Below are 144179 nucleotides of genomic sequence, written 5' to 3'. Positions count from 1 at the left end.
TTACAGACGATTTCTACACAACTCATATACTTGCACTCTGTTGCTTTAACAGACACACATAGTGTCTGATAAGAGGACAGCTGTAACCATGCATTTATCAAATGAGTGCATTGATAAAAAAAAAAAAAAAACCCACACTGAGCATACAGAATGATACCACGGAGAGTCACCGTGTGGTCAGCTGTGCTTAAATAGGTTTGTTGTTGTGTCACAGTAAACCCCACCCACTCTTACACACATTCGACCTTAAAAAGGCTCGTCCCACAGCTCTGTTACACACTGATAAAATCTCAGCAAGTCAATGATACCCAGGCAGGTTCAGGCAGGTTCATCTCCAATGCACTGTTGTACACAGGGCTGGATCAGAATCTGGATCCTTTTATACCCAAGCATCAGTCAGTCAGTTTTCTGTACACTTGACCTTGCTGCAGGCAACAACTATACTGTTCTCTTTAAAATGTTAATGTCAGTGTGTTGTAATGTGTCTGTTTTCTGAATGTGAACCATATAAGGCATTCAGTCTAAAGGTCAATCAATCAAACAAAATTGATGTCAAACGTTTGTGCTGCTTTTGTTTTAAAGATATTAATGAAAGATTAAAGGTCAAAAGGTCAACCAGCCACCGCCCCACATTAACAAAATTTCTGTCAGTCAACTGCTATGTTTGTGCTGGTTTATGATAAACTAGCTATTATTTTGGAGTTATTGTATTAAACTTGAGAGGCTTGACAGGTCCATGTATCCAGTTTGCCCACATTATTCTGATAGTTTTGTATTTTGCAAATAAAGTTTCTCCGACAGAATGCATAGTTTAGGTTAACTATTATAAGTTAACCTAGTTTTTTACTTTAACCCTTTAAAGCCCGGCGTGGTTTTTTTGTGAGTTTTTGAGACTTCTACATCATCAGTGTGACTTTTTTTTGCCCTCAACAAATGATTTAAATTAGATCACACATTTTTAATGACTAAATTGCAAAAATATGGCTTATGTAGCAAATGTGATACAGATATATATATAAATATATTAAAATTTGATATATTCTTATAGATTTTGTCTAAAGGTTCAACAAACACTCTATTATCAAAAAAATGAAAGATTTCTGGCAGTTATTTCATGTTTCAGGTTTCAAAGGGTTAAAGAGTGTGATTATGATAAAAAAAATATCCGAATTCTGGTTTATGTTTCACAACCTTTTCACGGTAAAGAAAGGGGCTGGTTGACCTTGGAAGACCTCTAGAAACTTTTATTAACATCTTAAAAACAAAGCAGCACAAATGACATTTTTGCTGCACAAACGTTTGACATCAATTTTGTTTGTTTTGAAGAAGGTGGGGGGGCAACTTCACTCGGGTGAGGCATAAATAGGAAACTAATGTGGAAGTGCAGCGGAGGAAGTAAAACGGTGTATGTGTGAAAGTGGGCATAAAAAGACTGTAACAAACCCACAGCAGACCGTTCATGCTTTGCAGCATCTCTTTATTAATGGTTGGTTGTTCACACACTGTTAGCTGCAGCTCTCTCTCGCTGCCAGCCACACACACTGACAACAACCCCCCCACTGCAGGACCCATGTTTAAGTCGGCAGGGCATGATTGTGGATGCTAGGGGTGTTCGATATAACGATAGATATATGATGATATAAAAACGTCTATCGTTTCATTTTACGCTATCGTTTGTTTTGTGGTGTCGCAAAATAAACTGTTTACGGCAATATTTTCTCATCATTTTGATGGTCACTGTAGTGGCTATATTAATTTATTAAAGTTCTCTATTTCTCTTATATTTAATATAACCATACTACAGATAGACAAGCTCTTGTTTTTATGCGTTGTCGTTAGCAACAACCACGGTAAAACCATCGCATGTCCGCTTGTTTCTTTTCCACATAAACCTTTCACAATAAAGCTCAAGATCCTGTTTAGACTTCGTAATAAATGGAATCACATGAAAAAGTATGCAGAGTATTTATGGATGAGAAGCAAACAGGAGCAGTCAGGTGCTAAAAAATAAACCTTAGACTCAAACGTTAGAACAGGCTTTCCCCGCAGCACGCCGTGTAATAAATACTCACAAAGGAAACAGCAGCCGATATAACCTATGTCTAAAAATGTGTAAATTCATGCATCGGTTAAAACACTCGACTCCAGGTACACGACGCCCAGCTGGAAACACTTCAGCAACCCGAGATTCACAAAATTTATAGAAAATGTTACATTTTTGTGATTTATATCGTTATCAGATGATAGATGTTTTATATCGGGATATGAGATTTTGGTCATATCGCACAGCCCTAGTGGATGCCGTGCAGGTGCGTTCACCTTCCCTGCACGGCACCGCAAGCCACGCCCCGCTACAAAGACTTTCAAAGCTGAGCAGTACCTGAAAATAAACTTTTGTACTTTTTTTATAACACTGAGACTGAAATACAGAAGCAAGAATATGCAACACAGCTGCATAAAGAGAAGTACAGCAAGTCTAATGTAATCAAACCACTTCATAGTGGGTAAAAGGCAGCCATTCCTCAACTCTCTGTGAATGGTATTCATGGCCTTTGATCAGTGGGTTTTGGTCAGTGGTTGTTGATCAATGGTCATAAAAATTTGCATAATTAAGATTAAGGAACTGACCTCCCAGCCCATTGTTCCTTCAGTGGGCTGGTTTCAGTCATTAATGCAAATGTACTGTTTATAAGATTGAAACCTGCAGTCAGCTGAGACTGAAGTGATTGGATGAGTGACGAAACGTTTCTCCCACAAAACGCTACTCCAGATGAACAGAATCAACTTTTGGACATTTACTTTCCTGGATGATTGAGAATGCATCAAGACATATTTTCTCATCTAAATGTCCACTGAGCTGTGAACCAGGGGGCGGTAAGGCATCTTAACATTGGTTGCTAACCAGGAAGAAGAAGAAGAAACTGTGAGCCAGGAGGGAGGGGGTGAGTGAGTGATTCGTTCATGCTATGATTCAGCACAGGAAGGGAGGGGGTGAGTAACTGGATCGGCAGGCAGAGGCGGTTTCTCACAAGTTAAGTAGATTATTTTTTAAAGTGTTTTTTTTTTTCCGAAGTCACAAAAGTATGAGTGATAACAATGTGATTGGTCACTTGCAATGTTGAACCTGGAACAACATTTATTATGATGATGTGGGAACAGCATGACACGAGGATATCAGCTTGTGCAGGAGTTTGTTGTAGGAGAAATGCAGACAGGCAGACAGAGGAGAGCTTAAGTTCGACAAGGTACCAAAGCAAATCATTCATACTGTTCAAATAATGTAAATATGCCGGTCTAAGGAGCTTGGAAAGAAAAGCGTCTGGACTTCTTTAAGTTACTTGAAGACGTTTCACCTCTCATCCGAGAAGCTTCTTCAGTTCTAAGGTCAAATGGTGGAGAGTCCCAGATATAAACCTAGTGGGTGAATCCCCCCACAGAGGGACAAAAGGAACCCCTGATGATCCTCTAATCGCCTGAGCCAAGGTGTGAAACTGGGTGTGGGTCCCAATCAGCCAGAGTTTCAGGTGAGTTCATTGTGAAACCTGGCCCCACCTTATCATGCGAATTCCTGAGGTCAGATGGCCCAGGATGTGAGTGGGCGTTAAGGCGTCTGGGAAGGGAACTCAAAACTGGATTATAGATGGCAGAGAGTTGGTGTCGTAAACCCCCGCCTCTGTTCAAAGATGGTCGCTCACAGTGGACATAGATGGCTTCTTTCACTCCTCTTTCAAACCATCTGTCCTCTCTGTCCAAAATGTGAACATTGGCATCCTCGAAAGAGTGTCCTCATCAGGGGGTCCTTTTGTCCCTCTGTGGGGGGGACACTCCCACTAGGTTTATATCTGGGACTCTCCACCATTTGACCTTAGAACTGAAGAAGCTTCTCGGATGAGAGGTGAAACGTCTTCAAGCAACTTAAAGAAGTCCAGACGCTTTTCTTTGCAAGCTCCTTTGACTAAGATGACCTGGATGACTGAGAACCTTCACAGACATAAATATGCCGGTGTATCACGAAAGATATCAAACTGATCACTTGACCAGAGGCGGAGCCAGACATTTTATACAAATTATCTATGGAAAAGGAATACTTGAATAATATTGACCCTGAAAATGTCATTGATAGGTTCGCAAAACTCAAGCCTCGAAGATACAGTCTCATGTTACCACAATAAAGAGGTGTTGTCAGTGTAGTGCAGGGCCCTATTTAAGGAAGCCGGTTTAGAAAACTCAGAGTGAAAAACGATACTCAGGGTTGAGTAACCCCGAACTGTCCAACTCGGAGTATTCGGTTTCAGAAAGGCTGATAACAATTAGTTCAGTCAACGCGGAGTTGCTTTAACCCCAAGTTAAGCGCGCGCACGAGGATACATAAAGCCCTGATTAGTGGAGCACAGATTAAGCGAGTCACCATGGAGACGGAGGGAAAGAAGGCGCGGTCAATGTATCTTACAGCGCTTGAGGCCAAAATTCTGATGGCAGCATATGCCGATAACATGCAAATTCCGCGGAAAAAAAGTAACACAGCCTCAGCTGCAAAAGAAAGGGAGCATGCATGGCAAAACATAGCCGACAGAGTCAATGCGTGAGTGTTAATTTAAACATTGATCTAGGGATTTACACCCATTTAACACGTTATTTTATTATATTTTATTTTATTTTTTATTTTATACATTTGATTTTGTGATGTGATTTGAGCACAGGTGCAACCCAACAGGCCCCAAACGTTCCTGGCAGCAAGTAAAAATGAAATATAAAAATATAGTCCAAACAGGTAAGGTGTAATTGTATTATGAGCCATAGTGCTTGGTCTGTTTGTCCGATGTAAATCAATTGCAGTTAGAGGGTACATTAATTTAGAGAAAAAATTACCAGTAATCATCCCACAGATGTAATATTATCTACAGCTACTCTTAGTACCATTGATGTTAAGTTAGACTCTTTTTCTCCAATTGATCTTTCTGAGTTAACTTCAATAATTACTTCCTCCAAACCTTCAACGTGTCTTTTAGACCCCATTCCTACAAAACTGCTCAAAGAAGTCCTGCCATTAATTAATTCTTCGATCTTAAATATGATCAACCTATCTCTAATAATTGGCTATGTACCACAGGCCTTCAAGCTGGCTGTAGTTAAACCTTTACTCAAAAAGCCATCTCTAGACCCAGCAGCCTTAGCTAATTATAGGCCAATCTCCAACCTTCCTTTCATATCAAAAATCCTTGAAAGAGTAGTTGTCAAACAGCTAACAGATCATCTGCAGAGGAATGGTTTATTTGAAGAGTTTCAGTCAGGTTTCAGAGCTCATCACAGCACAGAAACAGCTTTAGTGAAGGTTACAAATGATCTTCTTATGGCCTCTGACAGTGGACTCATCTCTGTGCTTGTCCTGCTAGACCTCAGTGCAGCGTTCGATACTGTTGACCATAATATCCTATTAGAGCGATTACAACATGCTGTAGGTATTACAGGTACTGCACTGCAGTGGTTTGTATCATATCTATCTAATAGACTCCAATTTGTGCATGTAAATGGAGAGTCCTCTTCACACTCTGAGGTTAATTATGGAGTTCCACAGGGTTCAGTGCTAGGACCAATTCTGTTTACATTATACATGCTTCCCTTAGGCAGCATCATTAGAAGACATAGCATACATTTTCACTGTTATGCCGATGACACCCAGCTCTATCTGTCCATGAAGCCAGATAGCACACACCAATTAGTTAGACTGCAGGAATGTCTTAAAGACATAAAGACCTGGATGGCCGCTAACTTTCTGCTTCTTAATTCAGATAAAACTGAGGTTATTGTACTCGGCCCTGAAAATCTTAGAAATATGGTATCTAACCAGATTCTTACTCTGGATGGCATTACCTTGGCCTCCAGTAACACTGTGAGGAACCTTGGAGTCATTTTTGACCAGGACATGTCCTTCAACGCACATATTAAACAAATATGTAAGACTGCGTTCTTCCATTTGTGCAACATCTCTAAAATTAGAAATATCCTGTCTCAGAGTGACGCTGAAAAACTAGTTCATGCATTTATTACTTCCAGGCTGGACTACTGTAACTCATTATTATCAGGATGTCCAAAAAACTCGCTGAAAAGCCTTCAACTAATCCAAAATGCTGCAGCAAGAGTCCTGACAGGGACTAGAAAGAGAGAGCATATTTCTCCTGTTTTGGCTTCCCTTCATTGGCTTCCTGTTAAATCCAGAATTGAATTCAAAATCCTGCTCCTCACATACAAGGTCTTAAATAATCAGGCCCCATCTTATCTTAATGACCTTGTAGTACCATATCACCCTATTAGAGCACTTCGCTCTCGCTCTGCAGGCCTACTTGTTGTTCCTAGAATATTTAAAAGTAGAATGGGAGGGAGAGCCTTCAGTTTTCAGGCCCCTCTTCTGTGGAACCAGCTTACAGTTTGGATTCGGGAGACAGACACTATCTCTACTTTCAAGATTAGGCTTAAAACTTTCCTTTTTGCTAAAGCATATAGTTAGGGCTGGACCAGGTGATCCTGAATCCTCCCTTAGTTATGCTGCAATAGACTTAGGCTGCCGGGGGATTCCCATGATGCATTGAGTTTTTCCTTTCCAGTCACCTTTCTCACTCACTATGTATTAATAGACCTCTCTGCATTGAATCATATCTGTTATTAACCTCTGTCTCTCTTCCACAGCATGTCTTTTATCCTGTCTTCCTTCTCTCACCCCAACCGGTCGCAGCAGATGGCCCCGCCCCTCCCTGAGCCTGGTTCTGCCGGAGGTTTCTTCCTGTTAAAAGGGAGTTTTTCCTTCCCACTGTCGCCAAAGTGCTTGCTCATAGGGGGTCATATGATTGTTGGGTTTTTCTCTGTATCTATGAAGCGCCTTGAGGCGACTTTTGTTGTGATTTGGCGCTATATAAATAAAATTGAATTGAATTGAATTGAATTAATTTCCCCTCTGTAAGCACTTATTGAAATTATCTGAGCACATTACAAGTACATATTTGTTTACTCTGTATGCTCAAATGTGACCCGTTATAGCCAACAGAAAAAAAGCGGAGGCCCGAAAAACAGGTGGGGGTCCTCCACCACCACCACCACCACTCACAGAGGCTGAGCAGTTGGCTTCCACATTTGTGATAATGTTGGCAGCATCACATATGATCTTCACAGTGCAGAGAACACAAATTAGCATCCATTACTATAATGAAATAATTTGTTAGTTTGAAATGCTACAGGGAACTATGTACCTGTACATTAATGCTGTGGAAAGACTTCCTGTTCACATAGTCTCCTTCATTTACTGAAGGAGCAATGATTGGAATGTGAGTGCCATCTATACAGCCAATCACGCCTGGGAACCGTGAGAATAAATGTAAAATTTAAGTAGTAGTTCAAATATCACCACATCATGAATTAAGTTTCGTTCATCCTGATACCTGCAATTTTGTGGAATCCCTCTTTGATAAATCTTGTGGGTCTATGAACGGGGAACACCACAAACGAGTACAGGAGACGTTTCAGTGCAACTGTAACATTCCTGACTGCCCGACAGACGGTAGCCTTGGAAACGTGCTCAGCGTCACCAATATTATACAGAAAGTTCCCGTTTGCAAAAAACCGAAGTGCAATACAAATAATATGTACAGAACTGAGAGAATGTCCGCGATGTGTCACATGAGCAATATTAGGCCTGAGGATGTTATTCAAATAAATTATAGATTGTGCTGAAAAACGGTAACGTTCACACAGGAGATCATCAGGAAATGATAAAATGTCCGAACGCGCTCTAATCACTCTCTCCCGGCGGAGAGCTCTGCGGAGAATTTGGGCTTCAACATCTACTGGCTCTTCAAGGAAGGAGCACGCCATATCTGACACTTCCTACAGTCAGGTTTCCGACAAAGAGGCGGAGAAAGTTAGGGTTAGTTGAAGTAAACCTGCTAGGGGGCAGGTTAGCTTCACGGAGTGTGTCGTCATAGTAACTCACTCAGAATTAATCTGAACTCGCTTTGTGAAACCGAAAACCCAGAGTTTTCGTTAACTCAGGGTATACTTACTAGAGATGGCACGATACCACTTTTTTATGTCCGATACCGATATCATAAATTTGGATATCTGCCGATACCGATATGAATCCGATATAGTGTTTTTTAATCAACAAAACTGTTTTTTAAATATCTTGCTGCATTTTGTATAAGTTCATACTCAAGTTTAAAACAACAACTACACTAAAGCTATTCTGTTATACCTATATGCAAAAAAACAAATATTTCATAGTTCAGCAATACTGATCAATCTAATAAACTTAAACCTACACCATCCTCCCTATTCTGGTATTTTAAAGAGTACTTAGCATAAATATTAAGCAACCTAACTAATAGGGTTCCAACTCCCAGCAACAACAAAAATAAATAAATAAAAAATAGGGAACCACCCCTCATGATGCTTAATCGACGTAATCAACCTTAATTTGATGCAGTGTGAAAAAATTGCACAGAAATCAATTATTTTTCAAGAAATATTAAATAGATTCAACATCTTTCTTCAACAAAATTGCAGACTGCACAGATGGTACCTTCCCAAAGGAAAAAGTACTATAGCTTACTAGGGTATATATATTAGACTTAATAGTCACTATATACAGTAATTGACTTCTATTCATTTTACATCAAATTAAAACTTTGGGTGTCAGATAATTATTTATTAAAAGCTAGACATTTTAAATGAGAATAAGAAAGAAAAGTATGTCTTTGTGCCCCCTTTTCCCTGTTAATGCCCTATCAGCCCCCCTGGCTAAACTTTGCTAGATCCGCCCCTGCACAGTTACCAGCGTCAGCTACGTAGAAAAAGATCCTGGTGTAGAAAGTAATATTAAATAAATTCTAACAACAGCTTATCAAGCTTAAACGTGCTGCTGTTGTTCAGCCGCTGGTTTCCTCTTTCTGGTGCAAAGTGGGCCAAAAACAAACTAGAGACACGGACTCGCGACAGAAAAGCCGATCAGCTGATCGTTAAGCAGTTTCATGATTGAAGTAGCAGCAGGAGAGGCAGTCGCTTGTTAAGCTTAACGCAGGAATGCTTTACAAACATTCAGAGATGGACTTACACACTTGCTTTACTTCTCTCGGGATAACTTTGTCGGAGATGAAATGCCGGGTTGCTAGCAAAGCTCCAAATGCTATCCAGACCACCGACAGGTCCCGCATGCCACAGCCGCTCTATCACGTGATGCATACTACTCCGACGTGCTAACGTTCTGAGGTGAGTTACGGCGTGTTGCAAGTTTTGTGAGGTGCTTTCGTGATATTTAATGAATCGGATTACATTTTTTATTTTTCTCCGATATCCGATCCAGTAATTTAGGTCAGTATCGGACCGATACCGATACGTAATATCGGATCGGTCCATCTCTAATACTTACTCAGAGTTTGCACTAAACCGGCTTCCTGAAATAGGGCCCAGGTCTATGATGATTTTTAGTGCTACTATCATCTAGTTTTGATTCTGGTTCTGTTTTGGTTAAATCCTAAGTAGTCCTGATTTTGAACCATTGTAGTCCTGCTTTAATTCCGGATCAGTTCTGGGTCTCGTTGAATTGGGGTTTAGTCTGCGTGTCTTGATACAGCCCTGATTTTGTTCTGTCTTGCTGCTTAATTAAAAATCTAGTTTAAGGTGTCCTGAATATGTGATATATATTTTTTTCTTATATGATGTCAATTCCTTTTTGAAAAAACTCAAAACAGAGCCTAATAAATCTTCAACTTCACAGCATGTTTTTAGTCATTTCTATTTTGCCCGCTTCACACCAGAAAGCGGAAACCAGTGGCTGAACAACAGCAGCACGTTTAAGCGTGATAAGCTGTTTGTCACGGCGAGTGAGCCGTGTGGAGAAATAAAGGAGGATCCAAACGCAGGCACTTGTAAAGGTGTGAGGGTGGTTTATTAAACACAAAATAACAATACTGGGAACAAACTGACTACAAAACACGAACCTGAACATGAATGAGAGCGAGCAGACGCGGTTGACGGTTGACAGCAGGGAAACACACAGACAACGCAGGGTGGATACACAGACAGACCAGCAACTACAAAGACAGAAGACATGACTTAAATACACACAGAGAAACACAGGGAGATTACACACAGGTCGAGGACACAGCTGGGAGTAATTAACGAGACGAGACAAGGGAGGCAAACTGAACACACTCACATGAGATGCAGACCTTCACAATAAAACAGGAAACAAGAGATCACTACACAAAGACGCAGACTCGACAGACAGACAGGCAGAAAATGACACATGGAACTGAACCCACACAAAACATGAGAACACAAATCCTAAACCACGAGTAAACAGAAACATGGAACTCTAGTAATACGCAACTCAAACAATAGGCAACAATTCCTTAAACCTGAATAAACAGAACATAGAATTCAAAGAGTAACTAACAAATCACAAATAATCAAGAAACACCAGACAACCCCAAAGCACTCCAAGATGCAAAATAAACCAAAACATAAGGAACTCAAAATGCTGGGTAGAACCGACCCAGAACCGTGACACTGTTGTTAGAATTTATTTAACATCCTAAGACCCGAACTCTTCCACGGCATGCATTTTTCATTTCTGTTTGATATTTGGACATATTGGGGCCCAATGAATGTAAAAACAGATTTTTAGATTTTTTTTTTTTTTTACCTAATTTTTGTTTCTATGAAAATTGAGTGCCAGATATTTGTTTAAAATTTTGACAGAACAGTAGCAGCATAATGTCCTTGTAAGTGGATATCAGGCCCTTGTACAGCAAAATTCAGTATTTTGGTCTAAATAACCCAAAATGTGATTTCCACATATGTGGACGCCAGGTCCTAGGAGGTTAATATTACTTTGTACACCAGGATCCTTTTCTACGTAACTGTGCAGGGGCGGATCTAGCAAAGTTTAGCCAGGGGGGCCGATAGGGCATGAACAGGAAAAGGGGGCACAAAGACATACGTTTCTTTCTTATTCTCATTTAAAATGTCTAGCTTTTATTAAATAATTATCTGAATCTTACACCCAAAGTTTTAATCTCATGTAAAAGGTATAGAAGTCCGTTACTGTATATAGTAACTGTTAAGTCTAATATACCCTAGTAAGCTATAGTACTTTTTCCATCTGTGCAGTCTGTAATTTTGTTGAAGAAAGATGTTGAATCTATTTAATTATTCTTGAAAAATATTTTATTTCTGTGCATTTTTTTTCACACTGCATCAAATTAAAGTTGATTACGTCGATTAAGCATCATGAGGTGGAGGGTGGGGGGTGGTTCCCTATTTTTTTTTTTTTTTTTGCTGGGAGTTTGCAACCCTATTAGTTAGGTTGCTTAATATTAATAAAAACCAGAATAGGGAGGATGGTGTAGGTTTAAGTTTATTAGATTGATCAGTATTGTTGAACTATGAAATATTTTGGGTGCAGTGTATTTTTTACATACAGATATAACAGAATAGCTTTAGTGTTGTTGTTTATTTAAACTTGAGCATGAACTTATACAAAATGCAGCAATATATTAAAAAAACAGTTTTATTGATTAAAAAACACACTATATCAGATTCATATCGGTATCGGCAGATATCCAAATTTATGATATCGGTATCTGTATCAGACATGAAAAAAGTGGTATCGTGCCATCTCTAGTGGTGCCTGTGTAAACTGTAACTGTATTCAATAAAAAGGCTGCAAGGAAGGCTGTTTATTTGAAGTTGGCTAGGAAACAGGTGAGGCGCACTCAGCTCCAAGAGCCTGGTTCCGACCAGCCTCCCTTGCTAGCAAGTAAAATCGATCGATTGCTGTTCGTCTTGCTTCGTTAACGGGAATAAGTCTCTAAACCAGCAGGGCCTGTGGAAGCACAGTGGGGTTTAGTGGGGGGGTTTAAACTTGAGTATGAACTTACACAAAATGCAGCAATATATTAAAAAAACAGTTTTATTGATTAAAAACTACACTATATCGGATTCATATAGGTATCGGCAGATATCCAAATTTATGATATCGGTATCTGTATCGGACATAAAAAATGTCCATCTCTAGTACACACACACACACACACACATACACATAGACACACATAAGAATACGTACATAGTTTGAGCTGTGCAAGTTGGATATAATAATAAGAGAAAACCCTGCAGACAGAAGTAAGATACCTATTTAAAAGGTTTTTACTTTTCTTTCTTTGTAAATGTTATTTTAAATCAAGATCAACAAGATTTAAACCTTAAAGTCAGTTATGATTGTTAATTATGTGGCTACAACTAGCTTTATTTAGCGTTTCCTCTCCAGCTAACACAGTTAGTGTTCTTGTTATTTGCATGAAGTCTACCTGTTGTAAACACATGGAGATACAAACCCCATTCACTGTGTCACCTTAAGCAAAACAGAAAACAAATTTCAAATTTGTTGACTTTGTTCAGTTTCATTTGGAATATATACATTTTCTGAGACGGAGTAATGTTTATCAGTGAAAGGCACACATTGGTGAACAGGTTGCAAAGTGCTTGTAAACAATACAAGGAAAAGTCTCGAAGTCCGTGTGAGAGTGGTCTGAGTGATGGGGCTTACTCAGATCGTGGCTCAGATTGGTGAGGTTGGTGGGCAGGGGTGGGATAGTGTTTATTCTGAATGGCCCAGAGGAAGAAGCTGTTTGTGAATCTGGAGGTGACTGACCTCCAGAAGGATGCCCTCAGGTCAGCGTCTGCGTAATGGTGGCACGCACAGATGCAGCAGCTTACAGCAGCTCTCCCTATTTGTGCTATTTTTGTCTATTTGTGTGTTTATCGTGTATTGTACGTTCGTCTACCTACACTACTGTACGTTACAGTTGTCTGGACATATTGGACATCGGTTCCCAAATGAACATGAAGAAAATATAATCTGATCAAACATTATTCAGCTTTAAATATTGTTCAGCTTTAAAGTTACTGTGCAACTGTGTAATAAAAATGTGTGCTCACGACTTTGGCCTTGAGAGCGATAAGAAGCGATCGCCTCATCCTGCAGGTGAAAGATATCTGCAAGCGAAGAGACTAGAACACCCAAGGCCGATTTCCTTTTATGGAGTTGTTTTTCTGCTAATGCAGCACTTTCCTCACAACCCCCTCCTGTAAGTTTTAGAGAATATATACTCATCCTCACAGCAAATATTTGGAATCTCTTGATGTGAGCTGCGTTGAGAGTTTGTCTCTGTCTCAATAAAAGTTCACTGATTCCCCATCTGCAGCAGGTGTCCGGTTGTCTTCATTCTCCGCCAGCCTGGTTAAGTCAATTCCTCCTTAACATCTAAAAGAACCTATTTAATGAAGGAAGACGGGTTCACTTTGTGTTTAATATTATTCTATTGCTGTTGTTGTTTTTTTTATATCCTTCAATTGGCGTCACGAACAGGATCCGCTCCAGGTTAACTGGACGGATGGGAGGACATCGGCTGTGGTCTGAGTGAACGGAGTTTGGACAAAAGCTGTGTGCACACAAAAAACAAGGTAAGCAGACCTTTTATTTCTGCTATATTGAACATTATAAAAATACTTAGTGTCCAAACTCCTAGTAATTCATAACCAAAATTGTCTGGCTTACTTAAGGCTTGTTGAGAATCAGACAAGTGAATAAGAGATAAGTGAATAAGAAATAAGTGAATAAGTGAATAAAGATAAGAGTGAACTGAGGTCTGACCACGGTTGCAGCCGACGGGTTTGCTCTCCGGTGTCGGATACATACCTCAGCAGGTCTGGGACCTTGAAAGGGTTTATTAGTAACGCCTTTCTAAACAAATTAAAAGGTTAAAGGCCTTGAGAATATTTTTTAGTAATATTCTCTAAACTACAGAAGGGTTAGGAAGGCCCAGAGGACTTTATTAGAAAAGATCCTCTAAAACTTAAAAAAGAGAAGTACTGGTTGGAGTCCAAAGGACGGGTCCCTTTGATCAATAGGAGAAAACGGATCTCTTCTTAAAACCCCGATGATTTTAGTGTTTTAAATGTTTTGATGTTCTGTTTGATATTGGACACACATAAATACACGCTGAATGCTTGCTGTGGAACACTGGGCAGGACAGTTTGGTTCTCCGTTGTTCACAGATTACACAATTAAAGGAACTAGGTTCCTCTTTTGGTTAAAATAATACACCACACATAGAATTTTTTTTACACATTTATTACATACATAAGGAGGGTAATGAGTGACTGCAGGTAATGTATGAAGTGTGAATGAGACGTGTGAACAAGGTGACAACCAACTAGCACCCCTATCAGGAAGCTCTAGGCAAGGTTACCCGCCAGACTCCGGTTTGGTAGAAGCCTGGTAACACCTGAAGGGATATTTCAGTGCTGACTCACCTTTAAAGCAGCGCCCCAGCTGATTAGTGCCTAACAGAGGCAGAAACCCAGCTGGCCCAAATTCTCCTTTAAAAGCAATAAAAGAACACTCCTCCATTGACAGTAAAATGGATGGAGAATTAGATCGAGATATGTCTATGCGGGCCCGTGTGTAAATAGAACATAAATTACCGGTGTGTGTAAATAAAGTGTAAAATAGTGGTATAAACTGTCTGTTGAATTTCTCCTGAGTGTTGAAAAAAGGAAAAACTCTTTTCTGCTCTCTCTGAGAGAGGGGCTGTGTGTGTGAGACAGGAAGTGTGCATGCCCATAGAAGGAAAGAGATGAGGTAAACTCTGTGCAGATAGACCGAAGTAAAAAAAAAAAAAAAAAAAAAGGAAAAGGGTCTCTCTCTGTCTCTGTGAGAGAAAAAAGGTGGGGGCCGAGTGAGCCCGCGGGGCCGAGCGGGTCCGCGGGAGCGAGCGTGTATGCTGTATGAGGAAGAAGGGGGTGAGAGGGAGCGAGTGAAAAGAGTAATCGAGTATTTGGTGATTTTTTATTATTTCAGAGGCACTGGGTAAGAGTTTTGACTTTAGCTGTGAGAGTTGTGAAAAGAGCAGGTTTTTCTTTTGTTGTAGACTGTGAGTAATCGGTGTTTTTCTGCCTATTGTGCTGCGTGGAAGACACAGAAGTGTAGAAATGTTTGTGGTTTATCTTTGTTTGACGTTTTATATAGAGTTGGTTGATTCAGGGTGATTTCTCCCGTTTAAGGGAGGAGTTGCATTGTGGTTATGTTAAAGCTTTGCTGTAGGGGTATGTGTGTGATTTTGTGCTGGCTTCGCATGTTTAAATGGATGCATAGAAGTTTGTCAGTGAGAAATTGTTATGGTGGGGTTTTAAAGTTAGTAAAGAGTCAAACAACGCCCACTGTTTTAAAAAGGCCCAAAACATCATAAAAGACACCTCACATCCTGGCCACTCCCTGTTCGAACTGTTGCCCTAAGGCAGACGGTACAGGGCAATCAGAGCAAGGACTAATAGACTCAAACACAGCTGTTATCCAACTGCAATAACACATCTGAATACTACAAAAATGTCCACCATGCCACTCTTGTGTTAATCTATGCACGGTCTGAAGCATGACGGTGGGAATACTTAGTATTTTGGGTATTCTATCTATTTTATTGATTGAATTTTATTGTTTTTTTATATTTGATATTACTAGGGATGATGCAATGATCGGGGACCATTCTTAATGTCGTCGGTCTCATGACAATGACAATAAAGTTTTTGATTTTGATTCTGATTCTGAAATACACCCTCCTCAAGAGTTCAATGATTTAGGCAGTTATGTTTATACAAATACTAAATGTATGTTTAGTGTCTTCATACAGGTGTTTTTTCTTAACCTGGAAGCCTGAGTACGGCAGCAGAAGACAGGCCAAGCTTTGGCTAAAATTCACGGCTGGACACCAGAGTTGTCCTCACCCCTCCCGGTAAAACAAAAAAGAGAGAATGTAGTTTGAGGCGGGTTTTTCTTGCTGAACTGCTCTGGGTGCTGTGTCCCTGAATCTCACCGGTGTTAACCTCTGGCGGAAGACATGGAGAAAAGGAAAAGATGTTCCTGGTAAATCACTGAAACAAATAAAACCACACACAACCAGAGAAAGATATGAGAAGGGTGAGGAACAGACACATGTGCGTGTTAGAGACATGCCTCGTTTGAGAAAAAGTTAAAGTAACCCATATACAGACGCACCCATACATGCAATGAAGAAACAGCTTACATACATGTGCACGTACATGCAAGGTTAAAGTAGCGACACTTAACATACACCTGTTTTTAAATGATATAGTTTATACATTACTGACAATTAAACGCTTTGGGTTGCAGGACAACAACGTAACGTTAAAAGACAAAGACACTGGTCTGAGGATTAAGTGAGGACACGACAAATTTAGTGGTTAAAAGGGTCGACTTGGGACATGTTTTTGTTGATTGTTTAAGACAAATGACTACTGAATGATAGGAAATTCCTTTTTAGGTTTCTAAACAGGATCTTAAGAATTTTGACACGTACCTGTGTTGTCCTGTCAACTTGAGGGGTTATGAGTTGATTATATGGTGAAAAAAAAAAAAAAAAAAAAACAAAAACAAAAAAGGGGGGAGACGAGATCTCGTTGTTTCTCCCCTCTCGGGATAACACAGCCAACACAGCACAGCCAACACAACATCATTTTCCTGTTCGCCTGTTTTGTTTTGTTTTTGTTTTTTCTGAGAGCCGAAGCTGACCTGGACTCCTACCCTCCCCTCTACCATCGTTGCCCTCTCCGCGACCATCTTTGACCCTTTGACCCCTGAAGGCCACAGCAGCTGGACTCACAACAACAACTTGAGGATGTCAACAGTGCTGCAAAAGAGTGATCTCATGCAGCAGAGACGGAGAGCACTAAACCTAAAGCCCGTTTCACTACACGGGGGAAATTCCCAGGCTGCGTCAGCTGACAGAGCTGTGACGAGACGCGCATTAAGCCCGGAGGAAAAGGGACGGTGAGCAGAAGGATGCTGACCTCTGAGAAGAGCCGAACAGCAGAGCTGCAGAAGGCCGTGGACCATACAGAAGCAAAAGGGTCAAGGTACAAGGAGAAGATGCAGGCAGCTGCAACAACGGATGAAAACAGACCCAAAGAGGAGGGGAGGACCCTAGGCCATGCGTCAGGCCGCTGGTTTACCTAAACTACAGAACAGGAAGGTGATGAACACAAACATATACCAACACACGAACACACACTTCTGCATGCGCCTACTTAGAATGAAGGGAAACACACACATGAACACTTATGCACTTGTTGAGGGAGTAAAAACTGATACATACCCATGCACTAAAATCAAAATGTTGATTTAATTTACTAAGAAGTGACACACAATGCTCCAGCTGCTGCAATGAAGAATGCTTTACTGACAAAGGCTCAATGCTGCACACAACAAAGTCAAATACAGAATTTGCTATAATAATAAGCCCGGAGGGCATTTGTGTGGTCTGGGGAGCAGAGTCCGGAGCGGTTTGGTTATGAAAATGATGCCCGTGCGAGATATCTGGGGCTTAAGGCCTCGACTTAATTGTTTACTCTACACTAAAAAGAAAAGAAAACACTCTGAGCAGTGGTGCAGAGTGAAAACGAGGAATTAACAGTGTAAGTTTTATTTCAGAGCGCCACGTCATTGTGATGGAGATTTAATAAAGGAGGAACACACGGACAAAGAAGAAGAGAAGGGGGGGCAGCCCTTGAACGCGATTGCCTGAGGCATTAAAGTTCTGTACTAAATTCTGGTTTCCAGTGTGAGAAAAGTCACGCAGTGCCAGTAGTAGAGCTAGGTTGAGTGATGATTCTAAATTACTGTAAGTAAATCATCGTACACCGTTCAAGTTTCATGAAAACGGGGATCTAGACTTTGTTGAACCCTAGGCTATTTGAACAGGTAAAAGTCGAGTGACCAAGTAGCAGTTGAATAAAAGTCATTGAATAAGTGTTGAAATAAACTGGCAGAATTAAGAGAATTAAAACATTTCAAGAGCTCAACTTACTTAATGGTTCAATTTTGTTTCACGAACGCAAAACATATAGGTTTATGAATATGAAAAGGTTGAGGTGGTGTTGATTTGACTCTGTGTAGGTTTAGGTTGGTACTTTTATTGATGGGAAGAATATTCAGTGACAAGTCCTAAGACTCGGGCGTCTGCATTTTGTTTTTGTTATTTTTCATTTTATTTTGTTTTATGTTTACTGATTTTTGTTTGTGAATCTTTTCTTTAAGCAGATCTGCACATCGGAAATTACAAGCATTACACGTCGGCGAGAAAATTGTTGTAAGTGAGTTTCTCCGCATTGAAATGGGTTCTGGAGGAAACACTTGTGGGGACAATTAGAAACGAGAGTCCCTGTTTAAAAAAGGATTCGGCGAGGTAATCCAAACTCAAGTTCTTGTTTCTTTTTGAGATGACGTCATTTTGCTGAGTGTGGAAACTAGATGCGACGACAGGTTTCACTATCAGCAAAGAACGGATGAATGGATGAAAGACTGGGAATAAAAACAAACGGACTGACTGGTAAGAGATGACAAGACTTGACCATGACTCAAGGTTAACCACCTCCACCTAGATAGGATAAAAGGGTGGATGAATTTATATGGGTTTCTTTTACAGGAGTAGAAGGATGACAAAATATTCGAGGATGAGTGAACCTGTAAATGCCATTTTTGTGTCTTGTGTTGCTTACAGAGGTAACTGCGCAGCGTTACCATTTACATTTTCTTCCCTACAGGGTTACAGTTTTAATGTTTTTCTATTACAGGATTTCTGGGCGGATGTGTGAAGAAACGGTGTTTATGGGTTAGGAGTTGGGGATGCTATTACACTGTATTCTGGTGAGAGTGTTGGGGGAGACACACCCTGTCTTGAAAACTGTGATTCTTTTACAGGAAATGTTTTATAGCACCTATGGAATGAGGATGCCTGACTACGGTCAATGTGCTGCTAATGTTTGCTTTGCTTTGGTGAGAGGGGTGCAGTAGAAAACAGACAAGTGACATGAAAACAAGTAATAATAACAAATAACAAATTTGGGGACAGTTTGACCTAGAGCCCACTAACTGGCCATTAGGGGCTCTCTCGCTCTCTCGCTCTCTCGCTCTCTCTCTCTCTCTCTCTCTCTCTCTCTCTCTCTCTCTCTCTCTCTCTCTCTTGGAATAACATTGCCCAAAGGGTGAATAAAGCAAATTGTGGCAATAATAGTGATTTAATGATTGGAGAAACCTGAACATGATACTTGTCTGTTGAGCTGAATCGTTTATTACTCTTATGATTTTCCGGTGGGACTATGAAGATTTTTTGGTACAGATTGCAGGTTGTTGCTCTTTAACTCCTAGAACACGCCCTTGGCGAGGTGGGGGGAACTGGACCACCTTTCTGTGCCCCATCATCCTCTATTAGACGACATCCAAGCTAAGTAAACATGTCTTGGCCCTTTCCCCCTGAAATGACAGGCAGGCAAAGATGTTGCGTCTTTGTTTGCTTCCTGGCCCTGGGTCTCATTCCCATTGGCATAATCCTGATCTGTGAAGGGCCCCCGACACTTCTGACACCTTCAAGTTCAAAAGCTTCGCCCCCTTCTGATAGTCCCAATCTGACAAATGTAGCCCCTAGGGTCTTGCCCACCACTTCCTCTCCAGTTTTACCATATTCACTTTTGAATGTCCTTAGCAGTTACCGTTCTGAGTTTATTTTACGGTTGATTTATTCTTTCACATTTTCACGTTTATATCTCTCATTATTATAGTATACTCTGTACTCTCCACATTTTTATCATTACTTATGCTTTTTGGTTGCTGAGTTACAGGAACTGTTAATTTTGTGTCACTACCCTGGTTGCACTAACTCGTTGTACCCTTGTGTGCAGGACAGCTGTTACTGCTTTCATCGGGAACCGAGACTGCTTGCAGCCGACCCCTGGGCAGGGTGGTGCCTGGACTCTTTTCTCCTCATCTGCAATGACAGATAAAGACAAATGAAAAGACCCGAGGAGTTTTTCGAGCCAGGCTTCGACACGTCTCTGTGTTCCTTTGATTGTTATTTATTTTTGTGTGTTGACCCATTTAAGATGGGTCAAAAGGGGGATTTGAAGAAAATATAATCTGATCAAACATTATTCAGCTTTAAATATTGTTCAGCTTTAAAGTTACTGTGCAACTGTGTAATAAAAATGTGTGCTCACGACTTTGGCCTTGAGAGCGATAAGAAGCGATCGCCTCATCCTGCAGGTGAAAGATATCTGCAAGCGAAGAGACTAGAACACCCAAGGCCGATTTCCTTTTATGGAGTTGTTTTTCTGCTAATGCAGCACTTTCCTCACAACCCCCTCCTGTAAGTTTTAGAGAATATATACTCATCCTCACAGCAAATATTTGGAATCTCTTGATGTGAGCTGCGTTGAGAGTTTGTCTCTGTCTCAATAAAAGTTCACTGATTCCCCATCTGCAGCAGGTGTCCGGTTGTCTTCATTCTCCGCCAGCCTGGTTAAGTCAATTCCTCCTTAACATCTAAAAGAACCTATTTAATGAAGGAAGACGGGTTCACTTTGTGTTTAATATTATTCTATTGCTGTTGTTGTTTTTTTTATATCCTTCAAACATGACCATCTCCTGAGACTTTCATCGCACACACAACATTCCGGACAAGATAGCGAGACCAACGGGATCTCCATGGATTGTTGTCGGGTCGAACAGGCGACGCGGATGGTGAAGAGAGAGGAAACAAAAGCGAGGCTGCAGGGCTGGACTACTGGCTAGGCTGAGGAAGCAGCTAGAGGAGGGCAATATCACCAAAAATATTTATTACGATATACATTTGAAAATTTGCGATTATATTGTCTAGTGACGACATAATTGACACGAGACAAAATACTTTACGACTCCACAACTTTATTAGTGCAAAAACGCATCATGTATTTTCACTTAAACAAGCAGCTGTTTATGTGCATTAAAGTTATATAAAAATTTAACAGTGCAAATGCAAATTCCTTGCTGACAGTTTAACCAAAAGGCATTTCCAGTGGAAACTGGCCGATAGCATAACCATGTATAATATCCACAAAACTTAAAAAGAGGTTATACACACACAATACGGTAATATTATGTTGAAGCACAGTACGTATCACTCCCCGAGGCTCCTGCCTACGATAGCCGTAATGCTCCGACAATCCATCAAGCGGTGCGGCTTCGTAGCTTAGCAAAGTTGTACTAAAACGTTTGACAGATTTTTGAGCGCCGTGTACATAAAATCGTTTCGAGGTCAGTAAACACAACCAGAATTCATACATAAAGCACACGGGATTATAAGGGGCACTGTCGACTTTCAGAAAAATCAAAGCATTGATTTTAAGTGTGCCGTATTTTCCAAAAAACACTACCAAAAATAGTGCTTTGTTGTGTATCTGACGGACGAAAGCTAAACCAGTTCCACACCACTAAAGTTGCAGCATTTTTACAAACCAGTTCTGGTTCATCCGTTTCATTCAACGATCCACTTTCGCTCTTCTCGTTCTGCGTCGCCGCCATGTGCATATGTAAACAAAGGCACTGCGCATGCGCGTTTTACCCATATTCTATCGCGATATTTCATTTTCCTATCGTTGCCCAACATTACACCGGTATTACCGTGAACGGTATGATATAGCCCAGCCCTAGAAGCAGCCACTCAAACCCCCGCTGCCGAGCCTCTACTTACAAACACCAGCTCCATGGTACACAAGACAGACGATTTAGATATACAGCTACGATTAGATATGCAGCTCGTTATGTTTGGGACTGCTGCGTCCTTATCATCACAGAGACATGGCTACCCACACAAATCCCAGATGCCACGTTGCAGCTTGCAGGCCACATACTACACAGATGGGACAGGAATGGTGACTTCGGGAAGAATAGAGGAGGGAGGGCTATGCATCTACGAGAAGGTTGGTATAACAACACTCTCCTGACCTGGAGTTCATGATGGTGAGGTGCAGACACTTTTTCTTGCCCAGAGAGCTAAGTGCTGCAATAATCACGGCAGTCTATATAGCACCGGACGCTAACGTAAACACAGCTTTCCCTCTGCTGCTAAATGCCATCACTTTTCACCAGCGTGTCCACCCTAATGGCGTCCACATCATAGCAGGGGATTTTAATAAGGCAGACCGGAAGAGACTGCAGAGGGTGGTGAACACAGCACAAAGAATCATCGGCTGCCCCCTGCCCTCCTTGTCTGCCATCTACAACTCCCGTTGTCTCAGCACCGACCTGACCGAGTCCTTTTTCTCTTTCTTTGTTGTTATTGTGTTTCTTGTTCTTGTTTTTCTATTGTGGACTGTACTACTCCACAATGGACAATTTTGTTTTTTATCACATTTTTTACGGCATCTGTGTCCGGAGAGTGCGTGAAGGTCCGACCTCCCATTGTTTACAGCAGGGATCAGCTGTTAGCCCTCGGGGCCTTCGCTGTTCTGCCTACCGCCGAGTGAGCCAACATCCCCCACGAGGTGAGGAGGAAGAGAGGTGGCACTCGGGCTGGGATCGGGCGTTGCAGTAAGGTTAGGAGGTACCAGCCAGCGATTCCATCTGTTATTATGGGCAACGTGAGATCTCTCCCCAATAAAGTGGCTGAATTCGCAGCTCTAACCCGACATCAGAGGAGCTACAGGGAGTGCAGCGTGATGTGCTTCACAGAGTCGTGGCTAACTGCGCTATCTCCGGACTCACACATAAACATCGACGGTTTCCATTTGATCCGGGCCGACAGAACAACGGAGAGTAGTACGAAGAGAGGAGGGGGTCTGGCTGTGTTTGTGAATGATAGATGGTGTAACTCTGGGCATTTATCTATCAAAGAGACGCTATGCTGTAAGGACATTGAGCTGCTAGCAGTTAGCATGAGACCGTACTATCTACCGCGAGAGTTTACACACGTGATTATGATAGCTGTGTATGTCCCGCCCTCTGCTAACGCTGCAGCTGCCTGTGAGGTCCTGCGCACTGTAACCAGCAGACTCCAAACACAGCACCCTCAGGCCTTTGTCCTGATCTCTGGGGACTTTAATCACATCTCCTTGTCCTCCACTCTCCCCACCTTCACCCAGTACGTCACCTGCCACACCAGAGACAATAAAACATTGGACTTATTGTATGCCAACAGCAAGGAGGCATACAACTCATCACCTCTACCTCCCCTGGGGGGCTCAGATCACAACTAGGGATGGTATCGTTTAGGTTTTATCCGATACCGGTGTCAAACCGGTACTTTAGAACTGGTGCCGGTGCTTAAACGGTGCTCGAACCGGTGCTTAAAGAATGGAGAACACAAACTTTGTCCAAAAACCTCTTGTGTTTTTATTGTTAGCAGTCTCTTTATTTCTGCAACACGATAACCAAGTTAGCCTTTTCTGTTGATGCAACATACCTCCTTTGGTTGGAACCGGTGCTTTAACAATGGGAAACACAAACTTTATCCTAAAACCTCTCATGTTTAGCTGTTTTTTTTGTAAAAAGTTAACAACGTTAGCCTTTTCTGCAGCTATAGGGCATAGATGATATCACTCTTGGCTGGAATCAGTGCTTAAACAATGGAAAAAACACAAACTTTGTCCAAAAACCTCTCATGTTTAGCTGTTTTTTTGCAAAAAGATAATCATATTAGCCTTCTCTGGAGCGGCATCGCTCTTGGCTGATGGCATGCCCAGCACAAGAGAAAACTCTTTCAGAAGGCGTTGAGGCTGGGACACACAAGTATTTTTCTGATAGGGCAGATAATTTGGGGAGTGTGTCCCTCTTACTCCACCACCAGGCCACAGGGTCTTGTCCAGAGGGAATTCCTGGCAGTGCTTTGTATATTTCAAGCTCCTTCTGTACCTGCTCTGTGATCGAGGGGACTCTACCTGCTTGAGAAGCAGCCTGTTGAAACTCTGTCCTGTTTCTGGACCTTTCTTAGCTGAAAAACGAAAAAAGAAGTGTGAGGTTTGCAAAATAAATAAAGATCAATTTTAGAATGTAGTGGTAGTGGTTGTGTTAGAAAAACTCTGAAATTACATATTTTTCTGGCTTGTCCATGTCTGCATCATCCACCTCGCTGTGTGCTTTGGGGTCCTCGGTGGGAGGCTATGGACACACAGATAGTAAAAGAGCATTCCTTCAACATAGAAACTACGTCATGATGCAAAAGGACAAGATTGTACACATGCAGTGAAAATACTGTGCAACTGCTGCTGTGGCATTTGCAACTGCTGCTTTCTCCAACCTGTCCCAGATGTCAGTAGCTGCCTCACCATCTAGCCTGCCTTTAAAACGTGGGTCCATCATCGTGGCCTCCTTCAGAAATTTCTGAAGGTTTTCATCCTTTAAGTAAAACAAGATATAACATAGGAGCTGATACTGAAAAAGGTAACCCTATTTTTCATGCGCATTGATATTGTCTGCAAATACCTGATATCTGTTCTGCAGAATACCCCAGACTTTCTCTTTTATTGAAGAGGTGAAAACACTGCCTTCATCACATCGTCTGAAATGTGCCTCCAGCTTGGCCAGGATGGGGATGATTTGGCTGCATGTGGGAGACTTGTCACTTGGCACACACATGGTTGACATGTACAGGACTTTCATGCACTTAATAAACTTCTCTGCCTTGAAAAATATTCACAATGTTAAAGGTAACTGACGTAATTTAGCTCTTACAAGTGATGCTGATGTCATTCACTCACTTGTCCTTCTCCATAGGCTTCCTCAGCCGGTGATCCAGAGCAGCTGCCTGGATTGCATCAAACTGCTCCATAAATCTCTCCACCATCAAGAAGAGAGAATTCCAGCGTGTCTTAACTTCAAGAATGATATTATGCTCTGGCAAATCTAAAGCACAGATAGACACAAACATATTTTAAATTACTAAAAAAAGGTCATATGAATAACAATACTTCTTGATATGTAACTGCATGTGCTACTTACTCGGGATTGTGTGGCAGCAATTATTTTCCCTCCCAAGTGAAATTGCTCCACAACGTTTGATATTTCTTTAGCCACAACTGGACCTGTTTGTGACTCATAAACTGCTTCAGTGCTGAGCACATTCTGCTTCATTTTGCCTTTGTAGATGTAGTGAACAGTGACTGTGAGGAAATGGTCCTGAGCAACACTGGTCCATCCATCACAGGTGATAGCGACCTTGTGCCAAATTCTGGATGAGGTTGCTTTTCTCCACGGAATACCAAGCAGGTATAAGTGTGTTGGATAGATCATCCCTGGATGGGGGCTGATACCTGGGATTAAGGGCAGTGGACATCTCCCTGAATTAAAAAAATAAAAATTAAATTTATAAAAAGAAAGTGTTTTTGACTTGAAATTTAATTCTTTTTTCCACATAAAATAAATAAAACATATAACCCATCTCCCTGAATAAACAGAAAATACATTTGAATTTGAATTAGATTTTTTTCTTCCAGATAAAAAAGAAAAAGTAAAAACACATAGCTCACACTTTATTCAAATATAGTTTACCTATAAACACCTACATCAGTCTGCCCCAGGGCAGCTGTGGCTACAACTGTAGCTTGCCTCCACCAGTGTGTGAATGTGTGTGAATGGGTGGATGACTGGGTGTGTAAAGCGCTTTGGGGTCCCTAGGGGGGCTAGTAAAAGCGCTATATAAATACAGGCCATTTACCATTTACTTACAGTGGGGCAAAAAAGTATTTAGTCAGCCACCGATTGTGCAAGTTCCCCCACCTAAAATGATGACAGAGGTCAGTAATTTGCACCAGAGGTACACTTCAACTGTGAGAGACAGAATGTGAAAAAAAAAATCCATGAATCCACATGGTAGGATTTGTAAAGAATTTATTCGTAAATCAGGGTGGAAAATAAGTATTTGGTCAATAACAAAAATACAACTCAATACTTTGTAACATAACCTTTGTTGGCAATAACAGAGGTCAAACGTTTACTATAGGTCTTTACCAGGTTTGCACACACAGTAGCTGGTATTTTGGCCCATTCCTCCATGCAGATCTTCTCGAGAGCAGTGATGTTTTGGGGCTGTCGCCGAGCAACACGGACTTTCAACTCCCGCCACAGATTTTCTATGGGGTTGAGGTCTGGAGACTGGCTAGGCCACTCCAGGACTTTCAAATGCTTCTTACGGAGCCACTCCTTTGTTGCCCGGGCGGTGTGTTTTGGATCATTGTCATGTTGGAAGACCCAGCCTCGTTTCATCTTCAAAGTTCTCACTGATGGAAGGAGGTTTTGGCTCAAAATCTCACGATACATGGCCCCATTCATTCTGTCCTTAACACGGATCAGTCGTCCTGTCCCCTTGGCAGAAAAACAGCCCCATAGCATGATGTTTCCACCCCCATGCTTCACAGTAGGTATGGTGTTCTTGGGATGCAACTCAGTATTCTTCTTCCTCCAAACACGACGAGTTGAGTTTATACCAAAAAGTTCTACTTTGGTTTCATCTGACCACATGACATTCTCCCAATCCTCTGCTGTATCATCCATGTGCTCTCTGGCAAACTTCAGACGGGCCTGGACATGCACTGGCTTCAGCAGCGGAACACGTCTGGCACTGCGGGATTTGATTCCCTGCCGTTGTAGTGTGTTACTGATGGTGACCTTTGTTACTTTGGTCCCAGCTCTCTGCAGGTCATTCACCAGGTCCCCCCGTGTGGTTCTGGGATCTTTGCTCACCGTTCTCATCATCATTTTGACCCCACGGGATGAGATCTTGCGTGGAGCCCCAGATCGAGGGAGATTATAGTGGTCTTGTATGTCTTCCATTTTCTGATGATTGCTCCCACAGTTGATTTTTTCACACCAAGCTGCTTGCCTATTGTAGATTCACTCTTCCCAGTCTGGTGCAGGTCTACAATACTTTTCCTGGTGTCCTTCCAAAGCTCTTTGGTCTTGGCCATGGCGGAGTTTGGAGTCTGACTGTTTGAGGCTGTGGACAGGTGTCTTTTATACAGATGATGAGTTCAAACAGGTGCCATTCATACAGGTAACGAGTGGGGGACAGAAAAGCTTCTTACAGAAGACGTTACAGGTCTGTGAGAGCCAGAGATTTTCCTTGTTTGAGGTGACCAAATACTTATTTTCCACCCTAATTTACGAATAAATTCTTTACAAATCCTACCATGTGAATTCATGGATTTTTTTTTCACATTCTGTCTCTCACAGTTGAAGTGTACCTCTGGTGCAAATTACTGACCTCTGTCATCATTTTAGGTGGGGGAACTTGCACAATCGGTGGCTGACTAAATACTTTTTTTGCCCCACTGTACATATTTACACCAATAATTTAGAAAAGACTTACAAAGCTAAGCAGCTATGAACATATTAACTTTTACAGTATTATACAGTCTATAAGGTATTATTTTTTATGTCAGAGTAATACAAAATTTTTCACCTGAATGATGGTGACTACTCCGTTGAAAATGGATGGGGATCTTTGACTATAAATTTTGTCACTGCCCTATGAATTTTATCCACTTTTTCTTTGGTCATTTTAGCCTTTTTGGCCAGGGTGAAGGGAGTATCTGCCATCAAACAAGAAGACAGCCGCATGTAACTATGACGGTGTTTGCTAGTTCACCTTACGTGCATTAATTTAATAACGTGGTTAGCCTACTCAACGTAAATTACACATGAACAACATTAAGCTACTGACCCAGAGAAGAACGGCTGCTGCTGCCATCATCATCCGTCATCATTTCTGCTACACTGGCAGGGCTAGGGGCCAGGACTCTACTCTTCAGGTTCTTGGGGGATGTTGCTAACTCCGGGTCCGATAACCAAAGATGGACCAGTCTGTCGGATCAAAGCAGTCCTGTAGCTGGAGGATAGCATCATCTGGAGGGGTTTGTTTCCTTCCTTAGAATAGGGAGGGATGAGGAGCAGGTGAGGTGGTCATATTGTCTCAGGTGGGGGAGGGGTGTTGCTCTGTAGGTCTGTTTGATGTTGCACATGGTCCAGTGTCCTGTCCCCCCTGATAGAACATGTTGGTGGAATTTGGGGAGTCCCCAGCAATAATATGGACTTCCTCCAGGTGCTTTCTCTGCTGTTTACTAATGGACGTGGCCTCTAGATCTGGTGGCCTTTAGGTCTGGTTAGGGATGGGTATTGATAAGATTTTCACGATTCCGATTCCATTTTCGATTCTGTTTAACGATTCGATTCTTTATCGATTCTTTTTGAAAAAGGAGAAGACTAAGGTCGAAAAGCTTAGAACTTTGTTTTATATCTTCTCTTTGAACAATATAGAAATTTAGGAGTAACATGGCCTTACAAACCCAACAGTGAGATCTTAAGAGATCCACAGCCTACGGCTCTTCAATGGGGTGTCACAGGGTCCCCAGGAAAAGAAATTGTAAATATAAAATAATAAAATAAATATTCTTCTGTAGCAATAACAAAGTATAACATAAATTATTCTGTAGCAATTACACAAGAATATCCAGTAATGTCCTGCCTACAATTAAACACATTCACTTACCAAAGTGAAATCGGGGGCATCTGCTGTGGCAAATGGGTGCAAGCCTTTGACCACAAACTTAGTCACTGCTCGGTGACATTCGTCTATCCTGGCCTGAGCAGTGACGATACCGGTAGACTGCAGCGAGAACTGCCAGCATCTGAGCCAGACTCTGTCTGTCTCTCTCATCATGGTCACCTAAACGCACAGTAATGGCAGGTTTTGTAATAAGGCAGATCGCGCTAACATAATATGCACTGTTAGTTGATTATTTACCTGCCGCATTAACGGGAGAGGGCGTGCAAACGTTACCGCTGCTGCTGGGTTGAGATTCACGAGTCCGGAGCGGAATTAAAAACACGACATTCATTTAAGGTCATCGCGTGTTTTGTGAGCAAATGCTTTTGCATATTCGTAGTGTTTCCTCCCTTAAATGAAATATCTACTTTGCAAGTATTGCAAGTTGCCCTGTTGTCATCCGTTCTCGTAAAGTATAATCAAACTTTTGAGCGTTTGAGCCGCCATGTTTCCTGCCAGGTAAATGACGCTCCGCAACGTGGTGACGTCATTCGGGGCGACTGGAATCGATAAGGGAATCGTTTGCAAAAATGGCAAACAATTCCAGGGAATTAAAACAGTGGAAACCAGTTCTCAACAAGAACCGGTTTTCGATACCCATCCCTAGGTCTGGTGAGCAGTGACTGTCTATAATTCTACTGTTATGGGACCTGTCCTGAAGCACATAAGCACAGAGCCCACCACCGTTTTCCTTATGGCAGGGGTGGGCAACTCCATTCCTCAAGGGCCAGTGTCCTGCAGGTTCTAGATATCACCCTGGGTTAACAGGGTTAACCTGAATCACCTGAATTATTTTATTACCAGGCCTCTGGAGAACTTCAAGACGTGTTGAGGAGGTAATTTAGCCACTTAAATCAGCTGTGTTGGACCAAGGACACATCTAAAACCTGCAGGACTCCAGGACACTGGCGAGTTGGCCACCCTTGCCTTACAGAGACTTTTGGAGTCCTGCTAACTCCACTGAGGCATCAGGGATGTTTGGATGGAGCCAGGATTCAGTAACAATCAGTAGACAACACCGCTGTCTGCATCGCTTGCTGATCAAAGCGTTGCAGGAAGATGCAACGAAAAAGAATAAAAAGCACAAAAAAGATGCACCGTAGTTGGAAGCGCTGTGCTGCCTCATGTGTCCATACGCATCACTATCTTATAAAAATAATAACACAAATAACATACAAATAACAAAGTTTTACAGTTTCGAGAAAAATTATCATCATTTATGATTAATTTCTGTAATATTCTGGATATTTATAAATGAGCTATTTGTATATATTAAAGCAATTTCTTACATTTTGTAACTTTGTAATATATTTGCTTAATTTAAATTAGTTCGGTCTGTTACTGTTCTTAATGTCTTGGAGCTTGTGTAACCTTACTTAGGGAACTTAGGGAATAGTAAACCTGGTGTTACTATTGACTTTAGACGCTCATGTTAAATCTCTGGTCCACTCCTGTTTTTATCACTTGAGAAACATTGCTAAGCTGAGTTCCATTGTATCGCGCTCCGAATTAGAAATTGTCATTCATGCATTTGTTTCACCTCGTCTGGATTATTATAGTTCTTTATTTACTTGTTTATGTAAAGCCTCTTTGAAACATCTGCAAGTTGTTCAGAACGCTGCTGCAACGCTTCTGACCAAGTCAATGTTCCCTCTAATTTTTCACGTGTCTGAGCGAACACACAAACTCCCTGAGTGGTCCCTTTGACCACTGTGAGCGACATCAGACGTGTGCACTGTGGTCACGCCGGCATCTTATCCAAACATGGTTTATTAAAATAATCAAATTACAGCGTTTACATTTATGTTAGACTACTTTTAATTAACTGCTTTAGCCCACTTACAGTAAAAATTAATAAATAAATCTTGTTCATGAGCTGTGTAGTATGTTAACACTATTGGAAGTAAAAATAACTGAACTCCAATTTCGAAAACACAACTTACTTTTTTTTATTTTTATTTTTTATAAAGCTCTGACTTGTATTATGATGATAATAACACAAAAGTTAGGCGCACACAAATTTTATAATAATTTATATAATATAATGTGTTTTTCTGGATACACTGTGCTTTTTCAGCATTCAAAGATTGATGACACCGTGTCAGAGCACTGGCTATGAATTTCAGAAGGATCAGGCCTTAACAGAAAAGTTAGCAATAGTTCTTTTCCTATTACAGCTACATCCACTTCTGTCGTGCCTAGGCTGCTCACTAGGGCTGGGTATCATCACTGATTTCTATAATCCATTCGATTCCGGTTTTCAAAGTCCCGATTCGATTCAACTTAGCCTCAGACAGTCAGAAATATTATAACTCTGATCATTTATCAGTACTGACTTCATCAGAATTGTGAACATCACAGCAGATGCCTTTGTGTGAAAGTAACTGAGAATAAAACACAGAAAAACATGAAGGAGATTTTCCTGGTCTGGCTTTTTATAGCAGATAACCTTAAAAAGATTCTACAATGTTCTGCATATAAAGTTTAAATTTCTTCAGTATTGAACAACAGAAAAAATAGGCTTTCTTGTCCGAGGTCATTTAAGTGAAAAAAAGAAAAGAAAAAGACAGCAGCCACAGCGCTGTAAACAACGGTAGACTGGTGGGTAATAAGCAAATGAATAATACAGAAAACAGAGATTGGAGACAGGAAACTGTTCTTGAAGTACAGAGAGAGATAGAGAGAGAGCTAGCTGTGCATGAAGTGTGATTTTAATAGTCGTGGAAGCAAAACAGCAAAATTCATGACGACATTGATCAAATGTGAAGCGCAGTTTGCTGCTTCTTTTGCTGCTGGCTCGGTGAATTTTGGCTGGAGAGACAAAACCTGCAGCTCAGAATCAGCGCAAAAAGACGTAATCACAGCGCGGACCGGACACATCAGGATCGCTAAGCTCCGACAGCGTGTCCGTCTACGAGCCGTCGGGTGAGAAAGCCGAGAAAGACAAAGTTGATTCTGATGCGTCGGGTCCGTTCTGTGTTTACGTCTTTGTGTGGAGTCCGTGTACCTGCTCTCATTTGCTGTTTGGTTGTTGTTGAAATGGTTTTGTGAGCTTTAATCTGAGAATCTGGCGTTTCTGGCAAAACACAGTTATGTTTAAAAGTCGATTCAGGATTTAATGAATTGATATCGCTTTATTCAAGCTACTCACCTCCCTCTCTCCACCTGCACTTTCAACTGGACCACGGCCAATCAGAGAGGTCCCGCCCCTTACTATCTCTGATTGGTTTAGTCCACGATAGGGGCATAACGTGTGTCTGTTGTTGACCACAGGGAAGGTTGCAGATTTTTTTTTGCTACCCGAACAGTTGGTCGCACAGGTGCAACCAAATTTTTTTTTTTAGTCGCACCAATTTGGTCGCATTTGCGACCAAATTGGTCGCACTCTAGAGCCCTGCCGAGACTGTCCAAGCCGGGGCTCGAACCGGCAACCATACAATCGTATGAGTATGAGTCTGTGGTCTGGGAGAGAGTCTGTAACTCTCTGTCTGCAAAACACAGCATATAATGACCAATTTTGGGCAATTAATTATATAGTTACTTCTTCAAAAAAGTAACTCAGTTTGGCAAATAAAGTTTTTTGCAGCTATTTTTTTAAACGCAGCCAATACGTTTTTAAATAAACATTTCAAACTATTTACAGAACAATCAGCTGTTCTGCATCAAATCTGATGCCACACAAATTATTTGTGCCACTCCAAAAAATATTTCTGTCCACTATGAGATAAAGGAGAACAACAGCCTGATACCTGCAGGCCTGACAACAGGAGATGTATCACTCCTGTAACACCTGTAACATTCAGAAATTGCCTCATTGTTTTGACACACACAACAAAACTATTGACTACACTACACACTGACTACACAAGATTTGCGCTAAACGTCTCAAATCTCTCACATCTCAAAACACCGCCGTCACTCCTAAAACTTCCCCCCGTTTCTTAACAACTAGATGCCACGTCACCATATCATTTTTTGATTTGTTGACATGGTACTTTTTTTGGACCAATAGGAAAGGTGGGGGGTGGGGTTTGTTTTTGCTCACAGGCTTTCGAGCCTTTTTTCTTATAAAACGCCGTTTTTACCGTTTCTTCCTGCAGTAAATATAAACAACGACAGTATTCAGGAAGAAAACCAAACATTGCAGATATTTTTATCACAACTCTGGTTTTACGTGGCCGATCAACACAATTTAAAAGCTGGTATAAAGTCCACACTTTTTCCGTCAATTGTTACAAAACAGCTAAAAACCCATCTTTTTAAACTTGCGTTTGGTTGATTTTTATTTTTATGTTTTAGCTTCTGTGAAGCACTTTGTGATTTTTATCTTGAAAGGTGCTATATAAATCACATTTTACTTACTTACATACTTTAAAGTATTCTGATTAAGATTCTTCTCTGGAATAGGAGTGTGACAACTGATTTTTCCTCAAATCTATTATCAAGTTCTTGCTGTTTTTGCTTTTTTATAGGACGAGTATATATTTTCTCTGATTTTAATCTAATTAATTAGGTGCTTCCAAAAGTCTTCCTTTGTTTAAAAGGCTTTGGGATGGCCTGTTGGGCTGTGTTTAAATCCATTCAGTAGTGGCTGTAGCAGTAATTGATATAATCCTCCTGTTGTGTTAATTCCTCCAATATATTAGATATAGGAGATTATAGACAAACTCCAGTATTTACTTGTCAAAAGTTACATATAGTTTAGTTTTCTGTCAGTGCCTCGATGAATCTCCTCCTCAGAGTAACATCTTAGGATGCCTCTGATCCAATGTGGAGCAAACGTCCAAAACAAAAAGCTGCACCTCCACAGAGCCCCTGGAAGTCTTGGAAAGTGGCAGTTTTCCTTACATTATCTTTTCGAAGGACTTTACTATCTAATTTGTGAGGTCACAGTGCCTGTCACCATCTTTCATATACAGTCTATGGATAAGCAGCTTTGTTTTTGCTTGTTGTTGTATTTTCACTTATTCTTCGTTGTTATTGTTTTTAAACTGAATACCGTTATTATTTGTGTGAAGAGAGCTTTCGCTATGTAGCTCATGGCTAATGCTAATGGTGTTTAGTTGTCATAGTTGAGGTAGCTTGATAGCTAATTTGTCAGTGGATTCCATCAGGTTCCCGTCCCGTCCCTCTCCGCTTTGTACGTAATGACGCAGGAGAGCGTCATGGACGGCGTACACTGCGTGACGCGTCAAATCTTCCAACTCAACCGCCGCTTCCTGGCCGGCCCAGGCAGCCGCCTCAGGCCCCGCTCCTCACTGAACCGCTATCCGCTTATTATTGTTATCACACCGACTGAAGAGAGCTCCGCTCCGGCTGCGTGGAGCTGCCGCCGGGATGAGTGGACGGAAAGGCTAAAATTTGCACATCCTCCGCAGAAGTCTCGCCGCTTGGTTAGTGTTTGACTTCTTTTTATTTGTTTGGGTAGTTAAAGGCTTGCAGGGAACTGATTTTTTGTATTTGTCTTCCTCCAATAAGAAACGTTACTGTAAAACTCTAATGGCAGCTAACTCCACGGAGAAGCTCTAAACTGCTTATCACAAGTTTTATTGTCGCAGGAGCTGAGCGCTGCCGTTTTCTGTTTTTATTTTTTGTGTGTGCACGGATATCATCTGCTGCCACTCATTGGATCAACTCTCACAGCCCCATTTTCCTGTCCTTTCACACCCAGCAACATGAACACACAGTGGTACACTCACACATTTATCAGTCTCAATGAAGAAGCTGGAAACCTTCATTACATTTGTTTTAAAGGAGTTTAGATACATATGATGATGGGATTTTTGAGTGGTTGGTTTATTGGCTCTTAGTAATAAAATTGGGAATTTATGTTATTTCATTTCATATTTCCAAATATTATTTTTTTCCATATATATGGATTTATATGTCCGTATATAGGCTTTATTATATGCTTGTCTATAATAAGAATAATAAGTCTAATAAACTGAGTGGTGTGCATTAATCTTGCTATTGTTACAGCAGCGTGGGGCTGAGCGAGGTGCAGCCTGAGGAGCAGCTGCTGTGGTGATGGTGTTGGACTTGGGCGCAGTCTTCATGGATCGGGTCGAGGGTGAAAGAAGTGCTGGGGACCTGTTGAAAACAGACGCTCGAGAAGATCCACCCAAAGCTGTTAAAAGGTGCGGCGTCACAAAAAGGGAGACAGTGTCACACAACGGGCTCGCAGCCCCGACGAGCTGCAGCAGCCAGGTAGTACAGAGAAGATCATCAACATCATCGTCATCAAAATGTGGGACTGCATCCAGAACGCCACTCCGGAGGCCCCTCAGCCTGGAGGTGACATCCCAGCGCATGAGAGGGTCTCAGGAGCAGATGGTGGACCGGAGGATCCTACAGCCTCCTTGGCGCAGTGGTACGGCTGCCCCCTCCCCCCCGGCTCGTAGCCTGACCAGCCCCAGCCTGGGAGTGAGTGGCTGGATGCGCCGTAGTGAAAGCACCTGCTCCGTGAACTACTCCCTGGGGCTGCGGGGCAGTAAGGGGCAAATGCGACCGGCCACCTCCCTCCCTCATATTGCTAAAGGAGTGGGTGGTTCAACACTCCCTACAGCCACCAGGCCCTGCCTGCTCGTTGCCCTCAGACCTCTAAACTTGGAGCAGGAGAAGCAGGCTTTCTTCCAGTCTGACTACAAGTATGAGCCTCAGTTTGAGTATGCGCAGCCTGAGCCCAGGAGCGTGCTGGACAAGTACAGAGAAGGCTCGGGTCTCTTTCTTGAACAGGTGTGTCACATTCAACCAGTCTAACAGTCAGCTCTGAGCTCATGAGATCATGAGGATGATGATAATGATGATGATGTGTTTAACTGCAGGCAGTTGGGATCATGGAGTGTGTCCTGAGGAAGTTTGGCTCCTATGAGAACTTTGAGGAGGTGACTGGTGGCAGCGCTCTGCCTAAAAGTCAGGTGTGGGCTGCTGTGCGCAAATACCTGCAGAAAGAGGGCTGTGTGGGGGAGGTGAGTGCAGTAGCCAGATTTCAGTATATCTCTGCTATATTGTGTCCATTGGCTGAATGCTGAAAATGCTGAAAAAGCAAACAACCCCCCCCCCCAGAAGTGTTTTTGGTGAGACAGTAATGTGACAGAACAGCTGCAGAAGTGACAAGCTAACAGTAAACCTACATCTACAGGATTACTTGAACCCTGTGACTGATTTAGCTGAATGACTTTCCACAAAGCAGCCGATGAGCAAAATCTGATGATTTTGTGTGCGTGTTTGTGTCTCCAGGTTGTTGTGCGTCTATCTGAAGAGCTGCTGTCTCAGGCTGTGATGGTGGTGGAAAGCTGTCGTCCTACTCTGACCATTAACCTATCTGGGGCTCGACAGCACTGGCTGGAGGGAATGCTGAGACATGAGATCGGTGAGCAGATAATAATACGTAAGCTTGGTAGAAGTCTTTCCACATGGTTTCTATTCCCCATAGCAGTTGTGACACAAAGAGGTAATTGATTATTATTATTGTTATTGTTAATATGGCTGACATCATTTATGGTTTATAACAGTGGTCCCCAAATCCCGAGCCATGGAACAGTACCGGGTCTGTGAGTAGTTTGGTACCGGTCCGCGAGAGTTGAGGCTCGGGTGTGAAATTTATGGTTTTCAAACTTTTCATGGTTTTTTTTGTTAACTCGGTTTCCCCGGGTCTTTCCCGTGTTGTAGCTGTGCGTCTTATTTTGAAAGAAATATTTATGCGTTACCATAGCGACCGGAGAGCATTAAGGGGCAGAGAGGAGGATGTTACTCTCAGTGTTGTTGTCAGGAGGACGCTGCTAATAAAGTTACACATTTACACAGTGAATTCATGTTTATTATTATATTTACAAACTACCACAAGTTTTTGTCTCAGTCGTATCATTTTATTTTGCTGTATTTATCCGCCACACCGGTCGGTGGCACAAAAAAGGTTGGGGACCGCTGGTTTATTATAAGCTCTAGTCAAATGATTTGATTGAGCTTGAGTTGCAGCTCCCAGAGCAGAAAAATGAAGACTGTTCTAATGTGTCAGAAACTGCCACCAGAGCCTAGCCACGAAAGTGAGTCGGTCCTTAAAGACTCCTGTGTTAAAATACCCAGCCTTACAGCAGAATTAAACATGTGTACACCAATCTATATTTTGGTGTTTATAACAAATTTTCAACTTCATGACAACAGCACGGGGCTGCGTTTTCATACAGTTAGCCTGGCGGTGTCAGAATGGTAGACAACAAACTGACAAATGGTGTCATGCTGGCTATACTTTAATAAATGTCTGTGGTTGAATCAGCAGTCAGTTGCTAAACTTCAAGTGGCCTTGAGGTTTCCATTGATGAAGAATGGACCCACTATCTGTGTACCCCATATACCACACCAAACCATCACTTTTGTTGTTCCAACAGTCTTGGAGGGATCCATCCAATGTGGGTTAGTGTCAGACCAATAGCGGTGATTTTGTTGGTTAACTTCACCATTCACATAAAACTTTTCCTCATCACTGAACAAAATATTCTGCGTGAACTGAGGGTCCTGTTCCAATTTTTGTTTTGCCCATTCTGCAAATTCTGTGCCCCAATCTGGGTCATCCTCATTGAGATGCTGCAGTAGCTGGAGTTCGTAAGGGTGTCATTTGTGAGTAGCTAATATCCTCCGATGTTCGACTAATGCCACTCTCCAGTGACATGCGGCGAGTGCTACGCTGTGGGCTCTTGCTGAATGAAGCTAGGACAGCCACTGATGTTTCTTCATTAGTGACAGTTTTCTTGTGTCCACATTTTGGCAAATCCAACACTGAACCAGTTTCACGAAACTTAGCAAGCGGTTTGCTAACTGTAGCATGGGAGATGGGTAGTCTCGTAGGGTGTCTTGCATTGAAATCTGCTACAATGACCCGGTTACTGCGTTCACCAGATATCAACACAATTTCGATCCGCTCCTCACGTGTTAACCTCTTCGACATGTCAATGACTGTGAACAAAGAGAAACTTGTAAATAACTCATGAAAGGATAAAGTTATGTTGAAACCAAGCACACCATCGTTTTTCTTGTGACATTACCAATAAGTGTGATGTGTCACATGGCCCTCTTCCTATTGAAAAAACAAAAGTTGTATCCAAGATGGCCGACTTCTAAATGGCCACCATGGTCACCACCCATCTTGAGGAGTTTGCCCCCTCACATATACTAATGTGCCACAAACAGGACTTTAATATCACCAACCATTCCCATGTTATTACGGTGTATCCATATAAATGGCCCACCCTGTATATGTATACAAGTGTGCACATAGCACTGCAGCAGACTGCTGAGGATCTGATTGTTAATAAAGTTGTATGTTCTCTATGTCAAATAAAGTTTGAATTGATGGAGCCTGTGATATTGGGAGTTACAGTGTGCCTGCTCCAAACCCACCCATGTCTGTTCAGAGATTTCCTGCTGTTATGAGAATCTGTTCTTCTCACCGGTCTGCACCTTCGTGCTGATTCCTGAAAGAACCAGATTTTTCCCAGATTACAAATTAATCTGCGGGAGAGTTCAGTGTAATGCCCTCATCAGCCCTGGGCTAAAAAAATCACTGTTACTGCATGCCAGTTAGCATGCTGGTAGCATTTGGGTCAAACCACAGTGGTACATCTGACAGAGTGGTTTTTAGATATGTGTTTTATCAAACTACAGTGTGAAGCATGTGCAGACAGCATGGAGGGCCAGCAAAGTGACTGCAGCAGCTTTTCTTCCTCTCAGGCACACATTATCTGCGAGGTGTGAACAACAGCGTGCAGCCATGGGCCACCGCCGAAGGCAGGAAGCAGTTTGGACTTAAACCAGCTAATCCCACAGAGGAGGGCCTGGCCAGCCTGCACAGTGTGCTGCTACGGAAACAGCCCTACCTGTGGCGCGCGGCTCTGCTCTACTACACAGTGTACCACGCCACCAGCATGAGCTTCAGCCAGCTCTTCAGCCACATAGCACGGTTCGTCCAGGACCCGGACGTCCGCTGGGAGTACTGCCTGCGAGCCAAGAGGGGACAGACGGACACCTCGCAGCCCGGTGAGCGTGCACGCACAAACACACACAAGAAACATGTAAAATTAATAGACTTGGCATTTTCCTAGGCAAAACCTATAAGATTGAATGCAATGAAATGTAACAGTATCAGGTTAGGATTTCATGCAGTGATTAACTTTGACTATTTAGGATTTTTTTTCTTCTATAATGAGTCTCTCCTGAGTGGGGAAAAAGCCTAAAATAACCTGTAATATAATAATATGAACACCCAAACATAAAGCCTGTAATCCACAAAATGATCCCAGCGAAAAACTGTGAAAACGTGTTTTCATGATGTTTGTCATATTGAAATGTTTCAGATGATCAAACAAATTTAAATATTAGACAAAGATAACACAAATAAACACAAATTAAACATCAAGTAACTGTGGTGTATCGCATCTTTGGAAGCATTTACGAGTTCAGTTTCCCAGCCACACCCAGGCCTGATTATCGCCACACCTGTTCACAAACAAGCCCGGCTATAAAAGGTTATAAAGCCACGTCTAAAGCTGCCAGATAACATTCTGGTGATCCCCGAGACTTTTGGGAAAATACTCTGTGGACTGATGAGACAAAAGCATGAATTTTGCTGTTTGCCAAAAAATACTCGTAAATACTCTAGGACAGGGGTGTCAAACTCAAATACAGAGTGGGCCAAAATTCAAAACTGGAACAAAGTCGCGGGCTAACATTAATATTTATTAAAATATATTTATTCCTCCAGATATAAGAATGAATCTTTTCTTATGGACTCAAACACGTTTTGCTGAAAAACTGAATATGGAACAAGCAAAGCTTAATACTAAACAATATATATATATTAGCTGTATAATACCAGTAGGCCAGCTCTAATAGGAATTTGGTATGGCTTCGCGGGCCAAATGTAATTAGGCTGCGGGCCAAATTTGGCCCGCGGGCCAGAGTTTGACACCTATGCTCTAGGAATTACAAGTAAGCCTGCAGTCTGAGAGCAAAGAGCTCTAACGGGGTGGCACGGTTAGATACGGCCTGATTATTCAAGACCTTGTATGTGGGAAGCCAATACAGGAGAAATCTGCTCTCTCTTTCTAGTCCCTGTCAGGACTCTTGCTGCAGCATTTTGGATTAGCTGAAGGCTTTTCAGGGAGTTTTTAGGACTTCCTGATAGTATAAATGCACAAACTCGTTTTTTAACATCACTCTGAGACAGGAAGTTTCTAATTTTACATGTTACAAGAAAAATGTTTTTATTTCTTTCAGTGCCACTCCCTATATAGGTTTGGACTTTCCCCTTGATAATAAACACGTTCATTTAGAAACTACATTTAGTGTTTACTTGTGTTAGCATTGTCTAATATTTAAATTTGTCTGATTATCTGAAACATTTAAGTGTGACAAACATACAAAAAAAATAGGAAATCAGAAAGGGAGCGCACACTTTTTTACACCACTGTACACCACTTAACACAGCTAATTACTAGTGCTGTCAGCGTTAATCTCGCCAAAATGACATTAATGCCATGACTGCATTAATGCCGCAAATCTCCGTTAGCGAGTCGCCCCGTGCGTGGGGCTGCATGCTGTCAACGCGTTAGTGTGGTTAGCTTGTTAATGCGGTTATGGCGTTAAGATCTTTTTAACGAGTGTAACGCTGACAGCACTAGTGATTAGCTGTCAAGTGTCAGTGTAGCACTCAACTACACCATGCCTCTGTGGACTGTGGTGGTGGTTTTTTGGTTTCATTAATATCAGTTTAGGGTTCTTTTTCAGCAGAGATAAATGATAAAATGAGAATTATGAAAACCTCAACTTCAATGTTCAGATTGTTCACATTTAAATTTTGGAAATATGTGCAAATTGGCTAATATGTAGATATTATTAAAATCCTATTTCTGAAAACCTAATATCCCATAATAGTCCTAACTCTTTAGTCCTTGAAAGGCATCCATCCATTTGCTTCCGCTTGTCCTTTTTAGGGTCGTGGGGGGGCTGGAGCATATCCCAGCGGTCTTAGGGAGAGGCAGGGCACACCCTGGATAGGTCGCCAGTCTGTCACAGGGCTAACACACAGACACAGACAACCAATCACACTCACATTCACACCTATGGGCAATTAACCTATCCACACTAACTGCATGTCTTTGGACTGTGGGAGGAAACCAGAGCACCAGGGGAGAACCCACGCAAACACGCGGCGAACATGCAAACCTCACACAGAAAGATGCCGGCCTGATGGTGGATTTGAACCCAGGAGCTTCTTGCTGTGAGGCAACAGTGCTAACCACCAAGCCTACTTGGAATAACCCTTGAAGTAGAGCAGGGCGATATGACCAAAAATATTTATCACGATATACATTTGAAAATTTGCAATAACGATGTAACTGACGATATAATTGACACGAGACAAAATACTTTACAATTCCACAACTTTATTAGTGTGAAAGACCCCATCAATGTATTTTCACTTAAACAAGCAGCTGTTTTTTATGTGCATTAAAGTTATATAAAAATTTAACAGTGCAAATGCAAATTCCTTGCTGACAGTTTAACCAAAAGGCATTTCCAGTGGAAACTGGGCGACATATCCTCAGCATAACCATGTATAATATGTATAAAAAACAATAATTGCTATAAGAAATTTAATTTGTAGTAAATTCTAAATGCATTTAGGACATTTTTTACTCACTTTGTCTCTTTCACGATGTTATTTCTCTCTCCAACAACGTAGGTTACAATTACATTAGCATGACCTATTATGCAAATTAGGCAATTACGTCATTTGGCGACTTCTAGCGACTTTTTGGACAGCCAATAGTGATTTTCCTTACTGAGGAGTTGCCAACACTGCGTGAGGCTCTAGACTACAGTAGCCGTAATGCTCTGGCAATCCATCAAGCAGTGCGCCTTCATAGCTTACCAAATTCGTACTAAAACATTTTTTGACAGATTTCTGTGCGCCATGTACCACATAAAATCGGTTCGCGGTCAGTAAGCACAACCAGAATTCATACACAAGGCACACTCTCGATTTTTGAGAAAATTAAAGGATTTCAAGTGCACCTTGTAGTGTGTAAAATACATTATAGAGAAGAAAAGAATATATCGCGATATATATCGTTACCGCACTTGCTTCAAATTATACCGTGATATGGTTTTTAGGCCATATCGCCCAGCCCTAGTGCCATAGGGCTCCTTCCATTTCTGAATGATCGCTTGAACAGGGCTCCGTGGGATGTTCAAGGCTTGGGAAATCTTTTTGTAGCCTAAGCCTGCTTTAGATTTCTCAATAACTTTATCCCTGACCTGTCTGGTGTGTTCTTTGGACTTCATGGTGTTGTTGCTCCCAATGTTCTCTTAGGCAACCTCTGAGGCCGTCACAGAGCAGCTGTATTTGTACTGACATTAGATTACACACAGGTGCACTCTATTTAGTCATTAGTACTCATCAGGCAATGTCTATGGGCAACTGACTGCACTCAGACCAAAGGGGCCTGAATAATTACGCACACCCCACTTTGCAGTTATTCATTTGTAAAAAATGTTTGGAATCATGTAGGGCAGGGCGATATGGCCAAAAATATATATCATACGGTGACCCTGAGAGGCCAAACGGACTGCAACTTCAGTAAACACTTGTAAAAAGAAAAACGCTGCAAAAGCACACACAACACAATAGAAATGTTTCTGGGGAGACAATAACCGGACGGACCAGTTGCATGAACCAAAACATGTATGTACGGCTGTATCAAAATTCAGCCTTCTGCAGCCTTAAAGTACGCAGCCTTAACGGTCCTCAAGGGCCGCGTACTCAAAGACCGCTGAGGCCGGAAGTGCGAGGCTTGTAGGCTTGTGAAATGGGACGGTCTAGCCTCTGTCGCGCTGCCCAGGTTGCCTAGCAACCATGATACTAACAGCTGGAAACATTTTATACAGCTTTGTTTGACAGAAATGAAGGAGAACATATTTTGTACATTTGTTTCTACATGAGCTGTGTGTGATGTGATAAGTATCTGAGGCTGAGACCACAGGACTGTAAAACATGATTTTTGGGCTTCATTTCTATACTGAGCAGTCATTTAAGATTAGCTAGTAAATAACAATTAGCTCATGTTGTTCATGAGACTAAAGTCATCTCACTTTGGTAATGTAAATATAATGTGGCCAATATTATATTAATCATTATTAGTTATTACAGCAGTGAACATGAACTCTGAGCTTCAGTAAAGATTCAAGTTGAATTTATTTATATTTCCTATCACCTTAAATCTTCACTTAAAGACAAGTATCTTTGACAGTGTATCTATAGATGTATTATATATAAGAGACAAATATTGTTCTTTTAATATGTTGGCATTATTAAATTTGGCTCAATGCTTATATATATGTGTGGAAAAAGCAAATGTGCGAGCTGTGATAACTGTTTCTGATAGAATGAAGAGTAGACTGATATATGAAATATTCCTTTATTGGGTGAGAAAATCAGACCATGTCATAACTGCTTTAAGTCATACAGAATAGACATCAGAGCCTTAAACAGGCTGACGTCTGCTAAATGGGTCAAACTGGGCAGAAAGTATCCAAACACATAACATCCTTATAGAATATGATGTAACACTATAGATCAACTTAGCTCAGAATATATAAAGCATATAAACAATTACAGCAATATGATGCAACAAACACAGCAGTGCTACTAATCCAAAATACTCAAAGCTTCATAGAACTGAAACCAACATTTATTTTTAGCTCCATTCTGCTGCTGATACATACTTTAGGTTTCTGAACATTAAACTTGTTGCTGCCTTTCATAGTGTGTAACTTGAAGGCCCTGAGTACTTTCTCCCACACTGAAAACACTGGAATGATAAAATTATTTGAACATTACCTAATAAGACTGATTCAGGACAGACAATTAGTTATTTTAAACTTTTCTAGCAGTCCTTCACAAACAGGGGACAGTCTGTCTATTCTCTCCATCTGTCAGCTGCTGCTGGCTCTTCCTCCTCCTCTTCCTCACACACTGCTGAGTTTGTCCTGGTGGATCATCAGGGGTGCAAAGCCTCACAGATGATGTGCAGCAGTGTGTCCCTCAGTCTGTCCTCACTCTGGACACTTGCAGTTGTCACACATGGAAATCAAATGTGTGATAAGCTGCAGGATTCAAACACAAGTGTGACTTATAAACACATGTTCATACTTTTATTCCACAGACACAGGACAGACAGACAGGTGGCAGTCTTAGGTGTACACACTGCTACACAACAGCACCAGAGAAGGGGGATTTAGTGTTTGTGTTATTACAAGTGTAAACAAGTAGAGTTCCCAGATGGTACAGTGGACACACGTGTGACTGCTGTGATTAAAGCATCTTTCTTTCAGCTTAACGAGTGAACCGTCAGCTCGTTCAAACACACGTTAAAGTCCATTTGGCTTGACACCTCCGAACAGAGGCAGCAATATAACATAGCTAACATTAACAGTGCAGTGAATCTTGCTTGTGCCGTGATATTCAGGACTGCAAACCGAGCAGCATCACTGACTTTCAGCCTGTTGTGTTTGTGGATATATGACTGACTTTAATTATCCATAAAATCATCAGATTCTCTGTAAGATTAAGGTTGACTATCTAACGGCGTATAAAGTAAAGGCTTTAAAACAAAGTAAACACTGAAAGTACAAACATCGCTAATGTCACATAACTTTGCCGGCATGTGGCCAACAGTAATGTTTTAATGTTCTTCATTATTAAACATTTGCACATAAATAAGTGACATAATATTCAGAACTTACTTTTGAAAGTTTACTCTTTGGCTGCTCCGCTTCCACTTTGAAGTGTCTCCCAGTCCCAGTGCACTTGTTAGCATGTTTTGGTTCGTGCAACTGGTCCGTCCGGTTATTGTCTCCCCAGAAACATTACTGCTGTGTTGTGTGTGCTTTTGCAGCGTTTTTCTTTTTGCGGCGTTTTTCTTTTTGCAGGTGTTTTTCTTTTTGCAGCATTTTTCTTTTTGCAAGTGTTTTCTGAAGTTGCAATCTGTTTGGCCTCTCAGGGCCACCGTAATATCACGATATATATTTGAAAATTTGCGATAACGATATAACTGACGATATAATTTCTGCGAGACAAAATACAAATCCACAACTTTACTAGCGTAAAAAAAACCCATCCATTTATTTTACTTAAACAAGCAGCTGTTTTTTTGTGTGCATTAAAGCTATATAAACATTTAACAGTGTAAAAGTAATTTCCTTGCTGAAAAGTGGCCTTGCTGTACAAACCTTCATTATTAAAGTACATAAAACAATATAATAAGAAAATAAGCCTTAAAATATATATTTAAATCTCAACATCCTAAACCTTGATCAGCTGTAAAACAGCCTGTTTTAATTTAAGCATTGTTTTCAATAAACTGCATGCTCAAAAAAATGTTTTGTCTCTCTCACATTTCTTTTTGTTGCATGTTGAAGCTGTACTTGGAACCTTGTTAAGATCTAAACATGCAAAATATGATTTTTTTATTTATGTTTTTTCTACATTTTTCAAGTGTGAATTGAATTGGGACTGTATTACAGGTACTGCGCTGCAGTGGTTTGTATCATATCTATCTAATAGACTCCAATTTGTTCATGTAAATGGAGAGTCCTCTTCACTCACTGAGGTTAATTATGGAGTTCCACAGGGTTCAGTGCTAGGACCAGTTCTGTTTACACTACACATGCTTCCCTTAGGCAGCATCATTAGAAGACATAGCATACATTTACACAGCTATGCAGATGACACCCAGCTCTATCTATCCATGAAGCCAGGTAACACACACCAATTAGTTAACCTGCAGGAATGTCTTAAAGACATAAAGACCTGGATGGCCTCAAAGTTTTGGTCATCTTTGCTGCTAAATTCAGATAAAACTGTGTAGGGCTGCAACAATTTGAGTAATTCAAATTATTTAAGTTAAAAAAATTCTCCACCCAAATTCTTAGCTTCAATGCTTCGTTAAATCCGCGGCTGTGTAGTGCACCATTGTGTTAAACACAAGTGAGACCCGGGCCCTATTTCAGGAAGCCGGTTTAGTGCAAACTCTGAGTAAGTATACCCTGAGTTAACGAAAACTCTGGGTTTTCGGTTTCACAAAGCGAGTTTAGATTAATTCCAAGCGAGTTACTATGACGACACACTCCATGAAGCTAACCTGCCCCCTAGCAGGTTTACTTCAACTAACCCTAACTTTCTCCGCCTCTTTGTCGGAAACCTGACTGTGGGAAGTGTCAGACATGGCGTGCCCCTTCCTTGAAGAGCCAGTAGATGTTGAAGCCCAAATTCTCCGCAGAGCTCTCCGCCGGGAGAGAGTGATTAGAGCGCGTTCGGACATTTTATCATTTCCTGATGATCTCCTGTGTGAACGTTACCGTTTTTCAGCACAATCTATAATTGATTTGAATAACATCCTCAGGCCTAATATTGCTCATGTGACACATCGCGGACCTGCTCTCAGTTCTGTACATATTATTTGTATTGCACTTCGGTTTTTTGCAAACAGGAGCTTTCTGTATAATATTGGTGACGCTGAGCACGTTTCCAAGGCTACCGTCTGTCGGGCAGTCAGGAATGTTACAGTTGCACTGAAACGTCTCCTGTACTCGTTTGTGGTGTTCCCCGATCATAGACCCACAAGATTTATCAAAGAGGGATGCCACAAAATTGCAGGTATCAGGATGAACAAAACTTAATTCATGATGTGGTGATACTTGAACTACTACTTCAATTTTACATTTATTCCCACGGTTCCCAGGCGTCATTGGCTGTATAGATGGCACTCACATTCCAATCATTGCTCCTTCAGTAAATGAAGGAGACTATGTGAACAGGAAGTCTTTCCACAGCATTAATGTACAGGTACATAGTTCCCTGTAGCATTTCAAACTAACAAATTATTTCATTATAGTAATGGATGCTAATTTGTGTTCTCTGCACTGTGAAGATCATATGTGATGCTGCCAACATTATCACAAATGTGGAAGCCAACTGCTCAGCCTCTGTGAGTGGTGGTGGTGGAGGACCCCCACCTGTTTTTCGGGCCTCCGCTTTTTTTCTGTTGGCTATAATGGGTCACATTTGAGCATACAGAGTAAGCAAATATGTACTTGTAATGTGCTCAGATAATTTCAATAAGTGCTTACAGAGCGGAAATTAATGTAGCCTCTAACTGCAATTGATTTACATCAGACAAACAGACCAAGCACTATGGCTCATAATACAATTACACCTTACCTGTTTGGACTATATTTTTATATTTCATTTTTACTTGCTGCCAGGAACGTTGGGGGCCTGTTGGGTTGCACCTGCGCTCACATCACATCACAAAATAAAATGTATAAATTAAAAAATAAAATAAAATATAATAAAATAACGTGTTAAATGGGTGGAAATCCCTAGATCAATGTTTAAATTAACACTCACGCATTGACTCTGTCGGCTATGTTTTGCCATGCATGCTCCCTTTCTTTTGCAGCTGAGGCTGTGTTACTTTTTTTCCGCAAAATTTGCATGTTATCGGCATATGCTGCCATCAGAATTTCGGCCTCAAGCGCTGTAAAATACATTGACCGCGCCTTCTTTCCCTCCATCTCCATGGTGACTCGCTTAATCTGTGCTCCACTAATCAGGGCTTTATGTATCCTCGTGCGCGCGTTTAACTTGGGGTTAGAGCAACTCCGCGTTGACTGAACTAATTGTTATCAGCCTTTCTGAAACCGAATATTCCGAGTTGGACAGTTCGGGGTTACTCAACCCTGAGTATCGTTTTTCACTCTGAGTTTTCTAAACCGGCTTCCTGAAATAGGGCCCTGCAATAGAAACATATTTAGGAGCAACACATGAATAAAAAGTTTGACAACATTAAGTCCACGCAGCCCTCAGTTTTAAACAAGCAGCAGCTTTCCTGTAACCACCATTAAAATTTTACTGGGAAAAAGCCCGAAGGAGTTCTTTGTTATTTTACTCAGCCCTAAAAAATCTCTGAAATATGGTGCTTTTAATGGGGCTTACACTGGATAGCATTACTTTGTCCCCCAGTAACACTGCAAAGGATCAATCAATCAATCAATCAATCAATCTTTATTTATAAAGCACTTTTCATACAAAAAAAAAAAGTAGTACAAAGTGCTTTACATGGTTAAAAGCAGCCCACCCCACCCCACCCTCCAACTCACTCCCCACACTCCAGGGCTGGACTGGGACAAAAAATCGGCCCGGGCATTTTGACTAGAGACCGGCCCACCAAAAATGTGATGTTATTCAGGGGTAAATCCGCAAAGGATTCTGGGAACTTGTGGCAAGAGGTACTAGCGCATGCAGGCTTTCAATTGAACTCAGTTACACAGCGATAAAAAGAAACACAAAAAATGGCAAGAAGCTGTTGTATTATTAACTGCAATAGCCGGTGTTGTGCCAAAAACTGATTGCTCGTATTTAAATTGGTATAAGTAACTTGTTGGGCTATAATATGTGAAACATATGTCAAATGCATCCCTCATGGATGACATAAAGTCATCTCTCCGTCTCAATCTCTCTCTGCTGCTCTTCTGTCTCCTCTGTCACAGACTTCTCCACTTTTGATGATAAATCAGCCTGGTGCAACATGTAAGGATTGGCACAATTTGTTAAGATTTTGAGGAGTTTGAGAAACTAACCTTAAGCATAAAATAAAATTTACTATCAGTAACTTCATAGCACCCGCCCAGCAGTATATAAACTCTGTCATGCTAGCTAGTACGCAGTACCAGTTATTCTAAGCGACTGTAAAAAGTCAGCACAACGAAAACAAACTACAACTAAACTTGGTTTATATCTGACACAGATAGACAGCAGGTCATAACTTCTTACCTGAAGTTCAGTTCCTCTGCCACTATGACCGGCGGCCGCCTCGGGTCTCTCCTCCTCTTGCCTCCCCTTTCCCTTATCCACCTGCTGGCCTCCACCACTTGCTGATGTTGCTAAATCTGTGGAAGCTATGCCATAGCTACCGCCAAACAATTCAGTTATTTTTACACATTTGGCAGCGTCTGCCTGAAGGGCTTGTTTCTTTTTGGCCCTAATTTTTTCTGCACCTCCTTTCCTTTTTTTGTTTTCCATTTTCTTTAGTTCGTCTATAAGATTGCTAAACAAGGGGGAGGGTGCATCCGACCTCCTCGGCTGTAATTGGTCCAGCCCAGAGTCGATCATGACAAATCGATCGGCCCATAAAAACAAAATATCGCCATCGGGCATACCGGCCAGTCCAGCTATGCCACACTCTCATTAACATAAACGATGTGAATACACGCATATCCCCCCCTCCCCCCACACACACACACGCACACACACGCACACTTAAAGAGTAAAATTGGGCTGGGTACGCATGTGCCAAGTGAAGAAACACTATAACAGGGCCACAGCAGCCACGGTCGATCACAGCCCCGGTGCGCAGAGAGCGCCCTCCGAGGAAACACTGGAGATATGACACAATAGGATATGTACAGGGTAAAACGATAAAATAAATAAGAACGGGATACAATATAAATATAAATAGAGTAAGAAGATTAAAAAATTAATAAGAATAAAATCAATAAATATTAGGTAAAGCCTAAATTAATAATAGAATAACCGGATAGAATAAATAAGCAGAAAATAAATAAACGTTAAGTAAAAGCTAAATTAAAAAGGTGGGTCTTGAGCCTGTTCTTAAAAACATGTACGTTCTCTGTGGCCCTGAGCTCCTCCGGCAGGCTGTTCCACAGACGAGGACCATACCACTGAAAAGCTGCCTCTCCGTGAGTATGTGTCCTGACTTTAGGGGCAATCAAAAGGCCAGTACCAGAGGACCTCAGGGTCCGCGAGGGTTCATATGGTAAAAGCAGATCTGAGAGATAAGAAGGCCAAAGACCATTAAGACATTTAAAAACCAATAAAAGAACTTTAAAATCGATCCTGAAACACACGGGGAGCCAATGCAGCGATTCTAAAACCGGTGTAATGTGGGCCCGCCCTCTGGTCTTCGTCAACACACGAGCTGCCGAGTTTTGTAAAAGTTGTAAAGTTGAAAACATTCTCCTGATGACACTGCCGAGAGGGAGCATATACAAATTAAAAAGTATGTGGCCTAAAACCGACCCTTGAGGCACACCACATGTCATTTTATGGGTCTTAGAGGAGCATGTATCCATACTCACCATAAAAGTTCTGTCTGAGAGATAGAAAGTGAACCAGTTGTGTACAGCACCAGAGAGGCCCACCATGTGTTTCAGTCTGTTTAAAAGAATAGCGTGGTCTACTGTATCAAAGGCTGCGCTTAGATCCAGTAGCACCAGGACTGAGAGCTTTTGGGCGTCCCAGTTACATCTAAGATCATTTAAAACCTTTAGGAGAGCAGTCTCTGTGCTGTGGTTCACCCTAAATCCAGACTGGAATATCTCCAGGATCTGTCTATCATTTAGAAAATCAGTAATCTGAGTAAAAACAAGTTTTTCTAAGATTTTACTTAAAAAAATCTTAGAGAAACTTGGAAAAACTTAGAAAATCTTAGAACTCTTGGAGTTCTTTCTGACCAGGATATTTTCTCAAGTGTGTGTATCAAACAAATATGTAACTGCTTTCTTCCATTTTATGGAATATCTCTAAAATGAGAAACATCCTGTCTCAGAGTGACACTAAGTCTTCACCTTACAATATAAGTACGTTGAGGCAACTGTTGTGGTTTGGTGCTATATAAACAAAATTGAATTGAATTGGAAAAAAAGATTTAATTGTGCAACATGACAAATAATCGTAATTGAAAAGTTAGAGGCTATTTAAATCCTGTAAGCATCATTTTACAAGCTCTTCTGTTAATCTCGCTAAATTAAAGAGCTAAACAATCAGAAGTGTCAGTTGACCTTTAAATGAGCAAATCAAAGTGAACTCAAAACTGTAATCTGTAACTTTGATTATTATTTTTGTATATTTCTGTCTTAGGTTGCTTCAGCAAAGATCAGGTGTATCTGGACGGGATCCTGCGGATTCTTCGGCATCGAAGGACAATTGACTTCAAAATGTTAACTTCTTTAGGCAAGGTCAGTCAGACTACCCACAAAAAAGACTTAGAATTAGATTCAGAAGTATTAAATTAAATCATACATGGCATTGAGCTCCCTTCATTGTGTTGCAATATGTGATAATATGTACACTCTCTGCCCTCCACATGGTTTCTACAGTTTGGTCAGAAGTATTGAATAAATGTAAAACTCAAGGACTGGGTACATGAGTTGGAGTTTATGTTGAATGTGGTCCCCCATCTGTTTTGGGGATAACCACCTCAACAGCTACCAACCACCATGCTCCTTGCAGCAGCCTGGAACCCTGCAGAACTAGGCACCAACTCTTTATCCTCTCAAGGATATTTGAGGGTGCATGGCAGTTTACACATTCAGTTCACATATGTTCTGTGGACTTGGAGAAAGCATTCAACCACATCCCTCGGAGTGTCCTGTGGGGGGGTTCTTTGGGAGTATGGGGTGTCCAGCCCGATGCTTTGAGCCATTTGTTCTCTGTATAACCATTGCTCCCCTTTGTCACTGATTCTGTTCATAGTTTTTATGGACATAATCTTTAGGCACAGCAAGGTGTTTGAAGGTTTCTGCTTTGGTGGCTAGGGCAGTACGGTGGCATGGTGGTTAGCACTGTTGCCTCACAGAAGGTCGTGAGTTCGGTTCTACTATCAGGCCGGGAGCTTTCTGTGTGGAGTTTGCATGTTTCTTCCCCGTGTTTGTGTGGGTTTTCCCGGGTACTCCGGCTTCCTCCCACAGTCCAAAGTGGGGATAGGTTAATTGGTAACTCTAAATTGCCCATAGGTGTGAATGGTTGTCTGTGTCTATGTGTTAGCCCTGCAACAGACTGGCGACCTGTCTAGAGTGCACCCTGCCTCTCACCTTTAGACAGCCGGGATGGGCTTTAGCCCTCCCACAACCCTGACATAGATGCTATGGTGCCTTCAGAATCTCATGTCTGCTTTTTGCAAGTGATGTGGTGCTGTTGGCTTCATCAGGTGGTGGCCTCCAGCTCACACTGCAGCGGTTCAAAGTCTTAGGCCATGGTTCTCAGTTACAAAAGGGTGGAGTGTCTACTCATTGCAGGGATAAATTGCTGCCCCAAATGGAGTAAGCTTTTTATCCATTGAACAACCAGCTTTGATGCATGGTTGGGATCATTGTTTTGTGGAACATCCTGTTGTTTACAAGAGTCAATCACGTAGCTGAAGATCTGAGGTGAAGTTCAAGAAGTGGGTGGTAGTCCTACTCCTTCATTATATCATCCTCTTTATGCAGTGTACCACTGTCAGCAAAATAGCTCCAGAGCATAATGCTACCACCACCCAGTGCAATTGTGATGGACCGAGCAGTGAAGGAAACTTAGGCACAGGTTAAAGTCCAAAAAATGATTTTTTTATTTAACCCAAAAAACATAATTGGTTAACTCATGCAAAAAGAATCAAAATCTTGGGCCCATAAAAGAGGTCAAACTAACAAAACTCTACTCAAAATTAACAACACAACTGATAACTCAAACAAACTGACCTAACTTAATGAGACAAAGGGGAAACTTAAATAGTGGCTGATCAGCCCACAAAAACAGGAAAAGGGGTAAAACACACAAAACCTAACTAAACCAAACATAATGAACTCCAATTCCCCCCCCATGGTCCTGAGTTATGGCGTGAACCAATTTGTAGCCTTCCTTTAAAGCTCGCTCCGCCCCTTTTCCACCTCTTGGCTCCTTAATCAAGGGACTGGAACAGCTGCAACTAAGGTAACTCAGAAAACAAAAGATTAATCATACATAACAGTGTAAACTAAAATGTGCGCACTTATTTTAGAATGCAGCGTTATGTGGATATGTGAATGAATTCTAAACCAAAACCAGTTATTTATTGTTCTGTAAATAAATTCCTATATTTAAAGAAAGAAATGTGAATGCAATATTACTTATAAGCCTCTACACTAACATGGTGATATTACCACTGTGTGGCTGTAAGTGCAGCCATCACACACTCCCCCTCTTCAGATCTCTCCCTGGGACAGCGAGAGAGACAGTCTGCAGTGTAGTTATCCTTGCCGGGGATGGCTGGATTGCAAGGTACCATCGCGTGATCCTTCCATTTGTGTCCTTCATTCTCTCTATCCATTGAAGAGCCTTGTGGTCTGTTTCCAATATGAACTCCCGTCCGAGAAGATAATACCTAAAGGAGTCCAGGGCCCATTTGATGGCAAGTCCCTCCTTCTCGATGGTTGAGTATCGCACTTCCCTCGGAAACAGCTTTCGGCTGATGAAGGCCACTGGATGACGCTCTCCAGGCGGTCCCTGTAACAGAACAGCTCCCAATCCTCTGAGGCATCAGTCTGAAGAATGAAATTTCTCTCAAAATCAGGGCTGTGCAAGACTGGGCTCTTACTCAGAGATTGTCGTAGGTCCTGAAAAGCCATCTTAGCCTCCTCTGTCCAGGTGATCTTATTGGGACTTCGGGCACCAGTCAGATCCGTCAGAAGAGCTGCCCTGGCGGAGAAATGAGGGATAAACCGATGATAGAATCCTGCCATACCTAAAAATGATCTCAGCTGTTTTCTGGTCTCTGGCAAAGGACAGGATTCTATGGCGGTGACCTTATTGACTTGAGGTTTTATTACTCCATTTCCAATCACAAACCCAAGGTACTCAGTTTCAGCCTTGGCAATGGCACACTTAGCTGGATTAACAGTCAACCCTGCAGACTGAAGACGCCCCAATACCTTCTCCAGGTGTTTTTCCCAGGTAGAACTAAAAATCACTATGTCATCAAGGTAGGCTGCAGCAAAATCAGACATGTCAGACAGTATCTGGTCCATCAGTCTCTGGAATGTTGCCGGGGCACCATGCAGTCCAAAGGGCATGACTTTAAACTGGAACAAGCCCCACGGGGTCCGGAAAGCAGTCAGCTCTTTTGAGCGCTTAGTCAGTGGTACCTGCCAATAACCCTTGCAGAGGTCTATTGTTGTCAGGTATCTGGCCTTCCCAAGACGCTCAACCATGTCATCAATGCGGGGAGTTGGATATGAATCAAATTGTGATATTGCATTCAGGTACCTGAAGTCTATGCAGAAACGGATACTGCCATCCTTCTTTGGCACCAGGACCACTGGGTGGCACCACTCGCTCTTCGAGGCTTCAATGATTCCTAGTGACAACATCAGGTCGATCTCCTCTTTCAACGGGATCAGTAGACGCTCAGGTATCCTGTAACTCATTCTCCTCACAGAAGCTCCATCTTTCAACACAATGTCATGTTCCACAATGTCCGTTCTACCAGGATTTTCACTGAACACATCTAATTTACACAGGTTTCTCACCTGAGCCTGTCTTTCCTCAGGAAGATGGTTTAGATCCAGGTCCTGAGGAGTGGGTTTTGGCAGATACTGATCATCCACTTCCTCCTCCTCCGAAACCTCCCGGATCAGAAAGACATCTGCTTTTGGTCTCTCCACCCATTCCTTAAGCAGGTTAATGTGCAGTACTCTGCTGGAACGGGGCTGATCTGGAATAGCGACCTTATAGGTTGTTTGTCCAAGTTTCTTTTGGACCTCATATGGCCCTTGCCACTTTGCTAACAGCTTACTGTCATCACTTGGAAGAAGCACCAGCACCTTCTCACCAGGACTGAAGGATCTTTGCCGAGCTGACTGGTCGTACCAGGCCTTCTGGTGCTGCTGTGCTTCCGCTTTGTGGGCTTGGGCCAGCTCCGTCATCTTCTCCAACCGTTCCCGCATCTGGACAACATAAGAGACAACATTGACAGCCTGTGATCTTTCTTGGTCACCCTCCCAAGTCTCCCTTAGAAGAGACAAGGGGCCTCGTACCTCATGGCCATACAATAGTTCGAAAGGTGAAAAACCTGTAGAAGCCTGGGGTACTTCTCTATATGCAAAGAGGAGGTAGGGCAGCCACTGATCCCAGTCTGTACCAGTTTCATTGACAAATTTGCGTAACATTTGTTTCAGAGTCTGATTGAAGCGCTCTGTTAGGCCATCTGTCTGAGGGTGGTATGGCGTTGTCCTCAGGCTCTTAATCCCAAGGAGCTGGTACACCTGCTTCAACAAAGTGGACATAAAGTTAGTGCCACGGTCAGTAAGAATCTCACGAGGAAAACCAACCCTTGAGAAGAACTGTACGAGACAGAGGGCGACTGCTTTGGCTTTTATTGATCTCAAAGGAAAGACCTCTGGATACTTTGTAGCGTAATCTGTCACAACCAGCATGTAACGGTTGCCTGCCTTGCTCCTTTCTAGAGGACCAACAATGTCCATTCCTAGCCGTTCAAATGGAGTGCTGATAATTGGTAGAGACTGGAGAGGAGCTCTGGAGGGGATTTTAAGAGAAGACTTCTGGCACTGAGGGCAGCTTTTACAGAACAGTGTTACATCTGAGCGCACACCAGGCCAATAAAAATATTTTCTAATGCGGGCCATGGTTTTGTGCTTTTCCAAGTGGCCAGCCCATGGAATGGAGTGTCCTAAGGAGAGCACTACCTTCTGGACTGCTCTAGGAACCACCAACTGCAATGCTGAACCCTGCTGACGATACAGAATGCCATCTTTCAGCAGAAACTCCCCCTTGCTGTTCAATTCTTGCTCAGTCCCTTGGCTCCTCTCTGCAGCTTTCTGGAACAGAGATGTTAGAGATGGATCGTCATGTTGCATTTCAATAATATTAACAGGGATTTTGAAACCCAAAGGTAACTCAGGCTCTGTGCTAGGAGCTTCTCGAACAGCAGTATGTAGAAACTTCTCTTGCCTTCTCTGTCCACGTGACTTACGAGACTTCCCGGGTGCAGTCTCTATGTCCGCATCATAGAAGGGCAAGGCACGGAGTGGGTGTAGGGACTCCTTTCTTCTTAGCTTGAGCTCTTGTTACTGCAACATTGCATGTATGACTAGGATTCAGCAAGTCAAACAACACAGGCAGATCTCGACCCAGCACTACTGGAAATGGCAGATTCTCTGCAACACCAATATTTAGAATATACGTTTGTCCTTGTACCTTGATGTACAGATCTGCTGTTGGATATGATCTCTCATCTCCATGAATGCAGCGAACAGGGATTGTCTCCACATTAACTTTATTTGCGGGTACAAAGTCTCGGTGCACAAGAGTCTGAGTACTTCCTGAGTCAACAAGGGCCTTTAATGGTTTCCCAGCAACCTCAACTAAGGTCATTTTGAAACCATTCTCAAACTCCACTTTAGGCTCCACACTTTGTCGGGGCACAAAACACATCTGCGTTATTTTTGTAGCATTCTTTGGGCACATAGGTTTTGTGTGGCCCTCCATCCCACACAAATAACAAATCACAGTCTTGGGTGGAGGTCTTGACGGCATATTGACAGACTGGCTCTTTGGAGGCTTACTCACCCCTGCTTTCTGGTAGTGAGGGACAGATTTTGAACCATCTCTCATTTTCCATGCTGTGTGGCTCCATGACTGTCCTTTTCTCCGTGCTGCCACAAACACATCAGCCAGCTCTGCAGCCGCCGCTGCAGAGTTTGGATTGCGTTCTTTAATCCATATCTGTAACTCAGGAGACAGCATTCTCAAGTATTGTTCTAAAATTAATATTTCACTAACCTCATGCACCGTTTTTCCTTTTGGCTTCACCCACTTCTCATATAACTCTTTCAATCTTGCATATAGTTCTTTTGGATTCTCATCAGGTTTTACCTCCAGTGAACGGAATCTCAGTCTATATGTCTCAGGATTAATGTCATATTTTTGAAGGATAGCTGCTTTCACTTTGTCATAGTCTAGAGAGTCATCCATATCCATATGAACATACGCACCTCTTGCTTTGCCAGTGAGTAAAGGAATCAGATGAAAAACCCAGTCCATTTTTTGCCACCGGCAAACTACAGCCATGCGTTCAAATGTTGTTAAAAAATGTTCAATATCATCCTCCTCTGTCAATTTTTCCAGCCTGGGTTCATAAAAGCGAGACTGACCTGACTGAGGATGTATTTGCTCATTACTGGAGCCAGCACAGGGAGGATCCTCCTCTTCAAAGGACTCTACCTCTGGTTGTTCAGGTTCCTCCATTTGAGGCTCAGAGACCTCCATTTGAGGCTCAGGGACCGGGGAGGTACGAGCTTGCACTTCTACCTGCAACAGCTGAAACTGATGTTGCAGTGCTCTAAAGCGCTGTTCCTGGCGGGTAAACTCCTCCCTTCTTCTTGCTTCCTGGGCCTCCTGCTGACCCATATGAGAACGAAGCATGGAAATCAGTTCTGACATTGTCGGCTCCTTACCTTGGCTCTCAGTACTATCCACCCCTCCAGAGGCTCCATTTTCCTCTCCTCCTTCTACTTGCTCTACAACTCCAACTGGCTGGTTTTGACAATCTCCTTTTGCTCCTCTGCCACTCCTTCCCATTCTGTGCATGGCTTGATGAGTGAAGAGGGGAAAAAAAGAGAAAAAAAAATCCTGTGCCTTCAACTGCTGATCCCACTTCTGACACCACTTGTGATGGACCGAGCAGTGAAGGAAACTTAGGCACAGGTTAAAGTCCAAAAAATGATTTTTTTATTTAACCCAAAAAACATAATTGGTTAACTCATGCAAAAAGAATCAAAATCTTGGGCCCATAAAAGAGGTCAAACTAACAAAACTCTACTCAAAATTAACAACACAACTGATAACTCAAACAAACTGACCTAACTTAATGAGACAAAGGGGAAACTTAAATAGTGGCTGATCAGCCCACAAAAACAGGAAAAGGGGTAAAACACACAAAACCTAACTAAACCAAACATAATGAACTCCAATTCCCCCCCCATGGTCCTGAGTTATGGCGTGAACCAATTTGTAGCCTTCCTTTAAAGCTCGCTCCGCCCCTTTTCCACCTCTTGGCTCCTTAATCAAGGGACTGGAACAGCTGCAACTAAGGTAACTCAGAAAACAAAAGATTAATCATACATAACAGTGTAAACTAAAATGTGCGCACTTATTTTAGAATGCAGCGTTATGTGGATATGTGAATGAATTCTAAACCAAAACCAGTTATTTATTGTTCTGTAAATAAATTCCTATATTTAAAGAAAGAAATGTGAATGCAATATTACTTATAAGCCTCTACACTAACATGGTGATATTACCACTGTGTGGCTGTAAGTGCAGCCATCACAGCAATGTTCTTAGGTTTGAAAGCCTCGCTTTGCTCTTCCAAATATATCTCTCGTCATTGTTGGCAAATAACTCGGTCTTTGTATCGTCTGACCATAAAACGTTTCCCCAGTAGGTATTTGGCTCGTCCATGTGGGCAGCTGCAAATTTCTATGTAAAACTTGCTTCACTGTGGACAGCGATCCTGGTTTTCCACCAGTTTCCAGTTAATGGTAGGCTTGAGCCTGTGTTGTTCATGAACATACTAACCAGTTTTCAGTCATTTGAGGGTACATATTGAAAAAAGTGTGGGAGCAGTGCTTTATGTTTGGACGGTTCATGAGTCCTTTCTCCCTTGACATTTGTAGGTGTCTTATGAAGATGTGGAGAGACTCCGACATCTGGCAGTGCTCTCCAAAACTAGAATCCCGCATTTCATGCGAGACCAGGAGCGGTACCTGCAACATCTGGACCACATCATCACCATCAATGAGCTCGAGGATTCAACTCTGGAGCACCTTCTACCGTGACCATCCCACCCAAAGAGAAGAGGAACTGGAGGATCTTCAGACTCTACCATGTGGTGACCCAATTCTTGCTTAAGAGATCCAGTATTACTGATGCTTTATTGGAGCAATTTTGTTTTCTTAAAACTTGAATGACATGAACAAAAGGGACATACACACTAACACCTCTATCTACATTTCACCTGTGTCCAATGCATGTTTGTGTGGCTTTTCCACAGAGCCAAGTACAGTTTCTGTGCGCCGTCGCCTTTACTGCTATTATGAAATTACCTCAGTACTAAAACTTTATGATGTAATCAACTTTATATATGTAAACTCACTCATAATCACAGAAATGTTCACAATCACAAGCTTTATTTATGCAATTATTTAAGTTTTTCTTTTTTTTACTTTGAGAAAACAGACTGAATGTTTCTGGTATTAGCTTTATATGTTCTTTTTTAGACTGCGTTGTTTTTATGCCTTTGATTATTTGCATTTTAAAAAGAAGACACCAAGGACACATTTCAAAACTGAGACCATGAATCTTAAAGATATCAAGTGCCAGTAGACTCAGTCTGACCTTCCACCAGGGATAATTAAAATATCAGTGTTATTAAGAAGATAATCAGCTCTTTTATCACTGTCTTAACAGTGTCCTTGGTGGTCTTTGATTATCAGTATGCTACTGTGATGTGTGCCCGAGACCCTGACCCCAACTCCACCCCACTGCGCAACAACCAAATTTTCCTTTGAAATGTCAGAGGAATGGTTGGACATTTTGGGTTGCTTACGTTTATTGAATAACTTGCAGAGTTATATTACGATTTATAGGATTGTCATGTCTTTGTAGTTAAACCGCTTCTATGCTTGTGTTAAAGAAGGCAAATAAGGGTTTGCTTACCCTGAGCTGAGTCTGTCTAAAAATACTGTATTTCATTACTTGGCACATCAGCCTCGTCAGTCTGGTTTTTGCTATGTGCTAAAATTACAGTCTTTTCTAAACAAACAGTAAAAACGTCCTGGCCGGAAAAATGAAGTCACTGCAGAACTTGTGACAATAGGTCTCTGTTTTGACCTCTGCAAACACTTTGCTGCTGAGCTGATGGGCTCAGTCACTCGTTTGGGGTCATAAATGCAAACTAATTAGGTCTGTAAATCTTGGTCATACCATAAAAATCTATATCAAGTGAGTCATGACAACAAAGTCCCTGATATTTCAGTTGAGCTTTGCAATGCTGCTTAATACCTTAATGACTCATAGTTAGTCCTGTGGCCAGGAATCACGATCTTTATTCCCGTTGTAGCAGTGAAACTGAAGCTCAGTTCTCTCGGTGCAAACAAAGAGTCACACAAAAAATTACATTTAAGTTACAGTTCCAGCCAGGCTAAACGTTCCCCGATTAGTGTGTCGCTGTTGGTGGCCTTTAGCTGTGGCTTTATATTTAACGTAGTCTTTTCTGTGATGGAATCAGTCTCTTATGACTCTGCAAGAGAGCAAATGTAGGTATTTCCCCTAAAAGTCTGTCTTTATTGGAAAATGTGCTGAAGTAACATTTTTAATACTGTGTTGGGCTTTTTGAGACCGTCTCATCCAGACTGAGTCTCTTGTTAAGGAGGAAACAGGGGTGTAGTGGGTGTGCCTTAAATGGGTGTAGCGCTCATCTGCTGTAGCTAGCCATGTGTTTTGTAAGCTGCTTTTATTGTGTTTGACACTTCAAACTTTAGATGTGAGTCATTTTGGGCCAAGCTGTCAGTCAGCACAGAGAAACCAGAAGAACCAGGTCACAGCAGCATCACGACACTAGCCTTGAGTTTTTAACTTGAAGATGAAAAGACCGGGCCAACATGTGAACTCTACAAACACGGTGCATTTTAAACACTTGGATTTGAAGATCAACATGTAACCCAATTATATTCTGCTGTGTTTAAGTTTTTAGCCACGTGATAAGCTGATATTTAAGATCTGACCTTAACGGCAGCCTGGTTTCACCTAAACGAATGCACCGATTTATAAACGCACGAATGTTGCAGAAGTGTTATTTTGTGGAAAACAACTTGAATTTCCAGTTTATTTATTAAAATGTACATACACTGTTTCTGGTCTGTTTCATGTTGCACATCACTCACCAGGACAAACCAAACTCTAATCAGGATTTTTAATTTTTAATTCAATTCAATTCAATTTCTTTATTGTCCCACAAGGGGAAATTAGTTTAGCAATTCAATTCAATTCAATTTTATTTATATAGCGCCAAATCACAACAAAAGTCGCCTCAAGGCGCTTCATAGATACAGAGAAAAACCCAACAATCATATGACCCCCTATGAGCAAGCACTTTGGCGACAGTGGGAAGGAAAAACTCCCTTTTAACAGGAAGAAACCTCCGGCAGAACCAGGCTCAGGGAGGGGCGGCCATCTGCTGCGACCGGTTGGGGTGAGAGAAGGAAGACAGGATAAAAGACATGCTGTGGAAGAGAGACAGAGGTTAATAACAGATATGATTCAATGCAGAGAGGTCTGTTAATACATAGTGAGTGAGAAAGGTGACTGGAAAGGAAAAACTCAATGCATCATGGGAATCCCCCGGCAGCCTAAGTCTATTGCAGCATAACTAAGGGAGGATTCAGGATCACCTGGTCCAGCCCTAACTATATGCTTTAACAAAAAGGAAAGTTTTAAGCCTAATCTTGAAAGTAGAGATAGTGTCTGTCTCCCGAATCCAAACTGGAAGCTGGTTCCACAGAAGAGGGGCCTGAAAACTGAAGGCTCTGCCTCCCATTCTACTTTTAAATACTCTAGGAACAACAAGTAGGCCTGCAGAGCGAGAGCGGAGCGCTCTAATAGGGTGGTATGGTACTACAAGGTCATTAAGATAAGATGGGGCCTGATTATTTAAGACCTTGTATGTGAGGAGCAGGATTTTGAATTCAATTCTGGATTTAACAGGAAGCCAATGAAGGGAAGCCAAAACAGGAGAAATATGCTCTCTCTTTCTAGTCCCTGTCAGGACTCTTGCTGCAGCATTTTGGATTAGTTGAAGGCTTTTCAGCGAGTTTTTTGGACATCCTGATAATAATGAGTTACAGTAGTCCAGCCTGGAAGTAATAAATGCATGAACTAGTTTTTCAGCGTCACTCTGAGACAGGATATTTCTAATTTTAGAGATGTTGCACAAATGGAAGAAAGCAGTCTTACATATTTGTTTAATATGTGCGTTGAAGGACATGTCCTGGTCAAAAATGACTCCAAGGTTCCTCACAGTGTCACTGGAGGCCAAGGTAATGCCATCCAGAGTAAGAATCTGGTTAGATACCATATTTCTAAGATTTTCAGGGCCGAGTACAATAACCTCAATTTTATCTGAATTAAGAAGCAGAAAGTTAGCGGCCATCCAGGTCTTTATGTCTTTAAGACATTCCTGCAGTCCTACTCTTTCAAGGATTTTTGATATGAAAGGAAGGTTGGAGATTGGCCTATAATTAGCTAAGACTGCTGGGTCTAGAGATGGCTTTTTGAGTAAAGGTTTAACTACAGCCAGCTTGAAGGCCTGTGGTACATAGCCGATTATTAGAGATAGGTTGATCATATTTAAGATCGAAGAATTAATTAATGGCAGGACTTCTTTGAGCAGTTTTGTAGGAATGGGGTCTAAAAGACACGTTGAAGGTTTGGAGGAAGTAATTATTGAAGTTAACTCAGAAAGATCAATTGGAGAAAAAGAGTCTAACTTAACATCAATGGTACTAAGAGTAGCTGTAGATAATATTACATCTGTGGGATGATTACTGGTAATTTTTTCTCTAATGATAAAAATTGTATTTGTGAAGAAGTTCATGAAGTCATTACTAGTTAACGTTAAAGGGATGGTTGGCTCAAAAGAGCTCTGACTTTTTGTCAGCCTGGCTACAGAGCTGAAGAGAAACCTGGGGTTGTTCTTATTTTCTTCAATCAGTGATGAATAGTAAGATGTTCTGGCTTTGCGGAGGGCTTTCTTATAAAGCAGCAAACTTTTTCTCCAGGCTAAATGATGATCCTCTAAATTTGTGACACGCCATTTCCTCTCCAGATTACGAGTCATCTGCTTTAGGCTACGTGTTTGAGAATTATACCATGGAGTCAGGTACTTCTGATTAGAGACCTTAGTTTTCACCGGAGCTACAGTATCCAGAGTCGTACGTAGTGAAGAGGTAAAATTATTAACCACATAATCGAGCTCTGTTGGAGTAGCGTTCAGATAGCTGCTCTACTCTGTGTTGGTACAGGGCATTGAAGATGATAACAGTGGGTGGATTATATTCTTAAACTTAGTTACAGCGCTTTCAGAAAGACATCTACTTTGATAAAGTCTACTCTCCACCGCTGTGTAATCAATTATTGTAAATGTAAATGTTATCAGGAAATGATCAGACAGGAGAGGGTTTTCAGGAAACACTGTTAAATGTTCAGTTTCTATGCCATATGTTAAAACAAGATCTAGAGTGTGATTAAAGTGGTGGGTGGGTTCTTTTACATTTTGAGAGAAACCAATTGAGTCTAATAACAGATTAAATGCCATGTTGAGGCTGTCATTTTTAGCATCTACATGGATGTTAAAATCACCCACAATAATTATTTTATCTGAGCTCAGAACTAAATTAGATATAAAGTCTGAGAAATCAGACAGAAACTCTGTGTAAGGCCCAGGTGGACGATAGATGATAACAAGTAAGACTGGTTTCTGAGTTTCACAGCTGGGGTGGACAATGTTAAGCATCAGGCTTTCAAATGAATTAAAAGTCTGTCTTGGTCTTTCATTAATTAACAGGCTGGTGTGAAAAATTGCTGCCACACCGCCCCCTCGGCCTGTGCTTCGAGGTTTCTGGTAGTTAGAATGACTCGGGGGTGTTGATTCATTTAAACTAACATAATCATCCTCTTGCAACCAGGTTTCTGTAAGGCAGAGTAAATCAATTTGTTGATCAATTATTAAGTCATGTACTAACAGAGACTTGGAGGAGAGAGACCTAATATTTAATAATCCACATTTCACTGTTTTACTCTTTGGTTCAGATGTGGATACTGTATTGTTCTTTCTTTGTGATTGTTTATGTTTAAGTTGTTTGTTGCTGGTTTTTAGTTTTTTTTTTTTGTCTGTTTGGAAGCTGACACAGTCTCTATGGAGATGGGTTTTTGGGGGGTAGCAGGAGGAGAGAAGCTGCAGAGAGGCGTGTAAGACTGCAACTCTGCTTCCTGGTCCCAACTCTGGATAGTCATATTTTGGGGGGTTTAATAAATTTGTCCATATTTCTAGAAATGAGAGCTGCTCCATCCAAAGTGGGATGGATGCCGTCTCTCCTAACAAGACCAGGTTTCCTCCAGAAGGTTTGCCAATTATCTATGAAGACCACATCGTTTCTGGGACACCACTCAGACAGCCAGCAATTTAAGGAGAACATGCGGCTAAACATGTCACTCCTGGTCTGACTGGGGAGGGGACCAGAGAAAACTACAGAGTCCGACATTGTTTTAGCAAAGTTGCACACCGATTCAATATTGATTTTAGTGACCTCCGATTGGCGTAACCGGGTGTCATTACTGCCGACGTGAATTATGATTTTACTGAATTTAGCAGCAGGATATAAATAAACAGAACAATACTATAAAATAATAATGACAATAATAGTGATAGAAAGTCCAAGGGCAGTTATTTGCCATTGAGGAGACAAGCCCTGAAATTTTGCTAGCAGTTTTTAGCAGAAGTCCCAACCGATTCTTATTCTTCACCGTCAGGTTACCAAACCAGGCAGCGATACAAAAGGACATCACAGATTCGATAAAACTTCTATAAAACAAGGACAACATCTCAGATGAGACATTAAAAGATCTCATTTTCCTTAAAAAGAACAGTCTTTGTTGAACTTTTTTAGTAGTGGCATCAGCATGAGATTCAAAACACAGTTTATGGTCAAGTACCACACCTAGATATTTATAACTCTCAACGATCCCAATATCGGCAGTTTTAATGATAGTGGGTGATGAGCTATAAGAGGACTTCCTAAAATCAATAATCATGTCTTTAGTTTTTGACACGTTAAGTGAAAGGAAGGACTCATCACACCAATTCACAAAATCATCTACAACCTGTCCATGGCCTGACTCGCCCCCACAAGAAGACTGACGATTACTGTGTCATCACCAAACTTCAGGATGTGTCTGTTCGTGAAATTGCTGCAACACTCACTCGTGTACAGAATGAACAGAAGGGCAGAGAGGCAGCATGCTGGGGTGATGCAGTAGAGGAGGAGAGCACATCAGAAAACACATGATTCACCATCACGCATTGTGACCTATTAGTCAGAAAGTCTGTCACCCAGCCGACCAGACTAGTGTCAAGCTTGAAATGATTGTAAAGCCTGTCAGCAAGTAAGAAGGGTTGAATTGTATTGAATGCCGATGAAAAGTCAGCAAATAATAATCTTGCATGTGGGTGGGGGGCCTCAAGATGCTTATACAAGAGATGCAGGAGTGTGACAGCAGCATCCTCCACACCTCTCCCTGCTCTACAGGCGAACTGGAAGGGGTCAAGATGGTGTTCAACATACATTAAAATCTCCTTCTTAATTATCTTCTCAAATGTCTTCATCACTAAAGAAGTCAGAGCCACAGGCCTAAAATCATTCAGTGCCTTAGGAGAACTGCCCTTAGCAACAGGAACAATGACAGCATGTTTCCAAATCTTAGGTACTGTCTGTAGCTCTAAAGAAAGTGAGAAGATATAGTGAAAAATCCCACTCAGCTGATCAGCACAAGTTCTCAGTACCTGTCCACAGATGTTGTCAGGTCCAGGACTCTTACTTTTAGTGTGTCTAAAGAGATTAGCTACCCCCTCTCATCAATACAAATTGATGGGGGAGTGATGGTCTTTTCCCTCAGTGTGCTGGTCTGCCTAGAAGTCAAAGTTCTCAAAACGAAGGTTAAAAACTGTTAAGACTGTCTGCCAGATGTTTGTCAGAGGTAAACCCCTCTAAAGTAATATTACTTTTACCTTTCGTCTGTAGACCTGACATTGTTTTCATACCAAGCCAAGCTCTTTTGAGGTTGTTACTGCTGAGTTCTGCCTCAATCTTATTTCTTTACCTCATCTTGGCGATCTTTATTGCAGCCCTCACCTCCTTCCTCAATATTCTCATAGTGGGAACGTCTCCCTCGTTAAAAGCAATTTCCCTTTTAAGAATCAGATCCTTAATATCTTTAGAGAGCCACGGTTTGTTATTAGGGAAAGTCTTAAATTCTCTGACTGGAACCACAGAGTCTTTGCAAAAAGAGACGTAGCTACACACCACATCGGTGAGTTCATCCAAATCAGAAGTGCTCTCTTGAAACAAGGACCAGTCAGTGCAATCAAAACACCCCTGAAGGGCAACACAACTGTCTTTTGTCCAGACATTAGTCCGCTTCACACAGGCCTTCTCCCTCCTAATCACAGATCTGTAAGCAGGGAGGAGGTGAATAACATTGTAATCCGAAGAACCTAGCGCAGGTCCAGCCACAGACTTATATGCCCCCTTAATTGGTCCATAACACAAATCCAGCGTTTTGTTTTGCCTTGTAGGACAAGTGACATATTGAAAGAAATCGTTCAGTGATTTCTTAAGATTACAATTGTTAAAATCACCAAGAATAAGTGAGAGTCTGCAGATTGTGTACCACTTTAAAAATGGCATCGGCAGCAACTTTAACGTCAGCTTTAGGATGAATGTAAACAGTGACAAAAATTTGAGGGAACTCCCTCGGTAAGTAAAATGGCCTGACAGATACTGAAAGTCGGTAAGACACAACCGCTCCGGCACAGTAAAGTTATTACACCAGCCCTGGTTGATATACAAACATAGCCCTCCTCCGTGGGATTTGCGTGTTACTCCACAGTTCCGATCCAATCTGACAGGGGTCCCAAAGCTGCTGATTTGCAGTGAAGTGTCACTGTCCATATCGGTCAGCCACGTCTTGGTAAGCGCCATCAGACAAGCCTCCCTGTATTCCCGTAGATGAAGCACATTTCCTTGTAATTCATCCGTTTTGTTTCTAAGAGATTGGACATTGGCCAGAATCATAGAAGGCAGAGGAACACGATTCTTCCTCTTCGGAGGAAGAATCGGGACTAACTTTTTAGTTAGTCAAGATTAGTCTTAGCGTTTCTTATAAACAGTTATTTTAGTTGTCACGTCAGGACCTGTGCAGTCTTGTGAGAAACAAAAATAAGGTACAGTAGCCTCCAAGGACTGAGTTAGTTACTGGCTACTGGGGCTGTTCGATATAACGATATATATTGGACGATGATATAAAAACGTCTATCGTTTCATTTTATGCTATCGTTTGTTTCGTGGTGTCATAAAATAAAATGTTTACAGCATTATTTTTTCATGGTTTTGATGGTCACTGTACTGGCTATATTAATTTATTAAAGTTCTCTCTTTCTCTTATATTTAATATAAACACACTATGGACGACAAGCGCTAGTCATTGTTGCGTTTGCGTGGCTCTGCTGTCCGCTTGTTTGTTTTCCATGTAAACCTTTCACAATAAAGCTCAAGATCCTGTTGACTTTTCAAAATAAACTGAATCAAGTGAAAGAGTATGCAGAGAGTTTACGGATGAGAAGAAAAAAAAGATCCGTCAGGTGCTAAAAAATACTCAAAATTTGTAACGGCCACCATTTTCTTTCAACTTACATCTAAAAATGTAGTTTCATGCATCGGTTAAAACACTAGAGTCCAGCTACACGACGCCCAGCTGGAAACACTTCACACAAGGTGAGTATTACAGAATTTACAGAAAATATTACATTTTGTGATTTATATCGTTGTCAGGACGATAAATGTCTTATATCGGGATATTAGATTTTTGTCATATCACACAGCCCTACTGGCTACACTAAACTTTAGAGACCAGGTCTGAGCAATGTGGACCATAGTGTTTGAAGATAAATTTCAGTTCAGAGACAATAAAAGTCCAAAAGACACACCTTTAAATAAAAATGGTTTATTCTCTTTTAATATAGCTTTTGTTCTATCCATAGCAGAAAAGAGCCTCCACGCCACTCAGTGCTTAAAACCTGCAACTGGATCTGAAGTCGTCGCTGCAATAACCGACAAAGGTCTTCACAGCAATAACACCAGCTTGATACCCATCCAACAAGTCACGTTGCTCATTTTAAAAACAAGTGGAGATGTTGGCAGGTAGGAAGAGGAGGAGGAAGAGGAGGGTGAAGGGGTCAGATCTGATTCCAGATCTGATTTATTTGTGACTCAGACCAAGCAGCGCAGATTCCCAGGGTTTTGTTGGGAGGAGTTTATTCCGTGCGTGTTTGTTTGTGCTGCAAAATTGACATCTTGCTCCAGTATGGCTGTTGATGTGGAGGCAGAGGTTTCTGCCACGAAAAGGTCACAAGTTGAGGTAATAAAGATTCTTCCTGAATGGACAGAAAAACAAATACTGAAAACTCATCCTGTAATCACAGAGGTGTGAGCAAGCAGAACACAAGCAAAAGGATACCATTTGATATTCATAACAGGCCGGCTTTGTCCAAGCAGGTTCTGTTGCAGTAAATATTTCATACTGAGCCTGTCTACAAATGCTGATGCACAGCTGCTGCTTTTTATTTTAAGGAACAATAACTTTGGCTCGTGAAGGATTTTATTTTGAGTCAGGTAGTTTAAAATCACCCTAAAATTTTCCAGTAATGTTCCGCAGTCTTTCCCGGGTCACCACAGGGTGTCTGAGTAAATAAAGAATCTCCATTTAAGACAACCAGAGTTGTCTTAAATTTGAGACAACCAGAGTTGTCTTAAATTTGAGACAACCAGAGTTGTCTTAAATTTGAGACAACCAGAGTTGTCTTAAATGGAGTGCGTGAAGATGCCGGGTGAAGAGGAAAGATAACAGTGATGGTCAACATGAGGAGCAAGAGGTGAACAAAATCATCAGATTTCAAAACAACAGTGTAGACAGGCTGTTGGCTGCAGTTTCAGTTTACTGTGTTTGAATCTTGGTCTCAGGCCTTATGCCAGCTCACAGAGTGAACAGGCTGAGGTGCACCTTCCTCCACTGCTTCCTTTCTACTCTTCACTGCGCTCGCTGATTAAAATGTCTCTGTGGCGGGGCGGGGCCTGCGGTGCCGTGCAGAGGAGGCGGACGCACCTGCACGGTACCGCAGGCCATGCCCCGCCACAGTCTCCAAAAAGAAAAAACATTAGTTTTACATCACCCCAAAGTAGTTGTTTTGTCTTTATTGATTACTGTGCTCACTGTGGTAGGAAATAAACTAAAGGAACACAAGAACATACATCGGCACCCCTGGTGATGCAACATGTTCTAACACTGCCCCCTGGTGACAACAAACTGCTACCACATGCAGAAAACAGCCTGAAGCACAAATGCACGACCACGTTACGTGCTGCTAGATAAAAATTCAGGTCCCTTCTGAAGAAGCTCGACTTGTGCTGTTTTTGTATCGTTTTTGGTTGATATTTAACATTCACAGAAATAATATGTAAACAGACTCAGACTAAAGCATCAGCATTTGTAGGAAAGCCCGTAGCTTCTGCGTGCTGCAGTGGCTGTAATCATTCGCACACGCATTGGCATGGCATGTAAAGTGGCACATCCAAGCTTTTGCATACCTCTACATCTCTACATATTATAAATAGAGTATTGTTGTGTGTCTTACCTGTTCTCTGGGTATCATGTTGCATTGGAGCTGCTTATTGCCTTTGATCCATCTGTGTTGGCATTTGCTTGTTCCTTCACCACAGGATCTGAGACATAAACACAAAATGTTTTCCGTGAGCTTTCTTGTCGTTTGTTTAGGCCGTCTTCAGGCAGGAGGACAGAGAGAGGGAGAGAAAGCAGACGCAGATGTGGCCAAGCACAACTTTCTGACATGACTTCTGTAAACTCTGCTGATGAGTGCACGGGCTATCACTTGTCACGTTAAATTTTTAAAAATGACGTCATGTTTAAAAACAGCACTTCCTCATCACAACCTGATTACCAGTGGCCAAAATACCTGGAACAACATCAATCTTTTATCCTGCCTACGGACACAGAAAGAGCAGAAGCTGAGAGACGGAAAGAGACGTGAGAGAAACCATAACTCTAAGTCACTGTAGCTTTCTGTGTTGATGGATTTTTCTAACCCAGTTATTATTCTCTTTTTTACTTTTGTCCTTGTTTTCAAATTGCACCATCTTTCTTAATGTTTTTATAATGAATTTAGATGATGTCACCCCTTATTTATCCCCCCCCCCTTTTTATGTATAATTTATGACCCAGGTAAGAATGCAGATGTGTAAGGATGAAAAAGGAAACCCTGGATGTGAAAAGCTGTATTAATAATCATGCAGTGCACATGCATCTGTAATCAGTACACATAACAGACAGCTTTGATGTGGACTGAGACATTCTGCTTTTTATCTTTTAAAAAGCAAACTGAAAAGTGAATTTCTACATGCTCAAAAAAAGAATTCTCCTGATTTTAAACAATGATTCTGGAAGACGAGTAAAGTATTTTACTATAAATGTTGCTTTGTCAGCATCATAAGGAGTATCAGCTGATCGAGTGAAAATATCAGATCAGGTCCACAAGGCTGAAGATGAACGGCCTGCTGGTGCTTCAGGTTACTGTGTGTTTGGCCACTGTGGTCACACATCGCTGCTTTATATTTGGTGAATGGAGTTAACTGATAAAATGGAAGAAGAGCTTGTATAATCTTGAGAGTGAAATCAGATTTGTGACTCATTATTTCAGCAGGCAGCTGTTGTTGCAGACGTGCTGCGGCTCGCGCGGTACTAACAGAAGTACGGGTGCTGCATGGCCTCGGCCGCCGTCAGCCTCTGCTGGTGGTCATAGCGCAGCAGCTTGTCCAGCAGGTCCAGAGCCTCTGGACTCACCAGGTGCTGGTTCTCTGATTGGATGAACTGCTCCCAGCGTTTCCGTGTTTGCCTGGAAACAAGTGACTATTAACATCTAGTTAAGCTGCCTGGGTGTGAGCTGCTTTCAATACATTTGAATATGTTTCAGCAGTTTTACAGGAAGTCAGCGATACTCACTGCCCCAGCATGTCTTTGAAGCGAGTGTCCAGTTCTATGTGATATTTGTGCAGGTAGCCAAAGAGCTCATCGGTGCCGAGAACCTTAGCGATGCGGACCAGCTGGAAAACAAGATGCATACCACATCAGTGCGCCCCCTAATGGCTCAAATATGTCAGTGCACTGTCACAGCAGAAGACACTGTTTATGAAAGCAGAAACAAAGACAACACAGTCAGTCAGTGGCTTTTTACATCACTGTTCATCGAGACCTGAACTCTGACCTTTTAAAAATAAAATGTTATCTGTTGGCCGTTTTATCCTAATTGAGTGAACTGTTGTTACAGTTAGTGTAGAAATGTCTTGAGTTACAGCTTTCAGAGCATGAAGTGGAGGCTGACACAACAAGCTGTCGCTCCTTTTAAAGCAGCTCCTTCGACTCACTGCTGTCTGGATTTTTCTTAGAAAACACACGGCTTATATTCAGGTCACTACTATGTATTATTATTGGCTTACAATTTATTATAGTTCAAAAGCATAAGTATAACCCACCATAGCATTTTTGTGTCTGACCTGCAGGATCACACATTTCTGAAAAACCACTTCATGTTGTCTCTCTCACCTGGTCATAGTTGTCCTGGCCATGAAAAAACGGTTCCTTCAGGAAAATCATACTGGCCAACATGCAGCCGAGACTCCACATGTCCAAACTGTAATCATACATCTGAAAGAACAACACACAACTAAAAATGAGCTCAGAGAAAACTGAGACGGGCAGGTGACCGTGTTCTGCTGAGTGGAAGCATACCTGATAGTCCACTAGCAGCTCGGGGCCTTTGAAATAGCGCGAGGCCACCCTGACGTTATATTCCTGAGCGGGATGGTAAAATTCAGCCAAACCCCAATCTATAAGACGCAGCTGTCACACACAAACAGAAATCAGAATCAGAATCAGAAAGGGTTTTATTGCCAAATGTTGAGCAGGTTTACAACATTAGGAAATTGCTGCGGTGCTTCAGTGCAAACATACTGTCATAAATTGCGCTTAAATAGACATGAAAAAATAAAAGTAAGAATAAGAATTAAAAGTGCTACGTAGAAAGATATATACATGAGTGCAGGTGGTGATCAGTGCCAAACATGGAATGATGCAGTGACACAGCGTAGGGTCATGTGTTAGTGGTGGGAACAGTCGTACGTTTATTGTTCATGTGTCCAACAGCAGAGGGGAAGAAACTGTTCTTATGGCGAGAGGTTCTGGTGCGAATGGACCGGAGCCTCCTGCCTGAGGGGAGCAGGTCAAACAGACTGTGTCCAGGGTGAGAAGGGTCAGCTGAGATCCGAGCTGCACGCCGCAGTGTCCTGGAGGTGTACAGGTCCTGCAGAGATGGGAGTCTGCAGCCAATCACCTTCTTAGCAGAGCGCACAACACGCTGCAGTCTCTGTTTGTCCCTGATAGTGGCTCCAGCGTACCACACGGTGATGGAGGAGGTGAGGATGGACTCGATGATTGCGGTGTAGAATTGCATCATCGTCCGTGTTGGCAGGTTGAATTTCTTCAGCTGCCTCAGGAAGTACATCCTCTGCTGGGCTTTCTTGATGACGGAGGTGATGGTGGGCTCCCACTTCAGGTCCTGGGTGATGGTGGTACCCAGGAAGCGGAATGAGTCCACAGAGGTGATGGGGGTGTCAGTCAGGATGATGGGGGGGAGTGGGGCTGTGTGCTTCCTGAAGTCCACAATAATCTCCACTGTCTTCTGGGCATTCAGCACCAGGTTGTTGTGGCTGCACCAGGACACCAGATGTTCAACCTCCCTCCTGTAGGCAGACTCATCCCCGTCCGAGATGAGCCCAATAACGGTGGTGTCATCTGCAAACTTGATTAGCTTGACAGACTGGTGGGTGGAGGTGCAGCAGTTGGTGTACAGGGAGAAGAGCAGAGGAGACAGAACACAGCCCTGAGGGGAGCCGGTGCTGATGGTCCGAGAGTCAGAGACATTCTTTCCCAGCCTCACATGCTGCTTCCTGTCCGTCAGGAAGTCAGTGATCCACCGGCAGATGGGATCAGGCACATTCATCTGGGAAAGCTTGCCTTGGAGATGGTCTGGAAGGATGGTCTGGAAGGATGGTGTTGAAGGCAGAGCTGAAGTCCACAAACAGGATCCTGGCGTAGGTTCCTGGGGAGTCCAGATGCTGCAGGATGAAGTGTAGGGCCATGTTGATGGCGTCATCTACAGACCTGTTGGCTCTGTATGCAAACTGCAGGGGGTCCAGGAGGGGGGCCGTGAGGGTCTTGAGATGGGAGAGAACTAGGCGCTCAAATGACTTCATGACCACAGATGTCAGAGCCACGGGTCTGTAGTCATTTAGTTCAGTGATCCTAGGTTTCTTGGGGACAGGGATTATGGTAGAGGACTTGAAGCAGGCAGGCACATGACATGCCTGCAGTGAGGAGTTGTCATGTCATGTGACAAATGACAACATTACACACAGTGTCTTGTTGAACCATTCTGAAGGTTCACATTGTGGTTTGACAAAGTTACAGCTCAAGTATTAGCCGTTCTCCCACTAGTACCTACTCGACATGGTTTTTAGGGTTTGCTATTAGGGGCCAGTATCTGGTACTTTTATAGTACCCACTTGGCCGGGGTTCCAAGCGATCAACAGACAGCATGTGTTTGACTGGTTAGTCAGTTATGTCACTCGACAGGGTATGGGAGTGTTTCCTTCACGAAAATCAAAACTGCCATTTTTTTAAGGACTCGGAAACGATGGAAAGCCTCACAAAAATGAACCCGTCACCCAAAAACTCCACAGACTGAGCAGCAGGTGTAACATCGCCTAGACTACAAATGACGTCTTGTGGCTAGCACTCGATTGTAATGGATAATTAGTTGAGCCGAGCACGTCCTAATGGAAAAAGGGCTACAAGTGTTTGCAGACACACAACTTGCCAACATTCCAGCATACAAAACAACCCATAGAAGCGTCAGTAGCACCTTCCTCAGCTGGTGGTCAATCATCACATTGTGCGGCTTCACGTCCCTGTGCATGATCCCCATACTGTGACAAAAGTCCAGAGCCTGGAAGAACACACAGAACAGGCTTAGTGAGGTGCTTATCGTGGTGGCGTTCCATTCAAATGTACCTCCAAAAGTCACTTTTCCCCTCCAGGTCCGTCCCATTCAAATTCAAAGGTTGTGCGCATTCAACATTTTCATAGATAGCATTAATAAAAGCACTGAGGCCACTGCTTTGTCTGCTAATGCTCAGGACAGCTTATCTGAATGAATGTTTAACGACGTTCTATCATCAGTGAGTATTCCCGGAGCAGTCCATATGGACTCGTATGTTATCATGTGACGGTGCAGGCTGTTTAACACTTAGAAACTTTGCTTTCATTTTTATTAAACTAAAGTGTTTAGCAGTCGTTTTATAACTTTACTTAAAACGTCCTGAATAAACTGTCCCAAGGATGCTTTCATATTTGACTCGTGCTGTGTCATTAGATATAATCCTGGCTCTGCTGCTGGGCCCTTGTGGCGACAGATTCACACTCTGAATTAGGAAGTCCCTCAGTGACCGCAGCACATTTGAAGAGTGGTACTCTGCAGTTCCACTTTGAAAAGTGAGGATCAGTTTACATGTGAAAACAAAGTAATATTACCTTTAGAAGCTCATACATGTAGTAACGGATATCGTAGTCTGTCAGCTTCTGGTAAAGCTCCTGTGGACCGCACGAGAGACATCAATGTATAAAAAGTGTTCTGATGTGAGCAGCTGGCCTCTACACATGTGGAGCAATAACTGGAGGGTTATTCATGTTATTAATAATGGACATCAACGTGTTTGCATGGATGGTAACCCTGCTGGTAGTCCAAACTTGAGTACCTTAAAATCTGTGTTATTGATGTACTCAAAGACTAGCGCTGGTGTTCTGGACTGCAAAGAGAGGACAACACATGGCTTCACTGAGGAGAACAGCAGGTATCACTGAGTTACAAGCATGACTGGATTACATGGCTCACACGCACGCATGCAGCTGCCGGTTTTCACAACTCACCACTGGGTCTTTGACCGTGTCCACCAGGCGGATGATGTTGGTTCCTCCTCGCAAGTTTTCAAGAATTTTGATTTCCCGTTTGATCTTCTTCTTCTTGACAGGCTGAGTAGACATGGACACTCATAGTCAGCACAATGGAAATAAGTGAAAATGAAAATAGGGCGCTGCTGAGAGAATCCATCTTTGGGCATCCAAACACACACACACACACACACACAGTATTTCCAACATTATGCTGCTCATTTAAAATGTTTAAATGTTCTGTGGATGACAGAAATAGTTACAATAAAGCTGCTACAATAACCATAAAGTGATACCACATAAACACTGAACTTACCTTCATTTGCATCATGTGTTAATAAAAGCTTGTCACGGCACAAAAATATCTACTTATTAAATATTCCTGCTGATTTTTTCTAGATCATCAACAGCTTCTTTATGTTCTTTAGCTTCTTTACCTTTATATTCTACTTAAGGGTTTCTGTAGCATTAACTGCATAGTTATTTGGTAGGGGTGCAACAATACTCAATTCAATTCAATTCAATTTTATTTATATAGCGCCAAATCACAACAAAAGTCGCCTCAAGGCGCTTCATACTCGTATCGATATTGAACCGTTCGATACAGTGCTTTCGGTTCGGTACGCATATGTATCGAACAATACAAAATTTTTAATTTATTTGATCAACTTTTCTTCTGACGATGCTGTGTTGAGAGCTCAGTGGATCTGCATTCGACTACTCTGCCTAGGCTGCACTGTCGAGTGCAGATCCACTGAGCGCAGCGTAAGCTAGCAAGACAGAAGCTAAGCTCGTTGCAACATGGCAAATTGAACCTCCCCCACCCTCATTCAGATCTGGCGTTTGGAACTATTTTGGTTTTCATGTGACGTATGACCCTGAAGGTAAGCGCGTCATGGACTAAAGTAAAACAGTATGTCGGATGTGCCATGCAATGCTCAATTACATGGGTGGGAACTAGTGCTTTAGCGCAGTTAGCTCGTTAACGTGTTGATGCCGTCCAGCCCCACGCACGGGGCGATCCGCGGTAGCTCGTTAACGGAGATTTGCCGTGTTGTGGCGTTAACGTCATTTAAGATTAACGCTGACAGCACTAGTGGGAACACAACAAATATGACTGCACATTTATGCCGACATCATCCTAGTGCAAAGATAAGTGGAAGCAGACAAAAACAACAAGCATGCTACTAACTTTAGCCGAGTCATTAGACAGCCGTTAGCACATGATTCTGCTTATGGGGACCTGATATGTTTAATATGCTGCTGAGAATATAGCCCAGAAGAAGCGGATAGTATAGCTTTTATTTTTGAAAGAGCCATTTCTCTGTAATAAACTCTCTTTTCCAAAGATGAGTGATTTCTCGATCAGATAGATTTATTATTTTATTACTTTGTTGTTTCAGCAACATTAAATTTAAGAACTCTACGTTTGAGTTAAAATATATATTTATAATTTTAATAAATGACAAATTAAAAAAGCATGAACATTTTTTGTATTGAAAGTATCAAACCGAACCGAACCGTGAATTTTGTGTATCGTTGCACCCCTATTATTTGGTAAAGTGTTGGGTATCTCATTCACTTGGCTGTTGATGCCACAGCCTTTTTTTTTTGTTAACTCCTGTCCTGTCTGGCAGCTTATGCAACCAGAGTTATGATCTGAATGCACTGTTGAGCCAAACAACTTGTTATTCCAAGATCAGCTCTATAAATTCTCTATAGGCTCCTCTGGTATACAGTTTGATAATGTATAAGACAGGATGGGTAGTAGAAAGGGAAAAAAAATGGGGTGGGGTGTAATAAAACGACAGGGTACAAACAGAAATGCACAATACATCGCCAGTTAGTGCACCTTAAAACAAAAACAATAATACAGCACCTGGAACAAAATCTTGAAAATGCACAGGTAAATGGTAAATGGCCTATATTTGTATAGCGCTTTACTAGTCCCTAAGGACCCCAAAGCGCTTTACACAACCAGTCATCCACACATTCACACACTGGTGATGGCAGCTACATTGTAGCCACAGCCACCCTGGGGCGCACTGACAGAGGCGAGGCTGCCGGACACTGGCGCCACCGGCCCCTCTGACCACCACCAGTAGGCAACGAGTGAAGTGTCTTGCCCAAGGACACAACGACCGAGACTGTCCAAGCCGGGGCTCAAACCGGCAACCTTCCGATTACAAGGCGAACTCCCAACTCTTGAGCCACAATCGCCCCGGTACATAAGAGCGTGAAAGTTTGTGAGTGTGTATGTGTCACAAAATACACTTGAAAAGAGGGTGAGAAGCAATACTACCCCCCAGCAGGGGTGGGAGTCCAGGACCAGGGGCGATGGGCAGCCAATCCCACTAGAGGCCTGCCACCCCGGTGTGAGCTGAGTTCAGGATCCCAAAGCAACAGCAACGTCCAGTGGGGAGTGGTAGGGGAGGTGAACCCCTTCCTCCAATACCAGGCTCAGCAAATCCACCCATATGACTGCTCTACCCACTGTGACACTGTATGAACAATGTGCCGTATGAGGGAGTGCTGGGATATGTAAGACCAGGAGGACAAGAGCACTAGCCCAGAAGGAGAGAAGCAGCAAACAAGTGGCTCAGTGTGCACCCCATTTCCCACGCCCCACCACAGGGGTGTGCAGATGAGCCCAAAGAGACCACTCAATTACAACAGACACACAGCAAAAGGGACATGGCACACTCATCTGGGTCTTGGACGAGCTGCACCCAGCAATGGTTGCCCCCATAACCTGGACACCCTACCCCATCCAATGGGCTTGCAGTTACACACGACCGCCATGGTGCAGACCGGACATCCCAACGTGCGCTAACACACACTACACTGCAAGGCAGTCAACGGGGTGCAGACCAACCCTGTGCAAGAAGGTACCCAGCCGGACACCAGGCAACCCCGGGCACCTGGGCAGCCATCCAGCCTGGGATCAGGACCCACCACCACAAGGACCCCAGGCCCCACACCCTAAGATTGCTAGGCAGCACCCACCCCAGTCCCCACCGCTACCAACTGAGGCAGAGACCCAGACACCCCAAAACAGCAACTGCAGCTCCCAGGGAGATGCCAGATCCCAGTAGTCCCAGAGACCACCTTCATCCTGCTGCAAGTCATACAGGGAAACAGGACTACAACCGACCATCCCCACTAAGTAATGGAACTGATCAGTGGGAACCAGAGAGAAACACATTCATCCAGCTGGTTTTCTGAGGGGGAGGCATTCTCTCCAGACTGATGGGATCCAGAAGTAAATTGATGCCACAGGCTGTTCATAAACCATTTGACCAATAGATGATGCCAGAGTACAATGTAAGGTTTGACAGGATTAAAGAAAGTAATCTGACAAAGAAAAGTCAGCAAGTGCCAAGAAAAGATTTAACAGAAGACATTTTAAAAATGTTTGTGGATTTGATGAGGTTTTCAGAAATGGATAACTGCCAAAGCGAGAAGACTCATGTTACCACAATACAAATTAGAGATTGTAGGTATAAAAGGTAAAAAACAGACACACACACACACGCAGCCCTAGCAAAAAAGTCAGTCTAGTGCTTACCTTGAGGATTTTCACCACCACTTTCTCGTTATTGGTCACATTTATGGCCTCAAACACTTCACTGTACTTCCCTCTGCCCAGTTTACGCACCAGCTGATAGTTGTCTTGATTACTGAGAAAAGCAAAAACACTTTGGCAGTGATTAAAAATTCATTAAAAAAATCATGCTCTCACGAAGCCAACATGTATATATATACCTCCAGTTTGGCACATGAGCATCATAGTCCCAGTACTCTCTGTTCTTCTGTGTATTAACGTCGGTGTAAACCCGAGCTTTGCTGAGGGTCGGTGTGGGGCCAGGCATTGCTAGCTTTGAGGATCTGAGTCGAGGACCTTCACCTCCTTCTAAATACTTGCTGGCTCGATACTGGAAGGCAGCGCACCGACTCTCCAGAATATGTGGCTCTAAGGTCCCCGAGCCGTGCTTACCATTGGCTTTGGCTGCTCGTGGCCTCTGATGAAAGCTGTCAGGCTGGTCTGACACAGTCGCCGTGCAGACTGACAGAGCTACAATGACTGACTGAGTGAAGCCCCTGAGCAAGGTGTTCAGTAGGATGGGATGAAGAGCCGCCAGCTGCAGGAAGACAGGAGAGGAGCATAACTATGGGTCTTTCCTCAAAGTAAAGCTCAGACTCTTTGGAAATGTATGAACATTTCCATGTGGTGGCAGATAGCTGCATAACATTAAGGACACAATAATACAGGTCAACAGGTCAAAGTCATCAGAGATAAGTTTATGTGGGTTTTTCATGCCGATTTCAAATCTGTGTTTAGTTTTTTTTTAAGCGCGTAGCTTCTGTGATGAAGCTAGCTACATATTGCATGATAGTTGGAATAATTAACCATAAGCGTATTGCCAGATTTAATGACAGTTCCCTGTGTTTTATGTTACAGACTGAATTAACTGTGATTGATTTCAGTTGTTACCATGCCTAGAAATTGTATCAATCATCCAGACAGTTTCTGTTATGTGCAGTTCATTCACGACGTCGCCCAATTACCACAGACCTTAAGATGATGTACAAGTTGTACTTTATCCACTGGATGACCAGGATAAATCTTGGGCTCCACATGTCATCTGCAACAGTTGTTCCAATGGACTGCGTGACAGCTTAAATCTGCGAAATGCCACTTGCAATCCCGATGGTGTGGCTGGAACAGTGAGATCATCTCAGCGATTCCTATCTTTGCCGCGTGAATACAACAGGATTTTCAAAAAATTGTATATCCCAGTCTGGAATCTGCAATAAGGCCTGTTCCTCATGATGACTTACTGCCTGTTCCTGTACTGGCATATGATGGATTAGCTTCTGTAGAAGGTGACGAGGAACACGGTCAAGCTGGTCAAGATGGTTACAATCCAGAGTCATCAGATCCTGATTACATGGCCAATGAAGATTCAGAGACTTTTACACAAACAGAGCTGAACGATCTTGTTTGTGCTCTAAACCTGTCGAAAGACAAAGCAGAACTTCTTGCTTCGAGGTTTAAGCAGAAGGATTTGCTTAAACCTTTGTGGACCTGGCCCATGTAGACCGCGAAGGCCGGGTCCTCCGAAGAATGCAGCCGACGTTTTGGGACACAGCTATAATGTTGTGCTATGTGATTGCTAGCGACATAACATTAGCACAGTGTTAGCATAACATTAGCACAGTGAAGCTGGAGGATGAACGTCAACTTTTTTTTCCACTCGATAAAAGTTAACGTGAGGGATTCTGGTGGTTAGGGACAAATGCAATCGCATAGCAGGATGCTATACACGGGCCAAACTTCAGTCAGGAGAACAACTGAGATTATTCATCCACTATAGAGATTGACAGACCACGTGACTTTCGCGCATTGCATGCTGGGAACTCAGGACCGCAAAACGTTCATTCTCTGGCTCCAATACCTTCTTGGTTTTTCTTTGCCCCCCAAAAAAGGAATGTACAAAACGAAGGAGAACAATGCCGGTCCGTACAAAGACAGACTTGATGAAAAGTCAAAGAAAATATACGAGGACAAAATCAAAGGAGTGAAAGGTTTAGACCCTTACGAGTAGAGCTGGGCGATATATCGAGTTTTTAAAAAATATCGATATATTTTTATACGAGATATAAGATGTGACAATATCCTTTATATCGATATAGTCTATGTTACGTTATAATTATACTTGTGGAGCCGCAAGTTTCCCTCTCTTTCGTCCACTTTCGTCTTTTCGCAACGTTACTCGGACTCGCCTCTCCTTCACTGAACACAACTCCCCCTCCTCCCCCATCGCTTCACCTGCAGGAAGCGACAAGATGGACACTGCAAATCTCCGTTAACGAGTTACTGGACGGCGTCAACGTGTTAGCTAGCTAACCACGCTAACGAGCTAACCACGCTAATGCCATGCAGCCCAGAGGTGCTGCACGGACTAAAATCCTTTCATTTTCTCAAATGTTGACAGTGCGCCTTATGTATGAATTCTGGTTGTGCTTGATGGCCGCGAACCGATTTTATGTGGAACACAGCGCTCAGCAATCTGTCAAAAAATGTTTTAGTACGACTTTGGTAAGCTACGGACGGAGCTGCACCGCTTGATGGTTTGTCGGAGCATTACGGCTGAGCCTCTCGGAGTGATACATACTGTGCTTCAACGTAATATCCACCTTACTGTGTATAAGGACCATAAATGGCACCTGTTAAGAGACGTGGTTGCGAAGCAGATTTCAAACTCCAGGCTGTCAGTCACGCAGTACAAGTTGGGAACAGAGCAGCTGTGAAATCTGTCTTTGTTATTGTGCTCAGCGTCTTTTAGTTTACATTTTGACTGCACAATTGTGAGCTTTTTGTTATGCAGAAAAACAACACTGTTTTCTTTTATTTATGGAGCATTATTATTTAATAAATGCTCATAATTTATTTTTGAGTAAATTTTATGTACATCTATGCTCTATGTTAATAAAAGTGCCTGTGTGACATCTGGGACACAGCTTTGACTAAGAACTGTCTTTTTGTTCTTACTTTATGGCTTTAAAAAATATATCGAGATATATATCTTATATCGCCATCCAGCTAAAAAAATATCGAGATATAAATTTTGGGTCATATCGCCCAGCCCTACTTACGAGCACACAGAGTGGACAAAAGACGTTAGCGTGCTGCCCAACTTTCACCACGCTCATATTTATAATTATATGGTTCTTGGAGTGAGTGCATACACTCATGAAGTTTAGTAACTACAGGTCACTGCAACAAGCCCAGGTACAGTTTACCAACGGATGGGTACAGGACCTTGAAATGCACCGTGTAGAATGAAAGACCATCGTACGAACAAAGGTAAGTTTACCAGTCTCACAAATCGTCTTCATAAATACACATTCGTTAACCGTTTATTAATAGGACCTTTGAGCTTAACGTTAATTAATTAGCAGTGGAAATAATTTCTGGTACGCATTACAGAAATGTAGCAGTGACAATAATATTGTATGCTGTAATCGTACTGGGCAATTAGTGATACAAAAAAAAAACGTTTTACCCTGTGAATAAAAATATATGTTTTTGTCAATGTAACATGGTAATAACAGAAGCGAAACGTAATATTGTGTCAGGACAATTCACTATTTATGCACAATAAACAAAGGAGCATAGCGCGACAATTTCTGTTCAGCGCCAGACTTGCTTGTAACCTATATCACCAATTATGTTATGAAAAATGACGTATTAACTACTACAAAACTCTGACCTTCGTGGAAATGCTTGGAGCAGACTAACATGTGAGCTGGAGTGTTCTGGGACGTTATATTTGGTCTTTGAATGGCTGCAACCCAGGCCATCCATTGGCTCTTTGTTACTTTGGAAACATGACTTGAACAATTTCTCTTCAACGACGTAATCCGATAACAACCGATCTCTTCCCGTGGCTGACATGCGACTTGCTATTGCAGTTAATGATACAACAGCTTCTTGCCATTTTTTGTGTTTCTTTTTATTGCTGTGTAACTGATTTCAATTTAAAGCCTGCGTGCGCTAGTACCTCTTGCCACGAGTTCCCAGAATTCTTTGCGGTTTTGTCCCTAAATGACGTCACATTTTCAATCTCTATACAAGGTTAGTTATTAATATACTGCAACAACATGGGAATAGAGCAGCTGCGAGAGAATTCAACATTAATGAATCAATGTTACGGAAGTGGAGGAAGCGCAGTTTTTGGCTTTCCCCATATTTCAAAAGTGCTTCATCTCTTTGCTGTGACTTTCGGCATAATTTGCAGATGATAATGGTTGTAGCCACTGCGATGCTTTCGATCAAAACAGGCGCAGCTTGATGACATCATCAACCTGCGCTATCGCGATAGAGCAGTATAGTCAAAATCTCTATTGTTGGCCAAATTTATATCGTTCCTATCATATATCGTTTATATCGCCCACCCCTACCACCAACCTTCCGATCAGTATATGACCTGCTCTACAGCCACCCCATCAGCGTCTATGGCTTTGGGGATCTCAGCTGGGTTCGGTGGGACCAGCTCCACTTGGGCGTAGTGCCAGAAAGTCGCTAGCTGGGGTTTGGAGTATGTAAGAGCGGCGCCGACTAATGCAGGAACTTTATTCACAACTTTCTTAACTGCCTGCGCCATGATGAGGACTTCCCAGGAGGTCACCAGAAGAAGAAAGCAAGTCTGTTTTGCAGGATGAAAGATACAAACAAACTCTCTCAACAGTTGAGTTTGAAGCTTGGGTGGTGTTCAAGTGGCTCTGCAAAAGCTTTCTGGACATCCACAAGTCTCCTGGATACAAGGAAGAAGTTCAGCATCTGCTCGATTCCTACCAGAAGCTGGGCTGTCGCATGTCATTGAAAATACACATCCTGCACTCACAATTTGAGTTCTTTCCAGAAAATGTTGTCATGGTGAGCGATGAACAGGGAGAGCGTTTTCATCAGGATATTCAGTTAATAGAGCGTCACTACCAAGGTTTCAGGAATTGTAGCATGATGGCCAACTACTGCTGGATGCTGTACCACAACAATCCAGACACAGCATGTGATTTTTCTTGTGTATACTAAGTGTTTTTGAAGAAACTGTGGTAGCTGAGCAGTTTTTATGCTTCTTCATTTCACTTTGTAAATATACTTGAATTCAGCTCCTATTTCATTCACATATTATTTGAGCTTTGCATTTACCAATTTTAGATGTCTTATGTGCACCCCTTCCCTTCTTTTTTTATAAAGTTTGATATAAAAGTAAACGAGTGGTTTCTTTTTTAAATTTTGGCAGTTTCAGTCATCCACAGAGGAAGAAAATCACCTGGACTAGATTAAAGCAGCGACTACAGCTCCACGATTATGGCCAAAATATAAACATAAGAATTTTAACATGAAAATGCTTCCACATCCATGTCACGCTACATTCCAACTAATATACAAATCGTTACTTCAAAATAAAATTCATCCTCCATCACGTGAATATCTTAAAAAAATATATGTGTATGTGACAAAAAAAAAAGTTTATCACAAAGGCTTCCAATTTTATATTCTGCTGCATTCGTGATAATTTCTTTACAGACATATAAGGTGTTTATTCACCTGTTTCAAGCAGATCTTCACAAAGCAAAGGTGAAAGATTTTCACTCCCTTCACTGTACCTGCCTGATGTGAATAAAACTTGCAGAAAAGTACTCAACAGCTTTGAGTTCCCTCTACAGTTCCCCATGTTTTGCGCAGTAACAAAACCTGCACAAGACTTTCACATATCTTTAGGCAATAAATCTTTGTTACCTGGTGTTTATTGGACATGTCTTTGGCCAAATAAAATCCGAAAGCACTGTTGACTTCACTATATCTTTGGCATTAATTTAAGAACCACATGATTATCTTTTGCTTTGCATTATATTGGTGAAGTATGCATTTTCAATATCGGTTAATCAAGTTAATTTAATGCTGGGAGGCCAAAATTGTGATTGAAATTAAAGCTGATTAACAGTGGAACCCTATTAAAGACTTATCAACGTGCTATTGAAAGTGATTTTCAGAAAAAGTCTGTACAATTCAGGTTCAATCAGGTCAGATAATTGTGTGCAGTTGCCTTTTCTCACATGTAACATATGACAGGACAGCGCAATGCAGGTGCACTGTAAAGAACTGGAAATGCCACATTTGCTTTAGGGGAAAGTGCTGCCTGAGTAAAACACGCAGGAGGAAGGACTTCACCAGACTGTGACCTGCTCTAATTTCACATGCAAGTACATTGTGTGATACATACAAATGTTCAGTGCTGCAGTGTGTGTGTGTGTGTGAGAAAAGATATTCCCGTCAGCACCTCTCAGGAGTAAGAGCAGTTTATAGTCATTTTCTAACTACTGGTCATTTTGTGCCCTTTTGTATTATCACTGTGTATCCATTTGTGGTTTTGGGGGTCATTTTTACATCTTACTTTAGTTTATTTTAATTTATTTATTTAAATCTGTAGTAGTTTTGGTTAATTTCTTTGTGGTTGTTAACATTTTGCTTCTCTTTACTAAGAACAGCAACAAGAACTGGTCTTAAGAATTTCAAGAATGAGAAACATGCCTCCCAGCCTGTCAGTCCCAGCATGCATTTCTGACAGTTGTGCATTAATAAACAATGATGTCACGCTCATAGCAATGGAACCTTTTTCTCCTTGTTATGTTTCTCCCCTGCATTCAGAGTCACAGATAATAACATAATTGTACTGATGTGAATCTGTGCAGACCTTTGTTGTCTCTGTTCATTTTTGAGTATCTGTTGCAGTGTAATCTTTTTGGGTGTTTCTTTCCTTTTCACCATGTTCGCACTTTTTGTGTTTGTGTAGCTGGCTCTCTCTGCGGTGGGCAAAGGTTTCGATTGAGTATTGGGAGAAACACAATTTAAGATGGGGAAATGAGGGTCCTGTCTCAGAAATGATTGAACATCAGACGATTTCAGGAGATTTTTGTAGATACAGATATTTTACTTACTGGGGGTACAGGTCTCCCGCGTTCCCCCTTTAAATCTACAGCTATTTGCGATTTTGCAGGTGCAGTGCTGGGGACCCTCGCATCCCTTGGGCTCATGCCCAAAAGGCCTGTTTTTAATAATCCATCTCTGCCTGTTTTGAACCAGCGCCATAAACACCTTCCCCTTAAAGACAAACCCTGTGGATTTTTCACCAACCACATTTACACTGTATAACAGAAACTGTAGCATCCAGTCCAGCTGGTCACCACTAAACTACCGTAGCATATCTGAAACATACCCCTAACGCGAACTAGCAACGTTTACCTAGCTAGCTTCCTTAGCATAAAATCTTAAAACGTCAACAATAATGGAGCAAGACAAAGACGATGGATGATGATTGTTCTGTCTTTATGCATAAGGGACACATACACGCCACAGGCTGTGTGTCAGTGTGACATTTCTGTGACGAGAAATCAATAACGGGGCTAAAGTTAGCCTGCTAACCTCGTCGTAGAAATATCCGAGCTCGGAGGAAGTCCGCCCAACATCAGAGTTAGCTCGCGGGCTCCGGTTATACGTCGCTCTTCGTGGACCGAAGCCGCTGCTGCACGTCTGAAGTTATTGAAATGGGTGTGATAGTCACACTGTCAATGATGTGATAGTTATTTCACTGGAGGGGTGGTGGTGATGATGGGGGTACATCTAGCCGCGGTTCGTTAGCAGAAATAGGATGATCTTCCCTTAGACAGTCAACGTCACCCGGAAGTAAAGCAAGCCTTAAACGACATAATTTAGATGTGAAAAATAAGACCCCGTTTAAACGCGTAATTATTACAAAATATTTTCCCACGTATTATTTTCCGTTAGTAACTTTTGAAAGCTGCTTAACATTTATCTGCATTTATTTATGTTTGTTTTTAGTAGCAGGATAGGCAAGTACTGCAGCACAAATCTGCTGCAATTTTACCTTCTACTTGCAATCAACATTAACTATTTTGTCAGTCTTTACTAAACGTTATTTTACAAATACATGTTAATATAATATATGTATCTAAAATAAAGCAGCGGATGGTGTGACAGCAGAGTATCTGCTTTTTCGTCCACTTCTTCTCCTGCCTGTCATCTCCATGTTCAACATGCTTTGTCCAATAAAGTCACTATCCCTCATTTCCAAACCATCGCAGCTTCGCCTCAGTGTCTCCAAACTGCTCAACCCCCATGTCTCCCTAACATCTCTCTCCATAACTCCCAACTACAATCTTCAGTAATGCTGCTGAATTGCTTTTTGTCAGAGCCACTGTCCCCAAACTACACATCAAGTTCAAACCACCATCTTGTAAATTTATCCAAACTACAAGTGAAATGATTTTCAGTTACCAGATTACTAGTACAAGTTGATCTAATCAAATTTATAATAATAATAATAAATAACTAGTAGGGATTTACTGTTGATTGTACTGCAGAATTTTCCAAATTACATTAAAAACAGCTACAATTACAATTCCTACAATACCTAAAAAGAATGCGCTGCTCAACTAAGTTTAGTAAATATTAGCTATTTTATGTCAACCCTCATATCCCAATTTGTTCAGTGGTTAAAAAATATAAATGGAGTTCTCCGTGTATTTGTTTATACCCAGTTATTCTTTCCCTACTGACAGACAACCTGGCGTTTGGCTTGTGTACTCTAAACATATTCAACTTCAGGACATTTATGTTAGTACACGAGGAAGAACAAGACTGCCAAGACACATAAACAGCAAATAAACAATAAAAAACAAAATGACAGAATATCATGTGTTTTATTTTTTTATATTTAATCTGAGGAATGTAATGGGATATATCTCTTTTCAGTGAGCTACTGTAAAGGCTTTCCTGTCTTAATAGCAGGTCAATTATAAATTAGTAACAGTTGCACCTTTGTCCCTAAAAACTCACCTCGATGTCCACGTACACCCATCAACGCAAACTTGACAGTACAAAGCAAATTCAGTTTACATTGGAGCTGGAATATTATGATTCAGTTTTATGGTAAATGGACTGGTTCTTATAGCGCTTTTCTACTCTGAGCACTTAACCTCCTTTCAAACGCCAAACGCTGCCGTATTTATTCAATTAATTCTGATTATAAGTAGAATGTACGTTAACCTGCCTTATGTATGGTTGGCTTGAAAGGTCACACCATCCCTGATGTCTATCCTCTTTAACGTTCATCATCATCATCCATTCATTCTCCTGATAATACAGCTGATGAAAACACTGTACACTTTAACTGTCATAAGGGTGGTTTATTTTAATTGTCTGTATACAGTATGAACAGGAGCCTATATTTGATATCCATATGTGTAAATCAGTGCTCCATTACAATTGCTAATCCCATACTGCAGCGTGAAGCAGACTCACCAGGATCTTTTAACCATGGCACACAATCCATCCATCTCACTTTCCCATTGCTAATCCCAGTTTGTGATCTTTTAAACCCCCAAATCCTTCTTTTAAATATACTGCAAAGATTGTACAGAATATAGAAATCCACACAGTAAACTAAAGGTACACACACTTTTTTTTTAAACTTTATCCCTGGTACAAACCAACACATAAGTGGCAACTTTGAGGCTAGTCATATTAATCTGCTGAACATCTGATCTGGACCAAGGGGAGGCTACAATCCCATGAAAACATTACAAGGCCAATTCTTGAAAAATAATAATAATAATAATAATAATAATAACAATAAAAATAATAATACTTTTGTTAGATCTATCATACAGTAACTAATGCAGCTAATTTGTGGCAAGTGAGCAACATAATGCTTTGAAGTCCTGTTGGGTTAAACATCCTTCTGGAAATGGAACTAAGGTGCTTGCAAAATACAGCAAGCTCATTCATAGTAAATAGAAAAGCAGGTAACGTAAGCACTATACAGTTCTCAATGTTTACATAGCGTATACACACAATCTATAATATAACAGAGTAGACTATGCCATTAATCAGTAGTCATAAATATTACATTGTGCATGTTCTATTGCACATGTCAAGTGTTCGTATGACATAATAGGTATAGGTTAGTTACCTACATGTCATCTGTTTTAATACAAAGATGCAACAACACACATTTCATAGGACACTGGCTATACATTTTCACAATCCACTTGTATTTTTTTCCTTCTTCTTGGATGTTTTTCTAAATAAATCAAACCTATAATACAACAGTGATATTAAAGTGTGATAAATATTCATGCACAAACAGATGATACTACCTAAGACCTAGCATGTGAAAAGATACTGCAGCTCAAGCCAACTGCTGGAAGGGAGGACTTTTCTTTGCGCTATACTGGACATAAAATTAAACACCACAAAATGATTGATTGATTTTAAAAAAAAATTAACGAAAAGAAAACAGAAAAAACAAACAACAGAAAATGAAGGCACACGGATTGCAGAGGAGCCTACACATGTACTGGAAACAACTATCGGGACTTTCCTGCCATCTTTCTTAACAGAATCAAACGGGTACAAAACAGACGACCACATGCAACCACAGGATAAGGTTCCACACAGTATTAAACAAAATCAAGATCTTTCCACGTTTGACATTACACATCTTTCTCTTGCATTAAAAAAAAAAAAAAAGGAAAGGAGAAGAGGGAGCCTAACCCCCTCTGGCGATTTACCTTTTACTCAGAGGATGAATCAAGTCTTAACATTACTGATCAAGTCTTAACATTACTGATGCTAAAACTCATAGTTAATGGGGGCATGTTCTAAAATACAAATGAGCAAGTGGAGGCTGGCACATTTCCTGCCCAGGGCTTGGCAGCAGCTCAGCTCACGGGATGCAGGGAGCTTCAGGAAAACTCTCGCCCTCTGCGGTGTGCTGGACCGTGTGCTCCTGCAGGGCTGTGAGGTCAACAAAACGCTCGCCACACCACACGCACTTAAACTGCGTCTCACGCGAGTGCACACTCTGGTGCTTGGCCAGGTGCTCACGCTGCTTGAAGCTCTTGTCGCAGTTTGCGCATTTGAAGGGCTTCTCCCCCGTGTGAACGCGGCGATGGCGTTGCAACTCGGACGAATACCTGAAGCGCTTTTCACAGTCGGGGCATTTGAGCGGCTTCTCTCGAGTCGGGTCACAGCGGTGCTGGACGAACTCTGAGGATGACACGAAACGCTTGTCGCATAGCGAGCACTTTAGCGGCTTCTCTGTGCAGTGAGAGTTCTGGTGGCGCTGCAGCGTTGAATTCTTTTTGTAACCTTTGCCGCACACATCGCACTTGTAGGGTTTCTCCACTTCGCCGCCGCATTTGTGCCGCAAAAGTTCTCCCGACTGACTGAACGACTTCTGGCAGGAGGCGCACTTAAAGAGGCTTTCCATGCCATGAACCTGCTGGTGGTACAGCAGGTGGGATGGCTGGAGAAAGCCCTTATCGCAGAGGTTGCACTTGAAAGGGCGGTCAGCTGGGTTCTTGTGAGTGCGACGGTGGCGAACGAGTGCATACTGCTGTTTGAAGCTCATCTGGCACTCCTCGCACTGGAAAGGTCGCTCCTCAGAGTGGGTGCGCTCGTGTTGTCGCAGGTCAGACGGCCGCTTAAAGCTCTTTCCACATGACCCACAGCGGAAAGGCCTCTCGCCTTCTGGCTGGCATTGATGATGCAGAAGCTCGGATGACTCCTTAAAGTGCATCTCGCACAAATTGCACTTGAAAAGGTGCTCGCCTGAATGAGCGTACATGTGCCGCACGAGGTGGGAGCGGTGTTTAAAGCTCTTCTCGCATACAGCACATTTATATGGTCTCTCTGAGCTGTGCGTACGCTGGTGGTGTGCCAGGTGTGAAGACTGACTGAAGCTTTTATCGCACGTGTCACATTTGTATGGCTTTTCGCCAGTGTGTATTCTTTCGTGACGTGTCAACTCTGACAAATGGCGAAAGGACTTGTGGCACACGGAGCACTTATATGGCCTGTCTGGTGCAGAAGCCTCAAATGCAGGAGGAGACGAGGCACTGATTGCTGCGCCTCCACCGGATGTCTCCCCGGTGGAGGGCTGCTGAGGGTTGGCAGCTGACGAGGTGGGGGTTGCGTTCCCAGAACCCGGCCGGTAGGTTTTCTCACAGATGGAACATTTCATTGGATTGTTTCCGTTGCCATGTGAGTTGTGATGCTGAGCCAAGGAGGTGAGTAATGAGAAACCCATCTTACATACACCACACACAAAAGGCTTCTGTTCCACCTGCACACACTGATGCTCTAAAAGGTCTGTCGCCTGACTGAAGATCTTCATGCACTGCGTGCACTGGAAGGATCTGTCTTGAGTTACCATACACTGGTGCTCATGGGGGTTGGCCAGGTGAGATATGTCGTGGCCACAGGCTCCGCACTTGTGCCCTCTCTCGCCCCCTACCTGCAGCGAAGGCTGCTGAGCTTGAACAGCATGCTGCTGGCCATGCTGGGGCTGCTGCAGGGAGGTGTCTGGCTGCAGGACGACTCCATACACAGCGCAACCCAGAGGGTTGTCAGTCCCTTGGGGAAGCGTGTGCACAACAGAGGGTGGAGCCACTGCATGCTGTTGCTGTTGCCACGCCTCCGTCATCTTCCACTTCGCATGCAAGGGCTCAGCACTCGGGAGATGACAGGGGAATTTCAGTCCCAAACTGAGAGAATGGTGGATGTGGTTTTCAAAAATGGAAATGAGCTCACTGACAAGAGCTCAGTGCAGTATCTCTGTTTACACGTGTCCTCTGAGACTAGGAGAGAAAACCTGTTTGGATAGAAGAACATAGATTTAAGTATGATTGGCCAGCGAACACACAAAAGGGAGTGTAAAATATTAAAGCATGCAGTTACCACAGTATGTAACACTCAATATCGACAACAATTTACAAAACTTACTATTGGCTACAAGAAAGTAATACAAACCTGCCTGAATTTCAGGTTTAGACTGTGGTGAGGAAAAACTGAAAAATACCCCAAATTTGAGGCCTAAAACTTGACCCATACTTATACTAGAGACAGAAGTCAAAGTACTTCGTACATTTAGTTAGCTAATGCAGATGTAGAGTGCATGTATGTACTTCTCCAGAAAACCCTAAAACCCTCAGCTAAGCTAGCTTTGAGCATTACCATAACCACAATTATTTGGTTCGGTCTAATTCCTGAAACGTAACTCGGGAAATTAACAGACGAGTTTTTCCAATTACAGGTATGTTTTAAATGCAAGTGGTTTACGAGTCAAGGTTTTGTCTACTTGGTCCTGAAAATAAACGCTTTCTTACAACGTATTTCATTATTTTTTTCCCCTCGGTTCCAGGGAGTAGCTTGCTACCCGACGTTAGCTTGTCAATTGCGAAAGCTAACAGCTAACCACTAGTAACAGCTAACGACACTAAACAACTGGACTTCCTTAGCAAATAATACCGGTTTTCTTTCACTAGAAAACCACTCTAACTTCCCATATTTCTTGGTTATAAACTGCATATCGTGTCGTAAGTCAAACATTGCAAAAGCGACTCAAGTACCACGGGCTTTAAGCTATATTTTTTGGCTTCAAAATGCCGCTTCATGACAGGCCACAATAGCGTTTATACTGGTCTAACATTTGATATGAACCTTCACTGTATGCAGGACCAATATCAAACTAGGCCTCCCCGAAGCTGCGGGAGGAAATCCGCCTCCTGCAGCTGAGTCTCGCACGTTTGCAAAGAAAAAAAATCGCATTCAGAAAAAAATGAATTCACGATAACTTACTTGAGCTGCTTAGCATTGCTTTTCACGGCCGTCTTCGGCCTCTGGTCGAAAACCGTCGGTGTTTTCTGGACTCGGAGGACCAGCGGTGGTAGGGATGCGGTTGAAGTCGGACGCCATCCTCTAGCAGACGGACGGACACCGGAAACCGCCACGCAGCGAGCTGTCGTCGCTGTTACTGCGATACTATGTTAGAGAAGCACCGAGGAACCAAAACGAGCTCCGGTGGAGATAAAATAACTCTCGCTGATTGTTGGAAGAGTTTACAATCCACCACAAAGCTAAAAGGTGTTGTTAACGTATCAGAAAGTCTACTTCCTCGTTTTGACAGTAGGGGGAGTGTTTCAACTGTGTACTCTGTCTCATCAGCTCTGTCGTGTACACCATGAACCCCCACAGTCTCAACTGATACCATCGTTTTCAACCGACAGACAAAACCGCACAAGTTAGGTGAAATTCTCAGCAGCGATACTTTTGTCTAATATAAAGCTCATTTCACTTAATGTCTTCCCCAAAAAAGCACCGTTGCCCAAAATCAATGTTAAAGGCAACAATTTTAATAACAATGTATTCATATTTTTCAACATTGTTGATATTGTTCACTCACCAACAGGAAGAACATGTTTCTGTGTGTCACAGGAAGCGAGAGGCAGCCTTCCTTTTTTTACATTCTACATTTTCTCAAGTATTTTTAAAAATTAGAATCCACAGTTTTATTTCTAACGTGGGGGAAAAACCTGTCTGTCTGGATAGATAAATAGACAGATGGGAGAAGCATTCTGTTTATTTAGTAAAATATGCTCTTTATTACCACCAAAGAGGAAGATAAACATTGTTATAACGATGAGTTTAATGGGTTCCTCGGCATCACGGTGGGATCCGCATGCAGCACAGAATTATCACCTTCTGTGTCCTATGGGCTCAAAATGTGGTCATAAATATTTTGTACTTGTAAATCAGGATTTGTATGTGTAAAAAAAAATTTGTGTGTGTGTAAAAAAGATTTGTGTGTGGACTTAGACAAAAAAAACCCCTGCAAGTTACAAATACGAATTTTGACCCCATTTTTCTTCCTTTCATCTGATTGGTGAATGTCATGTCAATCACAAATGTAACAATCCAATCAGAGAACAGATGGGTTTGGCTGTCGGAGGGGCACTTTTTTTGAACTGCAGGTCTTTGAAGGGAATAAATGCCTGTTTTCATGCCAACCCAGCGTTTTCCTTCATCACCACGAAGGAAAACAGTCTGTGGTCGTCCGAGTTTGGTGATTTTTGTGTCACAGGTCTACGTGTTTAATACAGGGACTTCCACAGCCTTTTCAACAGCGCTGCGGACCGCGGGGTGGGGGCGGGCAGTGTTTTGGAAATGACAGTCTTAGCATACATGTTTTTATTTAACATTTGAAGAACTAGCAAGAAAAACAGAAACTCTTGTAGAGGACATAAAGTCAGAGATAGAAACGACAAGGAGCAGGTGCATCTAGTACAGGTAGAGCTGCTGCAAAAACCCACAGAGCCCAGCAGCCAGCAACAAATTCTGGATCCTTTGCTTTTAGTTAGCAGTTAGCATTAGCAGCACATCCTGCGTCCGATGTGAAATGACTTTTATGCTGCGCACTGTGACTCACAGCAATGGTCCTGGGTCAGCCCTGACTTTGTGTTAAACTAATCCTAAAGTAATAATGGTATTTCTAACCACTGATATACCACAACTTTTTCCTTTCAACAGCTACTGAAAGTTAGAGGACCTAGCTGCTATCGGATATTTATATAGCGATCCTCCAGCTTCAAACTGTATCACCCTTCAAGGACCAGCAGTTCAAAAAAGCGCCCCTCTGACAGCCAAACCCATCTGTTCTCTGATTGGATTGTTACATTTGTGATTGACATGACATTGACCAATCAAATGAAAGGAAGAAAAATAGGGTCAAAATTCGTACTTGTAACTTGCAGGGGTTTTTTTTGGCTAAGTCATGCACAAATCTTTTTTACACACACAAATCTTTTTTAAACACACACAAATTCTTTTTACACATACAAATCTTTTTTACACGCACAAATCTTTTTTACACACGCACACATTTTTTTTACACACACAAATCTTTTTTAAACACACACAAATTCTTTTTACACATACAAATCTTTTTTACACGCACAAATCTTTGTTACGCACACACAAATTCTTTTTACACATACGAAACTGATTTACAAGTACAAAATATTTATGACCACATTTTGAGCCCATAGTGTCCTTTTATCAAAACTGAAAAAGATCATGTATTTTAGTTCAAAGGTGGCAGACTTTTTAACATGGGCTTCAGGTTCCTTAAGCACTTTTCAAACTGTTTCTTTGGATATAGGCGGCTCACTGGAAGCATGGCTGTCAGGAAGCAATCTGAAGGAAGTGAAGTGGCAAGAAAAGAGTGAGTTATGCCACATTATATAAGAACTGGACTGGAAATTGTTGGCAATAGGTTTTGTGGAGTGAGGAATCCAACTTTTAATTTAAATCATTACATTGTTTAGAGGAGGTCAGGAGAGAGGTATGACTGTCTCCACCTTCTATAAAACATGATGGAGACTGTGTCATTTCAGCCACCCGTCCTTCAACACCGTGGAAGCGGTGTGGGAGCTTTGAAGCCTTGAGCTATGGAATTTGGTTGTTTTGGGGGGGTTCCTGACAAGAGTCGACCAGCATCCAAATACGAATGCTTCGAATGTACATCAGAAAGACTGGAGAAATATTCCTGAAGACAACTAAAAGAAATAACTGGAGAGGTTTCAGGTTCAGACTGTGGCGAAGCCTCAAAGTGGACACACCAATTATTAACGTTCAAGTCTGTTAGAACAACACAAACTGTTTGTGCCTTATATAATGTATTTTCACAGACTATTCCCTGTTTCAATTAATCAGTTATTTAACATTTTCATAGCAAAATGTAATTAAAAAAAACTGAATAAGTAAAATTAAATTAAATTAAATTAAATAAATAGGCTGCATAAGCTTCATTTGGGCCAAATACAAAACAAAAACTTGCTCCACATAAAGATAAGTGTTGCTGGAGCTTTAGACTTAACATTTTTTGTACTGACTTTGAGCTCATTATTATTCAAAATCATTGTTTTAAAAACTTTTTATTATATCACCCACCATTATCATATGACCTTTTTACTTTAACTGATCCAATACAGTGATAGCAAACTGGATAGCCGTATAGGCTAATGGTTCTGTTAAATGCTGGGTTTTCCATTATATTTCACCAATTGTATAATAAATATCACCACCTGTGCTCCTACAGCTTTGAACTATGGAATTTGGTTGCATTTTTCTTTCACCACATTTGGATGAGCGGGTTGAGTTGGGAGGTTATCAGACTAGCTAGCTAACTAACCCAACTAGCATTACTTACTGTCATATTAATGGAATGTTAATATTAACTAGAAAAAAATATAAAAATACAAAAGCTTAAAACTCAATCAATAAACTGTAACACTGATTCTTCAGTGTCTTTTCAGCCCATTTGCATCCCCAGGGCATGACAAATTTGGCTGTTTCAATTTGACACTTTCAAAAGTGTTACTGTTGTATGACAGTGCATTTTACACTAGAATCTGGTCTTCTCTTAAACTTAACCACTTACCTTTTAATGGCTAAGCCTAACAAAGCTCTTGCTAACAGATGAGCAAAGTTAAAGTAGTACCTCAAAAAGCAGATTCTGTTCATCTGGAGTGTTTTAAGTGGGAGAAATGTTTCGTCACTCATCTGTGTGACTACTTCAGTCTCATCTGACTGCAGGTTTCCCCAGCCGTAGCAAAGTAGTAAGTAAAAGTGAAAAAATAAAAGTGTCTCCCAATCAAATTTAAACCAAAGGCTTATATAAGGCTTTTATACCTGCAGCTTAATTCACTGCTTCACCTCTAAGGTCCAACCGTGGGCTCAGAAATGGAGAAGACTTCTCATGGCAGACAATAATGCTGCAGCAGTTGCATCAGGACAACAACACCAGAGGACACTTTGTGCATAACATGGCATTAAGGAGAACGTGTTGGTCTTTTAGTAGTCAGACAAAATACACCAACTTGTCAGAGCCGCCATGCCAAAGGTTACAGCTGTAATATTCTTTAAAGAGGTGAGTTATCCTTAAATTGCCCCACACGCAGTTGGCATTGATGAGGATATGAACTCTATAGACTGACACTGTTCTAGACTCTAAACATGTTTTTTTCTGCTGTAAAGTTGGGCATTTTAACATTCATGTCTATGGGGATTGTCTATAGGTGGCCACTGGAGGAACTGGAATTTTAGTAATGGGGCGTCAAACATAAGGCCCGGGGGCCAGATTTGGGCCAGCAAAGACTCCAATCTGGCTCAATGGATGGCTTCGGAAAATGTGGACATGTTAGACTTTTAACTGTATTTTCACAAGTTTTAGAGCTTTTCCTACAGTTAAAGGCCTCCCTATGGCCATTGATACGACACCAAAACAATTAAGTGATATATTTCTATATTTTACACATTTAGTCCTTCCAATTTAAGTCCAAAGAGTCATGTTGACAGATTGCGTTCATATATTACAGCAGTCTTTCTTTACCACATGGGAAAGTTGCACTTCTTTTTCTTATATACTGACAGAAAGGGAAGTTGCACTGGTCCACTTCACACAAGGCCAAAGAGGGCTGTATGTGTAAAACCATGTAAAATGAGTTTGACATAAAGTGCAGGGCAGATAGCTTTTAGACTTCCTGCTCAACATGTAGTCTGTACTGGCTGTAGTATGGGCTGTAGATGAAATTACTTTCAGTAATAACCACACCAAGCTCTTTAATTTCAAACATTTCATTATTTTCTCCACATTAACTTTGAAACAACCTCATAAACCAAAGAGTAAGAAAGAGCATGCTCGGGCATGCAATGATGTCACAACATGATGATGCCACTGGGTGCGAAGTATAAAACATACAGTAGCAGAGAGTTTCTTTTATATCATTCATAAACTCGGGACATTTCAGTATCCACTGAGAGTTAAAAGCTAGCGTTTATTTTACACTGCTCTCCATGTCTCACGTAGCCTTGTGTTGCTGGATAAGAGAGACAAGAGGGAGAAATTCACAAACTGACACCAGATTGAGCAGGCTAAACAAACATGCTGGAAACAAAAATCTCATCCGGTCTCAAAAAAAAAAACAGTTTTCTGGAAATGACACCGTAGAAACCCCATTTTTCCCTTTTCGACTGGTCCAAAAGGGGCGACTGGGAGAGAGAGACAAAACAGTGCATGCCATTTCAGGGTGAAGAGGGAAGGGCTGATTGTGTGGAGGGCCGAAGGATGGGGATCGCTTTTTTTAATTTTCAAGGTTATTTGTCTCCTCTTAGCCTGCCCGTGTGGGGTGTTTGATCTAGGGTTGGCTTTTAAATCAATTTGAGAACCAAAATGAATAAATACGAGGCACTCAGCATTCTCTCTGTCTTGCAAACTGCAAAAAGTAACAAACTTGAAGAATAATGACACATACACTTATATATTAGAATTAGTGATTATAACATAACAGTCTCAAGGCTGTACAAAGGGGCAAGGCTGATACCTCCTCAGTATGTCAGCAGTTAAATGTGTTTTTTTTTCTTTTTCTTTTTGTTCGGTTTATTATGCACGCAAACGTGTGTTTATGTGGTTCCACTTTACTTGTAATGAATTCAGGAAGTTCCTCTTGGATTAGACCAGGAGGGCTTGGCATGTGTTGGTCGCTGGCATTTGATTTCGCAAATCAAATATGATTTGGTCATACTCTGTGATTTTGGTTGAATGTGAAGTGTCTGACAATCGAGAGGTGACCATCAGGATGAAGTGCGCACAAATGAAGACAGAACAGTGATGTTAAAGGGATAGAAAAATGCACTTTTTAAAATCTCACACAGCCTCATGCAATGGTTGCGTGTTTATGTAGTAGAGGGGAAAAAGAGAAAAGAATAATGACGGAGCCCTTTAAAATGGATCTACTCTTGCAGCATAGTTCTGTAGCGCATAGTGCGAATAGAGACTGATGGATTTGAAGGAAAGGAAAAAGGTTCAAAGGCAAAAGGGGGCTTAGGACTGAGTGTGTTTCTCATGATAACCAGGAACATGGGTTGCTATATTCTTTTCTAGACTGATTTTAAAAAATGGGCAACGCTGCCTGTGCCATCTCCAGTCCACTGATCTGTCAGCGACGGGCATCCGTGCACGTGAGCCCGAAACAACACGCTCGTCTAAAGCTGCATTTTCTTTCTTTCTCGTGACTCTAATTCAACCGCCTTTTATCATGTGGACGTTCTATGGAAGTTATATTGAATGAAAGTCAAAATAAGCATTTGAAAAGAAATGGTGTATTTGTAGAAACTGAAATGGGCTTCAACAGAGGTGAAAAAGACAGTAGCAACAATAGAAAGGCTCTGCTGTGTCCTTCACTCGGGCTGCGGGCTCCAGTCGAATAGACAGAACGTCCATCTCATTAAGTAATCATATAATATACCGTAGTTATCAATAAGTCTTAGTAGATCATACCTGTATAAGCTTAAATAAAGAAGTGAATGAAAAGAATGGCTACTCCAATATTGAGTAAAATGACCATAACCACCAGAATAGAGCTGGAGCCCTAGGAGACAAGAGAAGAGAGAAAAAAGCAATTAGTCCAGTTACAGCACCAACGATCTCAGTGGAAACACAAACACAGACACTCAGACTCTGGTCAAGATTTAACAATGGACATCTGAGTAACCCACCAGGCTATCAACAAACAGGTTAGAGGTTAGAGTTGGGCTGCACTTTCTGCTCAGGTGCCTTAAAGAGCACAATAACTGGGCAAAATAACGTAACAGATGTGAGTCTCGATTATATTTTCTGCGTCCGTGAGTCTGCTTGGGTCCGAGTGACATAAAGTGACAGCACGTTCTCACTCCCAAAGCGTAACATTTTACACTAGGTGACCAATCGTCAGTATATTATGCCTCGGGAGTGAAAATGAAGGTCCATGTTGTTGCCAGCCCACAGAGGAGTCCGCAGTGACTTAACTTTTTTTTTCCTACATACACTCAAAACACAAGGAGGTTTAGTTACTTATTCTTCAACTAGTTGTGTTTATGGTTTTCCTAACATCTGTTGAAAGTTAACATCCTAAACTATCTTATGTAAGCATGCACTCTGTAAGAGGAAGAAGAAAACCCCGCCCAAAAAAACCTGAAATTTGAAGAATTACAAAAGTAATACCCTAATACCGAAGTGTTTTTGTGAAACTCAAAAAGAATACTTGGTAACTTGATGTTATGCTGATTATTTTAAGGCTTGTTAACAAAGTTAACTATGTACTGATCACCAGACAACTTTGGCCCATCACAGGGCACACTTAGACCGCACTGGTGCAAACTACATGTAAAATTCATGATTTTTGTAAACACAACTTCCTCATGATAATGCCCACCCCACACGTGTCCACGTCTACCTATGGAATAAGAAGGCAATAACAACGCGTGTGTCATCTAGTGGACACATTACAGACTCTGGCTCCTTGGTGTCATTCTTACAATCGTCCACCATGACTGATGCAGGAAAGTCTTGTACTGAAGACACTGTGTAAAGAATGCATTTATATGGGAACAGAAATGAGGAAATACTTCTAAAACCAGAGCACTTCTGGATTTCGGTTCCATTTTAGACCCTTTGTGGTGATGGACTTTTGAATTGTGTAGTGGGAAAATTTTAGGCTAGACCCAGGAGTTTCTTAGCTAATCTCACAGCTACAGACCTGAGTCAGCTGAAGGTGGTTTACCCCTTTTTGTTTTGGTTTTGAGAGTATTCATATTTTGCCTTCATACAGAATCTTTGTAGTTGTTTTCAGACATTTTTCAGTCTTGAGATCCTTTTGAGTTATTTTTTTTTCATTTCCTTTTGTTGTTTTGTGAATCTGTGAGCATTCAGTTTCACTTTGTGCTCGTTTTGAGTCTTTCCGTAATTGTTTTAGGAATCTTTTGGTTAGTTTATACCTTTTTGTTGAGATGCTGTTTTTTTCGATTGTTGCATTTTTGAATCTCTGCATGCAGTAACACCACATGTTAGCAGTTTTAGGGAAGCTCTTGGATCAGTAATCTGTCCATTGAAAGTTCCTTTGTTCAGTGTAAAAATTGAAAATGTAACATTGTGGAGTTAATTGTGATAGTTTCGTACCTTTGATTCTTATCACAGTGATAGATATTTTCCAACACAGGCGTCTGTGCAGGTTCTCGGTCACCCCGAGTCTTAAGAGCTTGAAAAGCTAGAAAGGAAGTGAAACGTCTCCAAAAAACTTCAGGAAGTCCAATCGTCTTCTTTTTATGCTCTTAATAATTTCAAGACAGACGTTTATCTGCTGTGCTGATGATTCAGCAGTGACTTTCATATCCCACTGTCGTCTAACACTGAGAAAAATGATTTTTCTTGAGTTGTTTTAAAATTTCCTGTCTAATACATCTTGGCATTTTGTGAACTAAAAGTCTTTTAATCTGAAAAATCATTAGATTTTTATCATTGAGGCACTGTGACTAAAACGTGAAGTTTTGGTAAACACATAGCTCTTCCTTTAAATATTAACTCTACACTAGTTTTGTTGCATTTAACTGAAATATGTAGGTCTTATCACATAGCTCTTTTTCTTTTTTTTTATCAGTGTGTTGTGGTAACAGCAAACATTATGTTATTATGTGTTAAAAAATGAACTGTTAGCCTGACAGAGCACTGCAGACTCACTGAGTTTGATTTGAGGGTGAATTGCTCTCCTTCCTGCTCCAGAGTGATGGGCTGAGACTTTAGAGGTGGGGAGAGGGTGAGGTCCCTGTGCAGTGGCCACTCCTCCAGCTCTGCCCCCACATTCAGGTTGTCCAGCATCTGTACAGAGTCCATGGATCCTTCTCTGACCGGTCGAAGGCTTCTGGATCGCAGCCTGTTGTTCTTGGGGGCCGGGGACTCTTGTCCCAGCCCCCGAGAAGTCTGCGAGTCCGGACAGTGCAGCCTCATGTCGACTGTATAGTCATTCATCTTCTCCTCGTCCTGCTCTGTGAGGCGCGAGTGGGCGGGGCTCCACCTAAGGGTGCTTTCAGCAGTCCAGCCCCCGGTGTGGCCGTCTAGCCTTTGGTCGATTACAGCGTGCTCGTTAAGCTTGTGGTTGGAGTGGTTGTGCTGCTTTGGATGGTGGTTGGAGTAGACATGCTCTCGAGGATTGTAACAAGAAGAAGAGACGTGGTCCTTGGCATTGTGATTGGACAAGATATATTCTTGGGGCTTGTGATTGGAAGAAGCATGCTCAGAAGTCTTGTGATTGGACATGTTGTGATCCAAGGCCTTGTGATTGGATAAAATGTGCACCTGTGGCTTGTAGTTGGAAGAGACATGCTCGCAGGTTTTGTGATTGGTGGACGAATGATCCCATGTTTTGTGATTGGACGATGAGTAGTCTCTTGACTTGTGATTGGAAGAGGCGTGCTTGGAGAGCTTTTGGTTGGACAAGGAATGCTCCCAGGCTCTGTAGGAGGAAGCGTGGTCCCGGGGCTTGTGATTGGAAATGGATTTCTCCCGTGGCTTGTGGTTGGACAAAGGGGCTTGTTCGTGGCCATTTAGTTGTCCCTCCTGCTCTTCCAGAAGGGAGGGCGTAGTGGAGCGACTGCTACACGCTCGATCCGGATACATGTCGTCGCTCCAATTGTTAGCCCCGCCCCTCGGCAGATCCACCCCCCGCCCTTCTACCAGCACCTGGATCTCAGCCCCGCCCTGATCGTCCACGGCGCTCTGGCGCATGAAGCAAGCATTCCTGGGGCGATGGGTGTGTTTGAGTGGACTGTGGGGAGGTGAGGTGGGTACGCTCAGCACGGGGCTGAGATCAGGTGTTATCACAGGTGGCGTGGTGTCAGGAGTGCACAGCTCCGGACTGTCTGTTCCTGTGGAGATGACCTCATGGTCTTTGTCCTTGGTGCCCTGGTGTTTGGGCCGCTGACATTCGAGCCCTATGAAAACAGGAGAACAGCACCAGTGAGGTGATTTGGCACCCAGAGCAAAGCCTACAGCGCGAGTATGTTTGAGTGTCATCGGCACACAAAAGGAGGAGAAGAGCTGCAAACAAACGGAGCCTCGTGCTGCCAGCTTAGAGAGGATTATGAAAGTGAATATACTTGATTTAATTTGAATTCTTACAGGCTAATCCTTTGTAGTTTATTATGAGATTAAAATGTGTGTAACACTGGGCCTACGCTTAAAAGCAAATTCACACTTACTTTATTAATCTGTAAAGGTTCCAGTAGGCGTACTTTTGCATGTAGATTTTAAGAAAATTAGTGCATTTGAATCCTTTAGCTATGACTCATAATTATCTCAAACAAATTTCTGTGGAAAATCTAAAAAATACAGAGTACTATAGAATCAGTGAAGCTAAGAGAAAAGCCTGAAGGCAAAAAACAAATAGAAAGGTTGTTATACCTTTGTTTTATCTTTATAGGTTAATTAGAAAGTGTACATTATTGTACTTTATTGAGCCCCGTGGGGAAATTGCTCTCTGCATTTAACCCATTCACTCAGTGAAGCAGTGGGCAGCCATTGGGCGCCCGGGGAGCAGTGTGTAGGGACGGTACTTTGCTCAGGGGTACCTCAGGGTAGCTGTTAAGGGGAATCGAACCCCCGACCTTCCGATCATGGGGCAACCACTCTACCTACTGAGCTATCCCTGCCCCCTATTTATTTTGCCTCCATAAACAAATAGTTTGTTTATGGCTTTAAAATTGAGATAAAATATACCATATACATAATATCTAAGCAGTCAATTTCTACCATTAATTGACTGCATAATTTGCCAAATGACAAATTCATTTACAGCATTTACTACAAAAAACTGCTTTTTTTCTTCTTTCCTTTTGCAATGCTAAAATTGCGTTTTTTATGGTTTCCAGTTCTATAGAGGTCTGTGGAAAAATGTCTTTCTGTCTTGACCTCCGTGAGCACAGGCACACATCTGAGGTCATACCGGTCATATTGAGAAACACTCATTTTGCGGCTTCACAACAGGGCCTCAGAAACCAGTCGTCCATCAGATGGGGGAGGCCACTCATCTAAGCTAAGCTAGTTAGCATTTAGCTCTTATTTATGCATGCTACATATCATATAACTCATTTGTGAAAGCAGGATCATAACAAGAACATGTAAAGTGTGAAATTAGCTTAAGCTAACATCATCTAGCTACCTGTTACTTGCTGCAGACCCTGTTGGTTAGTTTTGGTAAATGGTAAACAGACTGATTCGCACATAGTGCTTTGCTACATTTGTTACATTTAATGTACTGACACTTGTGCACCTACTAACCATTGCCATAGATGTGAAAGGAGGGTGAAAGCTCTTTGGCAGCTATCCGAGCCAGTCGACACTCCTCCGTGGCTTTCTGCGCCACACCTTCTGCAGCCTCTGCCTTCCCACGAGCGTGGCTCATCCTGAACAGAACAGGCAGAAACAGCAAAGTCAAAACGTGTGTGTATTTTAAGATAAATTACTTTGTATCTATGAAGTAATAAAAATGTTCTCCTAAACAATATCCAGGTATTTGTAATATCTAAGTGAAACTTTCATACGAGACTGCAAAAAATATGTTTTATCGAAAAGAATGCATGACTGTCTCTCAAAAAGTTTGCAGTTAAAAAAACGTAGTTTGATTAGCCTTTGAAGGGCTAAATATGTGCTGTGGCTCCCTATGAAACAATATAGACAATATAAAGCACTACCCCACCACACAGGAACAGATAATTGGTTAGTAATGCAAAGCACACCATAGTTTGTAATATACCACTTGTTCTTTTATTCACGTCTCTGGGGAAGGTATTTGACCAGATTTGAATCCCAAATTTGTGAGGTCTAACGCTAGCTCATTTAAAAGAAATCATCCCCCGGTAATCAGGGGACAAAGACAATGATTATTGTACAACACACTGACACTCATCAAAAATGATTTCTCCAAAAAAGCTAGTTTTGTCAAACAAAGGGTGACGATTAGGCTTTGGACCGAGGGTCGTCACCAGTGATGTCTTAGACTTCAGAGGATTTAATGTTGCTTAATCTTGCTGGGTGCGCAGAGGTGTGTCACCAGCTCTATCTAACGAGATACGTTCAAATTATTCCTACGAAGCGGTGACCAGAATACTGGAAGATCTAACCTCGACACAGCAATCTCTGCTTTCTGCTTGGCGATGTCCGCAGCCTTCTCCGCAGCTTCCACAGCTCGGTCCACCTTCTCTCGGATTTTACTGGCCCTCAGGGGGATCAGGTTCTTGCGTTTTCCGCTCACCAGCACATTCTGCTTGTATTTTCCCTCCTCCTTGGTGCCATCGGGGAAGGTGGTGCAGCCATATCCGTGCCTCTTGTTGCCCGCCCATTCGCCTGCATAATGCAGGCCATCTGAGCGCCTGCTCACGCCCCAGCCAGCTCTCTGGTCACTCCTCCACTCTCCAGCATACATCTCAGTGACAGTGGCATCCACAGGAGCGCCCTGTTCACTCTCACTGGTGTTGGAGTGGATGTCAGATGCAGCAGAGCTGACGGTGCTCATGCCGGCCTCGCTGCAGAAGGAGCTCTGCTTGCTGAGCTGACTGGCTAGAGAACTTTTGGACTCAGAGCGCCGAAGCTTCAGGCCACTTAGGATAGACTGCCGAAAGCGGCCTTTTCTCTTCCTCTGCCGTTCGGCCTCACTCGGTGCCACAAGAGCAAACCCACCCCGGCCCACTGGGCTCCCAGCCAGTCCGGCCACCACCCCATCTGTAGGCGTGGTGGCAGTGCCATCCTCCAGCACAGCAGGAGGGCCATGGCTGTGCTCAGAGCGGAGAGAGTTTATAGATGTTCGCAGAGGGAAGAGGATGACAGCTGCCATGCCGTACGGCACACTCTGTCGCACACCATAGCCGTGGCGCATCCCTCCCAGCCACTGGCCTTGGTAGGTTCCTGAAAGACAGACAGACACAGCACGAGTCAGACATAAGAACTGCATTTTATTTGAGTGTCCAAATATCTATGTGTAAATTCATTCATTAGTTAGATCATTAATTGAATTCTCAATGGACCAAACAGGAGAGTAGCATGCATGAGGAATACACTAATGTATGCTAACTGTTATACAGTAATTGCCAAAATGGTCTTTGCATTACTCAGTGGAAGGTCTTTGCAAACTCAAAGTGCTCACTGAGTAGCAAAGTTGGTGTGCAGGGCTAATTTTAGGCACAACAGGATGGATTACTGAGAACTGGTCAGAGGGCTCCCGTCCACTTCTAAATTGTCAAACTGCCAAGTTTTCAGAAGATGTCAAACCCCAAACTTCACATACTCACATAGCACAGGGTTAGGAGTTAAGTTAATTTAAGCAAATTCCCTTCAAATGTAACCAGCCAGTCGCCTCGTGCATCAGCCTCATAGGTAACGTTGTTCTGTGTTTAAGGCCGATTCACATGTGTTAGCACTTGAGGCTAAAAGTGAGGACACGGTATAACACCCAGCTCTGTCTCACAGCTCAGTGTTTAGCATGACCTGAAACCAGTGGATGAAACTATAAAGTCATGTTAAAGGTCAAAGGGAAAGGTAGTTTCCCTCCACTGGGTATTAGAAAGAATGCAGTCGCAGTTTAATTGATTGGGGTTTTTACCCAAGCATTTTGCTAATTTTTGTCAGCAAGTAGTCAGAAATGCAACAGGAAAATGCACAGCTGTCTGTCAGAAATGGCAACTAACATCTTTCATTCTGAAACAGGAAAAGTCCTGGTGACGTGTATGACAACACTGACACTTCTGAGAAATGCCACATATATTTAGTTTCTGTGTTGACTGTTTATGAACGTTTTCAACAAGGTACAAATAAATCTGCCATAAAATTAAAGCTTGACAAAGATGTGTCTGGACTCACTGTGAGCACACCAGAGCTTTGCATACTAATTTGCATCTGTATGTCAGTCTAAAAATGCCATCCCTGCCTCATGTGGATGGAAGTGTAGAAAATATTCCATAATGTGAGGAGGCTGCTCAGCATCCGATCTAATATGTGATGTGTTTGTGCATCTTTGTGTGAAAACTACACGCTGCCAAGAATAAAATCTTTAAAACACAGCAGTGCTAACTTGAAGCAAAGTGAAATGGCATTAAAATAATAGAAACACTTGAAATAAACCATAAATAACACTTGTTTTTTGGCTTCTCCCAGTCTGCAGAAAATACACATATGTACTCTGTAAAAACAGGAAAAGCTGTAGTGGAGGAATCTTTATGCCTGAGCTGTTGAGGATTTGGCAATTTAGGTGGAGGAGGTGAGCAGAAGACAAGCCAGCATATTATGATACAACGAGGGGGTTGCTGTTGCTCTGAAATCAGCCATAAAGGTTTATATATGTCAAGCCTCCTCTCTCACTATGCTCCTCTCTGTCTACACCAAGAACAAAAAATCAGCTCCAGTTGATGTCCAGACCTCCTGGAAGAGGGCAAACTCCTGAAAGCAGCCTCCAACCAAAGCAGGTCTGCTCTAAGGAGAGGTCAGCATCCTCTCCTCAAATCCCTGAGGTGATCAGAGCAAAGGGTGAAGTAAATCTAAAGTTTCATGTTTCTGGGAAGGAAACTTACCAGCGTGTTAGTTTCACTTACAGTAGGACTCATTCCTGATTATAAAGCTGGAGAGGTTTATGTTGCAGTCAGCCTTTTAATAGCTGTCTGTTCTCTGTTGCAGATTGGGTTTAGTAGGTACTGCTCCAGCTGCTTCTGATCACAGCTAAAGTCATCAACCTAGCAAGCCAGCCACAACCAAGACTGCAAGTAGTGAATTTTAAGGATTGAAAATTCTGTGTGTGAAAGAAAAATTAAAGATGGGTCACCTGTTTTCTACACACAGTAGTCCAAAACTGAAAAAAAGAGTCGAGATTCAGTTTTTAGAGTGGCTGATTAATTCAGCCTGACCAATCCTTGAGTGCTTGTCAGTGTCAGTGTGTTTCCTGTCTTATTTTGATAGTCCTTGTGTCATGTGCTTGTGTTTAGTTTTGCTTCCCTTGTCTCTGTGTTGAATTTGTTCCACTTGAGTTTCGCGGCTCTCTCCACTTTCATAATCACCGGTCTGTGTATTTATTGCATCACTTCCCCTTTGTCCTTTGCCGGAACTTCAGTTCACTTTCCTCCACGTGTCTTGTCCTTAGTAGGTTTTCCCAGTCTAGCATATGCCTTCATTGCCTTTTGTCTTTTATTTTCTATCCTTGTCTGATCTTCTATCTTTAATAAACAACCTGCCTTTTGTTAAGATCAAGTTCTGTCTTCAAGTGTCTGCTTTTGGGTCCTCTCTTCAAAAACACTATCTGCACCAACGGCTCATTAACTCTTGGTTTAGAAACTCTATTTAATGTCTGACGTAAACATGCCACGTGGCACACATGAAGTTCATTTCATAAATTCTGGTCATTATTAGAGTTAGAAAGGAGGGTAGGTATCCAGAGTATGCTCATTAGCTGCTGACCTGCCAATCACAAGTTGCTTCGCAGTCACATCTACTCCTTACTCATCACATCTGGCTTCACAACACCAAGACAGCAGTGGTGAAAACGGTCAGCTCAGGGCTTCATAATGAGACGTCGCTAATCAGTCTGTGATGTCTGGTCACATGACTTTGTCCATTTCATTTCTATACGGCCAATCTTGAGTCGATCGTGGCTCAAGAGTTGTAATCGGAAGGTTGCTGGTTTGAGCCCTGGCTTGGACAGTCTCGGTCGTTGTGTCCTTGGGCAAGACACTTCACCCGTTGCCTACTGGTGGTGGTCAGATGTTGCCTACTGGTGGTGGCGCCAGTGTCCGGCAGCCTCGCCTCTGTCAGTGCGCCCCAGGGTGGCTGTGGCTACAATGTAGCTTGCCATCACCAGTGTGTAGATGTGTGTGTGAATGGGTGGATGACTGGTTGTGTAAAGCGCTTTGGGGTCCTTAGGGACTAGAAAAGTGCTATACAAATACAGGCCATTTACCAATAGTCTCTGGGTCTTTCTATCTGTGCTTTTAGCTGGCTGTTTCCATGTCTAGAAAGCTGTTGCTCATTTCCAGAATAGGCCTGTGTCAGTGCCATAGATGTCCCAGTGACAATGAGTGAGTTAGCACCCAATATGGGTACTAACATGCACTTAGAAGCTGCTCTTAGAATAATATCAACCCCCCAATATTGGGTTTGTTCATTCAAACTAGGTGAAATGAAAATGAAAGAAACAAAAATCAATACATAAACAAAACATTGATTTCCACTATTGGCAAAGACAAGGGAGGACCATTAATTTTCCTAAGGGACCACATAAGAAACTGGGACTGCTGAGGAGAGCTCCACCAATAGGCTGAACTCAGTTCTGCTCAATAGATTAGAGGGCAGCATTTTTTAACCTATTTGCTTTTAAAATACAAAAGGTGCTGCTTGCCACTAGGCAAAGCAAACAACTGCTTTGGGCTCCAGATCAGTGGGGACGCTGAGGGATACCACACGCTGTGAATCTAGCCTTAAATGTGTGGAGAGACACATGAGTAACCCAACTACAATGAGCATCACATCATTTCTTTTCCTTTGATGTTAGCAGAGCAGCCCAGTGTCCAGTGTGATAGACTTGCTATGGATAGATATATAGATGAAAAAAGCTAGTAGTTACAGTATTAATGCTTCATAATCAGTTAAGTTGCTGTGCATTGTTACTGAAAAAAACAAACCCAATATGTCTATGTTATTGAATATTTTATAGTACGATTGTTGTGCTTGTTGGTGTCAGATTATTTTCATGTGTTAGTGTGACAAATGTTGAAAAAATAAATAAATTAAAAAAACATTTTCTTTGATTATGAAGCGAGCAAAACGCTGTGCATACACAACAAGTTTACTCAAGTAAACACACCCAGAGAGGAGTTCGGTTATGACCACGACAATTCTCATGTCTTCAAACACCCAAATGCCACACGCAGTCTTAAATCTTTATTTTGTTCCAGAGTACATGTGTCCCGCTGCTCTGACGCTGTTTCCGCTCAGCTCTGAGCTCTTCGTGAGGTTTTTAAGGATTTCAGTATCGGAGCTGTCCGCGGTGCTGAAACAGGACAGGACGGCTTTTGCACGAGGCTGCTCGTGGCCTGCTATGGACGCCAAATGCGGCTGTTATGGTTTTTAATGAGCACTTGCTCTGTTGGCAGCTCTGTCAGTAAACCTCTCTCATGTGTGTGTCTTATTTGGGGGGCGGGGGTCTTTGATGGAGAAAACCTGCACATTTATTGGGTTGTGGAAAATGTGTCAGCTCGCGCGTGCTATATTCATCTGTCGGTGGTCTCCCACGTGAGCGGAAGAGAGGAGCAGAGCTGTCGCGTGACGCAGTCTTTTTCAGTTAAAATAGGGCGTATGAACCCGTGCAGCCTTCACACTCGTGCAGGGAGTCGGTAAAAAAAACGATCCACCGCCTCCCGGTAAACAATCTCCACCTTCAGCCCGCACGCGCACACGCAGTGCTTTTATTCCACCTGCATCGCTCACTGACCTCTCGCTCCATCATCTGGGTGCTCGGAGGCGGGCTACCATCGGTGATCAAACGGCCTACATTACAACCCCCCAAAGTCAGAAATAAAGGGAAATGACAGCGGCAGCGAGCCAATCAGAGCAGGAGAGCCGTGCGAGCTGGTCTCTTGTGACACGTTGACCTGCTGTATCAATGTTTCCATGGAGACTTTCATGGCACTGGGGAGAGGGGTGAAGGTGTGTTTTGATAAGTCTGTGTGTCTAAACAGGAGTCACGACTCAAAATGGCTTAATTTCTAATATTAGAGGTGTCCTGTTTTTAAAGCCTGTTTGTGTTCTCTTAAAATCTCAGAGAAAGGCTGCTCAGGAGAGCCTCCACAGCGCGAGCCCGGCAGACAGTCAGCACAATATCTTCTGGTGTCCTCTGTCCTCTTTAGTCCTTTTGCACATTTTTGTACATTATTTTGACATTTTAGGTCTTTCACAGTAATTTTTTAAAATCTCTTGATGAAACATTTTTAAAAGTGCTCACTTTATGGCTCTTGGTTGTCTCTTCATATTCTCTGTTTTTGTGTGGGGGGTTTTTGTAGTCAGCTTGTTTCTCCTTATACTGATTAAATTTTTCTTTGAGGTCAATTTTCACCACTATGTAGTCAATTTATATCTTTTTGTAGCTGCCTTGTATCATTTTGAAGTCAATTTGTGTCTCCTTGTTTTCAAGTTGTGTCTCTGTGGATTTTTGGGGGTTTCGTGTGTCTTTGTCGGTAGGAGTCACTGTTTTACCGATTTTCATTTCCCAGTGGATTTTTTGTTTTGTTTTGATCATTTAGTGTCTCGCTGTGGTCAATTTACTTTGTATATTTCTTTTTGCAGCTCTTTAGCGTCTCTTTGTAATTGTTTCATTTCCCTCTGTAGTGATTTCTCTGTGTCATACAGTTGTGGTCAGAACTTTGTGTCATCATGGGCGTAAATGTCATGGTAACTTTTTCAATGATTTGTTTGAACCATGCTTTCCCCACTTGGAATGAATGCACGTCTTTAATGATCAAAAATTTTAAAAAATGGGTGCACGAATTTGAATTTCTTTTGGGTTTGCTCTAATCTACATAGGTTCAAATAAATACATATACCCCCACTAATAATTGTTTGAATGTCCCTCAGCAAGTTGCACCTCAGTCAGATGCTTTTGATAACCATCAACAAGCTCCTGGCGCAATTCTGACTGGATATTTGACTGCTCTTCTTGGCCGAATTAATAGGGTTCGTTTCAAGTGGTTGGTTTCCTGGCAAGGACCCAGTTTTCAAACATAGTCCGAAAATTTTCAATAGAGTTCAGGTTGGGGCTTTGGGATTCTGAAAGGCTAACCCAGGAACCACCAAGGCTCAAGCCTACCATGAACTGAAACACCAGAGTTCCTGTTCACACTGAAGCCACTTTCATTTGGTCACATTGACAGGAGCCATGTTTGGAGGAGTAAAGGCGAGGCTTTCAAACCTAAGAAAATTGTACCAACTGTCAAGCATGGTGGTGGTAACATCATGCTCCGGGGCGGATAGAACAATAACAGAAAAGGAGAATTACCAAGCAACTTCATCTCAAATCAGCAACTTGGCAGTCAAAACAATTGGGAGTTCCAACAAGACACTGATCACAAACAAACATGAAAACTGGTTTTGGAAGCTTCATGAATGGCCTTCCTACAGGATCAATCTCAGTGAGGACAGTGTTTGAAAGCCAGGTCTGTGCCAGAAAAACAACTAATTTAAATGAATGCTACCGATTTTGCAAAGTACAATTTGCTAAGGGACATTAAACTAAATATTAGTGGAAGTGTATTTGTAACTTTGTGTGGATTGGAGAAATTCCAAAATAACTAAACTTGTGAACCCTAATCTTGTTTTTTTAAGTCATTAAAAATGTGTTTAATCGAGGAAAAAGGAGAGTTTGAAGAAATCATTAAAAGCCACAACTTACCATGAAATTTGAGCCCATGATGAGTGGAAGTAAACTTGTGAGTACAGCTGTACCGTTGCACTGCTTTGCGCTCACACTGTACACTATCAATACTTTACAATTGCACATTATCCTAAATATAGCCTTTTAACACCTAGGCCTCTGCTGTGGTGCCCAGTAGGAGTCTTTAGTAACCTGTCTGTGTTCATAGATGTGAGCCACACGTTATTTATGTGACCTACATTGGAGATGTGATAAAGTGGAGCTAAGCAGATGAAAACGTAAGCAAGCTGCTCCACTTGCAGCTTGAAAATTAGTTTGTGGAACAAGCTGGAATGTTTTATTCAGAGAAGCTAAAGTGGACCAAGCTGCTCTTTAACCTGGTCTGAAAATCTGTGTAGATATAAGCTGCTCTTAGCTTCCTTACCTCCGTCAGAATAGGTTTCAGTGCCATATCCATCCTGCAACCCATTGCTCCATGTCCCCTCGTACCGGGCCCCGCTGGCCGTGCTCTCCAGCTGCCCATATCGACCTTTGAACCCCTGCGTCCACTCTCCTCTGTATTCCCAGCGACCCTTGGTCTCCACTCCGATGCCATGCCGCTTGCCCTGTGCCCAGGTGCCCTTATAGCTGTTCCCACTTGGCCACGTGTACACGCCCAGGACCTCGAAGCCGTGACTCCAGGCCCCAGCGTACTCACCCTGACCCTGGGGTCCTGTGCAGACACCTCGGCCATGGGCCTTACCCTGCTCCCACCCCCCGCAGTACGACCCCCCGTCATCAAAGTCAAACCTGCCTCCAGTGGACATGCATGAAACAGGTTTAGGCAAATCCTTAGAACGTCAAGAAAAAGAAAAAAACAAGGGCCTGTTTCACTCAGAAGGAGCAAGGAGGGTGGAGGCCTCGTTTAAATCAGGTAGCATACAGGTTCAGGGCCTCGAACTTCCTCTCCGCTTAGTTTAGTATGTGGAACGCTAGCTGGGTGTTTTAGAAACAGCAGGACAGGGCCCACGGAGCATTGCCTCATGACGGAGAAGCAATCCGAGCCTCAGCGATGGGTCTGGAGTGACGTACACAGCTGCCGTGCATGCTGCTTCCCATGGGCATGCGGGCTCAGAGTGCTTCTCATCCTCCTCCTCCACTTCCTCCTCCACCTTCCTGCTCACCACGCAACCTCACAGGCCCTTCGCCTTGGCCGTGCAGCAGGGCGCTCCAGACAAGCGAGGCCTAGGCTTTTCCAGCAGTCCCGCAGGCCCACAGAGTGGCGGCGGTGGCAGCAAGTGAGCGAGCTTGGCTCAATTACACATTAGAGCATCCTCACATCCCTGCATCACCAGCTCACAGGGATGGATACAGGACAGGGATACTGATGCACTCATACGCCATGTTTAAAAAAACTGGAGGAGTTGAAGATATTTTTCTATAGCATGGCCTGGATACAGGCAATCCAGGCTAACGCTCAGAGACACACATCCATAGCAATCAAACGGACTCAGCCCTGCACACACGCCTTGGCGGACATAAAGCAGTGTGAATATCTCCCCGGCTCTTCTTCCCCCTTTTCCTCTCCTCTGCTCGGCCGGGATCCAGGCGACTCTCTCCAGTGAAGATGAGGGATGCAAAAATCAGAGGCGGATATTATTCCTGTCCTTTCCCCTTTGTCTTCTCCATGCCAACGCTCACCTAAATCTGGATTGTTGTTGTAATGTCCCGATTCCACCAAGTCATCTGTCCTCTCTTGTTTTTTGCTCTCTCTCTCTCTAAAATCTGCTCATTACAGGACTGTTCCACCCCAGCCAATACCCCTCCCCCACGCACACGCACACACAGCGAACACACACTCCTTCTCGGAGCTCTTAAAGAGACAGAGGGATGGTGCGAATAACTGCATGTGCAGAGTTTGCTGCTCTTTCCCTGTGGGAATACCGCCTGCTTTTCCTAATTATCCAGCCTCATTTCTCTCTCGCTCTCTCCCTGTGACACTCATCCTCCTCCCAGACACCTGGTCAGTCAGCAGTCTGTTTTCCTCGAGGTTTGTGTGCTCCTTAATTGTTGTTGTTGTTTTTTTCATTTTCATCTCAAAAGCAAACCAGTGCAGTGTAGCTTTCACTCGAGTGGACACCACACAGACCCAGAGCGACCTCCTTAAATGCCAACAAGGCCTGAAAATAAGTGTCGCTGTGGTATGAACTGGAAAACCAGACGTCTACATTTGTAGATTAGTTATCCAGTAAATGTATTGTTATTCACTGAATTGATGATATTAGAAAGTTTTGTGTCAGTTTGGGTGAGCAGGAAATGAAGGACTAAGAGATAATCCACAGGAAATAGATTATAAAGGTCTTATGAATTTTACATTTGCTGTATCTTTTATTCATATAAGTTTGGACCGTGACAACAGAACCTCACGTAATGCCAGGTGCCAGGTTCCTTCTGTGTCTCTCCGAGACACAGAAGGAAAAGGTGTGGCACTTTGTGCTGACCCAGATAGATGATGATATATATAACTTTATAATACAAAATGAGCAAAATTCTAAATTAAATAGATAAATATATTTTTTAACATCTTAAAAATAACAATAAAATATAGATTCATTAAGTAAATAAACACCAAATATAATTCATTCATTTGTAATGTTCACTTATTCAATTTCTATTTTTTTTTCTAAATTTAAACATGGTTTTTAATGTATTATTTTTTCAAATTTTCTCTATTAATTCTGGGTTTGTTTGTTTTTTACATTTATTCCACATTCCTCAGTGTTAGCCACATATGGTCTTAACTGATCTTAATTGATCCTAAAAAACAACCGTAAACAGACGTCTTTTTAATGAAATGCAGGTTTTTGCGCTGATTTTGTGCAAAAATCAGAGCTAGAATAGAAAAGAATTTATTGTCATTGTACATGCATAATGAAATTATGGCTAAACCTGTGTTTAATTAATGTAATTCCACAGCAGTTCTTGTTCATTGATTCCCTCTTCTCTGCTCATCAGTGCAGAATTGAACATTTTCTATTTTCACGTCTTCTAAATGACGTCTAATTCCGGTAAAATTGCTCATTGAAGCATACTGATACATGCCAGACCTCCATGATGCTCTTTTCTGCCCGTTAACAAAGAGAATACACAAAGGAATATGGACCCAACTTAAGGTCCAAATGACCTAAATGAGGCAGAAATATAGCTTGAAAGCATCGTGGTAGATGGTTTTCTGAAAGAAAAAAGAAAAGAGAGCAATACTAGATACACGCAGATATTCAGTGTTTCTTCAGTGTTTCAGTGATTCTGATGTGGTCTTATCTGTTAAGGGGTTTGTTTATTTCTTGCTTCTTATACAGTCTTAACCACAGGTGCAGAAGAAATGGTTAGTGTCTGCAAATGTATAAGTTCCAAGGTACAAAGCATATTAGTGGAGAGACTTTACGGACAATTTAGCATACAGTATCTGACAAAAGTGAGTACAGCCCTCACATGTTTTAAATATTTTGATATATTTTTTCATGGGACAACTTGGAGTTATGACACTTTGATACAATGTAAGGTAGTCAGTGTGCAGCTTGTATAACTGTGTCAGGGACCAAGCAGTAAAGCATAAAGGACACAGGTGGTTTTAATTCAAAAAAGGGGTTTTATTGACCCAAAAATATGAAAACATATTTAACAAAGCCAAAACTTAAACAGGCAGACCAATAAAAGAGGTCAACTCAATAGATTAAACTCAAGATAATAATTAACAAAACCTCAAACAAACATATGATAAACTGACCTGCTGAAATGACACACAGGGGGACTTAAATACTGGTTTAGCTAAACCAAATGACACACACGGGGGAAAACAAGATGGCTGCCATATAACCAACTAATACAAAACAATTAAACAAACATGAAACACCCCCCAGGCAATGAAGCATGTGGTGCAATCCAATTAGGCTGTCAGTAGTACTTCAGGTCTCCCAGCCCTTTGCCAGACAGGAGGAGACACCAACCCCCAGGTAACTCAAACAAAGAAAGATGTATTAATATAACATAAAACAGAACTTTGACCTTGCAAGGTTAATATGTGTGCATGCCATATAAACATTGGAAGGTGTGATGGAAAAATGAATACATTTAATAAAGAAACGATATTGAACAATAAATAGAATATTTTAAAGTAGTGACTGTAAATTAAACTAAAGTGAATCAACGGGTGGTGAGGTGTGGAGCTTACCATGTGTGGCATGCCATCACAAACTGTATAACTAATTTGCTGTCACAGTCATTAATATCTAAACTACTGGCAACAAAAGTGACTACAAATGTCCAAAGTGTCTCCAAAGTGTCAATATTTTGTGTGGCAACCATTATTTTCCAACACTGCCTTAACTCTGTTGGCCATGGAGTTCACTGGAGATTCACAAGGTGCCACTGGAGTCCTCTCCCACTCCTCCATGATGACATCGTGGAGCTGGTGGATGTTAGAGACCTCGCGCTCCTCTAGCTTCCATTTGAGGATACCCCACAGACGCTCACTAGGGTTTAAATCTGGAGACATGGTTGGCCAGTCACGTACCTTTACCCTCAGTTTATTTAGCAGGGCACTGGTCTTTTTGGAGGTGTGTTTGGGGTTGTTAGCACGTTGGAATACTGTCCTGTGGCCCGGTGTCTGAAGGGAGGGGATCATGTTCTGCTTCAGTATGTCACATGTTGGTATTCATGGATTCTTCAGTTAACTGTAGCTCCCCAGTGCCAGCAGCACTCATGCAGCCCCAAACAATGACATCACCCCACCATGCTTGACTGTAGGCAAGACACACTTGTGTTTGTACTCCTCACCTGGTTGCCACCACACACCCCTGACACCATCTGAACCAGATAGGTTTGTCTTGGTCTCACCAGAACACAGGTGGTCCTTAGTCTGCTTGTCTTCAGCAAACTGTTTCTGGGCTTTCTTGTGGATTATCGTTAGAAGAGGCTTCCTGTGATGCAGTATGGTCACTGACAGGCTGACCTCCACACCTCCAACCTCTGCAGCAATGCTGGCAGCACTCATGCATCTGCTTTCAAAAGACAACCTCTGGATATGACGCTGAACATATGTACTCAACCTCTTTGGTCGACCATGGCGAGGTTTGTTCTGAGAGGAACTTGTCCTGTTAAACTGCTGTATGTGCTTGACCACCGTGCTGCAGCTCCGTTTCAGGGTGTTGGCATCATTCCTACAGGCTCGGCCATCTTTATGTAGAGTAACAGTCTGTTTTTCAGATCCTCAGAGAGTTCTTTGCCATAATGAGCCATGTTAGACTTCCACTGACCAGTATTCAATTCAATGCAATTCAGTGCAATTCAATGCAATTCAATTCAATTCAATTTTATTTATATAGCGCCAAATCACAGCAAAAGTCGCCTCAAGGCGCTTCATAGACACAGAGAAAAACCCAACAATCATATGACCCCCTATGAGCAAGCATTTTGACGACAGTGGGAAGGAAAAACTCCCTTTTAACAGGAAGAAACCTCCGGCAGAACCAGGCTCAGGGAGGTGCGGGGACATCTGCTGCGACCGGTTGGGGTGAGAGAAGGAAGACAGGATAAAGACATGCTGTGGAAGAGAGACAGAGGTTAATAACAGATATGATTCAATGCAGAGAGGTCTGTTAATACATAGTGAGTGAGAAAGGTGACTGGAAAGGAAAAACTCAATGCATCATGGGACTCCCCCGGCAGCCTACGTCTATTGCAGCATAACTAAGGGAGGATTCAGGGTCACCTGGTCCAGCCCTAACTATATGCTTTAGCAAAAAGGAAAGTTTGAAGCCTAATCTTAAAAGTAGAGATTGTGTCTGTCTCCTGAATCCAAACTGGAAGCTGGTTCCACAGAAGAGGTTCCTCACAGCGTTACTGGAGGCCAAGGTAATGCCATCCAGAGTAAGAATCTGGTTAGATACCATATTTCTAAGATTTTCAGGGCCGAGTATAATAACCTCGCCTCTGTCAGTGCGCCCCAGGGCGGCTGTGGCTACAATGTAGCTTGCTATCGCCAGTGTGTGAATGTGTGTGTGAATGGGTGAATGACTGAATGTAGTGTGAAGCGCTTTGGGGTCCTTAGGGACTAGAAAAGCGCTATACAAATGCAGGCCATTTACCATTTACCATTTATCTGAATTAAGAAGCAGAAAGTTAGCGGCCATCCAGGTCTTTATGTCTCTGAGAGAGTGAGAGCAATAACACCAAATCTAACACACCTGTTCCCTATTTGCGCCTGAGACCTTGTAACACTAATGAGTCACATGACCCCAGTGAGGGAAATGGCTAATTCGGCACAATTTGGACATTTTCACTTAGGGCTGTACTCACTTTTGTTGCTAGCAGTTTAAATGTTAATTGCTGTATGTTGAGTTATTTAGAGGTGACAGCAAATCTACACTGTTATACAAGCTGCACACCGACTACTTTACATGGTCTCAAAGTGTCTTATCTTCAGTGTTGTTCCATGAAAAGATATAACAAAACATTTAGATATATATGTAGATATTTGCATATTTTCCAGAGTATCCAGATAGTTTATTAATGTCTCTGTTGATGTATTTTAAGTCAAGTTATATTTTTCTACAATACTATGTTTTTAAATGTAATACTATCATTGTGAAATGATTTGCATGTTCTTTCCTGCTAACGCAGTCATTGACTGGTACTATGACCAAATCATTGATAACGAAACGCAGAGAAACAGAAAACCAAACCAAATGGAAATAAGTCAACCTACCAGGCAGAAATTAAAGCACACGATGCTTTCAGTGTGTGATAACTGTTCCCACCAGTTAGTTCCCAAATAACAAAAGTACATAAGGTGATGTTAGCATTCAGATTTGCTGTTGGAGGAACCTGCTGGAAAACCTTCAGCAGGTCCTGACACTCCACAGAGAGAGACCTGTTCTTACCTGCATATGCTCTCTTAATGTTATTATTAGCAGTATCACATAAACATTAAGGTTAATGCTACGTAGCTAAAATTAGCAGCTAACATTAGCAGCTAAGCTTGTAATTAGAGTAATTTGGGTCATTACTCAAAAAAAAGTAATGCATTTTCAAGTTACTTTGTACTTAGTATCCTTTCCTCCGTACCTGGTGCCAAGTAATAGATTATGTTTTGATTGCCCAGTTAAAATAAATCCTTAACATGACTTGGTTTTTTTTTATTACACAGCAGAGTTGAACTAAAGCTTTCAGCGTGAGGACGCAGTGTTTTTAATCACGGTGTATGTCGGGTTGTTTACAGGTGTGTGCAGCTGTTTTATTTTCAATATTTATTTTTATCAAATCAAATCAAATCAAAATTTATTTATAGAGCACATATTACAACAACAGTGTTGCCCATAGTGCTTCACAGTCAGTAAAAGGATGACACAATTAAAAAAACAATAAAACAGGACAACAAACGATAGGTAACAACACAACAAGCTAGAACAGCCAACTAGTTAGAATCAAAAGCCAAAGTAAAAAGATAAGTTTTAAGACGTGATTTGAAAGACTGGATCGACTCGGCAGTACGAATATGAACAGGGAGGTTATTCCAGAGTCTGGGTGCCACGGATGCAAAGGCCCGGTCACCTCTGGACTTCAGTCGAGACCTAGGTTGTGCTAGGAGCCTGTGATTGGACGATCTAAGTGCTCTGTTGGGATTGTATAAGTGGAGTAGTTCAGAAAGATAGCTGGGCGCTAAATTATTCGGAATTTTAAAAGTGAATAAAAGAATTTTCATATCTATGCGATATTTAACAGGGAGCCAGTGTAGTTTGGCTAAAATTGGAGTTATGCATTCATAGATTCTCGTACCTGTTAAAAGACGCGCAGCTGCATTTTGAATTAACTGAAGCCGGTAAAGAGAAGCGTGTTGGAGTGTTTAATCCTACCAAAGAGCGGGATTGTGAGCGGCAGCGCTTTCCAGCTCCACAGTCGATACACTGACGCTTATTTTCTCAAGAGGCTTTATCTTTTACCCGGCTGCCAGTGTAAATATGTTTTTAATGGCTTGTGTGGGTAAATCAGGGCCATCGTGTGTTTTTAATCTTAGGAATTTGCAATATACTTTTAAACCTTACATATGTCTCCTGTTACGGCCTGCAGCATAAGCAGCAGACTGGCACCAGAGTTGTAAGAAACACAGGTTTTATTTTAAATTTCTTAATAAGCTCAAACAGTAGTAACCCAAAGGGCGTAAAAGCGAGCAGTACTCCTCAATGGCAACTTTATGCACCTCAGCAGATGTAGTCAAATTTAACTGTGCTAACAGCAAACTGGTTGGTCGGCTTTGGTCCAGACTGAGATGCTGTTTCTGGGGAACTACTGGACTAAATGTTGGACACCAGATGAAATCCTACTGATTTACGCTCCATCCAGAAAGAATTCACAGCACTAGACTCGTTCCACCTGTTGTCATACAGCCTTACTCTAAAATTATTAAGTTCAAAAGGTTTGCTTGAAATTCTTGCAAATTTATTACAAGAAATATGAAAATATAACATCGAAGAAAAGGACAATAAAGGTCACTGGGACCTTCAATACTGCAGAAATGTTCAGAATGGTGTTTTTATTTTGAATCAAACGTGCAAGAACTTCAAGCAAACGCTTTGCTTCATCATTACAGGGTAACATGTGTGAACTGTGAGGTGAAAAATGAATTTAATCATTTGGAAGAAGGCTGTAAGATAATGTGGAACACGTGAGCATCGCGGATACTTTCTGGGTGCGTTGGCTTTTCTTCTCATGCCTCTGTCAGGCTGCCAGTTTTCCTTTGACTTTCTGAAAACGTAATAATTGAATAAGTATCCTCTATCTATTGGATCATCAGCTCCATGTGTTCAGTGGCTGGTTTATACTGATACCGCCGCACATTACATTCCCAAAAACTAAATAAGACCTTGTCATACAATTATTGCTGTAATATTTATGGGATTGTTGTAATCTTGAGAAAACAAATGTAAGATAATGACGAGAAGAATCAGAGTGCGTGATCAGAATAATGAGGTGTTTAAGGCTTTGTCGTCATCACAGTAATGCAGTGATAGAAGTTGGTATATTCAATTTCACAGTTTTTTCCTTTTATCGTTACATTTTAGTTTTTGGAAAATAAATAAAAATACAACCTGTGTACGAAAGACCAAACATCCCCGCTTGAAAAGTGAAGCAAAAGAGTGACTTGAAAATATTTCCTGGTTTTATGCGTTTAGTCACATAGACTAGAACAACGAGGCCATTTCTTTATAACTCGACTCGTGATTGGTAGTCAGAAAGGAGGATTACCCAGGTTAAGGTCACTGGATGACTAGTCAGTTATAAGCAAAATAGAAAAAAGGTCCCTAAAATGTTATTTTATTTCAGTTCACACAAATTATTGATGCTGTATTTGAAAAATGACAAAATCTGAGCTTTCCATCCTGAAGCAGGTTTATATGAGACCATCTAGAGTGCCCTCTGTAGTGCACTTGGTGAACTGCCGCCAATTTTCATGCAACGTGATCAACACGAAGTGAAATGGTTAGTTCTCAAGATACGAATAATCATCGCCGGCTGGCTTTGTCATCAGTCATCATCCTTCTGCAGTGATCATATTATGTGTATGCTGCCGCCACCTCAACAGGTGGGTCAGTCTCAACTAAATCTTCCACAAAGATTGTCTGTCTGTCTCACACTAAAGCTGGATGTCTCGAGAACACTTCTATGTGGTCTTGGTCTCACTGTCTCGGTCTTGCTGTCTCAGATCGACATAGTGGTCGGGAGATTTGGAGTCAACAGTATCCATGACACACAACGTAACGTTCGATAATGTGTCATTTCAAAAGCATCAGCTCTAAGAGCCGTGCTTAGAGAGTGCTTTGTGATGAATCAGAGTCGACACTCCCATTGAGCGAGAGCCGCTCCTCACTTAATTTCCTTTGGCTGCTCAGCTCTCGCACAGTGGCTCAGCTATGCTCCAATCCCTCCATATTGTGGCCAATCACATGCGAGGATATAAGATAATATCATTATGTGAAAAACAGAGGGTGATGGACGCGACAGTCAAGTGGAGCGTGCGTCTGTCCTCTCAGTGAGTGAGTGAGACAGCGGTGAGGAGGGCTGTGCGAGAGCAAGAACACATAAATATGCCTGATACCCGTAAACGAAGCAGCATCTGGCTGCAGTTTAAAGACTTTTTTGTCTCGGTCTTGATACCCTCCTGTCTTGGTCTCGTCTTGGTTTAGGCGGTCTTGACTACAAGCCTATCGCACACACACCTATATTTTTAAAGAAATGATTATAAATCAAATTCTTTGGATTTTGATCTCCCGCGAATGTGATGAATTTGAAAGAGCACTGCAGGTTTGGCACAAACCACGTATAGGTGGTTCAGCTAATGTTACTGGTGTTTCAACATTTTATATATGGATATAGATCATTAGAAACATGGATGTGATTTTTATAAAGACTTTATTGGAAGTTTTTGCTCCAGTACATATGGTGTTCCAACCAAACGTATTTTTGTGTAAAATACTACAGTGTAATTTACAGGCTGTTAATAAATGGTGACAGTAACAAAATTAAACAGATGTGTGAAGCTTCCCTCTGAGGACTCGGGGTCAGTCTTGCTCAGGTGAGGATGTCGTGGGCCTGCTGCTCCACCAGCACGGCCATGTTCTTCACGTCGTCGCACCAGAAGTCCAGACGCTCCTTCATCCCTTTGATCTGAAACAGCGACCAACAGGAGAGTCAGACCAACAGGTACAGTAATCATAACTACTGTCGACATAACGGGCATTTCAGGTCCCATTACTGGGTGAGCTGCTGTACACATTTGTTACATGCTTAGAGTGTTTGATGTTTCTATATTTAAAGAAGAATTAAAAAAGAGCCCAACAGATACTGATTTTTAACTGTCATACTGATATTTAGAGACTGAAAAATCAGGGCCGATATTTTTCTTTCAGACAAACATAACATTGATGTGCAGTTATTTTATCTGCTTCTTTATATTCTGCTTGAATCAGCTTGTCGGGGAAGTTGCAGATTGCCCTCTGGTGGCTAAGCTTTGTAACATCGACACTCATGGTTGAAGGGTGTTTCTTGTCGGTCTTCTTTATTTTTGACCTTTTTAAACCTATCGGCTGTTATAAATGCTTATACCCACATGAGTACCAAACAGATAACATCAGCCCACCAACGAAGCTGTAAACAGTGAAAGCTGGCATCACTGTGACCAACCTGCTGCAGGTCCAGCACTCTGGGCTGCACCCAGGTCATCTGCACCTTCTGGTCCACCTCGTCAATGTTCCCTTTGATCAGGCCCACAGACAGAGCCTTCATCACAAGCAGCTCAACCTACAAACAGACCGATACAACCATCAGCCTACACGAGGATCAGCTGTATGTGACCAGTATTAGGACAAACAACATTATCTCCAGTTATCAAAGGTGAGCATTAATTTCATTATCAGAGTTACACCCTGATTAAACACACGTTCTGACCGCACTGACCTCATTAACGGGGATTTTGGCACTCTGAGCGATTTCAGTGAAGGTCAGCTGTCTGTGATTCGCAGGACGAGTGAATGTCATCTGGAAGGGAACGAGAAGATGTTCAGTTTATTGTGGACAAACTGACGTCATTACACATCAGTGTTTACAACCTAACTGGCAATCCCACCTCCATGACGCAGAGCAGCTGAATCTTCTGCATCAGTTTACCTTCTTGTGACGCGAGGTCGGGCTGTGACCAACAGAGAAAACAGTGAGTTGACCCAAACATACACGTGAAGACTTTGCCAGATCATCTCTGGATTAAAGATTTTTCAACAAAATGCAGTTAAGACAGGGAGAAGAAACACAGGCAGGTCTTAAAAACAAGCACTCAGCACCTAAACCTGAAAAATTCAAACTTTATTTACAAAGGTCTTATTCATGTTCGCCTGAGGTTACCGTTACTTATTTGTGACTTTTAAACGGGGTTATTGATTATTTCCTGCACCTGCAGAAACTCCAGTTCATGTGTCAGAATAAATTCAGCTGTTATAGATGACAAGTCATCATTACACACATCTCAGGCATTAAAATGAGTCCCCACCTGTTGGCCCCAGGCAGACTTTAAGCTCTGAAATTTCTCCACATTGCCTGCATTGAAGGCATATAGTGTGTCAATCAGCCACTGCTTGTCTGTGTTCCTCAGCGACTCCAGCACAGGATGCATCAGCTGCACAGAGAAGCCACACGAGTAATCAGCACAGGCAGGTCGAGCTACACAACATGTGTCTAACAGAGTTCAAATCCCACCAGCTCTCCAAAGTTGTAAACTCCCTCTCCTAAGAGTCCAGCCAGGCCGAGCGTGAACGCCCTCTCCTGCCTCTCCGTCTCTGTGAACAACAATTACAAAATGAACTGAATACGAGTGATCTGCTGTGTTCTGACTGACACACAGCTTAATTCATGCTGTTGTTTACCTGGAAAGCATCTGATGTCCACACAGCCCAGGTAGCGCAAGGCGTCCTTATAGTAGGCAGCGTGGTCTCCAACAAGGCGATAGTATTTACTGGAGAGGTCATAAAAGCGGCCGTGGACTGACGTCACTCCAGGCAAGTTATTCAACGTTTCCTCAATTTCTTCAATTTCTTTCTACAAGTGGAAAAAACAGGGAAGGCGATAAGTGGATGGATCACTGCTTTTAAACCCAACCTGAAGCTGTTACACCTCGGGGGGGTTTCTCCTCTCCACACACACTTTATTTACAGACGTGGATCAGGTTAACACCCCGTTTTACCACAGACTGTATAAAAAAGATGGAAGGTGATGTGAAAGTGCCCCACACCTGTGTTCTTCTTAATGGCCACGGAGGCAGCAACTCCTATGGCTGCAAAGTGAAGCTGGATTTTATACACATCCTACTTCTTTTTAACATTTTCATTTGTGTCCTGTTGTTTCTCTCACAGCCAGTCAGAAAACAGCTGCACTTTTTGTCCATCAGTGACACCACCACCCAACATGTGTTCTGACTTCAGTGAATATCACAAAAAAGAAGGTTGTTGCAGCCCATATAGCTCTAACTTGAGCATTTACGCTAACTCAATTGGAATATATAACCTTATCTCAACTGACTGTCTTTGAAATACAGATTTCACTGATTCCCTCTTCTCCATGCGCTTGGGTGTAAGGCTGTGCATTCATCCTAATTTTGGAGTTTGTGAACGGTGACGTCTGTGAGGAAGGAGGTGGAGATGTCACATTTTTGTACAATGAGCGCAAAGATTGGAGGAAGGGAAAATGTCAGGTGTGCATGAGTGTGGCAGCAAGAAAACGATGACTGAACACCTACGAGTTATTTCAAGGATATCTACACCCAAGTGCCATTTGGACTGCACTTGTGGGTTTAACAGCTGCTGGTTTTTCTCATGCTAACAGGCAGAAACATCACGTGAACGTTCCAGGCAGTTGGAAACGCTCTGTCACATGCTATATCTGAGCTCAAGTCTGCCAACACCTCGCTCAGAGTTTTACCTTTGTGGCAGGAACGTCGTTGATCTCAAGTCTAAGATTGCCGATGGCGGTCTTGCAGAGAATCACTGCTTCCTCGCTGCTTTTCACCTGAACCAGGTGGAGACGCGCAGACGTTTGGTCAAAAGTGCACTTTACAGAATGTAACTTCAAAGCAACCTGTCATGCTGGTGTCTGGTCATCTTACCTTTTCCCTGGTCTTTTCAAGAAAAACGATGGCATCTTTTTGATCTAGACACAAACAGCGTTGGATTTTAATGCCAAAAAACGAATTAAAACAGAAAGAAAATGTTCCCATTTCTCCGTACCTGACATTTGTCTGGCAACGAACAGTAAAATCTCCACCAGCGACAATGGATTGATTCTGATAAAGGAACAAAAATTATAAATTAACAGGTAAAAAACAGTAAATACTTGTATTTGCTCTGTTTAGGACAAGCGGATGAACAACTCACCTGTGTTCAAAGTCACTCATGAAATTTTCATAAAGCTGGAAGGAAAAAAAAGAAACGGAAAAGAGAGAATATTTAGTGGACAGTGTTATTCATTACCTTAGAAATGTAGCTATGACATTAGTGAATATCTGTACCAAGGGCCTCTTTGGTATGATATGTTTTAATATATACTAGTATGCAGTAAGTCTACATGTACGACAAACTGCTGCTGCATAAACTTAAATATTCAAGATAAACTAATTATGACAATGACAAGAGACCATGTAGGCGTCGGAATAATTTAGTGGCATCACTTCTCATTTTCAGCAGAACTGTACAGATACTTCGTTATGAAATGTAGTTTCCATTTGCATGCTGGTCAAATCTATGCATGTATGTGCTTAAAGAAGGCCTGTTCTGCTTCTCCTTATTTTCTACACCCTGTATCAAAGGTGGATGCTCATATTAAGCACTAATAAACATGATAATGTTTCACAGTATGTGTAAGGAAACCCTGTCATTGCAGCAACGCAGTTCTGGCTGTAAGCACAGAAGCCCCACCCACCTGCTGCTCAAACCTTCTGCCTGCTGGGGCCAGCCAATAAGAAAAAGATTGGCTTAAATAGACAGGGGCTTAAATCAAGAGTCCATGCAAATGAACTATGAGTCATGCAAAGCTAGAGTCCAATAATAAAAATAAGAAGCTGTGAATGAGCAAACAGGTAAAGTATGTAAAGATGAGAACCCACTCATGTTCAACGCTGCAACGTTTTCAGGGTGAAGCAGTTCAAACTGACAGAGGTCAGCTTGTATTAGCAGTAATTCCGATGTGTTATAGCTAAAAATGATCTCTAAAAGTAAAACAAGTTTGAAGTGAAAGTACAAACAAGTACTGCAAATAATATATGTTTTGATGTGAACATGGGGCGTTAAAAACAGTATATTCTCTAGTCTGCAGCACAGTTTTGAAAAGGAGGGCAGAGGAACAGACTGGCATTGGGTGGCCAGCGCTGGCCCTGCTACTGAACCACAGCAGTGCGTCTCAGTGGGACTATCCAGTGCTGTGAAGCTGCAGTGCAAACACATAATATATCACCACAGTCTGGTGCAGCTAAAACAACCTGGATTAGTGGAAAAAAAAAAACCAAGATCTGGTCCAATGAGGCACCTGTGATGCCATCAGCTGGAACTCATATACTGCTGTTTACCACACAGCCGAAAGGGGTTTTAGCTAACCCCTCCACCTCTCCAATAGTGTAAAAAAAAAAAATACATAAACACCTGGCAAACTGCCGGGGGGGGGGGGGGGGTGTCAAGTATAACTCAATTTTTGGTAATACTCTATTGAAATACTGATACATTTCTGACAAATAAGGCAACAGAATTACTTTGTTCTCAATATCTGACAATCATGCTTACTCTTGTATGTTGTGTAAAGCATTACAAAGAGTGGCTGAGATGCAGTTACCTGTATGATACCATCGCCTGTTTTGAAGCAGGGATCTCTGACAAAGACCATCAGCTTCAGAGTCAATTGATGCCACAATCTAAGGGCAGAACAAAGAAAACAGTTCAAATCAGTCACAACTGCCAGTTCCTTTTAATTCATGATATCAGCCAAAAAACTACATCAAAATATGAGAAGAGTGCAATGAAGAGCTGAGAGACTTTATTCACCAAAAATCCCATCTACACACGACACCCCCATAGAGTAGTACTCATTCTATGGACTAGACTAGACCAACAGGGCCAAACAGACTGAGCACTACCTGAATTTACACAGAATCTTTTGGAAACAAGCTTTATTGTTCACATACACAATCATACAGAGTACAACATGCAGTGAAATGTGTCGTGTCTGAGCTGAAGACATAGCTGTGCCTTTCCAGGGCTTGGCGTTTGGCAATGGGGGCCTAGCCAAGACCCTTACTCCCTTATTAGGGAATCGAACTTGCGACTTCCGCTCCAAAGGTGTGGGGTCTTGATAGCCAGACAGGAACAGAAAGCAATTATCATTCCTGAGAACAGTCATCCAGTGGGAAGATATGTATATCTGTGCCAAATCAAAGGAAAAGCCAACGAGGGTCACCACGTGTTACTTCGATACTGGTGTTTGAATGGTGATGGTTTAACACTACAGTCTATGCCACAGTGTCAGCGACCAGAGTTCTCATTATTTTAGTCTTGTCCCCCCCTTCTGCAGCACACTTTTTAGTGAGTCCCTTCCTGCTGCTGAAATCACGACGAACAACACAGAATTGAACTGCAGTGGCCCTTCCTTTTAAGGGAGCAGGAGATCCAAACTATGTCAGCAAAGCACCCCCATAACAGATCCATCAGATTCCCTTAAGGTTTCTTTTTAGTCTGTCTCCCACTTTATAATATTACATATCAGAACTTTCAGTTAGCCTGTGAACTTCAATTACAAACCATTATCCGTTTATAAGGGTTAAAACCTGAAAAATTGGCCACTGCATAGCTAAAAGGGCCGTCTTTAATTATTTGCTTTGTTTGAACACTGTCAAAATACCAAATGCATATAGAGTCAACTGACACATAATAAGGAAAAACAAATCCTGATATCATGGAGGCGAGAAATTAGATGTTTGTTTCGCGATTATTGCTTGTCAAACTGATTAAAAGACTGTTTGAACAGTTACAGGTTGTTTTCTTGTTTTACGGTTAATTGACACTGTTAGCAAGGATGCACAGTAACAGCTACAAAAACCTGTGACAGCACAACAAATAGACTCCCGCTGCCCTAAATATTAGTGCTGGGCTCAAACCTAAAACTCAATTAGAGTTTAGAAAACAATATCATTTTGTTCCGAATTTAAAGCTTAAGCTTACTGCCAACGTGAGCTAAAGCTATGCTACAACAGCTAACCTCAGCTCCGTGCATGACTCAGCTTGCATTTCCAATGAATGGGCTAGCTAATGTAAGCTAGGCTAGCGCTAGCGGCTAGCTGCCACTTCTTACGACTTTTGTACCTTTTGTTGTACAAATCCTCCAGCGCGTGCCATTCCGACGCCAGCTCCGGCGTGGGGCTGTTACTCTGCTGCTGCTTGAGGTACCCAGTAACATCTTTCATGATAGCGACAAAATGTAGTTTATTCTATACTAATACGTGTTGTTGAATTTTTTTAGCTAATGTCAAGCAGCCTGTCGTGTTGTGGTAATGGGACTGCGCTGTTGCTGCCAGGCGCAAAGAATTATGGGAAATGAAGGAGGCGTTTTGGTTTTTTTTTTATTGCTAGCTAAGATTTTCTGTAACTTAAGTTGTTTGGGTGCAGTCAGTCGCCTTATGTTTATTGCTATGGGATATATTTTTAATAAGCAAACGACGGATAAATTATAAATTGCAAGTTTGTGCAAGTGAAGCTAAGTTGTATCGTCGTATATTACAGAACTGTCAAAAAGGAGGTCAAAGGACACAGTTCTGCAGGTCTGTAGGCAGTCATTCTATATAGCTATTTTCAAAGGAGCTAAAATCGGCTTCTGTAAAACGGTGACAGCAAGAGCCATGCAGTGAAAGTGTGCGTGAAGTTTATTTTGAATCCTACAGCTTTGTTATGGCTTCTTCTGTTAGCTGCTCTTTGTTATTGTTACCTGCCAGACTCTGTCGAAGTCTGCGGTCAAGAGCAAGCTGGACGCTCTCCGCTAAAGGTTAGTGCACAGAGAGAGCTCAAATGATGCAACACAAAATGCATGTATGACCTATTATATTTGACACAAGTATTTGATTTCTAGGCTTCGATCAAAGGAGCTCGTTTCCAAGTGAAGGTGCAACAGTTCTGTCCAGGTACCTGCATGGATACAAGAAACATGACAGCGGAGTCCAGGTGATGCAATATAGGCATCACCTGGCTGTCAACGCTGCATGTAGCGATATTTTAGTCAGTCTAATGAGCATTACAACTATAGGGATGCCGTGTGATGTCCTATTATGAGTTACTCTGATTCTCGTTCCTAATGTTGGATCAGTGGGAACATCAGTGCATCTTCTCCAGTCCCAGTGTTGAAGTGTCTCTGGGAATGATTCTGAACTCCGAGTCGCCCCTGGTGTATCCATCGGAGGGTGTGTCAATGACAAATTAAAAGTGCTTTGTGATGACAGCGCCTCCTCTATGGAGAAACAACTTGCATACATTGCTCAGGTGTGATTTTCTTCCATACACTCTTCAAATGTCTGAAGGTTCCATCTGCCCTTTAGTTCTTTCCATAGATGTTCATTTGGTCAGGTGATTGGCTGGGCTTTTCGAAACACTTTATTTTCTTTCTCTGAAACTCCCAAACACATACTAAACAACGTAGTGTATGCTGTGCAGTGCAGCGAGGCATGCTCAGACCTCTACACTGGAGAGAGCAAACAGACACTTCATAAACGTTCACATTTTGGACAGAGAAGACAGGTAGTTTGAAAGAGGAGTGACAGAAGCCACCCTTGAACAGAGGGCGGGGCTTATGACAACTGCCACCTATAATCCAGTTTTCAGAGCCCTTCCCAGGCGCCTTAACAGTGTCACATCTTGTGTCAGTTCATCAGTAGGTCACATGATGGGGCAAGGTTTCCCCTGAAACGTCAGCTGATAATGCCCCACGCCCTTTCTTCGCACCTTGGCTCATGTGATGAGGCCCTTGATCAACACTGGGTCAACAACCGTCTTAAGGGATAACTCCAACTAGGGCTTAAATACTAGGGACTCTCCACGATTTGCTCTTAGAACTGAAGAAGCTTCCCTGATGAGAGGTGAAACACCTTCAGGAAACTTAAAGAACTCCAGCTCCAAGCTGGCCCCAACAGTGCTCACTGGAACCTTCAGTAGTTTGGAAACTCTTCTGTACGCAGTGCCATCAGTATGCTTTGCAACAACAAAGCTGCAACAGTCTTGAGAGAGCTCCTTGGTTTTATCCCTCATCAGATGTTTATTGTGTGATACTTTGGTAATATGACACCAACTGGGACTGAAGCAGCTGGTATTATTTGCACTTTCTAGCTGACAGAGTTCAGCTGCTGTCATGATTTCATGTGTTTAGTACTTTTTCCATGTCTCATTATTTTTTCACATAACTTGATTTATGGACATCTATGCTTTGATTTCTTTGCATGTGTGGATGAGTTGTTACCAACATCCGACTTTCATGTCAATAGCACTGTGACAGGAGTGACGGACCTGACCACACGTTTCACTTTCCAGCACACTTCTGTATTAGATTGCTGCTTTCCAATCCCTGGCTGCAGCTTTTCAGCTGCCAGCCACACATACACAAGAACAGCCTCATGACCCAGTTCATACTTTCTAAGCAGGCGTGTCGGTCTCCCTGCAGCTGCGCCACAAACAAACAAGCACCTTTAGAAATATGTTTACTTAGAAAATTGGTGACATGTTCAATACTTACTAAACCCGCTGTATGTGAAGCACAAAGTGTTTTGAGTGCTCAAATTGAGTAGAAGGGTGCTATGTAAATGGCCTGTATTTGTATAGCGCTTTACTTAGTCCCTATGGACCCCAAAGCGCTTTACACATCCAGTCATCCACCCATTCACACACTGGTGATGGCAGCTACATTGTAGCCACAGCCACCCTGGGGCGCACTGACAGAGGCGAGGCTGCCGGACACTGGCGCCACTGGCCCCTCTGACCACCACCAGTAGGTAACGGGTGAAGTGTCTTGCCCAATGACACAATGACCGAGACTGTCGGAGCCGGGGCTCAAACCGGCAACCTTTCAATTACAAGATGAACTGCCAACTCTTGAGCCACGATCGGGGCTCAAGACCAGCCGTTTACTTTTCCCAGACATGCACGATCTCTCTGCTGGACTCAGACCCGAGGGTTTTTCTCCCACGGTGGAAGTTCGTCCGCTAAGCAGCAGACCCTGGAGGATATCGCGAAGAGCATCCGGGAGCAGCAGTTCAAGAGGGTCGTGGTGATGGCTGGAGCGGGGATCAGCACTCCCAGTGGCATCCCAGATTTCAGGTAATATGGCTAGCTGTGATTTCCTGCCCTGGCGTCTACCCATATCAGTAAAGACAAGGTGCATTCTGGTCTCAATCAACAGTTTCATTTGGATTCACTTGCAGGTCTCCAGGCAGTGGTCTCTATGACAACCTGCAGCAGCATGACCTGCCTTACGCCGAGGCCATATTTGAGATTAGCTTTTTCCACCATAACCCAAATCCCTTCTTCGCCCTGGCCAAAGAGCTGTATCCAGGAAACTACCGCCCCAACCTGACACACTACTTTGTATATCTGCTTCACAAGAAGGGTCAGCTGCTCCGGATGTACACACAGAACATTGATGGCCTGGAAAGACGTACGAAGTTTAGTTGTTTGACGTAACCGTGCATCACAGAGACTGTGACAGTGAACTTGATGTGCTTGTTTTCTGTGTTTATGCCTATTTCTAGTAGCAGGGATTCCTCCTGAGATGCTGGTGGAGGCCCACGGCACGTTTGCCACTGCCACCTGCACCGCTTGCTTGAGGAAATATGAGGGCGAGGACCTCAGAGTGAGTCAGAACGCACTATTGCATAAAAATGATTCAGAATTTTTTTTTCGTTAGGTTTTTTTTTGACAAGTTGGATATTTGGGATGTGATGAACAGTGCTACTCATACTGGTGACACACAGCTTCTGGCTGTAAATTTCATTTTGCTTTCATAGCTATATTAGTCATTCCAACTTTGAAACTAGTACACTGACACTAGATAATGGAATTCTAAAATGCCAGAAAACCTCCAAAAACAACCCAACATTCATCCCTCAAATTGTTCTTAGGAAAACTCAGGATAGTAGAGTCGTGAGATTTTTAGAGGTGAATGGAATTTTTTCCCAGTAATCAGTGATGCCTTCAGAGATGTGAAAGTTACATGTGCCATGTGAATTAATATAAATCAGGGTGAAAGTTTCCTCCGTGCTAAGGGCTCTACGTGCCTCACTGTATCAGGGATCACAGACAAGCTTGAGTTTTATTCTGTTTTGTTTTTTATCAGGTGTTGGTGTTGTGAAAAATGTCCTTGTTGTTTGTTTTGATTTGATTGATTTTTTGCTAAACAAGCAAGGAAGAAATCAGCGCTTCTTAAGTTGGCAGGATAATAAACCAATGACCAGACTGAGATGTTGAGCAGCTGTTCAGCACATGATTAGGATACGTGTAGTGTTTGTTCCGTTCTGATGTTCAGAGTCTGCGTTGCTGTAAGACCCAAACTTCACATCAACTGTGTGGATTTATGCTTTCTTCTGTTCCTCTGTAACAAGGATTTTGTTTGTTTGGGCTGCAAGTTTCAGATGAGTCGAATGCATTTGTGTTTTTCCTGTCAAGTAAAAAAAACAGGCATCTGCTGTCTACAAGAAATATGTTTTTCCCTCAAACTTGTACAGGTGAACTTTTGAGTTCTCATAATTCATTCAAAGAATTTGCAGATAAGCAATTATTTCTTTCTTTTTTTAATGGATTTTTCAGGTTGTATTTTCATTGAAATCTGGTGTATTTATGTCATACTCTGATTAGTTTAAAACATTTAGTTGGAAAAAAAAAATCACTTGTAGACAGTAATTTGACATTTTGTGTTTTGTTAGCCCGACGTGATGAGTGGGACGGTCCCCAAGTGTCCCACCTGTAAGGGCGTGGTAAAGCCTGACATCGTGTTTTTTGGTGAGGAGCTTCCACGACACTTCTTCAAGTATATCACAGACTTCCCACTGGCAGACCTGCTGATCATCATGGGCACATCACTGGAGGTGAGCTTCAAACTCAGGCAGGAAACACACTACCTTCACACAGTGAGGCCTGTAAGTGTTTGGATTTTAAATCAAACAATCGAAACGTGATTGTTCAGACTTTCATTCAAGGGTTTAAACAAAAGCGCTGTGTTATGAACAGAAGACCTGTTTAGGAGTCACAGCCATTTTCAGAGGCTCAAAAGTAACTGGACAAATTAAAATCAGTTTAAATATAAGAATTGTTACAACACTTGGGTGAAAGTCATTAACTAACTTGGATATAACAGCAAAATAACAAAAAATGCTTCTTTGTTCAAATACTTGATGCTATTTAAAAAAGAAGATGTGAGGAAGTAAAGCTTGGCGGGTGAAAAGCAACGTGGCTCATCTTCTCTTTGAAATGTTTGTTTGGTAACTTTGTGGTATGATAAAGTAACCACAGTATAACCACTGCATGTCCATGGCACCATCTGTTACAGCTGCAACATGTACATGCAGTGTCACTGCATCATCTACATCAGGGGTGTCAAACTCAAATACACAGTGGGCCAAAATTCAAAACTGGAACAAAGTCGCGGGCTAACATTAATATTTATTGAAAAAAAAAATCTTCCTCCAGATATAAGAATGAATCTCTTCTTATGGAGTCAAACAAGTTTTGCTGAAAAACTGAATATGGAACAAGCAAAGCTTAAATACTAGACAATATATAATAAAAAAAAAAAAAAAAATATATATATATATATATATATATATATATATATTAGGGGTGCAACGATACACAAAATTCACGGTTCGGTTCGATACTTTGGTGTCACGGTTCGATATTTTTTCGATACAAAAAAAATGTTCATGCATTTTTAATTTGTCATTTATTAAAATTATAAATATATATTTTAACTCAAAAGTACAGTTTTTAAATTTAACCCTAACCCTTGTGCGCGTTTTTTATTTTGACAGCGAATGCGCACCTGCGGACCACTTATGTGCAGCCCTGGTTATATAGCTCGTCATATTGCAGCCACAGAAATTATTTTGTCCATGAAACCATAAAGCTGCACTTTCTTTTTGCCTCATAGTCTGATTTGTCATAACTTCTCCGTTTTGTGGTAAGCTTTTATTTGGCTGTCACTTCTTCACCCTGACCTGTCTTATTTGGCTCAGCAGAACTGAAATGCTTTTACACACGCACTCACATAAGCTCAGCGATTCTCTGCGCGATCAACCTCTCACATGTTTAAGCTTGCTGCGGGAGATTTCACTTGTCATGTTTGCATAGTAAGCTAACGATTAATAAGACGATGTCAGAGGAATTGGTGCACAAATTATCATCACTCACAGATCAGTGCTGTCGCTCTCTATACACAGTTCGCACGATTGCAAAGTGAAAGCAAAAAAACAAGCGCAAATTCAAACGCGACTTCAATATGTCACATATTGACAGTGGCTTACCGATGCCAATGACATAATTACCCAGCTACATTTCTGAAAGAATGCAAAAGCATTGACATATATTTTTCCTACAATAGCCCGACGGGCAGGGAAGAGATAGATTTTGGTAGCCCGACTGAAAAAAATCGCTAGCTCCGGGACGTCGGGCTAGCGATATTGCGAGCCCTGTATCTGATTGAGGAATCACTCATCTTTGGAAAAGAGAGTTTATTACAGAGAAATGTCTCTTTCCAAAATAAAAGCTATACTATCCGCTTCTTCTGGGCTATATTCTCAGCAGCATAAGGAGAATCATGTGCTAACAGCTGTCTAAATGACTCGGCTAAAGTTAGTAGCATGCTTGTTGTTTTTGTCTTTGCACTAGGATGATGTCGGCGTAAATGTGCAGTCATATTCGTTGTGTTCCCACTAGTGCTTTCAGGTTAATCTCGTTGAAATGACCTTAACGCCACAACACGGCAAATCTCCGTTAACGAGCTACCGCCGATCGCTCCGTGCATGGGGCTAGACGGCCAACACGTTAACGAGCTAACTGCGCTAACACACTAGTTCACACCAATGTAATTGAGCATTGCATGTCACATCCAACATACTGTTTTACTTTAGTCCATGACTCGCTTACCTTCAGGGTCATACGTCACATGAAAACCAAAATAATTCCAAACGCCAGATCTGAATGAGGGTCAATTTGCCTGTTGCAAGGAGAGCTTAACTTCTGTCTCGCTAGCTTGCCCTGTGCTCTTCCTTCTGACTATGCTGTCTGTGTGGAGCGCTCAGTGGATCTGCGCTCGACAGTGCAGCCTAGGCGGAGTAGTCGAACACAGATTCACTGAGCACTCCACACAGACAGCATCGTCAGAAGGAAAATTGATAAAATAAATTACAAATGTTGTATTGTTCGATACATATGCGTACCGAACCGAAAGCACTGTATCGAACGGTTCAATATCGATACGAATATCGTTGCACCCCTAATGTATGTGTGTGTATATATATATATATATATATATATATATATATATATATATATATATATATATATATATATATATATATATATATATATATATATGTATGTATGTATATATGTATGTATATGTGTGTATATGTATGTATATGTGTATATATGTATGTATATGTGTGTATATGTATGTATATGTGTGTATATGTATATATATATATATATATATATATGTATGTATATGTGTGTATATATATGTATATGTGTGTATATATATATGTATATATATATGTGTATATATATATGTGTATATATATATATGTATATATATATGTATATATATATATATGTGTGTGTGTATATATATATATATATGTGTGTGTGTGTATATGTGTGTATATACCAGTAGGCCAGCTCTAATAGTAATGTGGTATGGCTTCGCGGGCCAAATGTAATTAGGCTGCGGGCCAGAGTTTGACACCTATGATCTACATTCTTGTTTGAGGGTTCATAAAGGGCTGCAGTTAACTCTTTGCTCTTTAGGTGGAGCCTTTTGCCAGTCTTGCTGGAGCTGTTCGCAGTTCTGTGCCCCGTCTTCTCATCAACAGGGACTTGGTGGGGCCGTTCACCTGGAGCCGCCGGCCTAATGACGTCGCACAGCTGGGTGATGTGGTGAGCGGTGTGCAAGCTCTGGTTGATGCTCTTGGCTGGACTCGGGAACTTGACGCTCTGATGGCGGCCAGCACTGAGAAAGTGAGTGCGTCATTAGCTTTTAGTTCAGAAAATCACATCAAAAATCGTCACGTTCCGGCTGCATTGGGCCTTTTGGATAGTTTTCTGGCTTCGTCCCAGTCCAAAGACATGCAGTTAGCCTGGTCAGGTTCATTGGTGATTCTAAATTGCCCACAGGTGTAAATGTGAGTGTGAATGGTTGTCTCTGTGTTAAGCATGTGACAGACTCGCAGCTTATTGACGGTATACCCTTCTCGTCACCACGCTGGGCGGGTGGGCGATGTTTGTGAATGCAGTATCTTGAGAACAAAGTGACGTAGGAGTCTCAGATTGATACCATGGTGTCCCTGAAGGTTCTCAGTCATCCAGGAAATAAAAAAGATCAATTATCAAATTTAACAACCTACAGAGGTAGTTTGATCATTTTAAAGACACTCTGAAAGTAAAATATGATGCGGCAGGCTAGTACGTTTTGACAAAATTTCTTTGCAGCAACTCAAAATGGTACTCTGTGGTTTGCCACATGTTTGTATGCAAGCCTGAGAACATTGGTACATGTTCACATTGAGATGGGTCAGGATCTGGATCAGCTCATCGCTGAGCTCCTGGACAGTCTGAGGAGAAACCTGTCAGATTGGGATGGACTGAAACATCATGTCCCAGAGGTTCTACTGGGTTTAGGTCAGGCGAGCGTGGGGGACAGTCAGCATCAGTTCCTCCATCCAGATCTGCCTGCATACTCTCATACCACAAGAGGCTGGAGGAATCCAGGACCAACTGTACCAGCGTAGGGCCTGACTGTGGGTCCAAGGATTTCATCCCAATACCTAATGGCAGTCATGGTGCCGTCGCCTATCCTGTAGAGGTCCGTGCGTCCCTCCAGCCCAGCAGCCATGCTGGATGATGATAACGTTCTCCACAGCTTCTTCAGACCTTTTCATGTCTGTCACATGTGCTCAGAGTTAATCTGCTCTCATTTGTGAAGACCACAGGGTGCCATTGGTGGAGCTGTTTTGATATTCAATGGATGAATCACACGCCATGGTGCTGGGCAGTGAGGACATGGTCCACTAGAAGATGTTGGGCCCTCTGGCCACCCTCATGAAGTCTGTTTTTGATGATTTGGTCAGAGAAATCATCTGGAGGTCCTTTGGTAGCTCTGGCAGTGCTCATCCTGTTCCTCCCTGCACAAAGGAGCAGATACCGGTTCTGCTAATGGGTTAAGGACCTTCTATGTTCCTGTCCAGCTCTCCTGCAGTACCCGCCTGCATCCTAGAATCTCCTCCCTGCTCTTGAGACTGGTGCTGGGAGACGCAGCAAACCTTTTGGCAAAGACATGCATTGATGTGCCATCCTGGAGGACTACCTGTCCAATGTCTGTAGGGTCCAGGTATTGCACTGAGCTACCAGTAGTGACCCTGACCCTAGCCAAAGGCAGGGATGATAAAAACAGTCATAAAAGATAAGGAAGGAAAAAGTGTCAGTGGTGTCCACCTGTAAAACTATTCCTGTTTTGGGGGTTGTCTCATTGTTATCACTCTAGTGCACCTGTTGTTAATTTTATTAACTCATTAACAACGCTCTCTGCTACTGAACTGATCACATCAATATCCCAGAATTTTAACTGAGCGCAGTATTGAGCACAAATCTCACTGAAAACTTCACTAATCAAACTGTACGTACTTTCTCTGCAGAGTGCACCAAAAAAAGAAGAGTGACACAAGTTCACAACATCAAAAAACGAGGTTTGACTTTACATCAAACACACAAACTATAGGATGAAGTCCAGAAGACTCGAGGTTTACCAGGATTTTAAAAATGGGATCAGTGGTAACTATCAGACTGGTAGATAAAGAAGTTGTATAGTGGAAATGCTGTGTAATTAATGCTCAGTCAAATATGAATAAAATACTGTATAACAAAGTTTTGTGTGCAGTAGAATTTACTCTGCAGTAGCAATATTGAGTACAGCACACAGTATTGTACAGGTACAGTACTCACTGGTACTTTATTTTATTTGTAAATGCACAGTTGACAGACCCAAGCTATCCTGTTAATGTGCCAGCTTTATTTTCACCTGCTGTCTCAGGGAGGTTATTGGCATGAATGGAGCCTTTTTCACTGGAGAGTATGAATCCCGAAGTCTGCTGCTCACCATCTTCAGCTCATGCTTAATGCTAGACTGAGTTAAAGACTGAAACACTGATGTAAGTCAGTAAGAACAGCTCACAAATATGGAGTCATACCAACAAAGAGGCTGTGTAGAATGTGAATTAAAGGGTAAAATAGGGATTATTCTTCACAGACGGATCCACACTGAGTGGACGCGTGTGTGCGTCGATGGTCATGAAGTCATTGTACACAGTCAGAGAGATCGTGAGTTCTGATACACTCATGACATCAATGTTATGTTTGCTTTTTGGTAACACTGCCAAAGAATTAGGGATAAAAACAGTTATTAAACAGCAGAGGGAGTAAGAGGGCAGCCGAGACTGTAACACACTCCTGTTTGAATCCTGCTGAGTGCTGTAAAGAATAATGGGAACTGCAGCTGAGACCACATTCACCTACTCTGTTTAAAATATAATTAAAAATGAAAAAAGAAAAAGTTTCTGATGGATATATGATGAGTTCAGTTTCTCGTATACACTGACTCATCACTTGTACATATAGTTAAAATAAATTTGAATTTAATTTTCATGCAAACATCTGATGTTCCCAGATGTTTGCATGAGGAGTAAACAGGTTACATGTGTCTGTGATCTGATGTGTATTTGTACAAACTTAAACTCCTTGCACAAACAAACAGGCAGAAGTTGCTCTAAAGAAGTGGTTGTCAAATGTTTGGGATGCCTCATTTCAGAAACTGAAAAAAACAACACTATTTTTAATCAGAATCAGAATACTTTATTGATCCCTGGGGGATCAATAAAGTATAATCCTTATTAATCCTTATTCTGCTGTCACACTAATGAAGACAGTGGCGGGAGGCCAGCGTGTGACCAGTGTGTGTGCAGTAAAATTGCCGTCTTCTTGATGATCGGTTTGGGGACGGGTCCAGCTCTGCGACCACTTGCAGTTAGCTGCGGTCTTCAAAACAGCTTTGGTGCATCAACATGACAGTAAAACAGCAATAAGATGGAGTCTGTCTCCTATCAGTTTGACTATGCAGTCTAGTTGCCAGTTGCTGCCAAGTTGTTTGTCTGTAACTGGCAAACTACTTACATTAAAAACGTAACAGTGGACACAGAAATTACAACACAAGCAGTGACGCAGTTGCAGCAGGATGGAGGTATAACTGCTCAGCAACCTTACTCTTATATTGGAATACCACCAGCCTGCAACCAGAGGAGTCGAGTCCCCTACTGCAAAGAGACACATCACAAACAAGTTGCACTCACCGACTCAGACTGATTGCACCATTTTAATAACCTGTCTGTTTATATATCTGAGAGTGATTGTAGTCAGTCCAGATTGTTTGAAGACAGATTGTCATCCTGCAATCACATACATTGATTTCTCAACTTCTGGGTAGTAGTTGGTCTCCACAAGTATTTGGTCACCAAATGTGAAAAGATTCAATGCAACCACCAAGTTTTCCTTGCTGCAAGGATGTTGCCGTCTACTTTTACTCTAGAGCAGGGCTGGGCAACTCCAGGGCTCGAGAGCCAGTGTCCTGCAGGTTTTACATGTGTCCCTGATCCAACACAGCTGATTCAAATGGCTAAATGACCTCCTCAACATGTCCTGATGTTCTCCAGGGGCCTTGTAACGAACTACTCATGTGATTCAGGTGTGTTGACCCAGGGTGAGATCTAAAACCTGCAGGACACCGGCCCTCAAGGCCTGCAGTTGGACGCCCCTGCTCTAGTCACCAACAAAACAGATTTGAATAAAATGTTGTATAAAAACGTGAGCAAACAGCTGTTTAGTTTCCCTAAAAATAAAACCATGCTATTCAACTTCAATTCATGGGATTCTGGGTCCTAATACTGGTGCCCACTCCACTGTTTCCAGTTGCACCTAAGAAGTAGACGGTGTGCAAGAAAATTTGGCTCTTTTTCTTTTTTTAAAAACAGTCCATTTCAGGCCGTTTAGCTGCTGCTGGCGTTTGTATTGTGTGTCAAACTGAGTATCCACATGAAATGCTTCAGGGTTCTACTGTCAAAATTAAAATTGCACCTTGGCAGCTTTGGTCATCTCGAGGACGACGTCTGTCAGCATCCAGTTCCCTGTACTAAAACCCGTCTGTGTTGGTAGTAAAATGCACCCAGTGCTGTCCTTCAGAGGCTTCTGAATGTGACACATTAAGTCGAGAGGTTGTCTCTCACTGCTATCGCTGTAATGAATGCAGCATTGTTGTGTACATTTGGCATAACTGCAATAAAATCTTACAGAACGGCTCCAGTAACATCATAATTGGTTTTTATGCAGCTGTTATTTACTCTTTCATTGACAGTTTTTAGAGGAGAGAAAACTGAGTTAACTTTGCGGAGCTCTTCATAATGTGCAGTGAGTCGGGCTTTGTATTTGTGCAGAACATTACAAATTTGATCAAATTCAGCTTTAGCTTTTTAAATCCAGCTCTCACACCTCACTCCAATTTTCACCTCCCGTTTCTCCTCAACCTTGGAAGAAATGTGTTTTATGGTGCTGCTGACATCTGTGTAACAAGAAATAGAGCTGATGTCATCTGCTGCAAGGCTGTAATGTTTCCCTCCTTTCATTGTAGTCTGTGTGCTTCTTAAAGCAACTTAAGTACGCAAGTCAAATCCACTGCAAGTGTCATTCTGCCCCACATTCATAGGAACGCCAATGCATTTAATAACCACACTCTTTTTTTCTTTTCTAGTTGTGGTTTCAAAAAATAGAATAGAGTAGAGTAGAGTAGAATAGCCCTTTATTGTCATTGTACATGTACCGTGAAATTATGGGGTTTGTGTTACAGTGGGGTCAAAAGAGTAACTTTTTAAAAGTTTGTTCAGAAATATCACAACAACAATTTTGTAGACTAGTATAATAATCTTTTGCAAACAACTGTAGTCATTAGCTGATGAGTCCAACCAACCTTTAGGGACAACACATCAAAGCTTTCCCTTACTCATTGCAGCAAGGGGGTCATTCTGCAATAGATCAATGGGAAGAACAAGATCTGGGCAATCAACACCTACGCCCTGCCGGTCCTCAGATACCCTGCTGGGATAATCGGCTGGGAAAGGAGGAAACAGGAGCTACTGACAAGACGCTAAAGGTCCTTACCACGCATGTGTGCTGGGTCCCAGTCATTTACAGAGGGGTTCACATCCAACACCCTGAGACTGTAGAAGCAGGAGGCTCAGGACTAGTGAGTGTCAGAAACACTATCAATGATGAAACAAAGATCTGTCAGTACACCGGGACAACCGAGGAACCTGAGAAAAAAGAGGAGCAGGAACAGAACTGGCACCTGAATAGCATGTACCACAGGCATATAGAAGAAATCCTACCAACGGCTGGATGAACTCTGACTGAAACACAGCACATAGGCACTAATCATGGCGGCAGGAACAAGTTCTAAGTGCAAGACTAAGGTCAGTAGAGGGTTAGGGTGTCTACCACATCAGGCAAGACCCCAGATGCATGCTCTGTAAAGACAATTCGGCACACAACACCAGGGTGTAAGAAGCTAACAGGCAGGGCATACTTGGAATGGCACAACTAGTGTACAGGAACATCTGTCCCGAGTATCACTTGGAAGTCCTGAGGTCAGAATGGGATCAGCTAGAAAGCTAAGATCTTGTTTGACTTCCATATACAGATGGATAAACTAGCAAATGGTTAACCAACCAAACATAGTAGTGGTGGACTAGCAGAAGAAGACCGTAGTGATAGATGTAGTTATGCTAAGGAGGAGCATATATGGTCATATTTGGTCATACACACACATACATAGACCAATTTTTTTTTTATAATTACTTTTTGGTGTGAGTTTAACATTCCTGCATAAAATCTGTAAGCACTTTAAAGTAAAGGGGAAGAGAATGGTTAAAGCAATTAAATAAACTAAAAATGAATGACATCAATAACAGCATGTTGTAATTCCAAGGTTTCTAATTAATAGAAACTTTGTGGGAATGAACAGGTTCATGTTGGGGACTGGGGAGTGCAGTGAGGAGTCATAGAAACAGTCCAGCAGGTAAAACAAACAAGCTGATGTTGTTTTAGAAACGGGAAAATTACCAACAGCACCTCCAGCTCAGGGAACATCCATTTATAGTCTTGGGAAATCTGGTCCTAAGTGGTCGTCATGGAAGAGTTGCAGGCAAAAAGCCATAAAAAAGAAACAGCAGTTGGTTCCCTGCAATTAAGTCATTATTAGCTCTAAAATTGTAATTATAATTATATTTCTTTCCTATCAGGTCTGCATTTCTGGTTGTTTAGTACTCTGCTTGATGGTAGGGGAAAAGATTATCAGTAGAGGTATGCTGATGTTTTGGACTGATTGTCAAGGTAGCACAGTACACTCTTTAACCCAGGAGACACAGAAACAGGGTTTTCATGATAACAGGGTTCTTGCTGATCGGAGCTGGCTTGGCCCTGACTTATCGAAGAATTAAGGAAGCGGAACCGGCTGTTCAAACCCCCACAAGGCTGCCCGCTGGGATTGAAATGATGGGGCGAGGCATGAGTTTCTAAAAATGGGCTCATTGAGTGCAGCACGGAGAAGATCTTGGAGAACGCACGGCTGCTGTGAATACTCAGAACAAGACCTCTGAGTGAAAAACTGGATTACATCTGGAGGGGCTAGCTCGAATAACACCTTTGAGCGCAAATTCGATCACATCTTGGGAAGTGCACTGCAGTCGTAAGTTCTCAGGACCTGCTCTTTGAGCAAAAAGAATGACAACATCACGGAACGTAAGTTTGGATAACATCATAGAAAGCTCACAGCTCTCCAACGGGAGATTGAGAGACCAGTGTTGGACTGTTAGAAAAGCTCTGAAATTCATATGAGTTGTTTGCACTAAAGTAAAAACTATCATCACTTCATGTGGAGACCCCTTCGGCGCCAGCTGCGGCCTCAAGGCTGGAGCTGAACAAAACGCCCTGATAACGACTGTGTTTATACTGTTCCCCCCATTCCATGCAAGGCCACCTGGGTTGGCTGGAAGACTGTTTACTTAGCCTGGCAGGGCGAAGGACACTGTCTCAGCTGAACTCTGGACACACACACACACACACACACTGATATGCACACACTGATCCCCCCTCCCTTTCCAAACGCCTTCGATGCTTGTGCCCTACCGAGGAAGATGGCAGTCGACTGGACCAGCGCAGACATGCTGCAGGACCGGATGAGCTGTCTACACCGGCTCTCTCTTACCCTTTACCCTTTACTGCTTGTCTTGTGTTTCTATGGTGTATTGATAGTCATGTGCTTTTTGTGCTGAGGTGTTTTTTCTGTTATCAAACTGTTCTCCCACTAGGAGCTCAGTCTGAGTGGAGTTTTTTTTCTCTCCTCCTCTTACCTCATGTTATGTATTTTCGTTGTTTTTTTCCTATCAGCCTACCTCTCTGACATGTCTCCCCAATGTGATGTTTGTGTAAAGTTGGTCAGAAGGTTCCTTTGTAAGTGCGCATGCACCATTAGCGTGCTGCCTGCTGTAACCCTAATTTCCATCGGGATTAATAAAGTATTCTGATTCGGAAAGAGTACTCAGGATTATTGATGCTCACAAAGCAGGAGAAGGATATGCAAAGTTATCACTGTGTTTCCAAGTGTCACTAAGTGGAGTGGGAAGAATGATCAAGAAATTTAAAGAGCCACAGAGTGGAGAAGATGCCTGACAGAGTAAAAGATTTAAAGTCTGTGAACTAGTGAGAAAAGACTGAGGTTGTGTAGCTCTTTGCATACATTTATATTTGTTTACCACTTTTTAAAGCTGAAGTATGATTGTTATAAAACACGTTTTCAGTAAAAAACTGTTGCAGTCTAGAATGTTCTGTTTGAAAAAAGGTAAATAAGCTTAAGAAGCTATAAAAAGACTTTTTGGTCAATAATGTGTTTTTTTTCCTTTTTTCACATTTGATTAAATTTCTTCGTTGTCAACACTTTATTGGTTTTCTTTTCTATAGAAAGAATTCATCATTCACTGATTGTGGCTTTTTCACTGGAGCATCTGCTGACATTTTTTTTAACATGAATATCGTTGGGACAAAACTCCCAACAGTTCCTGGTGACAAGCTTCGGTTACTTTTAGAAACACTCGAGATAAAACATGAACAATGGAGATGTAAAAACTTTGTTCTCTTCACGGGGAGATAATCTGTACCTACCCTAATGTTCAATTTGCACATCTC

General features: G+C 42.1%; 7 protein-coding genes across 9 annotated transcripts in view; 2 read left to right on the top strand and 5 right to left on the bottom strand.

Moving 5' to 3' along the window:
• Positions 1-9234, bottom strand: part of LOC309701911 (beta-1,3-galactosyltransferase 1-like) — an 11366-nt gene extending 2132 nt beyond the window's left edge. The window contains exon 1 of the mRNA XM_082526229.1: positions 9101-9234. The gene's annotated coding sequence lies outside the window, so the exon portion shown is untranslated. The remainder of the gene's footprint in view (positions 1-9100) is intronic.
• Positions 9235-34620: 25386 nt separating this feature from the next.
• Positions 34621-60278, top strand: kiaa0895l. The gene is given in 7 exon segments (XM_082526183.1): positions 34621-34861; positions 34863-35210; positions 35300-35443; positions 35715-35847; positions 38202-38507; positions 50473-50570; positions 58044-60278. Coding segments are annotated over 7 exon segments (1332 nt in total). The 5' UTR covers positions 34621-34720; the 3' UTR covers positions 58206-60278.
• A 6909-nt stretch (positions 60279-67187) lies between these two features.
• LOC309701927 (casein kinase II subunit alpha'-like) lies at positions 67188-85441 on the bottom strand. Its single transcript, XM_082526251.1, has 13 exons — positions 85328-85441; positions 78100-78476; positions 77903-78014; positions 74314-74415; positions 74142-74192; positions 73918-73977; positions 73250-73333; positions 71059-71169; positions 70873-70974; positions 70273-70373; positions 70017-70165; positions 68891-68978; positions 67188-67633 (listed from the first exon to the last, which is right to left on the bottom strand). The coding sequence occupies exons 2-12, from the start codon at positions 78204-78206 to the stop codon at positions 68905-68907; spliced, it is 1053 nt and encodes a 350-aa protein (XP_082382377.1). The 5' UTR covers positions 78207-78476; positions 85328-85441; the 3' UTR covers positions 67188-67633; positions 68891-68904.
• Positions 85442-87096: 1655 nt separating this feature from the next.
• Positions 87097-91976, bottom strand: znf319a (zinc finger protein 319a). Its single transcript, XM_082526019.1, has 2 exons — positions 91568-91976; positions 87097-90581 (listed from the first exon to the last, which is right to left on the bottom strand). The coding sequence occupies exon 2, from the start codon at positions 90411-90413 to the stop codon at positions 88653-88655; it is 1761 nt and encodes a 586-aa protein (XP_082382145.1). The 5' UTR covers positions 90414-90581; positions 91568-91976; the 3' UTR covers positions 87097-88652.
• A 4436-nt stretch (positions 91977-96412) lies between these two features.
• On the bottom strand, positions 96413-112823 carry jph3a (junctophilin 3a). The gene is made up of 5 exons (XM_082533332.1): positions 111461-112823; positions 103757-104537; positions 102915-103039; positions 100320-101569; positions 96413-98196 (listed from the first exon to the last, which is right to left on the bottom strand). Exons 1-5 carry the CDS (start codon positions 111840-111842, stop codon positions 98116-98118), a joined length of 2619 nt encoding a protein of 872 aa, XP_082389458.1. The 5' UTR covers positions 111843-112823; the 3' UTR covers positions 96413-98115.
• Positions 112824-121465: 8642 nt separating this feature from the next.
• On the bottom strand, positions 121466-128167 carry psmd13 (proteasome 26S subunit, non-ATPase 13). The gene is made up of 13 exons (XM_082529368.1): positions 127959-128167; positions 126436-126514; positions 124989-125023; positions 124842-124897; positions 124721-124764; positions 124537-124623; positions 123486-123657; positions 123319-123398; positions 123113-123238; positions 122696-122758; positions 122527-122607; positions 122254-122370; positions 121466-121737 (listed from the first exon to the last, which is right to left on the bottom strand). The coding sequence occupies exons 1-13, from the start codon at positions 128057-128059 to the stop codon at positions 121642-121644; spliced, it is 1137 nt and encodes a 378-aa protein (XP_082385494.1). The 5' UTR covers positions 128060-128167; the 3' UTR covers positions 121466-121641.
• Positions 128168-128314: 147 nt separating this feature from the next.
• On the top strand, positions 128315-137762 carry sirt3 (sirtuin 3). 3 transcript variants are annotated; one of them, XM_082529378.1, is made up of 9 exons: positions 128315-128413; positions 128534-128634; positions 128719-128770; positions 130770-130949; positions 131054-131286; positions 131381-131481; positions 132551-132712; positions 135651-135860; positions 137534-137762. In XM_082529378.1, exons 2-9 carry the CDS (start codon positions 128541-128543, stop codon positions 137555-137557), a joined length of 1056 nt encoding a protein of 351 aa, XP_082385504.1. In that variant the 5' UTR covers positions 128315-128413; positions 128534-128540; the 3' UTR covers positions 137558-137762. The 3 variants fall into 3 exon arrangements, with proteins under 3 accessions (XP_082385504.1, XP_082385506.1, XP_082385505.1); XM_082529379.1 differs by lacking the exon at positions 128315-128413 and having other exon boundaries at positions 128580-128634; positions 128719-129125; XM_082529380.1 differs by lacking the exon at positions 137534-137762 and having other exon boundaries at positions 128315-128634; positions 135716-135854.
• The last annotated feature ends 6417 nt before the right edge of the window (positions 137763-144179 follow it).

This window comes from Aulonocara stuartgranti (genome assembly GCF_965226115.1).
Source record: "Aulonocara stuartgranti genome assembly, chromosome: 1".
Classification (NCBI taxonomy): Eukaryota; Metazoa; Chordata; class Actinopteri; order Cichliformes; family Cichlidae; genus Aulonocara; species Aulonocara stuartgranti.
The sequence above is the reverse complement of the archived record's forward strand: the minus strand, read 5'-3'. Positions and strand labels throughout refer to the sequence as shown.

What these genes read in the sequence shown, in the direction of transcription:
- psmd13 (XM_082529368.1), bottom strand. Translation starts at nt 128,059, where the DNA reads ATGAAAGATGTTACTGGGTACCTCAAGCAGCAGCAGAGTAACAGCCCC. An exon ending in GAGGATTTGTACAACAAAAG is followed by an intron (nt 126,515 to 127,958) that starts GTACAAAAGTCG and finishes TTCTGCCCTTAG; the next exon opens with ATTGTGGCATCAATTGACTC. An exon ending in CGTTGCCAGACAAATGTCAG is followed by an intron (nt 124,765 to 124,841) that starts GTACGGAGAAAT and finishes GTTTGTGTCTAG; the next exon opens with ATCAAAAAGATGCCATCGTT.
- sirt3 (XM_082529378.1), top strand. Translation starts at nt 128,541, where the DNA reads ATGGCTTCTTCTGTTAGCTGCTCTTTGTTATTGTTACCTGCCAGACTC. An exon ending in AGTGGCATCCCAGATTTCAG is followed by an intron (nt 130,950 to 131,053) that starts GTAATATGGCTA and finishes ATTCACTTGCAG; the next exon opens with GTCTCCAGGCAGTGGTCTCT. An exon ending in TGGCGGCCAGCACTGAGAAA is followed by an intron (nt 135,861 to 137,533) that starts GTGAGTGCGTCA and finishes CTTTCTCTGCAG; the next exon opens with AGTGCACCAAAAAAAGAAGA.
- LOC309701927 (XM_082526251.1), bottom strand. Translation starts at nt 78,206, where the DNA reads ATGCCTGGCCCCACACCGACCCTCAGCAAAGCTCGGGTTTACACCGAC. An exon ending in TGGTGGTGAAAATCCTCAAG is followed by an intron (nt 74,416 to 77,902) that starts GTAAGCACTAGA and finishes ATGTCTACTCAG; the next exon opens with CCTGTCAAGAAGAAGAAGAT. An exon ending in TCAATAACACAGATTTTAAG is followed by an intron (nt 73,978 to 74,141) that starts GTACTCAAGTTT and finishes TGCGGTCCACAG; the next exon opens with GAGCTTTACCAGAAGCTGAC.
- jph3a (XM_082533332.1), bottom strand. Translation starts at nt 111,842, where the DNA reads ATGTCCACTGGAGGCAGGTTTGACTTTGATGACGGGGGGTCGTACTGC. An exon ending in CTTTCACATCTATGGCAATG is followed by an intron (nt 101,570 to 102,914) that starts GTTAGTAGGTGC and finishes CTGTTTTCATAG; the next exon opens with GGCTCGAATGTCAGCGGCCC. An exon ending in TCACCCTCAAATCAAACTCA is followed by an intron (nt 98,197 to 100,319) that starts GTGAGTCTGCAG and finishes CTTGTCTCCTAG; the next exon opens with GGCTCCAGCTCTATTCTGGT.
- znf319a (XM_082526019.1), bottom strand. Translation starts at nt 90,413, where the DNA reads ATGACGGAGGCGTGGCAACAGCAACAGCATGCAGTGGCTCCACCCTCT.